The following is a 144,179-nucleotide window of genomic DNA, read 5'->3' as shown; positions in this document are numbered from 1 at the left end:
TTTGCCACTGAGCTGCCTTTTCCCTTAAGTTTAACTTTACTTGAAGTTTGTTTTTCAGATTCCAATATTTTATCACTTGACCTAGTTTCATTATCCCCTTTTTTTACTGCAGTCCTAGGGAAACACATTTCTGAAGGATCATTTTTTGAACTTTTTGATGTGGGAGGATTTAAAATTGAAACATACTTTACTTCTTTTGGAATGTTAGCACATTCATTTGCATGAATTAATTTCTGTATTTCTACATGTATGTTAACCTTTTCTTGTGATGAAACTTGACTTCCTTTCATGGCCTTTGTTAGGGATTCCATAACAAAATTCTGATTACGGCAATCAAATGTAAGAGCAATATTCTTACCGTAAACTAAAATTTTAGTGTTTTTCTGATTGTCTGATAATTCTTTAGCATGTGATAAACACTCAGTATCTGTCTGTTTATCTACATATTCTTCAGCTGGATCTCTTTCAGTACAACATGTAAGTGATTGTTTCATCCCAACTTGGCTTTCTTTATCTTTAGAAAAAATTTGCCCTTTTATCTGCATGCTTTCATTTCTGCTATTTTTCTCTAGAAGTGTCTTTATAGTCATCCCTTCATCCAAAATTTCATTTACAACTTTCCCCCTCAAAGAATCTAGCACAGAGGTATTTTGAATAGACAGAGTCGTATTTGAATCATTAGAAATCTGCAAGACTTGATTATGTTGCAAAGAACTTTGTTGTGGTTGAGTTGAAATGCTTGAATAAGACAGACTGTTTTCATTAAATTGTTTAGGTAGAGATTGCAGAAGTAAGACATTACCTAGCAGCACAGCTGCTGGGGAATTTCTTTGAATGAAAGGCAAGCCAGAGTATGCTGATGATGACTGAATGTTCCTGCAATGACCCTGGGATTTAATTGATGACAGTAACTGCATGTTCTCTATTGGTATGATCTGTATAGTTGACATCCCAAGCAGGTTGGTTTGATTTAACTGAATTGGCTGTATATTTGTCACATTTCCTAGATTGAGTGTATTTGAGGAAAGAATAGGATGTTTGTGTAGTACACCTCCTCCCTCTAATGCAGCATTTACAATGCTATATCCCTCACTGCACTCTTCAACAGAATCTGTTCCAATTTCTGCATCTGAACCCAAAGGAAAATCTGTTGTTGAGACCAAATCATTGGTAGGACCAAGGTCAAATTGAAAATCTGTGGCAGACAGATGTTTTATAGCAGTATCATGGTGACCAACACATTGGGCTGTTCCTGACACTGTATCTAACAACTGCCCAGTCCCAAGGCCCAATTTGTCATTTATGCTGGTGTTTGTACCTCCAAATACAGTGTCAGCTAACTGGCTTGATTCTGGAAAGTTGAACTCAATGTTGCAACCTAAATCCATCATGTCTAAGAATTCAGCCTATAAGAAAATCATTAACTACAATTAATCAAAACAATAGACAACAGAAATAGTCTATCACAAGAACACACCCTCTCACACACACACGCTATTTATAATCACTCCTCTGAGAAAATTGTATAACCTCTCTTTTTTTAAGCCTCTTTAGTATCCTATATCCTAGAGAAAGCCTTGAAATTCTAAATGTAGGAAATCATATCCTATATTTTGATTAAAAAAATTCTTAAAACTCTAGATGCATCAACTGACCAAGTTTGATGATTCAAGGCCTTTAGCTATTATCTTAAATATTAAAAAAAATTTCAAAAGTAGATCAGCATGTCCTACTTTTGGGTTAACTTACTCTGCAACCCCAAGATGCATCAACTGGCAAAGTTGCTAACTAGGACACTGTGCTGGAACACGTTAAATAATCAGCCATCGATTTAAAATATTCTTTACTTACGTTATGGGAGAGGAGAAAATGCAGCGGACCAGATTTGAACCCAGGCCCCTTGAAACTCCGGTCAGGTGCTCTACCGACTGAGCTATCTAGCCACCTGCGATCAAACCCGGCTGCCCGCCACATTCCTCCCTTCATAAAGGTCTTTGGCCCCCAAAGACCCCAACCCAGGCTCATCAACTGTCAGTTCCAGGGCATGGCATGGCACCAAATGTAATGGGAGAGGAGAAAAAACAGCGGACCAGACCAGGATTTGTACCCGGGCCCCCTGAAACTCCGGTCAGGTGCTATACCAACTGAACTATCTGGCCACCAGCGATCGAACCAGGCTGACTGCCACACTTGCATGGATGGGCTCATATGTTTTATGCTTTGTAAATAATGTATTTGTGCCATACAGATTAAATAGGAGGATGGAAAATAAAGATCTACCCAGTAGTATTTTTTAGTACATGTCATTGTTATTCATCTAGTCTAACTCGAGATCCATTCTTACAATGCTTAAGCTCCACCTTTAATATATACATAAATAATGTTCAATCAAGGGCAATTAAGTGTAAATTCTCTGTATTTGGAAAACCGTAAGAACGAGAAACATGATACAAACAAGAGATGTTTGTAAAACATTTATGCCCCCCTCCCCCCAAATTGGAATTTTTCTAAGTCCAAAAGGGCATAACTCTGTCTAAAATGGTGCGATCCTACCCAAAACATTTCTTGACCTAGATATTCAGCTGAAAAATCTGTATACTAAATTTCATTTCAATACGTGCAACCTCTGCAAAGAAAATGAATGGAAACTGCAATTAAGTGGAATTTTTCTAAGTCCAAGGGGCATAACTCTAACAAAAAGGATGCAATGGTACCCAAAACATTTCTTGATTTAGATATTTATCTGACATAACTGTATACTAAATTTCATTTCAATATGTGCAACTTCTGCAAAGAAAATGAATGGAAACTGCAAATAAGTGGAATTTTTCTAAGTCCAAGGGCCATAACTCTAACAAAAAGGATGCGATCATACCCAAAACAGAACTTGACCTAGATATTTATCTGATATATCTGTATACTAAATTTTATTTCAATATGTGCAACGTCTGCAAAGAAAATGAACGGAAACTGCAAATAAGTGGAATTTTTCTGAGTCCAAGGGGCATAACTCTGTCAAAAATGGTGCGATCGTACCCAAAACAAAACTTGACCTACATATTTACCTGATAAACCTATATACCAAATTTCATTTCAATATGTGCAACGTCTGCAAAGGAAATGAACGGAAACTGCAAATAAGTGGAATTTTTTTGAGTCCAAGGGGCATAACTCTGTCAAAAATGGTGCGATCAGACCCAAAAGAGAACTTGACCTACATATTTACCTGATAAATCTATATGCCAAATTTCATTTCAATATGTGCAACGGTTGTGAAGAAAATGAACGGAAACTAATTGGACCGACAGACCGATGGACAGCAGCAAAGCAATATGCCCTCCCTTCTTCGAAGGGGGGTATAATTATTGTACACATGTATTACAGACTAAAATTATTTTGAACATTTAAATTAGGTGTGTAATTGACAGACCTCTGTAGTAAATGTATAAAAGTGAAATTAGGTTAAGATTTTTAAAAGCAACAGAAGCAACCAAAAAAGACCCAAAAGACAGCATTAGATGCAGTCATCCTTTCAACAACAGTCTTTCAAAGATGGTTTTAGAATGAATGCATTCCATACTTATCATATGATTCATCAGCAAGAAAAATTTAAGTAAAACTTGTAGACTTTTGCTGCATATGAGTTTAAATTCTTAGGGATGTTCAAAAGATATGTCACCTCAATGAAACCAAGCTATGAAATTTTCCTTTTTGAATAAATAATAACATACTTATTTATTATACTTCTGTTAAAATGTTTCCTATATAAAGTTTAGAAGGTAAAATGACTATTTTTCATAGTCTGAAAATTTCCACGCATAGAAAGCTATACCCCGGGGTATAGTTTTTGCTATCCATCCTCGGAAGATTTTCAAGCAATTTTTTCTGCCAATTTTGATTTCTAGCGATAAATCAATAGACTTAGAAATTATAATATAAATCAGTATAATAAAACGCCTATCAATTGGCTGTGAGTGGGATAGCCTTTTTATCAAACCCTTGACAGGAACTATTCCCCTCGGGCAAGCCCTCGGGGAATAGTTCCTGTTGCGGGTTTGATAAAAGAGCTCTCCCACTCACAGCCAGTGGATAAGTGTATATTATCCCTGAAAAGAGGAATAATTCTGTTTTATAGTAATCAGTCTAGACAAACTCCAAAAACGAAATTAACAGAAGTACGAAATAGAGACTGAAAAAGACTCTGAAACAAGAGGCCCTGGGGCCACAGCGTTCACTTGAGCACATCGGCTAGGAAAAAGCACATATCAGATTAGTCTGAAATATCTGACGTTTTCCAGGCTTTTTTACGTATTTGATACTTTCCGTGCCAGGAAAACGTCAGAACCGGCGCCATTACGAAAAGTGGAAATTTTGCTGTCTTCAACCGGAGTTGATTTTAAATACTTGTGAACCGAACTAAATGATGAAATAAGAATTTATCGGAAGCACAATGCCTATAGAACTCAACAATATTAATGAAAAGAAAATATCACTCCACATTTCGTTACAGGACTCGCAAGATTTTAAAATGCAAGAAATGTTAACAAATCTCATCAGTCTGATAAAATGTTTTCAACGGATTGTATATTCAATAAATGAACCATAGAAACAATATTGTTAAGTACTCAAAGTATTGTACTATCCATAACTTGTGACTTTGATATTTAATTCAGTGTATAAGTATCTGAAATCCCAGTTTTTGTAATGGCGCCGGTTCTGACGTTTTCCTGGCAGGTAAAATATCAAAATCGTTAAAGAGACTGGAAAACGTCAGATATTTCGGACTAATAACAGATCAGAACTGAAAGTTTACTGAGTTGGGGGGGCTTGAATTTTAACCCTCCAGGGGGTCATGATTTAAACAAACTAGAATCTACACTAGCTGAGGATGATTCCATATAAATATCACTAATCATGGCTTTGAAGTACTTGAAAAGATTTTAAAAGGTTTCCCTATATAATCCTACGTAAAACTTTGGTCGGCCATTTTGGCCCCACCCTAGCCCCTGGGGTCATGATTTGAATCTACACTACCTGAGGATAATTTCACATGAGTTTCATCTTTCCTGTCTCAATTGTTCTTGAGAAGAAGATTTTTAAAGATTTTTCCTATAAATTCCTATGTAAAACTTTGATCAGCCATTTTGGCCCCAACCTAGCCCAGGGGGTCAGGATTTGAACAAACTTGAATCTACACTACCTGAGGATGATTCCACATGAGTTTCATCTTTCCTGGCCCAGTTGTTCTTGAGAAAAAGATTTTTAAAGATTTTTCCTATATATTCCTATGTAAAAATTTGATCAGCCATTTTGAACTCACCCTAGCCCAGGGGGTCATGATTTGAACAAACTTGAATCTACACTACCTGAGGATGATTCCACATGAGTTTTATCTTTCCTGGCCCAGTGGATCTTGAGAAGAAGATTTTTTTAAAATGCCATTAATTTTTCTCTTTTTCATAATTATTTTCCCTTAGAAAAGGGCGTGGCCCTTCATTTGAATAAACTTGAATCCCTTTCACCTAGGAATACTTTGTGGCAAGTTTGGTTGAAATTGACCCAGTGGTTCTTGAGAAGAAGATGAAAATGTAAAAAGATGACAACGATGCCAATGCCAACGACAATGACAACGATGACAGGCAACGGACAAATTTTGATCAGAAAAGCTCACTTGAGCCTTCGGCTCAGGTGAACTAGAAAGGATCGGTGCATGTGCAGACACACAAAAAATATCAATTTTTCATGGGTCTAAAAATCTGTCCATGCAAAGTTTTAGAAAATATGACAATTATTTCAATACTCTGAAATGCTACATAAAAGAAGTCAATAAAGATTGTATTTGTTAGATTTTTTATTTCATTTGCAAAAAAAGAGAGATATTTACTTTCAAAGTTCTCATTTTAAATAAGATGAGTTGCAGAGAAAATTAAATGTTTGGAAATGATAAAAGGGAAATATGTGAAAAATTTAAGCAGTTTTAAGTGTAACGGGGACTGTTACAGATGTTCCCCAAATGCTCCCCAACTCCCTTTTTGAGCTATTTCCCTGCAAGACTTTTTAAAAATATGCTCCCTCTCAAAGGATTTCATCAAAGAATTATAAATCTACATTGATATTAACTATATCTCATTTAACGTATTGCACATGCACGCACATGCATGCACAAGCAAGATGATCATTGTATGTTCTCTAAACCATTAACATATCTTTATATCGTAAGAATCAATAAAAATATCATAAAATATAAATGTTACTGTTTATCAAACATATTGGTGATTTTTGCACGTGCATGCATGTATGTCCTTGCATTCCAATTTGATAGTAGCATAATGTAGGAACCATCATACCTATTCATATTCTGAATTTCATCCCGTTTCGTTGAGAACTTAGAAAGTTATAGACTTTTAAAGTTTCAGCCAATCAGATCGCATCACATGTGCATGCGCATGCTTTCATGATAATTCTTATATATCATGATGTAGATCTTCATAGTGTATGAATAAGTTCACAATCTCAAAGAATTTTGTCAAGAAACAAGAAAGATATTGAGACTTTAGTTTCAGCCAATCAGAGCAAAGTGCACGTGCATGCGCGTGAGATCTTGCTATTTTGACCATGTGATCATGTCTATACTACTAATATCCTCACATCATGAGTTTCAAAGCATTTCATAAAAAAATAGAAAGTTGCGACTGTATTTATTATAATGGTCATTTCACGTGTTGCATGTGCACGCAAAATGACCTTGATTCCGCAAATCTACATAACATGTCTACTGACCCTATAAATGTTTTACCTACATTGGATGAACAGTTTACAAGATCACTCCCAGACAAAAAAGTACCCAGGAAGAAGAAGAAAAATAACAACTAGATACGATCTCATTGCGAGCAACGAATAGGTCTTCCGTTGAATTTCTCAATAAGATGAGATGTGATTTTGACTGAGATATTCATAAAAAGAGAATGACATTAAGTTTTCCTTCATTAAATTTAATTTTCTGACTTATATCACAATATCTTTAATATCTTTTGTTCAATATGGATTATTAAAATACTCCCATTTTCGAGATGTAAAGCATCAAAGATATAACATTTTGGCCCCTTGTGACCCCTTATTAAGTAACATATGATCAAAATTTTATAAAACATTGTTGTAAAGGGTTAAGATGAATATCTTTGCTTTTGTAATGATCACAAAATAATTATCATTGAAAAGTTAAAGATGAAAGACTTTTGGCCCCTCTGAGCCCCTAATGCGAGGGGTTCAGCCCCTTTTTCTTGATATCAAATGAAAGGTCTTGTGATTTTGAAGACATTTTGTTCAACACCTATTCAGAGATTTCTCGTTGTGGAGATGTACTAAATGCAAATATTTAGGGGCCATCCCTACAAGTCCTTAATGGGGCCATTATGCAAAAATTAAAAGTGTGCTTGTTGCTTGAAACATTATTCTGACCATCTTTTGTTCAATATTGCTTATCAAAATATCCCCCCTTTTGGAGATATAAAGCGTCAAAGATTTAGCATTCAGGCCCCTTGTGACCCCTTATCACGTAACATATGATCAAAATGTTACAATATATTGTTGCAAATCGTTAAGATGAATATCTTTGCTTCTGTAATGTATTACAAAGTACTGATCATTAAGGAGATAGAGATGAAAGACTTTTGGCCCCTCTGAGCCCCTACTTTGAGGGGTCAGCCCCTTTTTCTTATTGACAGGTCTTGTGATTCTGAAGACTTTTTGTTCAACATCTAGTCAGAGATTTCTTTCCGTTATGGAGATATGCTGAATGAAAATATTTAGGGGCCATCCCTACAAGTCCTTAATGGGGCCATTTTACAAAAACTAAAAGTATGCATATTGTTACAGAACATTATTCTGACCATCTTTTGTTCAATATTGCTTATCAAAATATTCCACCTTTTCGAGATATAAAGCATCAAAGATTTAGCATTCAGGCCCCCTTGTGACCCCTTATTATACAACATATGATCAAAATTTTGTAATATATTGTTGCAAATTGTTAAGAGGAGTATCTTTGCTTCTGTAATGTATCACAAAATATTGATCATTTAGGAGATAGAGATGAAAGATTTTGGCCCCTCTAAGCCCCTATTTTGAGGGGTCACCCCTTTTTTCTTGATATCAAATGAAAGGTCTTGTGATTTTAAAGACTTTTTGTTCAATACCTATTCAGAGATTTCTTTTCGTTGTGGAGATATCTGGAATGGAAATATTTAGGGACCACCCCTACAAGTCCTTAATGGGGTCATTGAACAAAAATAAAAGTATGCATATTGTTTAAAACATTATTCTGACCATCTTTTGTTCATTATTGCTTATCAAAATATTCCACCTTTTTGAGGTATAAAGCATCAAAGATATGGCAATCTGGCCCCTTGTGGCCCCTAATTACGTAACATATGATCAAAATTTTACAACATACTGTTGCAAATCAGTAAGATGAATATATTTTCTTCTGTAATGTATTACAAAATATTGATCAATAAAGAGATATCAATGAAAGACTTTTGGCCCCCTAAGACCCTAACTTGAGGGGTCAGCCCCTTTTTCTTGATATCAAATGAAAGGACTTGTAAGTCTGCACAACTTTTCTTCAACATGTTTTAACAAATTATGAATAAATACGAAGATATGAAACAAAAGGTGTCAAATTTTGTGAGATTTTTCTGAGATATTTTTTGGGCTCTCTCGAGCTTCAGTGCCTTTTGCGCTAGAAGAATTTGGACGCCTGCCTGCAACTCAGCAAACCTTCCCTTACTTTCACTGAAAATCTTGATTCAATATCTACAGCCATTTCGAGGGAGTTTCCAGGACAAGCCGACCCTCTGAAAATCATAAAATTGTCCATATCTCACGACTGGAAGTGACATCATCAAAAAACAAAATCGAAGGCCTGAAGGGCCACAATGGCGCCACGCTTTAGATATGGCAGGGATACTGTGAAATTATTAGATTACCAAGCATGTTTAAAAGTATGCATATGTCTACGGAATTATAGTTGTATATCTAGATAAATACCCTGATTTAAGCATTTATGAAATAAAAGCATTCAACTCATGGTCCAACTGAATGGTTTGAGAACAGGTTTTTATGTGTAAAGAACCCCTGTAAAAGAGTATAGGACCATACTTGCCAACACCCAAGATGTAAAAATTTGGTCATTTGTGTATTGATAATTCTTCTATTTAAACATAGGTAATCAAAGATTATCAAGCTCACCTCAACGAATGTTATCAGTGTAAGTAATGCAAATCTCACATCATATTTTCTTAATATCTAGTATTTGTCCCAACAACAATATTCTTGCAAGTTGTGTTTAACCCCTTACAGGGCATATACACATTTCTACTCATGTAGCTTGAAAAAAAATGTATAGTGTAAACAAATATTCATCAATTTGTTAATATTGCAGATATCAAGGTTCAAGTTCATTGGGATTAATCTGTTCCCAAAACTTTAACCTGGTCTCTTGTATGGAAAATATAGGTCAGATCCAGCATCCGAAGCAAGTCTGGTAGTGTCCATCCCTAGATGCATCATCCATGCAAGTTTGATTCGGGTACGGCTTATAATTCCTTGGGAAAATATAGGTCAGATTCAGCATCCGAAGCAAGTCTGGTAGTGTACATCCCTAGATGCATCATCCATGCAAGTTTGGTTCAGGTAGGGCTTATATGTACTTGGGAATGAAAATATACATCAGATCCAGCATCTGAAGCAAGTCTGGTAGTGTCCATCCCTAGATGCATCATCCATGCATGTTTGGTTAAGGTAGGGATTATAGTTACTTGGGAATGAAAATATAGGTCAGATCCAGCATCCAAAGCAAGTCTGGTAGTGTACATCCCTAGATGCATCATCCATGCAAGTTTGGTTCAGGTAGGACTTATAGTTACTTGGAAATGAAAATGTAGGTCAGATCCAGCATCCGAAGCAAGTCTGGTAGTGTCCATCCCTAGATGCATCATCTATGCAAGTTTGGGTCAGGTAGGGCTTATAGTTACTTGGGAATGAAAATGTAGGTCAGATCCAGCATCCGAAGCAAGTCTGGTAGTGTCCATCCCTAGATGCATCATCCATGCTAGTTTGGTTCAGGTAGGTCTTGTAGTTACTTGGGAATGAAAATGTAGGTCAGATCCAGCATCTGAAGCAAGTCTGGTAGTGTACATCCCTAGATGCATCATCCATGCAAGTTTGGTTCAGGTAGGGCTTATATTTACTTGGGAATGAAAATATACATCAGATCCAGCATCTGAAGCAAGTCTGGTAGTGTCTATCCCTAGATGCATCATCCATGCATGTTTGGTTAAGGTAGGGATTATAGTTACTTGGGAATGAAAATATAGGTCAGATCCAGCATCCGAAGCAAGTCTGGTAGTGTACATCCCTAGATGCATCATCCATGCAAGTTTGGTTCAGGTAGGACTTATAGTTACTTGGAAATGAAAATGTAGGTCAGATCCAGCATCCGAAGCAAGTCTGGTAGTGTCCATCCCTAGATGCATCATCTATGCAAGTTTGGGTCAGGTAGGGCTTATAGTTACTTGGGAATGAAAATGTAGGTCAGATCCAGCATCCGAAGCAAGTCTGGTAGTGTCCATCCCTAGATGCATCATCTATGCTAGTTTGGTTCAGGTAGGTCTTGTAGTTACTTGGGAATGAAAATGTAGGTCAGATCCAGCATCTGAAGCAAGTCTGGTAGTGTACATCCCTAGATGCATCATCCATGCAAGTTTGGTTCAGGTAGGGCTTATAGTTACTTAGGAATGGACTTGCTCCTAAAACTTTAACCTGGGACACCAACGCTAACGTCGATGCTGACGCCGGGGGTATAGCATAAGCTCATCTCGACTTCGTCGAGGTGAGCTAAAAAAAGGCTATACTGAATTAACTTACAATGACAAAATATTATTGATTAAATTGTCTGACATGTTAAAAAAGAACACTGAAGATTTCATTGTCCAGCATTGACCTGAATTAAGTGTGTATTAAAAACAAAAGCCTTTTCAGTTTGTGCTAACAGGGACGTATATCATGTATATACTAATATACTGGTAGTATATAGGTCCCTGGTGCTAAATTTGAAAGTAATTCCAATTTTAGGGGATTTGAAATTACTTTTCCTCTTTCTTAGACCTAATTTATTTAATTAACTCATGCAGTGAGTACTAAATGTACAGTAAGACCTACACTGTCTTTGATCACTTTATTTTATGTAATCTTATTTAATAAGATCAATATCTTAACCATAGATATAAAGCTGGGCATAGGGGCGTTCATGATTGCTCATGATCAGTATTTGTCTTCCTCTTTTTTAAAAATATTTATTAATACAGTATTAGTTTTTGGTAGGGCAAGCAAAAATTCAGGTGGGGCAAGAGAATTTTGACCGTGTACGTGCCCTTTGACAAGTACGTGCCTTAAAAATCTGAACTGAACATAGCATGTAAATTTGAAGTGAGAAAAAACGTTAAGAAAATTAGTTGAAAAAATATACATATCTAATATTCCATTTGGGTCCATTTGATTCCATTTATCCATTGATATGAGGCTGGAGCTGAAATTTTTATGAGATGAAAAACAACATGTAAACTTCCTGTATTGACCAGATTTATTAAAATTTAGGGCATGCTGATTTTTCTATATACTATCAAGAATGGGGAGTGATTAGGCCCTGGACTAGATTTTCAAGCATCTGCTCGACTTCGACTGAAACAAACTTGCCTTGCTGGATGGCTATGTATTTTTTGGTACTAAACTCTTTATGAAGAATGGTTTTACAAGATCTGAAAAGGAAACTTCTCAGAAGTTTGTTTATTAATTACATCTACTCAAACTTGTGCATTTTTGGTAAGAATATATAGCAGAATTTAATACTGTTGTGACACCTTTTGGTCAAACATGGGCGACGCCATGTTGGGTCCGACGTCAGTCGAACTTCCAGTAGAAGATAAATCAGACCATGCAGCCGAATCCAGAAAAGTTTTATCACCATAAACATCAGTTGACCGCTTTTCCTAAAATGAACAACTGGTATTGCAAATACTGGTTTAATATCGGGCGAAGACTGACGAAGCCATTGAATGGGCAAACCTTGCGCCAAAGTAGGTCCACTAAATGGATGGCATATCTATTACACACATCCTCAACCTGTAGTTGCTTTGAGAAACGAGTTCCATTTTTTGACTTAGCCTTGCTCAATTATGGCAATGCCACAGAAAAGGTGGGGTCTGAACCACAAATGTTTGGCATTGAAGCCTCTGGGGGCACTTTAGTAAGCTGCTCTGAGGCAGTGTGCCCTGCCACGTTAATCAATGGCGACAGCATCTCTTGGTATGTCGCTGTTAAATTCTTCACAGAACGTGAATTTGGCGAGTCTGAACGATGTTGAATTATAATATATTCCTGATTGTCATCCATAATAAAGTTATAACACATAAAATAAAAAATAACAAGAGGCTCAGGGGCCACATTGCTCACCTGAGCAAATCGGCTAGGAAAATACACAAATCTGATCAGAACTGAAAAGTTTACTGAAGAGGGGGGGGGGGGGCTTGAATCTAATACTACTTGAGAATGCCATCATATTAATACAGCATATTACTCTGCTGTTCTTGATAAAAAGATTTTTTAAAAACATTTACTTCCTAGATATAACTTCATAAATTTTGAATTTGATTTCCCTCCCTACCCCAAAGGGGCATGATTTGAATAAATTTTAATCAGGATTTGAAAAACCTTAATTCTATACTACCCGAAAATGCTTCCATATAAATACTGGTATCACTAATCATGGCTTTGCTATTCTTGAGAAAAAGATTTTTTAAAATATATATTTTAATGTAAACTTGGATCCCCCATTGTGACCCCACCCTATCCCTGGGGGTTATAATTGGAACAAACCAGAATCTCCACTACCTGAGAATGATTCCATATAAATATCACTAATCATGGCTTTGAAGTACTTGAGAAGACAATTTTTAAAGATTTCCCTATCTATTCCTAGGCCACAATTAAAATATTGTTGGTTTGGCATTGCCGACTCAGTCTCAATAGGTTTGGGTCTATAGGTAGGGGAATTTTTTTTTTTTTTTTCAGTTAGTATTCGAGCATCATGGCTTTCTGATTGTTTTACAACAACTGCTGTCCGATTTGATTCCCAATTGTTATTTATTTTCAAACCTTATTAGTTTTAAACCTTTAATATACATGGTATAAAAAAAGTCGTCGACATTGAGTTGGCATCAAGTCGTTTTCATATGGACGAATCCAAGCATGACTGCTAGATTCATCCAGCAATCAGTGACAGTTAATCAGACATGACATTGTTCCTTGAAGTTTCTACAGTGTGCGAAACTAACCAGGAGAATGAGATAGCCCACAGGGCTATCTCATTTTAATGTGGGATAGACCTTAGAGAAATGGGACTGTCCATAAAAACACACACACAAAAAAGTAAACACGAAAAAATGCACTCGTTTTTATTTTCATATTTATTTGTACATGTTCATTCATATATACAGGCATATATTTCCAATCATATTCATTTTATTGATGAAGTATATGTATCTGTTACATTCTCATTATTACCTAAAAGTACAAAATCAGTGTCCGCGCTTCACGAAAATATGTGCCGTGTTTATTTTCAAATTCGTTGTATATGAACTTCATTCTGCAGAAAAGTTTGTTTGTGAAGGACACGAACTGTTAAATTATCTTTGTTGACTTCCCTTTTTGACTTTTTAAATTTCAATTCATGTTTAATGTCATGCTTCCATCTGGTAACCAGTGGCCAGAAGTTACTATGACAGATGTGCAACATGAAAGGAGCATTGGATAAAAGTAGTACACGATCATCGTTCATTTGTTGAAAGATACGCAATGTTCTGAATTTTGAGATTTAATAATACTACTTTTAGGCCACACCAATAAAATATTTTGTTCATCAGACCTTGCACTCGTATTTAGACAAAACTTTACAAATAATATTAATTTAAATTTCCCCGCACCATGGAAATTCTGTGCCATTTTCTGTTTTATCTCCGCTCTATTTTTCTTATTTTAATTCTGCATAGTCTGTAAATTAGAAAAAATATAATTGTCCACTCAATCTTTTTTTGCATTCGGCCTAAGAATTTTGCGTAAATAATACAATAATATTATTATTTAACCACTTGCCCCCTCGTACTTTACAACATCAAATGTCCGACGAACAAGTAATTAAATTGGTAAGGCCTTAACACAAAATATAAAACAATGTCTCAGAATTATTTTTTTTTTACTACGTTTGATTTTTTTATTCAATCCAGAGATGTACAAGTGTATAATACGTCTCTGTTCAATCTCAATTTACCCATGGCCGAAATTGGGATAGACTATACGGTCTTTTTAAATTCTGATCGGCGTAGCCCGAGTCAACTTGGAATAGATACGGACTATCAGTCAGGCGTTCATTTCGCACACTGTTTCTATTTGAAACTGGTATAACTGATTCGATTCGTCAGTATATTTTTGCCATTTTAAGACACACATATACCGTGGAGAGTCTTGGCATCAACTTCTGTTATACCGAGTTTACATTACCGCTTTCCACAGCCATACCTTGGATTTGTGATACGCAATATCAACATCACATAGACACTTATGAATGAAAACTGTAATTGATCAATTAACTGATTACATGGTTCTTTCTTATTTTGTATATTACTCAAATGTACAGACACCCAAATCCGGATAAATATGACCAAAAAAAAAATTATGATAGTGTAAGTTGAAAAAATTTCTTCAGATCGCACCGATTTACCTAAGTCGGAGGCAACGCCAAACAAAGCTAATTTTATTTTTGGCCCTATGTAAAACTTTGATCAGCCATTGTGGCCCCATCCTACCCTGGGGGTCATGACTTGAACAAACATGAATCTACACTACCTTGAGGATGATTTCACATGAGTTTCGTCTTTCCTGGCCCAGTGGTTCTTGAGAAGAAGATTTTTAAAGATTTTTTCTATATATACCAATGTAAAAATTTGATCAGCCATTGTGGCCCCACCCTACCCCCAGGGGTCATGATTTGAACAAACTTGAATCTACACTACCTTGAGGATGATTTCACAAGAGTTTCATCTTTCCTGGCCCAGTGGTTCTTGAGAAGAAGATTTCTTAAGATTTTTCCTATATATTCTGATGTAAAACTTTGATCGGCAATTGTGTGTAGCCCCACCCTACCCCCGGGGGTCATGATTTGTACAAACTTGAATCTACACTACCTGAGGATGCTTCCACATGAGTTTCATCTTTCCTGCCCCTGTGGTTCTCAAGAAGAAGAATCTACACTACCTGAGGATCCTTCCACATGAGTTTCATCTTTCCTGACCCAGTGGTTCTTGAGAAGAAGATTTTTAAAGATTTTCCCTATATACTCCTATGTAAAACTTTGATTGGCCATTGTGACCCCACCCAACCCCCAGGGCTCATGATTTGAACAAACTTGAATCTACACTACCTGAGGATCCTTCCACATAAGTTTCATCTTTCCTGGCCCAGTGGTTTTTGAAAAGATTTTTAAAGATTTTTCATATATATTCTATGTAAAACTTTGATCAGCCACTGTGGCCCCACCCTACCTGGGGGTCATCATTTGAACAAATTTGAATCTACACTACCTGAGGATGCTTCCACATGAGTTTCATCTTTCCTGGCCCAGTGGTTTTTGAGAAGAAGATTTTTAAAGATTTTCCTATATATTCCTATGTTAAACTTTGATCGGCCATTTTGGCCCCACCCTACCCCTGGGGGTCATGATTTGAACACATTTGAATTTTTTATAAATTCATAATTGTCTCCCCTTGGAAGAGAGCATGGCCCTTCATTTGAACAAACTTGAATGTCCTTCACCTAAGGATAGTTTGTGGCAAGTTTGGTTGAAATTGGTCCAGTGGTTCTTGAGGAGAAGATGAAAATGTGAAAAGTTTACTACGACGACGACAACGACTGCAATGACGACAGACAACGGACAAATTTTGATCAGAAAAGCTCACTTGAGCCTTCGGCTCAGGTGAGCTGAAAATGTCCACAAATAAGTAAAAATAAACAAAAGGCCCACGGGCCACATTGCTCACCTGAGAAGCTTTGACCATGCTGTTCTTTACCAGATTTCCCCTTAATACATATTGTGACCCCAACCTACCCCACTGATCATAATTTGTACAATTTGAAATCTACACTATCCCAGGATGCTTCCACATAAGTTTCAGCTTTTCTGGCCAAGTGGTTCTTGAGAAAAAGATATCGATTTTTAAAGATTTTTCCTATATATTTCTTTTTAAAACTTTGAATTCCTATAGCCCCCCCCCCCCCTGCCCTACCCCTAAGGGTCATAATTGAATAATCTAAAATCTACACTACCCCAGGATGCTTCCACATAAGTTTCAGTTTTTCTGGCCTAATGGTTCTTGAGAAGAAGATTTTAAAAAATTTTTCCTATATATTTCTATGTAAAACTTTGATTTCCCCATTGTGGCTCTGCCCAACCCCACGCGGTCATGATTTGAACAATTTAGAATCTACACTACCCCAGGATGCTTCCACATAAGTTTCAGCTTTTCTGGCCAAGTGTTCTTGAGAAGAATATTTTTTAATGACCCCACCCTATTTTTGTATTTTCTTTATTATCTCCCCTTGTGAGGAGTCTTTGCCCTTTATTTTTATAATGTAAAATTCCCTGTACCCAAGGGTTCTTTGCACCAAGTTTGGTCAAAATTAGCCCACAGGCAGTGAGAAGAAGTCGAAAATGTGAAAAGTTTACAGACAGACAGCCGGACAGACGATGGACAAAATGTGATCAGAAAAGCTCACTTGAGCCTTCGGCTCAGGTGAGCTAAAAAGAGTTGGGTAACAAAACGCAGGTGGTCTTCTCTGAGCGAACACTGAATTATCTATGATGGGTAGTGGCGGGAAATCTTTTATTGTTTCTATGAATAAGTGGCCATTATCTGTGCATGTGCTGCATACTGCATATTTAGCTATGAATGTACGTAAGAGGATGAAGGATAATTAACAGTCAACGTGACAATTATCAGTACAATGAAACTTCTTTTTTTTTTTATATTTTACTCAATAACATATTAATAATAGTTGTGGAGGTAATGCCTCCTCAGAGGCCCTCGCAGATATATCCTCACCTGGGGTACCAGGAGCTCCTTGGATCAGGTAAAAAAAGGAATTGTACATATCAAAGATAATAACTATGTAGTTAAATACAAGTAGGATAGAACAGACTAAACAAAAAATGCATACATGACAGTTAACATTTTATGAGTATGTTTCATTCATATTTCGTATTTGTTTTGCATTTACATATATAAAACTATAGCAATTTTACAAAAGATATTCGTAGGGGGCATCAACGCATCAAGTCCAAACATCCCCCTATGATTATACACTCCAAAGACCAGGTCACCTTTGGACGAAAAGATGGTATCAATTTTTTTTTTTTCTTTGATTTTTTTCTTCAAATATTATAATCTATATTACATAAATTATTTTATAACATAAACACATCTTAAATATCGTTCAATTTGGACATTAAAATTCTCATATTTGGAATTTTTTTCATCCCCAAATTTCAAATAAAGCAACTTAATTATTGACGCTTAATTAGGAAAAAATTTAAATTTGTGTATTCAACACTCCTAAGGCCTGCTGTGCTCTTACCAGGCTGTATACATCAAATGAAACTTACATAACTTAACCTGCTGGGCTCCCCCCAGGTACCTTATACATTAAATCATTATCAACCTGCTGGGCTCCCCCCAGGTTTTTTAATGGAGCACTAAATGAAACTTACATAACGTAACCTGCTGGGCTCCCCCCAGGTACTATATACTTGAATTTATTATCAACCTGCTGGGCTCCCCCCAGGTTGAATAGAGTATACCCATTATTATACCCCCACTTGAAAAGCGGGAGGGTATATAGTAATCGGTATTTCCGTCCGTCCGTCCGTCCATCTGTCCGTCCGTCTGTTACGCTTTGGGGTATGAGTTGTTCATAATTGTTCATGAATGGTTCTTAAAGGATTCTTAACAGGTTCAACTTGTTCCTCTCATACCACTGAATGAAATTTGATTTTCAGAAACTTTCAAGAATGGATGTTTAATTTTCACAAAAAATATAATTGCAATTGTGCACCTCCTATTTTTGCATGCTTTTTTGAACAAGACACATAATTAATAACATGCTTTTGTTTTGATTTTGAAAGTATTGGATCAGGCCACAGGAAAACATAAGAGGTTAAAATTTTTCACCAGTTAAAACCATATAAAACTCTGGGAGGCAGGGGAGATTGTAATTAAATTATGAGTGAGCTCATTTTTCACAGTACCTCTTTCTTCATCATTTAAAATGGCCAGCTTTTATTGTGCTTTAAATTATCTCATTTTTCCTGCTGGGCTCCCCTCTATTTGTAAAACTTTTAACAAGTTGTATCAAGCCAGTCGGAAAAATTTCCTTCGTAAAAACGTATCATAGGACAGCTACCCCCAGGTTCTTGGGTCAAACGCTTTATATTTTGATGCAGTTATCAAGTCGCACATTTTTCTGTACAATAACCACAGGCTGCATGTTGTGAAGTATCTCCCCACATTCATATTTTGGTTATTTAATATGCTGTTATTTATTTGTTGTCCTCTTGATATGGAGGCGGCCATACTTTAAAATACGAAACTGTGGCCCAGGTATAATGGTAAAAAATCCAATTCAATAAATGATATAACTTATATTAACAAAAAAAATTAATTTCAGTAAAAATCATTTTTTGTATTTTTTTAAAGAACTTTTCTTATTCGGTAATAACCAATATTTATATCTAGTCATTATTTGTCAACCTTTGAAAAAATCAAACTTTGATGGAGGTATATTTAATTAAGTTCTTACAAAAAAATGGGGAGTATATGCTGACTTCGTTATGTCTTTTTTAATGATAATTTTCATTTGTTAAGTTATGACGTCATTTAATAAATAAAGATTGATAATGACGTCACAAACATGACGTAAAGAGCGATATATGGTAAGTGTGTCAATTGGCCCCTTAATATTAATATCTTAATTTTACTTTATATATAGTTTTAATTTGTAGAGCTATATATGTGACCTTTATTGGTCATTTTCATTTTGATCAAAATGCCGGTATTTTAGAAATATGACATCATAAAAATTTTACGTTTTCCCGATATCCATTTTAGCATATTTTGTATAAAACTGCTTATTTTTTTCAAGCAGTTTTTCTTTTTGTTTAAAATATAGAGTTCGCAGCCTAAATAACTTTTACAAATTAATATATTTTTACCAAAGATTTATTTATTCAGTATAATTCATAATTAGTGAATTAGAATAATTAAACAATGTTTGTTCATACACAAATAATTCTTGCGCTCTATGTTTCCAATTTTAACTTCATAATGAAAAAACATCAAGAAAAAGGCATATTTTTGGCTTTTTTTTCATACCACTGAATGAAATTTGATGCAAAAATAACATTATTTCACTTGTCATTTACAGCTAGTGAGTGCATATAAATGTGAAAAATATATTGGAAATATTTTTAATATAATCTCTTCTACAAAATAAATATAAATAAAACATATCTTTTGAATTTTTTGTCATTCTAAAATGTTGATTTTTGAGGGGTATATTTAATTAAGTTCTTAAACAAAATTGGCTCACTGAATATTTTCATAAGTTATGACGTCATATGTACATATATACGTCCTTTTTCAGTTTTTAATGAATTCTACATAAAAATGTACATATTTCGTCGATATTTTGAGTAAAAGTCACAAAGCGCATGTGTGTTCAGGATCAATATTTTGAAATAATGTGTAGAATGATAATATCAATGAAATATGTAAATATTCATCCTGAACAAACATGCGCTCTATAAATTTAAAAGCTAAAATTGTTGAAATTTTGTCCATTTTCTCTTCTTTCTGAAAAAATTTCTAAAATAGGACTAGTTTGTGACGTCATAAAAACAATAATTGTGAATAAACTGTTTTGAAACTATAATATGTTCTGTTAATTTATATCTCTCATACAATTTATTGAATTCAGCACATTTCATGAAGTTTTCAAAATGTAACTTTTGTGGGGGCAAGTATATGCAATATACCGCATATAGTTCTTTGTTATTTTGCTGTTTTGTAATGTAAATATGCTGTGTATGTAGTGTTTAAAATGTATATATTTAATAAATCTGAACCTTATCATGGTGTCATGTTGTGTATAAAATAAACATATACTGTATACAGGGTTATTTTCGCCCCGTCTAATTTTCGCCCTTTCACACTTGCAAACAATTTTGCCCCGTTTAAAATTCGTCCAGTCATAGTCTTGTTTAAGAAATTATGCACTTTATTCTTTGAATTCGCCCCGTTTTAAATTCGCCCAAATGATAGTAGGGCAAAAGGGGCGAAAATAAAACGGGGGCGAAAATTTCCCTGTATACAGTATTCATATATACATAATCATAGCATAAAAATTGATCAGTAAGATAATTTGTATCACAAACTTTCTTCGATTTTTTTAAATATATTTATTTTCCAGTTCTTATATTTTGATCTTATAAGAGCACAATAAAAAATGCTTAAGGATTTTTTAACATGAAAAAGAATTGCTGATGGTTATTCAGCTATTTCTTCCAGTCTACACATCATTTTGTATTTATAGATTCTAAGGGCTATAAATGATATAAGATTGGTAACTAATAATGTTTTTTTCTTAACTTCATTATAGAATCCTACAACTATAAGTTTCCATGATACATCAAATTTTAAAATTTAACTATTAGTATTCCATATTCTTTGAACATTTTGACATTCGTATAATAAGTGTTTGTTTGTTTCAACACATTCCTTACAATATGGACACAGATTAGACATGTCATTCCATTTGCTTAAGTAACTCCTATTATTAAGAAGATTATTAAGAATTCTGTAGTTAAAATCAGCAATTTTTTTGTCAAAGGCTTTGACAATTTTGGAAAAATATATTTTAGAAAAATATTGACTTTGGATTCCAAATTCTCTTTTCTATTTATTGATGTATCATGGCTTTACAAATTTTTTTGTATTTAAAAATTTCATAGTAGAACTTGCATTTATTGTCTTTTAATGCAGTGACATTGATTATTATTAAAAAGGAAATAGTAAGTATTTCTGATATTTGTATATTTTGATAAGCTGAAATCAAACTGCTTCATATATATCTGAAATATCTGAAAAATATTCTTTAATGTCAAGTATTCACAAAATATATTACTTTTCTTAACAAGTAGATTTGAAAAGTATTCAAGTGGCTTTATACCATTTTCATCCACAATATCCTTTACATATAAAATTCCAGCGTCATACCAGTTTTCGAAGAAAAGTATATACCTAAATTGTTTGATTCCCCATATATATTGTTTCAGAAAGTCTGGTGTAGTCATTTGACTAATTTCTATTGAGCTCTTAAATAGATTCATTAAAAGCTTCAAATTTTCTCTATAGAATATAGGAAGACGCTTATAAGTATATTGTGATTGTTTATTGCTAATTCATTAGTGTGTAACATATAGATAATATCTTGCTTTCTTAAATTAAAGTTTTCTAAAAAGATTTTAATATTGTTGTTTTCATTAGATATTAACTTGGAAATCCAAGCACATTTAATTGCTTTTGCTTTAGACTCTGTATCCACAACTCCTTAATACCACCCTGCTCTATGTCTCCTATTGAAGTTTTTCATTTTATTCTGTCTCTCTCATTCCAAATAAAGTTAAAGATAATTTTATTAATATTTTTTATGATGTCAGCACTAGGGCATAGTAAGAGTGAGAGGTTGTAAATTAATTTGGATACAGCAAGGTTGTTACTTATGATGCAAGTTTTTCCAAACATAGTTAATTTTCCTTTTTTCCTTGATTCGAAAAGTCTTTCGAGCTCTTTAATTCTGTTTCCCCAATTTTTCTCTATACATTTCTCTATATCAGGACCTACCTGGCCAGACCTGGATGGGCTACCAGGTGAATTTTATAAAATCTTTTGGAATGAACTAAAGCCACATTTCTACAATAATCTAATATATACACCTTTAACAACAAATGTATGACATTCTCTCAACGTCTATCTTTAATTACACTTATTCATAAAAAGGGGGATAAATAAGACCTAGCAAAGTATCGCCCAATAAGTCTCACAAATACTGATTATAAGATATTAGCGATTATACTAGCTAATAGACTTCAACAAGAGGCCCTGGGGCCACAGCGCTCACCTGAGCACATCGGTTAGGAAAAAGGAAAAAGCACATATCAGCTCAGAATTGAAAGTTTACTGAGGTCAGCAGGGGGGGGGGGGGGGGGGGGCTTAAATTTTAACCCTCCAGGGGATCATGATTTCAACGAACTAGAATCTACACTCCTATGTTAAAATTTGATCGGCCATTTTGGCCCCTCCCTACCCCTGGGGGTCATGATTTGAACAAACTTGAATCTACACTACCTGGGGATGATTCCACATGAGTTTCATCTTTCCTGGCCTAGTGGTTTTGGAGAAGAAGATTTTTAAAGATTTTTCCTATATATTCCTATGTAAAACTTTGATCGGCCATCTTGGCCCCATCCTACCCTTTGGGGTCACGATTTGGACAAATTTGTATCTACACTACCTAAGGATGATTCCACATGAGTTTCATCTTTCCTGGCCTAGTGGTTTTGGAGAAGAAGATTTTTAAAGATTTCTCCTATATATTCCTATGTAATAGTTTCATCGGCCATCTTGGCCCCATCCTACCCCTTGGGGTCACGATTTGGACAAACTTGTATCTACACTACCTGAGGATGATTCCACATGAGTTTCATCTTTCCTGGCCCAGTGGTTCTGGAGAAGAAGATTTTTAAAGATTTTCCTATATACTCCTATGTTAAACTTTGATCGGCCATTTTGGCCCCACCCTACCCCTGGGGGTCATGATTTGAACAAACTTGAATCTACACTACCTGGGGATGATTCCACATGAGTTTCATCTTTCCTGGCCTAGTGGTTTTGGAGAAGAAGATTTTTAAAGATTTTTCCTATATATTCCTATGTAAAACTTTGATCGGCCATCTTGGCCCCATCCTACCCTTTGGGGTCACGATTTGGACAAATTTGTATCTACACTACCTAAGGATGATTCCACATGAGTTTCATCTTTCCTGGCCTAGTGGTTTTGGAGAAGAAGATTTTTAAAGATTTCTCCTATATATTCCTATGTAATAGTTTCATCGGCCATCTTGGCCCCATCCTACCCCTTGGGGTCACGATTTGGACAAACTTGTATCTACACTACCTGAGGATGATTCCACATGAGTTTCATCTTTCCTGGCCCAGTGGTTCTGGAGAAGAAGATTTTTAAAGATTTTCCTATATACTCCTATGTTAAACTTTGATCAGCCATTTTGGCCCCACCCTACCCCTGGGGGTCATGATTTGAACAAACTTGAATCTACACTACCTGAGGATGATTCCACACGAGTTTCATCTTTCCTGGCTCAGTGGTTCTGGAGAAGAAGAATTTTAAAGATTTTTCCTGTATATTTCTATGTAAAACTTTGATCGGCCATTTTGGCCCCACCCTTCCCCCGGGGGTCAAGATTGAACAAACTTTAATCTACACTACCTGAGGATGATTCCACATGAGTTTCATCTTTCCTGGCCTAGTAGTTCTTGAGAAGATTTTTTTTAAAATGCCATTAATTTTTCATTAATTCATAATTATCTCCCTTTGGAAAAGGGCATGACACTTCATTTGAACAAATTTAAATTCCCTTCACTCAAGGATACTTTGTAGCAAGTTTGGTTGAAATTGGCCCAGTGGTTCTTGAGAAGAAGATGAAAATGTGAAAAGTTTACGACAACGACGACAACGACGACGATAAACAACGGACAAATTTTGATCAGAAAAGCTCACTTGAGCCTTTGGCTCAGGTGAGCTAAAAAGTAATAGACCTATTAATTAGAAAACATCAATCAGTCTGCATATATAAAAGGAAGATATATAGGAAACCAGAAGTCTCTGTCGAGACTGTAGCTCTACTGGTTTGTACTTATAACAAAGGATGAGAAAAGAAGCCATTGCCATCAGACCAAAACTGTAAAGGAAAGGAGTAGCGTTTTAAAGGAATTTCACAGACATTTCTATTTTATGTATCTTAGTGTAGGCTACTTGTGTGCCAAGTTATATTGAAATCAGACAAAAATTGTAGGAGGAGTAGCGTTTTAAAGGAATTTCACATAAAATTCTATTTTTAGTAACCATGGCAACACCGTTCATCGAAATCAAAATCCGATGCACTATTTTATGTATCTTAGTGTAGTCTACATGTGTGCCAAGTAATATTGAAATCAGACCAAAACTGTAGAAGGACTAGCGTTTTAAAGGAATTTCACAGAAAATTCTATTTTTATTCACCATGGCAACATCGTTCATTGAAATAAAACATCGATGCACTATTTTACGTATCTTAGTGTAGTCTACTTGTGTGCCAAGTAATTTTGAAATCAGACCGAACTGTAGATGGAGTAGCATTTCAAACAGGTTGGGGGGAAACGTAAATTCCGCTATAATAGTGGCATCTCACTATTATAGTGAAATTACGCTATATTTCCTGCCGTAGATACCCTCAGTTTCATCCGATACCATGCAAGGTGTTTGAACCGCAAGTCATGGTGGGTATAAAAATGATCAAAAACTGTCATGCTTGCATGTTTTGAATTTTAATAAATTTTCTACTGTTGCATTTAATAATGTGAGCACTCTTTTTTAACAGAAGTTGCATTTTTAACATAGCAACCGATGATTACAGGGTATTTAAGCTTGTTTGAATCTCGTTTATTCCTCATTAAAGTGCACAAACTGGTGCTTGTTACAATTGTTAACTCGGACTGGAAAGAGTTTATGGAATTAAACAAGAAAAAGATTATTTCTGTCTGCATGGTTACTGGTATGGAGGCCCGTTATGGTAAACGTAAAGACCCATTATTATCGGTCGCCGCTGCTGCGGCCGATCTTCTTGTGGTTGTGTTAGATAGTGCACATGGAAAATGAGATGTTATTTTTGTAATAGTTCAGTAAAATATCCATATTCGTCTTTATTACATTTCACTTTGACTTTTATCTTTCTTCATTTTGCCCTTACTTCTATGTTGCTTTATTCTTGTACTTTCTTTTAAATTGATACAGTTTCTTAAATGATTATATCTATTAAGAACGTTAACTCAATCACGCAAACAATGAAGCATATTCAATGAAGACGAATACATTTGTTGTCCGAATTTAGTGCCGCATTATAACGCTAGGTGGCAGGGGTGTTCGCTAAGAGTGTTGGTAAAATTAGATAAGCAAACCTGGGCCGGGGTTATTCGAGTTTTTTCAATTTTCTGCCTTAATACTTTATCAATCAAACATGAATTTTTAAATGACTGATGTTTGTTATAAGTTCAGGTATGTACCCGATACATGCCATTCCCTCGGAAGTCTCGCTTGATGGTAAGATTTCCCCTGGAAGACTGACTATGTACATACTACATAGTGATGCTTCCTTCGGAAGACTATACAGTGGGAAGTTTCAATATATAGCCAGTCTTCTGTGGGAGATCTCGCTATATATAGCAATTCGCCCCCATTCCTAGCAACCCCTCCTCTGAATAGTTTTTTTTAAATCGTAAAACAATGTTTATATATACTAACGTTTTCAGTTTTTGAAGAAAAGTTATCCATTCTATATGAATAAATATTTAAATAATATCATTTTAATAGTGTTTTATAATTAAATCATTTTAAACATTTAGTTAAACATAGAAAATCTTCCCGAGTTCATATGGATAATGACTCTTTCTCTCTCTCTCCCCCCCCCCCTCCTCCCCTGGATGCAGTCAACCGCGTGGCACTGTGATTACGGCGTCTGCTCAATATTGAGTCACGAAGTACAGTAGTAACGAGTCGACCAATACATAGTGGGTTCAAATCCCATTATAGGACGTGGCGTTCAGTCCTTCGGATAAGATCTAGAGCGTATTATCCGAGGTCCCGTGTCGCAGTAGGTGCTGGCACGAAAAAAGATCCCTCACTGCTCACGCTAAGTGCCGAGTATACAGGACTAATTTGTAGTTCTCCACCGGCAAGAGGTGGCTTAATTCTCCATTTGAGTGAAAAATTCTCGAAAAGGAAATTATACAATGTACAATCACACCACCAAAGTCTCAATATAAATACTGACTTCCGGGTGGACGACCTCCTATGGGGTAAGTTTCATCAGTAGAGGGAGGGTGGCCATAAAATCTCGAAACATTTTCCTAAATGTAATTTTTTACTACTGGAAAAATTCAGCGAAAGGCTTGTCATGCCCCCAGAAGCTGACATCCCTTACACTTTTTGTTGCAGTACTAATAGTCAATTTATATATATAAAGTCATGTACTTAGTGGCATATGTGTAAAACTTATTACTGATATTTAAATTAATTAGTGTAGGTACCTGATTTCATTTAAGGCTTATAATATACATGTATATTACATGAAAGATATCGATAATCCAAGCGTTAAACCCCCCCCGCTTTTGAGGTCCTCCCCCATCACAATAGGTTAACATGTATGCATATGTGTAAAACTTATTACTGAAAAAAGTTGACGACCCCCCCCCCCCCTTTCACTACCACCAAATAGAATTTTTGAGTTTTAAGGTTTTTTTTAGCTCTCCTGGTTGATGACAAACACGGTGCATACTAAAGATATTTCTTTCTTTATTAAAAAGTGCTATTTAAATATCAAATATTAACGCAGAAAAAAAGACCTGGGTGTTTCTAGTATGCCTGGGTGCATGTAGTCTGGTTCCGACTTCGCCTTCAATGCGTGGATCTAGAGGGGGGGGAGGACCCCCTGGAATTTACAAGGTTACTAAAACAAGGGAAAAAAGTTAAACCCCCCCACCCCCCCGAAATAGAATTTTGACGTTTGAGCGAGTTTAGTTTTTTTTTCTTCTTTTTATGCTTGTCAAGAAAATTCTGGGATTGGATTTTTTTTTGACTGGGTTGTCCCCCCCCACTGGAAAAAAATTCTGGATCCCTGCCTGCCTACCCATAACGCTCCTCACTCCTTTGCAAAGCCCTGCAGATTCACGTGCATCAGCAGTTACTATCTGTCGTGAAATAAAGTTCTGTTCAGTGGAAGGTTCCGAAAAACTTTGTAGTATCAAAATATTTAACATTTTTATATCCAATTAAACTGAAATTCAAATATTCAACAAATAACTTTAGTAGAGTTATATTTTTCAGGCGAGAGAACAGTGACGTAGCATCGTTTTTGAAAGTGGGGAGGGGGGCAACAAGAGAATAAATATTCAAGCTGCCCAGCTGAAAACAACTTGACAAGCGCAAAATATACCCCAGGAAATTGTCCAAACTTGAAAATACATAGGCGTCAGAACCGGGGAGGGGGGAGAGGGGCTTAGCCCCCACTTCTTTCCAAAGATAGACTTAGTATAGACATTGAACATTCCTGCGTAGGTTTAGCCCCCACCCCCACCACACCCCACTTTCCATGGACACGATGCAGTAAAGGTTTAAGATGGGGAAAGTAGTGGAATTTGGGGAAAAAAAACTTTGGCACTGGAGTTCGAACCTTCAAACCCCCCCCCCCCCCCCCCCTTCTCACGAAATAGGATTTTTGTGTTTGGAAAATGGACATTTCTTTTTTTTTTTCAGGTTTTTTTTGAAGGTCTAAAAAGAAATCTTATAATTACCCCCCCCCCCCCCCCCACTTTCAATTAGCTTCCGACGCCAATAAAATCCTATTTCGGGGGCGGGGTGGGTTTTGAGTTAGATTCAACTTCTTCTATAGAATCAAATTTAAATTTTCTTCCTACTATACCTAATGAACATATTCAGTATAGTATAAAGTTATGTCTGAAAAAAAGAGGCTGGTATTCCTGTATACCCAGAGAAAATAAATATGGAGTTTCCATCATTGAATCGGGTGATCGGATCCGGCCTTCAGAAGTTCGATTGATAAAGTACTAAGGCCTATTGAAGAATCTCAAATAACCCCAGCACGGGTTTGCTTACCTAGTTTTACCAACACTCGTAGTGAACACCACACCACCTAGTGTTATAATGCTGACAACTTCCATTCGTCTTCATTGAATATGCTTCAATGTTAGCGTGATTGAATTAACATTCGTAGTAGAGATAATGCTGTTAATTTATTTAAGAAACTGTTTAAGTTTAAAAGAAAGTAGAATGAATTAAAAAAAAATAAAGCAACATAGAAGTAAAGACAAAATGAAGAATGGTAAAAGTCAAAGTGAAATGAAATAAAGACGAATATGAAAACAATAAAGTGACACAGAATTACAATAATAACAAAGCATTTACCGCCACCTTTTGTAATTTAGAAATCATGGCGGTATAACCAATTTGGCGATGAATTGAATTTCCCATCTTCTGGAAAACAAGAAGTAGAGTTACCGTTCTTAGAAATACCATTTAGCGTTTATGTTCTTATTATTATATGTACATGTACTGTAAACCAACTTTTATTCGCGTGCGAGAAATTTTCGCGAAGTTCGCGAGAGCCTTGTCATCGCGAATATTTCTCGCCGTGAATCGGTCTTAAAGTCTCTGTGTACATTAATAACAGATCCAAAATCAGCTTGATCGCGAAAATTAATCGTCGCAAAATAGTTTTCCCCTGGTAAATCGCGAAATAAAGTCGTCGCGAATAAAAGTTGGTTTACAGTATTTAAAAACATATATTTCTGATTGAAAATACTTCAAGTAATTTTTTTAATGTACAAATTCGCTATATATATGAAACAATATGTGCAGTTATAAAAATAAAGACAAGTACATGGGTGTGCATTTAAATCTGCAGTTCTGCTTTAAAAAAAAACATGCTGGGTAAATCGTCGTGATATATTGCCGATAGTGAGTAAAATGAATTCTTGAATAATATTGTTTATATATGGCAACATTGTCAATTCAAAATTCACAATTTATAATGTATTAATAATTATTTTTTCAGCAAACTTTGCATTGTTTAAAGCAGAGAAAATCTAAATAATATAGTTATCGGCGTAGTTTAACAACGACCGCTTTCGTGGCAAAGCCGTGACTATATGAATCTTATTCAACAGAAAACAAAATTATTAGAACAGTTCATGTTAAAATTCTTGTTTATTTAGTTCTTGTTTAATTACGTAATTGCTTGTACATTGCCTGCCTTTACATGCTTTACAACAGGGATAGTGTCAACCAATTAACCGCGCTTCACTGACCACACGCACCTATGGCGGTATATCGAAATAATTGACACTTAAAAATGGACGTTTGTTGTGAAAACAGGGTGGCGGATGGCGGTATGCGAATTTGGCGTTATAAAGAGAATTTTATATAGCAGGAAAAACGTTCTTGGGAAATCATGGCGGTATAGCGAAAATGGCGATGAATCGAATGGCGATAATTCGAGAATTGACTGTAATTGAAAATGCTTAAAGCTAATTACAGACAGATACATCGATTCATTATGATCATAATGCAAAACAAGTTTCCTTCAAGACAGAACCACATGGCTTTCTCATAAAAAGCAGAAGAGTGGCATCTATCCAAAATTTACTAAAACATTGGAGTGACATTATACCATCAGTTTAATAAATAAAATAAACTTAGTGACCTAGAGTACAGGATACAGTACAACATGACAGTGGCGATTAAGCAGTACACCTTAATCTTCTCAAAGAGTGTTATGGAAAAGTTCAAACTGTAAAATTTTCTACGAACATTCAGAATTGTCATGAATTAACGATAGTCAACTGACTGATTGGACATCACATATGATTATATTACTTTTACCAGACCTGTTTACCTTTCTATATGAGTGCCCTTAAGAATATACAGCACTGATCCATGGTTGTTTGAAAAAGTTTGATACAAGTCCACATGCAGTCTGATCAGCACAGGAAGGATAAATGCAAACCAAGACTCCTGCCTGCATGCCATAATGTTCTAGCTGTCAAGTGACACTCTACCCTACATCTTGGGTAACCACCTACAATCAGAGATCTTATAATTATGAACAGTATTAAAACAGATCATCAACTCCTTGTTACAGGCATTCCAGATATATTAACCTGATTAATAGACTAATTTGATGTGATCGCCAGAGATGTCAATCAGATGTGGTAACCGCCAATTTATACTCTAACTTGTGGAAGTTAAGGGAAACAGAAATTCTGTGTGATGCGAAACAAACTTTCTTCCTTCACGATGATGATGCTGACTTATGGACTGTGAGACTATATGGTATAGGTATAAAGACTTTTATATTATTAAGGGTATTTGTTAGAATTATAAGCAATTTGAGTATGCTTTGGGAGGGGGATGGATTTTTGAAAATATTTATTTTATTGAAAGGAATGATGACCATTTTTGTAATGGATCATGTTTTACTTTTGATATTTTATGATATGTGTAATTATAACTGTGTGATAATTCATACAATATTACCATTGATTGAATCTTCATCTGAGTGGGCCATTACTGCAAACATTACTGGATTCTGTGTCTTCTGAGTAAAAAGAAAAATTGTTTTATTTCATGTTATAAATCTATATGTCGATAATTGATATTTCGTTATAATTATTTATTACTAAATTGTCTACAATCATTACTTGTTTTCACATATTTTTTTTGTTCGAGGACGAACAATTTTTCAAAGGAGGGGATAATGTGAAATATTTGTGTTTTGAGACCCCCCCCTCTATATGTCACATGTGTATAATTATTTGTAAACATTATTTGTACATGATTTCTCTTATAGCAATTATAAATGAACTGTAAACATTACCAAGTGTACTATAAAACGATGTTTGGTACTTCCTATTATTCCATGTTTGGTAAATCCTACACTTTCATGTTTGGTAAATGACCAAGTTTACCACGGAGGAAATATGGACTGATACGTAAAATTATGGACTCTTATGATTGAAACAGTATTTATTATGAGTGTTTATTTCATTTTACTTACAGTACATTGTTTAAATTGATCGTAAATACCGTTTTTCATGTGTGTCTGTCGATCACGTTGTTTTCCTTTTTGGTCATGGCGATTCGGAAGATTCTAATTTACAAGGGGGGTTTAGGTTATTGTTCTCCGTCCTCGAACGTCATTATTTTATTATTGTTAACTTATACGCAACTTGTATTGTACATTTTTATGCAACTTACCTTCATTCTTTATTATTATGTATTTGTTTTACGATTCGGCGTCACATTGTTCGTATTTTTCATGGTTTGTCCCACTTCGGCGATGTTGTTAGTATCGTCTGCCATTTTGGTCTATACTTTCCCTTTTGGTTAGGTAAAGCGCACTGCGCATGTCCGGTAGTTTACCCTATATAAGCGTCGCCACGGACGCTGAAGTTTCAGTTTGACTCTGCAGAACGTCTGCGCAACAACTTTAATAGAATTTGTACGTAAACACTGATATAACTAACGGTTGGGGAGTTTTTACTATAGATTATATTGACCAAATAGATTTATTAAGGAATTCAACAGTCTCTTTGAAGTTTTACCATTGTGTACATTTGACCAAATTGATTTATTATGGAAAATCAACAGTCATCACTTTACCAAATCATAATAACGTTACCAAATCATAATAGCGTGACCAAATCATAATTATGTGACGTCCGGTCTGACCAATTGTATTATCACCACTGTTCATTTGGTTTTTCCAGTCATCAGTATTACAGTAACTGTTATTCCTTTATTAAATTATTGCTGAAACTTGAATTATCTTATGTTGTGCTCTTGTTTGCCTCTGCAATGCAATATTTTACTGACCAACACAGGGATTTATCTTACCAAATCAACCAGGATTACCAAATAACAAATTACCAGGAAGTACCACATATATTGGTTACAATGAAATATATCTCCTTCATTGGAGATTTGATCAATTATAAAGCCTCATACCTCGGGCACGTTACAATAGTTATGATGAGCAAGAATGCCTCTTTAAAAATTATAAATTTTATGACCCCAGGGTCAGGGATTCTGGTGTTAGGGCGGGGCTCTATTGATTATATAATGCAAATACATTAAATCTTTGAAAATTTTCTTCTTTGCTCCTGGGTATTAAGCAGATGAACTACCTATATAGTTATGATAATCTACCAGAATTGTGAATTTCAAGGCCCCAGGGTCAGGGGTTCCATAGAGGGGAGGGGAGCTGTATGTATGTACTGAAAATATTGAAAATATAATATATAATGAATTGTTTGAAACTTGCTCCTTGTGATTTTACACAAAGAATCTTAAGAGTTATAAGAAAAAACATTTTACATGTACCACTTATTTGGATGGAAGTGTAAGACAAGTTCTTAAGAATAAACGGTATGTTATTCTAACCTTTGTTTCCAGCAAGTTTCACAGATTGAAACAGACTTGAAAACAAAAGCCACAGCGTATAACAACTTAAAAGGAAACTTACAGAACCTGGAAAGAAAATCAACGTAAGTTAGAGTACGGGTTTAAATAAGTAATTTGTCGGAAATCATTTCCAAGTCATGAGGTAGAAGCTGTTAGGAAATTTATGTTCACTTGAACTTTGATATTTTGAAGATATAAATATCTTGAATATCATGGGTATCTCAAAGTGAATTTGGAAGTAACAACAACATTTCTTTATGAATTGTACTCTCAATATCTTTAACTTTTTGATGTCTTTTTGTTTTTAGTTCCATTAACTTTTAGAAAACATAGTTTGAATGAATCATTTTGTTCAAAATGAACACTTTAAATGTATATAAAAAAAATGATTGTTTCAGTGGAAGTCTTTTCACAAGAAACCTTGCCGAGCTTGTGAAGCGAGAGGATTTTGTTTTGGACTCAGAGTACCTGCAGACTCTGCTAGTGGTTGTACCAAGGTGAGTGAGTTATCAGAATTAAAAATAAGGGATCCTCCACTTGATCAAATACCCCACAGATACATCAGATATCTGATTTTTTTGGGGGGGGGATTCCATTGAGTTTGAGATGTTGAGGTTTGACTGTAAGTTTATAACTTACCGTAATTTTCGGATTATAAGTCGATGGGGTATATAGGTCGAAAGGCTCATTTTCAGCCTTAATTTTTGAAAAATCATAAGATAGGACGAACTTACTATATAGGACGAGGCTTTGTTTCCCGTTTTCTAAAGATTCTTACGCAGATACAACATATTAGAACAGGTAAACCTCTAAAATTACCGGGGCAATTCCGTGACATGAACGTATCAAGAAAACAAACAGGTATTTTAATGAGTACAGCATTTAAATAAAGTTTTTAAAAAAATGTAGTTAAAACATCTTTGAATTGTGTTACTACTTTTTTTCTCCAACTTGCCTGTTCAATGCCTCCGTAGTTTCATACTGTTGTTAAACCAGAGGCAAAAATAACACGTAAATATGTTTCTTATTTTCAGCTATAATTCGGGAAATACCCGAGATCAAAGAATAATAATTCTGATTTCAGAACAACTTGGACACATTCCTAATATAGTTTATTCAGTTATTTATTTACCGGTGGACGACAATTGCTTCGATGTCCGCCATTTTCATTTTTGTTCTTCAGGGATTTGCTAAAACCCGCAAACGACCATTGAATGTATATATAAAACAACAGTAAAGAATTGAAATAATATTACCACGCTGTAAGTTTAATTTATAAATTTAATTGAGAGTACCGGTACATCCACAATTTGACAGTCATTATGAATTTCATGGCTTTGTTTGTTCAATGATGTGTAACACTAATACCCTATAGCGGCATGTGGATTTGCTAATCATGCCCTGTGGGTATTAAACCAACACAGGTGTTGAAACCTTTGCGCGTACACACAGTGTAAATCCTTTTATCTGTCAGACAATTAAAATTCGTTAGAAGCCAATCTTTGTATAGCGGTAATTCAGTGTACTTCTTGTGTACGAAGAAGCTTTTAATAAACCTTATAATATCAGTTAAAATTATATTTCTGTTTTAAATCAAATTTCTGTAAACTGCATTTATTACTAATTCTTTGCTTGTAAAACTCCATATCAATAAAATTAATTTTTTATCATCCCCATGTATATTTCCATAATTGCTTGTAAAACTTCAAACTATCTTTCAAAACGATTTTTAGGAATTGACTGGCAACAATTTATTTCACTCATTTTACATTATAATAAATATAAGACTTTTACAATCAAAAAATTAATACTATTTCAATTTATCAATCTACTAATTAATGGTAAAACACTACACTTGTGATCTTGAAAATTTTTCCGTATTTTAAATTTTGATTTTGCGGTTTTACTTTTAGTAAACGATAGCGACTTCCTAACTTCACAAGATGGCTACCGCATGATGGCAATGGATAACACGTTGAGGAATGATTAACTTGATGAAGCACAGTTTTTTCCTTTGTCATCAACGGATATTTAATGGAATTTATTTTGTAAGAAAGCTATAGAATAAATATTTTATTGTTTACCTAGGCATTAATTTTTCTGCATAAAATAATGAAAAAAGTTATAAAAGTGGCACAGATTTGCTCTGAAATTTACGTAAATTTTATTGATTTGGGGGCATTTTTTCGTAAACTTGAGCCTTAGAATGGTCGAATTCATATATTTTTCTGAGTAAATAAAGTATCGACCTATAACCCGAAAATTACGGTATATAGTAGCTGGAAATTTTAAAATCAAATGGAGCATTTCACATTAGAATTCTGTGTCAGATGTCAGATTTTTTTTTTCAGGGATTTAATAAAGTACAAACTTAATTGAGCAATAATTAATGATATCTTACCGGTAATTTCAGAAACATCATCCATGATTGGCAGGCTAAATATGAAACACTGACAGATATGATTGTTCCTAGATCATCTAGGTGAGTTTTGTTTATATACAGCCAAGGGGAGATAATTATGAATTAGCGATGAATTAATGGCATCTTTTAAAAATCTTCATTTCAAGAACCACTGGGACAGGAAAGATGAAACTCAGATGAAAGCATTCTTAAGTAGTGTAGATTCAACCCTGGGGTAGGGTGGGGCCACAATGAAAGTTCAAACTCGTAGGAAAAAAGTCAATCAAAAAAGTATGTACGCATGCTTAGTTAGTGTAGATTTATTTTTGTTCAAATCATACCCCCTCTCTCTTTTAAGGGGGTAGGTCAAGAACACTTATGCATTTAAGCTTTTTAAAACTATACAGATTTTTTTGGGGGTTTTTTCTTAGCCAGTGCTCAGGTGAGTGATGTGGCCCCTGGACCTCTTGTTTATATATATAATTTAATAATAATAATTTAATGTTTCAGGACTCTTTTTGAAGATGATGAGAACTGCCTATGCTCAGTGACACTTTTCAGAAAAGTGGCGGAAGACTTCAAAAACAGATGTAGAGAGAACAAGTAGGTTTAATACTGCATTCAAACACTTAGTTCTGCTGGAAATGCTTCTAAATGGTGTTTAAATTATACATTTATTCTAATTCAGTGTATTGACCAAAAGAAAATAATTGTAATTTTCCTGAAAGGAAATTTCAAAGATAGGGTAATTTGAAAAAAAAAATCATGAACTTGTGGTCCATAGAAAATATGAAAACCCTCCTTGTGTAGATACATGTATTTTGATATATGATATGGCCCTTTTGAAAGAATGGGGACATTATAGGGAATTAAGTACTCTACTTAAGAATATAGAGAATTTCTTTATCTTTTTCGGAAGAATCTCCTTTAAAAAAGGAGGGCCAAAAATTGTCAGCATATTTTGAAACCTCTGAAAACACAAAAGTCCAAAGTCCACTATAATGTTGTTTCAAGTTTGTTCAAAGCTGGCATTACAACAGGTTAAGACAACTGTACAAACCAACAATACAAGGAATGTTCCTGTTTAAAAAGCCATTAGATAAAGTCAATCAGGGAAGAAGTGACTCAATCAGGAGATCTGTTTGGCTCATGGCCTGCATCTTATTTAGAAAAATTATAATATTGATTTTTGTGAAGAAAACTTGCTTTGGAAATATTTGCCATATGTGGACAGCGGTCTTTTTTGGGGAAAAAATGACAGAATTCCATTAATGTTTTCAGATTTATGGTGAGGGATTTCACTTATAATGAAAAAGACATTGCAGATGGGAAAATGGAAGTCTCAAAGCTGGAGGATGACAAGAAGAAATTATATGTGAGTATTTCCAAGAAAACTTTAAAAAAAGATATTAGATACCATTTTTCCTTTAAAGGTAAACAATTCAGTACATCAGATTTAACAGTTGTGATGGTCAGATGGATTCAATTGTTAATGGATAGATAGCTCAGTTGGTGTAGCACCTGACTGAGATTTAGGGGGACCCTGGTTTGAATCCCTGTCTAGTGTGTCTCATTTCCCCCCTTTCCCGTGACATTTTTGGATCATATTTTCCTGGTCACCACACCAATGTAACAGGTAAGGGGAAAATGTAACAGACCAAACAGAGATTCCAGCCAGGCCCTCTGAATCTCCGGTCAGGTGCTCTACCAATTGAGCTATCTGGCAAACAAATCTGTCTTGACACCACACAATAAAAGAACAAATTGATTATAAATGATGAACTTTTTGCTGTGATTAACAAATTTTCAAGGTTATTGGATAATCTGTTTTCATAGATTTTAGGTCAAAACTGCAAGATTTATCAATGCCTCAAATTTGTGTTAATGAGGTTTGCCTTGTGATATTTGTCATCATATTTTTCAGGGTCCGCTGGTTAAATGGCTTAAAGTAAACTTTGGAGAAAGCTTCTCTGCTTGGATCCATGTCAAAGCATTAAGAATATTTGTGGAATCAGTTCTAAGGTGTGTGTTTTTAAGATGGTCAAGGTGGTCTTTTTCTTGTCCTTGTTGAAAGTGTTTATGGATTCATATAATTAAAGTCCTATGAATTTTTAAAATAATTTCTTAATGCAGGGTAAATTAATAATGAGTGTAATTTATACTTATAAAAATAAGGCTGGTTCATTGTAGATATGGCTTACCTGTCAATTTCTTGGCTGTGTTAATGCAGCCCCACAAGAAGACAACCAGAAAATTACGAGAAGTTCTGAACCAGCTGTATGCTCATTTAGACTCTCCAGCATCACAAGATGTACGTTTTCTCTCCACTCTCTGTCTTTTATGGATACATAAATGAATTTTATGATCTTGTAGTCTGTCAATCAAAAGCTACAGACATTTTTGTAATTTCTTAATTGTAGAGAAGGAAATGAGATTATTTCAAGTCTGAGAACTCTAGATATAAATCTGACTGAAATTATGTCTAAGAGTATAGTAAAAAATGAGAAGAAAAAAAATCATGCCAAGTGTTGTAAATTGTAAAGTTCTGTTTCATATAAGTACCAATAAGCACATGTAATAATGTATAAATTTTCTTCTGTTTGTAGGCAGGACAGATGGAGATTCCAGGTTTAGTAGGACTCAGTAACGTAGACTACTACCCGTACGTGTACTACAAGATCAGCCTGGATTTAGTAGACTCCGCACGCTAGACACCACACTGTGGGAGAATGGTTATTTTATATTCAGTATGGTTGGACATTATTACTGCCGGATGGTAATATATCTTCTCCCCCTGGCTTGAGGGTCAAGGTCAAATCCATGACGATTTAGTGATATTTATATTACATAGGTCTCCTTTGTAAAATTTACTTTATGAACAAAGTTATTCCTTTGTTGATTTTTAAATATTGTTACTTTTGTTTAAACATAGAGACTAATGGTTTGTAAGAAATTGTAAAGCAGAATACATTGGCTGGAATTTCTAAGGTTATACATAGAGACAATTTTAAATTACCTAGTTCTTAATTTGATGGTTTTCATTTTCCCATTCAAACATCCTGCAACTGTCTCATATTTTGTTCTTGCCCCTTGCAACCCTGCCTGACAATTTTTACTGCATTAGTACCTTTGTTCAAACAGGAGAAATGGTAGAACTGTTATAAAGGACCCTAATATGGGGGTATGAAACTGTGATTTGAATGCACATGAATTATTAATGCTTTTATTGATTGTAATAGTATGTTATACATTTGTACTGAACAGTTTGGTGATAAACATGTTGAAATTTGTGGATTTAGTCCCAAGAATTAATTTAATTGCATTCCATTTTGTATTGACTTGTATCTGACTGGGAAAGTATACTGTTATAATCTATGTATCACTTGCAATAAGCAGATGTTGAAACTAGTCATGATGGTAGATGTATATGTATACTGTGGTAAATTTGTATATGGAAATCATGTTATGTAAATAAATAAATAAAAAAATAACACTTCTGGTATTGTTGTAATTGTAAAATGTTAAGAAATTATCAAGACAAGAAACAAGTGTGCCTAGTTGTTCTAATTTTAGCTCTATTGTCAAAGACCATGAGAGATTTTGACATGTGGTATAATGCCCATCCTCCACCAGTCGACATACAATTCTTTGTATAGTGAATTGATATTGAAGAATAATTTTGACATCTTCTTCTCAAAATGAAAATGTCTGTGGAATTCTCTCAGTATGCCCTTCCTCCTACAGTGATGGTCTGTAAAATTGATACAGCCATAAACTGCACTTTAGTATGTAATTTTTTGCTGAACACTGAACCATAGTACCAAACTGTTGAAATTCTCTCAAAAGACAAATCTTTACAGTTTTGATTTTGATTTCAGTGAATCTTGGTACACATGGACTACAAAGGCTTATTTATATATCTTTATAAGGTTTTGATGAATGTTGTTGCCATGACAGTCTGAATCATTTATTTGCTACTGAATGTCTCTTGTATCTATAGTCATAACTACAGTAATTCAGTGAAAGGTTTATGTAGCATAGCTCTTATTGATGTAAAATGACATCCAAAGTTGGTGCCTCTCTGAAATATACAGTCAAACTGTGTTCTCTCCAACTCCATAAGAGCAAGAAAAACTTCAAGATATACGAGGGCTGTTCAAAAATTACGCGGACTGTGCTATTATTTACTCTTACAGTTGTCATATAGTTATGAAATTTCACAGAAATATACATTGATTCATAAATTTAAAATTTCTGATTTTAAAAAAATTCCAAAATTATCGGTATGTTGATATCGCTGATGGAGAGGTAAGGAGCACAACAAAAAAACTGAAGCAAAAGCATGCGGAATCAAAATTTAAACTTTTTTTCTATAATTCGCACTTCGCGATAAAAATTTTCTCAAATGTATCTTTAAATTGTCCTATTATTATGTATTTAGATTTCTGACATGATATTTGAAGTACTAACAGAAATATAGTGATTTTGTCTCCATGCGATTCCCATGAAAATGACTGTGTGAATATGACGTCTCCTGAAGTGACGGCGCACCACACTTTTGTTAAATTATGTGTAATGCTCAAGATATCGCCAACATAATAATAATAATAAAACATAAAAATGGTTTAAACAAATAGCAAAATGAAATTTTTTTAATAAATAGCAAATTGAAATGAAATTTACATTTATATATTAGCACACCTGTAATACCTGTTTTTGGTTTTAAAACAAAAAAAAGAATATTCTTTACTTGTTTAATAGATTTTAAACAAGATTGTTTGGATTTGAACCAAAGGAATGGAAATGCATGAAATTCACAATGTTTGATCATCAAATATTTTAAAATAATTTTAAAATAAAATTTACTTGATAACTTAATGACTTATTCCAATGAAAACCAATTGTGTGACAATCAAATTGTAAATATGACAAGTTATATGGACGGTATGAATACTTTTAGATAGCTGCTTGGCACTAACACAGCATGAACAATCATATGAAAATGTGTCCTTATTTTTGCAAAATGAATTGAAAAAAAATCAGCACACCTGTACTAATACCTACAAGATGATAGGATGTATTTGCTTACATGTCAATTGGTAAAATTTACTTTATACCTTAATGATGGTTTTTAAAATCTTCATTAACATTTTGTCAAAGCATGAAACTTTTTGTTGAAAAACTTTGATTAGCAAAACATAATTTTTGTGGAACTGAATTAACTTCAAAGCCCTTTTTGTTGTAAAACTTATGCAAGGTTTCCTTTTTTAACTTCCCAAACTTATGCAAGTCAATTTTTTTTCCAAAGTACAGAATATCAATATTGTCAATCTAGTTCAGAATCATCCCAGTCTTTTATAGAAGGATCAACAGTAGTAGATCCAATATTAGCAGCTAGGTCCTGAATTTTCTCCTCCTTTGTCATCTTCTTAGAAGCCTCTTCCATCTCAGAAAAGTCTGACCTTCCTGTTTTTGACACCCGAGAGCCTGTAAGTGCCCCGAGGCCTTGTAGGAGATGCATTGACTGAGCCCTAGCCTGCACATCATAGGATCCTGGAATTTCTGGAGTGATGGCATCCAGATTGATCTCTCCTCCAGATGCCCCAAATGCTTTGGATTTTCCACCTGTCAATCTAGGTTCTTTTTCGCTGGGAATTTCTTCAATCAGCAGTCGGGATGAGCCACTACTCTCCTCGGTCTGAGGTGCCCTTGAGGTGCTGGATTCCTGGATCAATGGCTGTGAGGTTTCCTCAGTCTCCTCCTCACTGTCACTGCTGTCTGACAGCACCTCAATCTTTGGCTTGTATGTGGTCTGAAAATGCGTTTGAGAAAATTCAAGCTAAAACTTGGAATAAAGCCAAAACAAGCAAAATACTTGATGAAATTAAAAAAATTACGATTACAAAACCACTGATTTTAATATCAAAAATTTTTCTTTCCTATCATGTATGATTAGAATGATGTTCCTATCATTAAATAAAGAAATACATGTATTCTTATTAGGGAGAGAATGGTTCTTTTGAAAAATTACCTTTTTCTGTTGTGCTATGGTGATAAGTTGTTCTTCATTAACATCAACATCTTCTAGATCTGGGAGATCCTATACAAAAATAAAAAATAAAAATATCAAATAATACCAGGTCTTTTTTGTTTTTAAAAACCTTTAAAGGTAACAGAATGAGGTTTGGATTATGAAGACAGTGCATTAGAAATGTATTTCCATATATACTTACATCTAAATCATCCTTGCTCTTTTTGTCTACAAACAAATTAAAGAACTGATTATTTACTTTATGCTTAAGGAAATTGGGACCATCTATAATTTCCGATAAATTATCCAATTTTTTCTATAAATTTCTCACCTGAGATTTCTGTGATGAAGAGCCTTGTGCTATCTTCATCTGAAGTTTCCTCTACAAATGATTAGGAAAAAAGATTCAAATTTCTGGGGTTGAAAGATTCCTAAAAACTGCAAAATAACAGAATATTTTCCCTCAGATTTTTAGCTGTACCTAATAATCTCAGATGACAAGACTGTTGAATATATAAAATCCAAGACTGATATTCCTGAACTAATATACAATTATGGACTTCAGTGTATAATTGGTTATAGATATGGCTATTTGATAATGTTTAGTTTATCAAGTCAAAGACTGATATTCCTGAATGAAACATAATGCCAGGTATGTCAAATTAACCAAATTATTCTTGAAGTCCAGTATTATATAATCACATGCAGACTCACTGGATGTCATTAGACAATGGTTAAAACCCTTCTCTATATTATGATGTCATGTTCTTTGCCTGTGATAACAGTGTCTTGCGATGTCCTTTTCTGACATCACAAAAGAGGAATATCATGTGACGTTCTCTGCCAATTAAAATTAGAATAATCATTTTATGATCTATACATAAAATCATGTTTTTAAAAAAATTATACCTTTTCTAACAAAAATAAAAAATAAACCAATATGACTGTGTGTAATTTCTCTACAAATCAAACATATACTGTACAAAGGGAAATTTTCAATGTTATCTCTAGCTTTCTCCATGGGTCATATTTAACTTTTTTACCCATGCAAGTCTCTTAATTTTATAATCCTTTTCCACTTTTACCCTGGCCCCTACCTCTTCCCCCTTCATTCTGTATTTTCCTGTCAGCCAGTCCACACTGTCTTCATCCACTTCCCCCTCCAATCCCCGCTCTTTACGATCCTTTTCTATCTTCTCTTTCTCATTTTTCCTTCTGATGCTGAGCATTGCTGAAATTTTATTGATATGTGCAATATTCCTCAATATAGCATAAAAGTCTTAGCCATATAGAAATATTATGTACCATATATATTTAACTTATATACTGATTATAGTGAATGGTTCCTTACCCTCAACACTCTCTTGTATCCTCCTCCTCTCATGGTCAATCCATCTTTCTCTTTCTTCTCTCTCTGCCTCCACCCCTCCTCTACCCCTAAAATGTTTTAAAACTCATTCAATTTTTGGCATATGAGAAAATTTCCTGCAGAATGATTGGATCTGTGCAAGCAAACCTCTTTTGTATATTTGTGTGAAGATGATCTTTTTTACAGAAAGTTATTCAATAATATTAATAAATAATACAAAAATTACCAGGCTTCTGCACATGCTCTGTCCTTGGGGAACACAGGTCTGTCATCAAGGTATGTTAAGGTTTTCTGAAAATAAGTACACAATCCAGGAATAAAATACTGAAGAAAATATATGGCTCATTTTCAATTTTCCAAAACAATTACTGAAACTGCTACGCTGTACTTACCAGTCTGACAATTAATGTCTTTCTGTAGTTCTTGATGTATTTCAGTAAGCCATTTCCCATTAAATTAAGTACTTTCTACAAGAGAAATAAAAGACAAGATAATTCAATGTTTAAAAACCAGGACATCGATAAAAAAATGTGGTGAATTACAGAAGACTTTAAAATAATTTGCAGAGTATAAGCATCCTTGCATTGACAGAGCAGGTATTAAACAACTAATTCATGATGGATTAATTATGGACATTTAAGGTTTTTGTTTCTACTTTTAATCAAATACTAATAAATATTCAAATATGATGATTACAATGGATGTTAAACTTTGCTATTACATGATGTTACAATAAAATTCAATAAATATGAAAAAATTGCATCTGCTCCTTACCAAGTTCTGCATTTGTTCAAAAACATCAATGACCTTGGGATCTTCTATTCTGTTGTGTGCTAGGTCAAGGACACTGACTGTATGGAGTTTAGCGAGATGTTCTAAGGATTCAGCATCAGTTAGTCGATTATGGGAAAGATTCAAGGTGTTCAGGGCTGGGATGCAATCTAGAATTTACAGACGAAAAATTAGCAATGCTATGCTAGTGCCTGTAAGTGTTACATGTTTTGAAAATTTTTAAAAACAGCTTGTAGTCCCATTTAATATGCATCAAAAGTTTTTAAAGAAGCACCTTCTATTTCATTGAAAAGCCCAAAGAAAAAATTAAAGAAATTCCAACATAAAATACAACCATCTTTGGGACTATGAATGAGAAGAAAAATATACTCTGTAGGCACTAATGTTACACTTTAGAGACATATAGTGTACATGTATTTCCCCCCCCCCCCCCATATTTTACCCAATTCATATTGAAATGAATCAAACAAACCCCTACCTAGGTTCTCCACTTTCCTGATGATATTGTGACTGAGGTTAAGGGTGTCCAGTTTTTGGAGGGGCTCCAGGTTTTCTATCTTCTCTATCATGTTTTGTTGTAGGTACAGACACCTTAATTCTCCCTGCTGGTCCAGATTCTCAATTTTCCTGATACCATTACACTCAAACCACAGACAGCGAAGTCCCGTGTATGCTTCTAAATTCTCAATCTTCTGTAAACCTGTAAAAAGAAAGAAAGGAAGTACAATGAAATCTTGTTTTAATTGACAAGCACGAGGAGACAATTTTTTGTGGAATAGACAAAGTGTCAGGTTATAAAATGGAAATAAAAATGAATGTTGAAAGTAACAGTAAATTGGATTGAACAGGTGTAGGTTAAGATAGTTTGCACTGTTCTGTGAATATTAATCTGTCAGAGTAGTTGGGAGACAACAAACATTGTAGATAATACCCAAATCCAGGTCTGTGTTTCTTAAATATATTCTTCCCACATGGAATACATTTTAATGTCAATGTACAAAGATACTTTCTGAAATCCATAGGAATAATAGTTACATGTATATAGTATATTAATAATGGCCTAAATATCATACCTTTATAATGGAGATAAAGAACATCATTTAGTTCAGGGGTCAAGTATAGCTTCAGATCCTTGCAGTGCTGTCTCAGAAACTTCTTTGTGATTCTATAAAATATGAACATTAAATTAATACACATTTATAAATGATTTGATAGGAACAATTTTAATGATCACATCTGTTAAAATTCAATTTAACTAAATTAAAAAAGAAAGAATTATTCAAATATAGTCAATTAACTGCATTATCTTGAATTTGATTGAGTGAAAAAAATTCAGGATATCAAGGGTTAAACACTTAAAAAATGAGTGGTTGTAACTTCCAATTTAATCAATTTAAACTTCCATTTTAATAAAAATTTCAGTGTTTGATATACTGAGTTTCATCTTTCAATAAAATCTTGAGTAATACCATTGAAAAATGTTTGATGAAATAGCTGCTTTTCTATACTGTGTTTTTATGCATTTCAAACTTAAAGCAAAATTTATAAATTGGGCAAAATATTTTAAGAACTGATAAAAATTTCCTTAAATGCACCATTGCTTGTAGAACCTATCTGTAATTTCAACAAAACAATAAATAACCCATACCTTGGCCAGCTGCCCTCACCCTCTTCTTTCTTAGCTAGTTGTTTGTTGTCTTCTGTTGTCTGTTTGTTTGTCTGTTGTTTTTGATTGTTGTCATTCTGATTTTCTGGCTGTTGGTTTTCTTTGTCTGTGGAATCTTTCCCATTACAGTTGTTATCTGTTTTGTCTGTTTCAGTATTTGGTTTTCTGTTGTCTAATGTTTCTAAAAACAAAAACATGTATTTAAAATATCTATTTAAAAAATCATGCCATCTCTAAAACTTGATTATTTTCCCTCTTTCTACTGGATAAAGCTGGCCTGATTCAAACATTTTTATCATCTAAGAGAAGATAACCTTTTCCCTTTTTATTCTTGATTTTTCTCATCCTTTCAATGTAAATGTTAAAATTTCTTGGGAATAACTTTTTTCGACCAACCTACTGATCCATTTTCTCCCCCTGAGTATGGAGAGAGGGAAAACAAACTTTATATTAAAGATGGCCTCAAGTTTCTGAGAGGTAAATTTTATCTCATTTTCTGGAACATCATAATCCTTACCTGCAGATCTGTAGCTCTATGGTCGTCCATCCTAATTTTTTCAGACCAGCAAGTTACAGGCCTGGGAACCATAAAACTTAAACGAGCTCACTTTTGATCTCAGTTTCCACTATATACATGTATATCCTTTGTAAAAAAGTGAGACTGAGATCAAAAGTGAGCTCGTTTAAGTTTTATGGCCCCCAGGCCTACTGATCTTCTGACAGTTCCATAATCCTAGAACTCATATTGTACTTTGTACTTATCACTGACCTTGACCTTTCTCTTTCTGTTGAGCGAGGTTGTCCACGACTTCAATCTGAACTTTTGTGGAGGTTGATGTCCCCCCTGTTGATGGCTCTGAAGTGATTTCTTCTATCAGAGGCATTGCTGCTGTTCTATCCTATTCCTATATGAAAAATAAATATAGTTATGGTCAATTTGGATAAGGATATGGTAAAAATCCAACATCTAAAATTAGATTTATTACATATACATGTTTAATTATTAATCTTGGTGAGATTAACCAGCTTGTTTTTTGGCATACTGTACATTATAAAGGGATTCAGTCCAAATATAAAGTTTATACTATACTGACTGTGGAAATTACATAATGCTTATAGAGTCTACAATTTATCATGTATAAAAAATGATAAAGGACAAATGAACAATTGTGTAACAAACAGTTGGCTGGACATCTGCCAGATTTTAAGGCTATATCAGTATATATTTCAAAACTTTAAATAAGTTGAATAAGTAAATCTTACACTTAAAAATTTGTCAAAAATTGTGCTAAAATGAGTTATTATTATTAAAACATGAAACTTTTCGCGTGTTGAATAAGCTAATATGTACATCTGATGTGAATTAATGTACTGCATTAAAGAGTTACTATAAAAAATATACCAAAATGAAATCCACAGAAAATTTACATAAGGACAATATGATATATATAAATTTGTAATAATTATCAAGATATCAAAACCTTTCATTGATTTATATAAATGACAATACTCACAAAAGTTAAATTTATTATTTCCAAACAAAATTTAGACAAAAACACTTCCAAGCACCTGCAATGTCTTTTGATTCCTTTAATTTCAAATAAAAGTCAAGATTATGTTACCTTAACACTTCTAGTATTGTTTCTCGAGTTCCAGAATATTCTTCCGATAATGTAATGGTTGCTTAATCCCGAAAACGTGGTTATGTTATGACACGCTCAAAATATCGAATGTAAACAACTATGGCGGCGTAGTAACAAGAAAATAGAAACGTCGAGCCCGATTGTTTTGATCGATTTTTTTTTCAGGAAAGAGTTATCCCTCTTTGTATATAATGCAAGAAAAAGTGCACTTCTATTCTGGTGTCAACATGATTTTTTTTCTTTATTAACTTAGAGATTTTAATTTGTATCAAAAAGAGACATAAATAACAAATAAAATAACAAATAATAATGTTATTTATGTCTCTGATCAAAATAAAAATAAAAAAGAAATTGGAGTATTTTCAGTCAAAATTTACATGCACGTACTAGTATTACATAAGTTCAGATAAATAATAAATCCCTAAAGTTACATTCATATGTTTTTTTCTAACTTTTTCAAGTTATTCTAATTTTTATAAAATGATTTCTTTAGAGGGTTTGACAAAATTCAAACGATAACAAGCAAACGTAAATGTGTTTTAAGATTTTTTTTAACTTTATCCATATATATTTAAATTATCGAAGGCAAAGAGTAAGTCATTTTTCATTTTCAGTTACGATTTCATTTGAAATGTCAAGGTCGAGGGGTAGAGATTGGTTAATGTAATCAAGAAGAAGTATCTATTGGAAATTGAGTTATACACATGACAAAACGCTAAAATAAAATATTTAGAAATGGCAGGGTAAACGGGGATCAACATTATTTATGTGTCTCGAACATATGTATTGATAATTTGCCAGGCAAAATGGATTTTAAGAATCAATATTAGATTAAACAGTAAGTCATATTACCCAAGGAGCTAGTGTTTTATGCAACTGCACCTTAAAGATCTATTTATAAATAAATTGCACAAATTCAATATCTACAACATTCCATGAAAATAAAGAATGGTATTTCTACTTTTGCGTTTGAGGATCAATAATTTTACTGGAGTTAAAAATAATTTTTAGTATTGTAATAACATAAAATTTAATTGTGAACAGTACTGTAGATTCCTTATTTTCCCGAGTATAATCAATGGCTCTTTTACGTCGATTCTCGAGTAGACGGTTGATTAAGAGATTTTACATTCATTTCGGAACCATGGCAATAAAAGTTAGTAATTCTATATCGCGATTGGTGCTTTTCGCGAAATTACGCGATAATTAATTCCTCGAGCATATTTAGGAATCTACAGTATTGTTCAGTGCATTATTTTACAGCAATTAAAAGAATCTTAGCGGAGCCAAAAACACATATATAGGCCTAGATGTGAGTACCTAGAGCATAGCATCGCGAGGTCTAGGCTATGCCATTTCCAGCCATATGACGTCACACATCAATTAACTTTGTTCGTTTAATATGAATGTGATCGATTTTTTTCTAATATCCTGAATATTTAGGTGACATATGAGGTAAGCAAATAATAATTTTACTTTCTAGTACAGCTAACATTTGAAGGCTAGCTTTACGTGTAGTCATTAGCGATGACGTCATGCTTAGTAACTGCTAGGTAGCGTTGCGTTGTGGTTACTGTTGTTAGTTACTCACTTCGATCAGTAGAGAGTAGACGTGCTTTTCACAGAGCGACAAAAATCTCAAATTTCACTATGAAAAGACAAAGATCTTCTGAGAGAAAGAGCCAGAGTGTATCTAAGAGGGTAATTCTTCTGGAAATAAAATTTTATTGGATTTAAATGCTTGTTTTTATGAGATTCGGTGCCATTGGATATTGGGGGAAGGGGGGGTACACAAATTTTAAAGACGTTGAAGGGAAGCCTAGCTAGCACAATGTATTAGAGCATCGCTTATTTCCTGATATTTGAGATTTAAAGCAAAACTGCTGATAAATTTGAAGAATGTATAAGCTGCCATTCAAATTAAACCCACAAATCTATATTGTCTAGCTGTATGTTAAGCTACAGTGCTACACATGTTGCTAATAAAGGCGTAGGGATATAGAGGGGTTGATTCATAGCGGAGGTAGGGGTTGGATTTAATATAAGATCTTCTGAAATACAGTAAGACCCTAGATCCTTACATTAGATCAACAAAAACACAAAATAGAGGAAATGCGCGATAAGTCTTATAGATTACACAAATCTTTTTCGGGCTTTTTCTTCAAAACAATCTGCATTTTTTCTGCTGAATTCAATTTAGATCACATCAATTTGAATGAATACTCACTTCATAAGGTACGATATGTTGAGAAAACATATACAAATTTGTTCTTTATAAGTAATATTTCACCGAACATCCGTAAATAAACAAAGGGGAGCGCACTCTATAACAACCAAAAGTTGAGTTGTCCCCCTTTGACAATTAAAAAAGAAAGGGGAGGGGTCTTCAATAACCTACATTTGATTTATATTATAAAATCCTGAATTGCTTTCTTTCTTTCTTTTTTATAACTAGTATATATTGAAAATATTTCAAAGTTTCACTTGAAAAAATATTGCTCACTTCTCAGCATCAAATTGCAATACTACTAATTTCTAATTTATTTTTTTATCTGCAACTTTTGACATTATCATACCGATAATCTGCCTGTGATTTTCACTTCATAAGTTAGCATTACCACAAAATTTAAAATATATTTGCAAATGAAAGTTAGTTTTTTACACACAGAAGTAAATAGGCGTATACGTACATAACCAATAAATATTTTGTTTGCAATAAATTTACATACATGTACATTACTGGTATTTTGATAGAAAGTGAATTTGGACTTGTTTGCCTTGAAATAAAGTTTTAAAAATGCTTTAATCTGTAAGCTATAATTAATACATTTTGATGAACAGTATTTAATTTGTGTAATTATCTGGAAGTGCAGTTACATGTACATGTAGGAAATGCAAAAAAATTACATATACTAGTATTCCTTTTTATAATAACTGATGTTTCTTTTTATTCTAGCGCCGTATAGACGTCTCTTCAGATGACAGTCGTCAGTGGTACGAGGTGATGCTTGCCCTGGCGGCCAAATCAGCTGTAAGTTTTCCCTCTCTAATCTCTCTCCTCTCTCTCTCTCTCTTTCAGTACATATCTGTAGCTTCTGTCTTATCTCTCCAGTGAATACTCTCTATATTTTCTATCCTTTCTCCCCAGTGCAAACAAATCTTTACTTCTGCTGCTCACGAGTGGAGAGAGCACATTAAAGACTGGGTAAGAGTCTGGGTGTGTTAATACTCATTTAAGGCATTTATAAATATTCATTTCTCTTTTGGTTATATAAATGATTCTTTGTTTCAAAAGAAATTAATAATATTCTATTTTTGTACTAGTATGAGTTGACCCATGCCATCAACAAGTCTGAGGAGCGTAGGGAGCTACCCACCATACCTCAACCTACGCATCAGGTACGTGCCGCACTCAACATTGTTCGAATCCAATATACATACTTTGCAATCTATATAAACAGTTTCGCGGGGGTGTTATTTCTCTCTTTTTATACCCCCCACCTCCCTTGTTGAAAAGTTGGGGGCATATAATGATCGGGATGTCCGTCTGTCTGTCCGTCTGTTTACAGGTGCCATTTCTAATGCTTTGGTATACCTATCTCTTTTCGGTAACTCCTCTCATACCACATAATTAATGAATTTTAAGGAAACTTTCACAGTTTTTATTACATGATACCACCGTGCACCTTTTATTTTACTTTTTGTCCGACACTTATTTCGAGTCTCCCAGAGCAAAACATGGACTCTGCCATTATACCGGTCTTGTAGAGTAGGCTGATCTCCCCCCGGAAAACTTGCTCCGTCCCCCCCGGAAAACTTGCTTTAGAGTAGGATTTCCCCCCAGGAAAACTGGCTCTAAGGTAGGATTTCCCTTACGGAAATCACACACCAGAGTCAATTTTCCGGGGGGGGGGGAATCCCACTCTGTATAGTAGTTATAGAGTGGGATTTCCCCAGAGTCAATTCCCCCCCCCCCCTCCAATGAAATATAATTTAAGGACAGCTAAAAATTTAATATGGAAAAAAATTGTATAGATTAATAAGTATCGTTACAGAGAGGTAGAAATTTGAACATCAGAGTAAGTTTACAATTTCTTAAATATTTTAGAAAGTTAATTATTGTATTCATATACAACCAAAATAGGTCCAAAAATATATACCAATCTAAACATCCATTTTCGTTTGTTTCATTATATTTTGAGAATATATTACATTTAATTTGAAAGTTAAATATTTTGGTTGAGATTGCATGATTTGCCTTACAACATAAAAAACCCACTCATTTACTTTTAAAAATCAGTTTGTCGTTTATCTTTTTTTCACAAAAATATTGCGGCTGTGGTTTGAATTGAATCTATAACGAGGGGGGAAATCTACTCTGAGAAAGAAAGAGGGGGAAATTTGGCTCTGGTGTGATATTTCTCCTCGGGGGGGAATCCTACTCTACAACACCGGTACGGGAGGCAGGGGTATCATTTAGTGAGCTCAGTGCTCGCAGAACCTCTAGTTTCTTGTAAGGTACACTGTAGTTAGTCACATTTAATTGTATAATTTACGATGTTTGTCTTTTATAGATGGAGTGGTTGGCTAGAGTCAATTTTGAGCACAGACCCATGCGCCGTAACGTACCAGAACAGAGACGTCATAAAGTCTCCAAGAAACAAGACCTGAATTCCTCCTTTTACGTCTACTAAAGAGGAGGATGATTTTGGTGAGTTAATCCACCGGAAACTATTATATGTGATGTGATTAAAAGGCTTTATACTTTTCCGCAAGTCTTTATTTTAAAGAATGCCACCCTGCAAGTATTTAACAAAAAAATGTATACCATGAATTCCTCCCATTTTGTTGGTGTTTTCTTCTCGTTGCTTTCATGGAATGAAGAGACCATGAATTCATGCCCCTCTGTTATGGATTTTTTTTAAACTTCATGTTTTCTCAAGCAATGAAATAAAAATAATTACAACCAATCCCCACCCCACCCCCCAAAAAACCCTTTGGAGGCTTGGTGTCCCTTTTTCTAACCAGTAAAGGCTGATAAAATTTCTAGACTGTATGTATGTTCTGTTGAATATTGATACAATTTTCTAATTTCTTGTAGGTATTGGATAGACAGTTTGCAAGAATCTGAGACACACTGACTGCCACAGCCATCACAGTACCGTGCACTGACTGTACTTGTATTTTGTGTATCACACACTTTATATGGACCCTAGTACCAGACTTTTCGTAGTGCTACTTTAATGTCCATCTCAGTGATAACACCACATGACAACCATCATAGTACCATGCACTGACTGTGCTTGTATTAAGTGTACAGCGCACCTTTCATGGACCCATATGTGTTTGACTATACATACGTAGTGTGCTTTACAGTACCGCTGTGCAGTCCTGTTTATGCATTGCATTTTATCAGGCGCTGTGTGTGACTTTGCATAGACATTGTTATATAAGACATTTGCTGCATGTTAAGCGGATGTGATTTTTTCCTTATATGGCAAAGTTTTATTTGCCTTTATTTTTTTAGACTCACCATTATTATTTTCATTTTTTAGAATTTCTCATTGACTTTATATAACTGATTTACCTTTTTTGTATATAGTACTTGCATGTTACTTTTGTTGTTGTTTTGATATTCTTTAAACAGATGAGTTTGCCTTAGAGTTACTTTTCATCATCATCATCACCGTCCTTTACACCCTGTGGTATGTAGAGCAACAGACTCTCTCTACTCTTGTCTAGTGTGGACCATCCTACTTCATTCCCATGTTTGGTGCATGGCTTTCATCTCACTTTTCATCGTCCTTCTCCAATTTAAGATAATCTTGGCCTCCGATTGCCCTCTTGGGATCCAGTTCTTGTTGTTGACTGGGTGTCTTTTCGTGTCCAAAAGCGTTTGATTATGATGGTACATATGTGCTCTTGATTGCATCAGTGCAACAGGTCTTCATTTGTAACCTTTTTGGGCCAGGATATCCAAAGGCATTTAGTGTGGAAGGACCGTAATTTGCTAAGATCTGTCTCTTGTTTTTCTCCAGCATTCCGATCCATATAGGAGAGTTGATACAACACAGCCCTGGTAAAGCTTGAGCTTGGTGCTGTACTGTGCAGACCTCCAGATGTTATTCATCTCTCTAAATACTTTCCTGGTCTTGCCCAGTCTGCTGTGGATGTCCTCCTTTGTGTCGGACTCAGCAATTTTTGAAATATACATGTATGTCACACTCATCATAAAATCAGGTGATGTGATTAGGTTTAAGGTGCTTAGACCCAGATTTGAACTTAATATTTTCTCAAATTTTATGTCTAATATCACGAATTACCTTGGTATATTATGCAATAGCGTTTCTGACGAAAATTTTAAAAAAGGATTTTATCTAGAAATTGTTGGAACTACGAATTGCGGGACGCGTTTGATCAACAGATCCTTGCACTTTCTCAACTATAACTTTATCCTTTATATTTAAGAAAAGAAGCAATTTTGTTGTGTTAATAAAAACATTACTAGTACATCTATAATCCAGAAAATTCAGAGTAGAAATGTTTGAAAACAAAACCTACTCACTAGTATCGTCAGTCGGTGCTCAGTGGTGTTTATCGAGTTTAATAAATTGAATACATCCGTGAAACGTAAACTGTTTTTGTAAACAGGGCACAAATACTGTAAGGGGATTGTGCTTTCTCGCATTTCTATTTGAATTTTCTGGATGATAGTTTTAATATTTTTCATTAATACACTGTACACAACAAAATTGGTTCTTTCCTTTAGTATTATTAAGGAATAGCTGTTTTATTTTTCGATTTCATGATGTGATCAATCGATTGGCTTGCGTGATAATTTGCATAAACGCCGATCCGCAACTCGATCCGCAACTTATTAGTCCCATAGGGAACTATAGTCGCTCACCTGAGCATCTTTGGCTAGGAATATGCAGAAAGAAGATTTGGATTAAAAGTTTAAACATAAAAAGTGGTTTTCAAAGCTATTTGTTGTCTTTTAAAAATTATGGGGACTTGTCATTTTATTTGAACAGACACTTGTTCAACATAAAAATGTGCCCATGTCACGTCTATTTAGGCTATCAGTATATTTTTCTGACAAGTATAGTAAAACTTCTATCGCCCAGACATACCCCCGGGACATTATTTGAACAAATTTAAGTCTACACTACCTAAGAATGCTTACATATGCATGACTTCGCTCTTTTTGAGAAAATGTGTTTAAAAGATTTTCCAAATGCTTTCCTTTGTAAAACTATTTATCAACAAGTTGCAGCCCTGCCAAATCCAAAAAAACTTTAAATCTAAACATCTGCCAAATGATGCTTCCACTACTAGTTTCATGAGTTATAAATTTCATGTTGCCAATTATGATCCTCTTATTTTCAAGAAGAGAATTTTAAGCAATGTCACTATAAATTTTCATAAGTTTGTCATTTATCTTCACACAGCCTATAAAATTAGAGAAGGCATTTCACGTGAGCCCTTTGGCTATTTGAACTAATTTATATTCTAAACATAAAAGTGGTGCAAAGCCAAGGATACTATGTGGCAATTTAATTTACACTTGAAATTGACTTTTATCCAGACATACCCGGGACATTATTTGAACAAATTTGAATCTACACTACCTGAGAATGCTTACATATGCATGACTTCGCTGTTTTTGAGAAAAGGTGTTTAAAAGATTTTCCCAATGCTTTCCTTTGTAAAACTTTGATCTAGACATGACAAAATCCATATAATTAGACAAGGTTTTTTAATTCTTTTTTCAAAATTATCTAAATCACAAAATTTTCTTTAGACATTATCTTCCCTTAGAACATAAGCTATGTGCAACTGAAATAATGAAATGAAAACCCAAGGTCAAAGGTACGATCAACGACACATACATGTTGGATGAAAAATACAGTGAACACGTTTAGGGAATCTTAAAACAAGAGCCCAACAGGCCACACCGCTCACCTGACACTTTTTTAGCAATGCTGCCCCCTTGTAATACCTATTGTGGTCCCACCAAACCCCCGGGGGTCATGTTTGAACAATTTAGAATCTACACTACCCAAAGATGCTTCAACATAAGTTTCAGTTTTTCTAGCCCATCGGTTATTGAGAGGAGACTTTTTAAAGATAGTTCCTTTATATTTCAATGCAAAACTTGATTCCCTATTGAGGCCCCACCATACCTCGGGGTCATGATTTACTACACCAAGATGCTTCCACATAAGTTCAGCTTTTCTGGCCCAGTGCATCGTCTCAAGCCTCTCTCCTACCCGTGGCTGCTTGATCACAAAAAGTGTCGTAATCTTGAATATTTACTCTTCTCTATATTGTGACGTCATATTCAGTCAATGACAAGTTTTATTTCCATCGCAGTTGAAATCAACAAATTACATCAGCAGTATTTCGTACACTGCGATTGGGTATTGAAAGGTCGTATGAAAGGTAAATTTCCGACTAATAGTATGCTTTACTCGCATTGGTCAATACTTTAATGAGGTACAAAATATTCTCTTCTCATGCAACCACGTCCAGAATGGGAGAGGATCGTACATTTTAGCCGTGGTTTGCGACGATGGGCCCAGTGGTTCTTTTTAAAAGATTTTTCCTATATATTTGAATGTAAAACTTACTGTGGCCCCGCCCTACATCCATGATTTGAAGCTATAATGGAATCTACATTACCCCAGAATGCTTCCAAATACCAGTGATTTTCAGCTTTTTTGCTCAGTGGTTCTTGAGAAGATTTTTTTTTTGTTTTCTTGATTATCTCCCCTCGTATGGAGACGTGGCACTTCATTTTAACAATTTAAACTTCCCTTGACCCAAGGATGATTTGTACCATGTTAATTTGCCCAGTGGTTCTTGAGAAAAAGTTGAAAATGTGAAAAGTTTACAGACGGACGGGTGGATGAATAGACGGACAAAGGGTATCAGAAAAAGCTCATTTCAAATTTTAGCTCAGGTTAGCTTAAAATTGTTTGGTTGCCCTCAACTCTCCCGACCGACTGACTATAAACTTTACTGTCAAGGTTCATATACGGTATTTATTTGGACGACTATGTGATGTTGTCCCCCGCTTTCGCGAAAGCGAGGGGACATTAAATCTCATTTGTCTATCCGTATGTCTGTCCGTCCGTCACAAAAACTTTAACCTTGCTCATAACATTTGATTTATTGGAGGCTATGACCTTCATATATGACATGGGTATTCCTTGTGACAAGACCTTTCTTTGGGTTTCACCAAATTTGATCTTTTGACCTTGACCTTGGAGTTTGATCCACTTTTACACAAAAATTCCAAATTTTTACTTTGGCCATAACATTTGAAAGGTAGAAAGTAAGGCTTTCATACTTCACATATATATTCTTTGTGGCAAGACCTTTCATTGAATACCAACGACTTTGACCTTTTGACCTTGACTTTGAAAATTTCCGTACTTATAAAAAAACTTTAACCTTGGTCATAACTTTTGAACGGTAAGGGCTAGGGTTTTCATACTTTACATATGTAATCCTTTTGATGATACCTTTCATTGAACTTTGACCCTTTGACCTTGACCTTTGTGTTTTCCTACTTTTTAAAAATTTTATCCTTGGCCATAACTTTTGAACGTTTAGGACACGCGTTTTCATACTTCACATATATGTAATACTTGTTGCAAGACCTTTCTTAAGAAACTAACATCTTGGACTTTTTGACCTTGGAGTTTGACCTACCACTGAAAAAATTTTCCTTGACCATAACTTTTTAACAGGCAGTGCTAGGGCTTTCATATTTCACAATCGTATTTCTTGTGAGATGGCCCAAGTTTGGGTACCAATATATTTAAGTTGCATTTAAGAAAAGTTTAATCTTCGCTATTTTGCCATACGGGATCATCAGTGTTTCATTTCCTTATAACTTTTGATTGAGAAGAGATAAGGCTTTCATATTTGACATGTGCATTACCTGTGACAAGATTTGACACAATATGTCATAAAAAATGACATCCCACCCACAAAGACACCCAAAGCGGGGGACCACAATTCTTTGAATTTTTTAAACTTGATCCTCCGAGGATTCCTTTGTTTATTTCCGGCCATGATGAAAACAATACACCGAGAGACTCAACCTACATGTATATAAAGATCTTTTTATTTTTCGAATTTTAGTTGTTGGTGATGTTGCCACAAATCTATGACCAATAAAGTTTCCTTGTTCTGTGTGTCTAAAACAAACTAGAAAAAAATGTCCTTGCAATTTAAAACAAAATTGTTAAGATAATTGATCTTAGCGACATGCTATGATTTCAGGTATAAGATTGATTGATTGATTGATTGTATGTTGTTTAACTTCCCTCTCGAGAATTTTTTCATTCATATGAAGACGCCACCACTTGCCGGTGGAGAGCTGTAAATCTTGTCCTATACTTGGCACTCAGTGCCATTTAGCAGGGAGGGATCGTTTTCGTTCCAGCACCTACTGCGACACGGGACCTCGGTTTATACGGTCTCATCCAAAGGACCGGTCTCTATGTCCCGCAGTGGAATTTGGATCAACAACTTTAACTGCAAATATATATCTAAATATTTACAAATCCATTTGTCTATTTTGATTTTAAGGTCGAAATCGATCTCGATCTTTCAAATTATAAGTTAAGATATTACAGGTATTTGTAAACGTCATCAGAAATGGTAATTGGGCATATTTGTGTAAAATGACAAATTTATCAATATTTAACAAAAAGAAATTAAGATTAAAGAATAACTCATGATCATATCACCCAATGAGCTTGTTTGTTATGCAGCTGCGATTTTAAGATATTGTCCTCTACAAAAATTTGAATTCTTCACTGCATATACAAATTTTAATTGAAAAATTAAGATTTTTGTAGAGGACAATATGTGTAAATTGCTAGAATTCATTTTTTAAAAACATTTTATGGAAATACAGAATGTTATTTCTCTAAGCTTCTGAAGAGACTACTAAAGATTTTCTATAGAGGAGCAATATTTAAACTAGAGTTAAAAATAAGTTTACATCTGTAATAAAAAAATTTAAATGTGAGTAGCAGTGATCAGTTTTTCATTTAGCGGATCCGGAGCCAAAACACATAAATGTGGCGGGAACTAGTCTATGACACTTCCAGCCTTATTACATCACATGTCAATCAACAATCAACTTTGTAATATGAATGTTATAAACAGAGACTAATTTTTCTAATATACTGAAAAGGATTTAGGTGACAAAAGAGGTAAGCAAAAATTATTTTACTTTTTTAGCCAACATTTAGGACCTAGCTTTACGTGAAGTCATTAGTGATGACGTCATGCTTGGTAACTGCTAGGTAACTGCTAGGTAGCATTGCGTTTTGGTTACTGTTGTTAGTTACTCACTTCGATCAGTAGAGAGTACACGGCGGAGAATCTACGTCATCGGACGGGATTAGGACACACAAAAATGGAGGACAAATGCTCCGCTTCGACGTAAGAAGTTGATATTTTTGCATTTATAAAGAATGAATATTAAATCAGTATCCTGCCTAAAGTATGCCAAAGAACGTCAACTACAATAGACAATGTACGTTTGCTCGTGATAGAATCTTATTGTTCCAAACACTTCGACACAGTTTGAAAACAAGTGAGAAAAAACCGGTATGTAGGGTACACATTTTTAAAATTCGACCAATTATTCGCATGTCCAGATGTACTAGACATTTTATTCTTCCGCGTTTACACTAGAACTAATATTTTTTAAAAATCCTGATTTTTAAAATAGTTTATTATGCTTTAATTATCCAAGAAAAAAGTATAAATCATTTTGTTTTCAGAAATGATGTAGGGCACACCAACACTAAAACGGATATGGGACACACAATAAGTTACTTTCAAATTGAAACATCGAGCATTCACATCTTAAAGTTTCCATTTAAATGACTGCCATTTGATAGTATATGAACAATAACCTGTACAACTCATCTTTGTAATACTCATCCAAATACTTGATTCCCTTGGTTTGCTTGTATCCATACAAAAATTATAAGTTGAAAACGCTGGTCTGATCTCCAACAAAAGCTTCCAACATGAATTTTAAATTTTGACTTTTATTAAATTCCATGTAGAAATTTACCGGTGTTCACTTCTGCAGATCCATAGAAAGAGGGGGGGGGGTTCGAAGTCCGGAGATTGTGTTTATTTTATGATATTTCTATTTAAAGTTTCACGACATCCGCCCCCCCCCCCCCCCTTGGAAAAAAAACACCCCCCCCCAAAAAAAAAAAACACACACACACACACCTGTACAAACTCACGAAATAAGTTTTTTTAGCATTGTCTTACTTTTCTGCTTGTCAAAATAGTTTGGGGTCAGAAAAATCTTTAATTGGAATTCCCTTGGTTTGCTTGTATCCATACAAAAATTCAAATATTATAAGTTGAAATGGCCGGTCTGATCCTCAACAAAAGCTCATTAGCTGCCAAAATGAATTTTAAATTTTGACTTTTATTAAATATCATATTGAAAGATACTGGTATTTACATGTGCGGATCTAAAAGGAGGGTTGAAGTCCGGAGTCTATGTATATGATTTTACGTACTCTACGATATTTTTGTGTTAAGTAACACGACCCAGACCCAATTAAACACATATAAAATAGCTTTTTGAGGTTGATTGTTTAATTTCTTTGCTTGTAAAAATATTTTGGAGTCAGAACTTCTTTTTCTTTCTGATTTTGTGTGGACACCCCCCCCCCTTCGAAAAGTTTCTGTATTTGCATATTCAATGTTTGTTTTTATTAGATCTTTGTCGGTAAGACTCTAGTATGTCAGCTGATAGGAAGCGGAGATTAAGGAATTTTTCTTATGCTCAAATATTTGCAACTGCTGACAAACTTCTTTCAAAATTCTAATAGTTAATTACCGACTCCATATATTTGAGAAAAAAAGACAAAATTGAATATTGTACTTCGAAGTTAACATCATCGTATTAATTGAAAAAAAAATTATTGTTTTATTATGTGTCTTTCCTGATATACTTTATTTTATCAAATAAAATATACAACATGACTATATGAAGATAGCCATGTTGTATATTTTATTTGATAAAATAAAGTATATCAGGAAAGACACATGTATGAATCAGTGATTAAATATTACGTACTCATAAAGCAGTTCATGTCATCTTATTTACATTCGCTGGAATATTAGCCAAAAGCAATGATAGGAGCCGGCTTAAATAAACATTACCAGCCGTATAAATTGGGATTTTTTTGTTGTAAAAAGCACTTTCGTAGCTATACATAAAAAAGAAATAATGTCAGGCTCTTTTATATGATAAGGTTTGAAAAGGGGGGGGGGGGTCATTATCAGAGAAAAATGACAGCTAAAAACCTTTGATTGGCACCCACGAAAAGACAATTTTTAACTTCAAGTTTTGTTTTGGCCCTGCCCATCACTAACAACCACTTTCATACATTCGATTTCTAATATTATGTTCACCTGAGTGCAAGCTAGGAGCAAATAAAATAGTTTTCCAAAACTATTTGTTGCAATTTGGAATTTCCCGATCAATTTTTAGACCACTGTGTAGGGAAAATAAATTCTTATTATCACCTGGAAGGTCAGTTGTTGCAAATATTTGAGCATAAGAAACGTTCTTGATCTCTTTCCCATATTAAAAGACATGCTAGTGTCAAAGATCTTATTAATACCAATTTGCAGATTTAAGAACTTTTTCGGGAGGGGGGGGGGGGGGAGTCCACACAAAGTCCAAAGAATTTTCTGACTCCAAAATATTTTCTATTTTGACAAGCAATAAAGTAAGCAACAAAGCTAAAAAAAACTTATTTCGTGAGTTTGTATGTGTGTGTGTGTTTTTCGTGTTTCTTTTTTCGGGGGGGGGGGGGGGGGCGGATGTCGTGTAACTTAAAATGGATATATCAATAAACACAATCTCCGGACTTCGACCCCCCTCCCTCCTTCTATGGATCTGCAGAAGTGAACACCGGTAAATTTCTACATGAAATTTAATAAAAGTCAAAATTTAAAATTCATGTTGGAAGCTTTTGTTGGAGATCAGACCAGCGTTTTCAACTTATAATTTTTGTATGGATACAAGCAAACCAAGGGAATCAAGTATTTGGATGAGTATTACAAAGATGAGTTGTACAGGTTATTGTTCATATACTATCAAATGGCAGTCATTTAAGTGGAAACTTTAAGATGTGAATGCTCGATGTTTCAATTTGAAAGTAACTTATTGTGTGTCCCATATCCGTTTTAGTGTTGGTGTGCCCTACATCATTTCTGAAAACAAAATTATTTATACTTTTTTCTTGGATAATTAAAGCATAATTAACTATTTAAAAAATCAGGATTTTTAAAAAATATTAGTTCTAGTGTAAACGCGGAAGAATAAAATGTCTAGTACATCTGAACATGCGAATAATTGGTCGAATTTTAAAAATGTGTACCCCACATCCCGGGTTTTTCTCACTTGTTTTCAAACTGTGTCGAAGTGTTTGGAACAATAAGATTCTATCACGAGCAAACGTACATTGTCTATTGTAGTTGACGTTCGTTGGCATACTTTAGGCAGGATACTGATTTAATATTCATTCTTTATAAATGCAAAAATATCAACTTCTTACATCGAAGCGGAGCATTTGTCCTCCATTTTAGTGTGTCCTAATCCCATCCGATGACGTAGATTCTCCGCCGTGAAGTAACGGATTTACAAATTTGGTAATTTTCATAGTACTGTAACACGTGATCAATTTCTTGAGATAATCAATTCATTTGTTCTATGATCTGGCGAAAATGACAGAAGGGGTTCAGCGTAAAGAATCGTCGTTTTTCAGCAAGCCTACGACGAGGATAATTTTCAATAATTTTCAATCGAGTCAAGCAGTTCAGATGTATGAACTCGGGCGATCGGATTTAAAAGGCCCATGGGGCCAGGACTTTATGAATTTCGATTTACAGTTTCCGGGATTGAAACGGGAAAATTTTACGGAATGGACTGAAAATACTAGATTCGGAAAACATGTGTCGGCCATTGAAATAAGTGCGCTTAAAAAATCAAGAAAGTAAATTCACGAGCCGTAACACTTCATGGGCAGTCAACATGGTTCAAGTGTTCAACGACTGGAAATCTCAGCAAAACAGCAACTTGGTGAGTTTAAAACCATTCCCGAAATACTTCCCGATTTGTTCCGATATTCTACGGTACATGAGAGCAAGGTGTTCATTATATGAACTTTTCAGAGGATGCCGGGAAGGAAAATGCTACTATTGAATGTGCGAATTTCTATCATGGGAGATGAAGTTATCCGCTTTGAGAATTATGCTCCGCCTGACAGTGTCGATGTCTTTTTTGTAAAGATTTGTGCATTTTGATTTAAACTGTTTTGTTTTGTTTTTCTCTTGTTTTTGTTAGTTCATTAAAATCTAGTTCTAAACGAATTTTTGTCTCATTTGCATAGCTCCTCCTACATCCGGAGTATAACCGTTGGATATCACTAGCTTTATATCACATATGTGATATTTAATATATCACCACACTTATGTTGATATGAGAAATACACCCTTGCGAAGATCAAAGAAAAATTTGTCGGTCATGGGATAAGAAATATTGTATACATGTAAGTGTATGAATTGATGAGATCATCCTGAAATGTTTATTTAAACTTGAAATCTTAAAAAATGGATAAAGATGATTAATTGTCACCAAAGTATATATAAGTGCATAAGCTTACATACAATATCTTAAATTGTTTCTTTAAAAGTAAGCAAATGCATATTTTAAAAAAGTGAGGTCAAGGTCACAGGAAAATGCAAGGTCAAAAGTATTTGAACAGTTGAATACATGAAGCTCTCCCTAATAACATATTGAATGGTTTCTTTAAAACAGAGCTAAAAACTTTAAGAAAAGTGAGGTCAGGGTCAAAAAAGGTTTAAAAATGTTGTTGCACTTTAGCTTATATATGAGTATGGATTAGCATAATTATAAAGTTTGAAATAAATAAGATGAATGGTTTCTTTAAAACAGGGCAAAATGCAACTTAAAGAAAAGTGAGACTATATATATATATATACGTGGTCACAGGAAAATGCACTTGAAGGTTAAACGTTTTTGATGCAGTTGAGTAGCTCTCACAAATACGCATCAGCATATATAAAGTATGAAAAAAATATGAATAGTTTCTTAAAACCGAAGTAAACACTATAGGTCAAGGTCAGGGACCAAGAAAGGTGAAAAATGGTGACGCAGTTGAATAGTTTACATTACTATTTAGTATGTATCAGCCTTTGAGGTTTGATTACGCTGCCTTGGTTTAATTTCTAAAACTGAGCACTAATTTAAGAAAAGTTAGGTCAAGGTCAAAGGAAATGACAAGTTGAAAAATGTTGATGAATTTGAATAGCGTATATTAGTATTTATCAGCATATGCAGTTTGATTTCACTATCTTGAATGAATAGTTTCTTTAAAACTGAGCTAAACACCAATTTAAGAAAAGTAACGTCAAGGTCAAAGGAAAAATCACGATCAGATATATTGATACAGTTGAATAGCTCTCATCAATATATATCAGCATTGGAAGTTTGATGAAAATATCTTGAATAGTTTCTTTGAAACTGCATGAGCGTTGAACCGAGCAAAGCCACGGCCAGGAACACGTTAAGTTCCAAGACAGTACCGTTGTCAGAAACATTTAAAGTTAAGCACTAAAAATGGCTCGTTGTCATGAAAATACAGGTAAGGTTATGACAAAAACTGTCCGGTGTCATTACTTTAGAAGACAGGTCGTAAGCAGTTTTTCATTTTTTAAGTTAAATAATTCAACCAATGTCTGAAATTGCAATGGGGAATAGGACTGACACCCCTTTTGGTGTTGTATGAATTTCAGCCGTTAAAATGAAGTAATAAAAGAGGAGTTTGCGTTGGCAATCACATGCCCATGTGTGAAGTCATGATCGTCAGCCTGAAAATTTAATATTTCTTACGTAAAATTTATTAAAATGGTCCTTTTATTTTGAAATATGAAGAAAAACTTAATTTTACATGTTTTAGGCAACTGACATCCTTTTCTTTGTAGCAGGCTTTAAGAAATCGCAATTTAAACGCAAAATGTCCGTTGTCAGTACTTGTTAAGTTTTTCTAGTCCGGTGTCTTTTTCTTAACATAAAAGTTTATCAATAAACGGTCTGACTAAAGCTAGTCCCTATTACACTTTGTTAGAAGTGAAATAGTAAGGGCTTGATTTAGTCAGACTGATCAATAAATACGTGTATAACAAAAATGATCAAATGTATATGTACTCTTAAGAAAGAGAAAGCATTTTGCAGAAAATTTTGAATCTTTTTGGGGGTCGTCTTAGGAGTAGTGTATATACCCGAACGTGCTTACCATTCTCTGATGTTCTTAAATATATAGAGTGCAAACGTATAACAATTCCTGAAATATTATCAGTAAAACAAAAATAAAATATTGGATCTACACGAACTTAAAAATACAGAAATTTTTAATACGTATATATTAAATTATTGACAAACAAGTTGCTGAAACAAGAATATCAAAAGTCTTGTTTTAGAAAGTCATAATTTCAAAAGTTCCGTGGTCGAAGCAATGATCTTGACAGCAAATACAATTTATCATGGAGTCAAATGCTGACTGACGTTTTTCATAGTAATTATTAGGCCATATTTTACATATTGACGGATTTTTCCCGGTACATTTCCCGATCAAGACAAGGGGCACACAGTAGGTGTAAACGGTATAGACAGAGGATGTTCACTCCTAAAAGAATTTTTTGAATAGGCAAGGAAATTTATTCAAAATGAAGAGAAATATGAACCAATGACTGCCGGGAATCTTTTACTTTGAGATATAAGCTCTTAAATTAACGTTTGCATAAAATCTTTGAATAGTTCATCAATGATAAAAATAATATAATATATATAATAGCAGATACTATGCTATTTGAATACATATTGTTTTTCCGCCTACCGCCAAGTTATAATTTTCAAAAGTTAACATATTCGAAGGATTTTTAATATTGTTTTTATTAGATTATTATATAAATTTTCATAAAACATTACTAATTTGGGAAAACAAAGAGAGATAACTATAAAAATTTGGTAAAACTTTTGTTTTTCACAAAAGAAATCAACGAAAAACGGAAAATACCCCCCCCCCCCTTGTGAAACAAAAATTCTTTTTTACAGGTGATATGGACAATGGACAATTTTTTTTCAAAAATTCAAACCAAAGCTTTTTGTGTTTCAAGAGGGGGGGATTTGTATACTTTATAGACAAAAAAACGACAAAAACAATATTATCATAGATATGTTTATATAAAAAAAAAAACGACAAAAAAAAAAAACAAAAACAAAAAAAATTATCACACAGATACATTTATAATTCAATTCATGCCGCTATGAGAAATCTATTTGATCTTAAACCGTCGGATAGTTACCATGTTTACGGATTTTTTAAATAAAAAAAAAATCTTTGTTTTTGTTGCGCCATTTCTGTTACCCTGTTAGTGCGATGGAAAAACCCTCAACCCATCCTTTTTATGGGTTCATTTTTGTATTATTTTGCAATCTGGTCAAAATTTGTATTTTTCTTATTCATGTAGTAGTAACTTGTAATCATAGATTATCTGATAAATACAGTTTCACGATTTGTAAACCGTTAACTATAGTTAACGATCTGATAAAATATAGTTTTAAGATTTGTGAAACTATGATTAATAACTCTTAACTATAGTTTACGATTGTAAACTATAGTTTACAAACGTGAATCTTTGTTTATCAACAAAATCTATTGTTAACGCTTATTACAGACAGATAAACTTAGATTATCATTCGTAAACTATAGTTAACAACCGTTAAATATAGTTTTACAGATGAAAACTATACTTTACGAATCGTTAACTATAGTTTACGGTTTGTAAACTATAGTTTACAGTCGATAAACCTAGTTTATCAATTGTGAAACTAGGTTAAGCTCATTTTTGTGAATTTGTGCTGATATTAAAACAATTCATCAAATACCACTTAACTGTTCTTTGTATTAAAAACGATTTTATGGCCAAATTGCCATTAATATTAAACAAAATGAGTGCAAAATGTAGGCAGGAATCGAGAGTTATCGAGCATATTTCTTCCTTCACTTTGAAATTAGTTTTTTTAAGAAAAAAGGCTGAAGCCCATATACATATTACAAACAAAAGCTGAACATTATATGAAATATAGAAAATAGCATACGTTTAGTTTCTTATGACTAATTAGTTCACCCATTTATTTAAGGCATGTTTGAAATTTATCAAAGCATTAACAGGCACGTAGCAACAGGCAACAGGGAGGGGGGGCAGGGGGGGCCACCCCCCCTCCACTTTTTCCCCCAACATTACCTTTACTATAGAAAATGTCCGTTGAAAAGATGGTTGCCCCCCTCCCCCCCCCCCCCAAATTTTTACCACAGTATATCCATAGCAAGGATATATGGGAAAAAAATGGAAGTTAAGGCCATAATAAAAATATTCCTAGATTCTCATCCCCACCCGCCCCGATTTTATACCTCCGCCTCGATTTCTTTTATTTCTGTTTTTCTTCGTCTTAATTCTGATCAGGATCAGTATTTAATCATCTACCATTCTACTTTCTTTTTAAATCCCGCGAAAGTTGACATGATTTTGACAGCTGAAAAGATGGTAACTGCTGTAATACATGCCTATATATTTTAAACAAGGGTCATTCGTCGAAAAAGATTGATGATGATGTGAAGTAAGAGATAACTAAACCTTTACAGTGACTTTTATTCGGGTATTGTAGATAAAATTACACCATGTGACCAGGTCAATAAAAAATCTGCAAAATTGAAAATAAAAAATATAAAATAAAAGCCACCCGCCCGCCTCGATTTTTTATAAAATTCGGATGAGAATCTAGCAATTTATTTATTATGGCCTAAAGGAAGTTGGTCTAAATTGAAAAAAAAGTTGGCCACTACCACCCCCCCCCCTCCCCACGAAATAGGATTTTCGAGTTTGGGCAAGAAAAAAAATGCGTTTTTTTTTTGCTTGTCATCTTTTTTTTAGGTAAATTAAAAAAAAATTTTCTCAGGTTGCCCCCCCCCCCCACTTTCAGAAACGATGCTACGTGCCTGATTAAAAAACTAAATTCGACCTACTTCCTAGTGTATACGTACAGTCAAGTAGCGACACAGGTACCTGCAGTATGGATAATACCCCCCCCCCCTTTTTTTGAATGAAAAAAATGTAAGAATGTATAATACCTCGAAAATATAAAATTTCCCCGTCAAACATATCTATATGCCGTTATATGCAAACAGATTGTACTTTTTCTCACGTTTAAAGAATGGCCCCATTCGGTATAATAAAAAATTTTATTATACCGAATGGGGCCATTCTTTTCGAGATATTATACATTCTTACATTTTTTTTCATTCAAAAAAGGGGGGTATTATCCATACTTCAGGTGCCTGTGGTAGCGACAACGGACCGATGACAACGGACTAAATTTTCGTATCTTGTCATGACAACGGACATAAATTATAATAAATCAAATATTTCAGTTTTTATTTGTTTTATTTTTTCCCGTAAAGGCTTATAACATGTCCTGATACTGACTGCATCAATTGGTACATATATGATATTCTATTTACAAAAAATATAACATCTCAGAAGGAAAATGAATGAAATCAAGTTTTGATTTCACCAGGTTTTAATATCGCCAACGCAAACTCCTCTTTTATTACTTCATTTTAACGGCTGAAATTCATACAACACCAAAAGGGGTGTCAGTCCTATTCCCCATTGCAATTTCAGACATTGGTTGAATTATTTAACTTAAAAAATGAAAAACTGCTTACGACCTGTCTTCTAAAGTAATGACACCGGACAGTTTTTGTCATAACCTTACCTGTATTTTCATGACAACGAGCCATTTTTAGTGCTTAACTTTAAATGTTTCTGACAACGGTACTGTCTTGGAACTTAACGTGTTCCTGGCCGTGAAAGCGGGACGGATGGACATGACAAACTATTTATGCCCGGACAATGACGGGACATAAAAATTGGTTTGGATAACAAACTAATATAACAATGTATATAATTAACCAACCACCCACCCCCGTTGTGTTTTATTATTAGTATTTTATTTTGTTACATTAGTTTCTGTTTAACCCTTACCTTCACATCTTTACATTTTACAGGAGTTTATTTGCTGGTGTGTGTGATTGTAAAAAAAGGGGGATGGGTGTGAGAGTGGTTTTCCGTCCCTCAATTAAAAAAAATTATAATTAAGTTGGGTAAATTTTCTTGGGTTCTAGTGCATTCTGAAAACCATTTTTCAGCTCTTAAATGAGCAAGATCTAGCGGGCTCTTTCATTTAACGAATTAATTTTGTTTTTATAAATATATGTTTTAAACGTAATTCAAGTTTTGACGAAAGGAATGTAATGTGTACCCCATTCATTATTTCAAGAGTCATTTTCGAAAGCCTTTTTCTAAATAAAAAAAATATTAAACTCAACTTATTTGGAAATGATTTCAAAATACTCTACCACTATGCAAGTTTGATATAGGCATAACATTGTTAATAATAAATAACGTACACAATTTACAAAAAGAATTTATTCATCATTAATAACAGTTTTATTTGATTTATGGAGTTTGTGAATATTAGAATTATCTTCCTTTGGTTGATAATTCATAGCAATTTTAGTTGCTCGATGATATGCTGATATATAAGTGCAAAAAGATAAAATTCAGCAAAGAAAGCGGCTAAAATCAGGGAATGATGTTAAATTTTATGTTTACATTAATTGTATTTTCTGGATAAAACTAAGAAAAAAATTAAGAAACGTACCTATATTTGCTTACTGATTTATGGTACATGTAGATTTTATAATTAAGTCATTCTTAGGTTCTAATAGGTGTTGGTTGTTGACAGGGAAATGGGGGGGGGGGGGGGGGGGAGAAACAGAATTATTAGAATAAAGAAGAAAAGAATTAATCTGTTTTAATTGTTTCTAATCAAAACAAAATACCCGTTTTTCGCAAAATAGTTTTATATTCAGATATTTGTCAGTGCTTACCTACCTTTTTAATGCAGAAAGGTCAATATCTATGACACAATAGTATGAAAATAAAAGAAAACGTCATATTTCTCGTTTATTTTATCATAAAGGTATACTTTTTTCTTTGTTAAAATAAAGAGATGAATAATTTCTTTCAAAAAATATGAATTACAACATTTTCACACAAAGACTTTTTAAGATATTACCTGTTATGCATATCGGAATTGTAAAAAATACGACAAGAAATCAGGCGCGTAGCCAGACGTACGTTTGTACGCACAAACGTCCACATCATTTTACAAAAAAAAAAAAAAAAGACACTTATGCCCCCCTCCCCCCAAATTGGAATTTTTTTATGTTCAAATGGGCATAACTCTGTCAAAAAGGCACTGCAATTATATCCAAAACAGAACTTGACCTAGATATTTTTTTCTGATAAATCTGTATGCTAAATTTCACTTCAGTATGTGCAACCTCTGCAAAAATATGAACAGAAACTACAAATAATTGGAATTTGTGAAGTCCAAGGGCAGGCGCGTAGCCAGGCGTACGTTTGTACGCACAAACGTCCACATCATTTTTCAAAAAAAAAAAAAGATAGAAAGAAAAGAAAGAAAGAAGAGAGCGAGACAGGAGTAATACTGTAAAGCGTTCTCATCATTCAATTTAAAAAAAAAATACTTAGAAACGATTTAGAATTAACGATAAAAAAATAAATGAAAATCAACAGAATCAGTGTTAGGGGAAAATACGAGAGTATACACCTCACTGAAATCAAAGGATTTCCCCGGATTTTGGTTAACTATCGAATATTGCTGAGTTTTTTTTAATTTCAAGTGTAATTGCATTCTTAAAGAGTTTCTCTATTGTAGATTTAACACTATAGAACCCCAGTCGGCTCTCTTAAAACAAACGATAATTTTATTTAATGCCAAGAATTTCAATTTCTATTGCTGGAAACTAACTTCAAACCGTAATGCTTAATTTCTGTAACGATATACCTCCCCCTTCCAAAAAAAAAAACTTAATATTGGATTAGTGCGAGACTTCAAAAATCATAATTCAGCTTTATATATGAACATCAAAAATCGAAAATTGGTAAAATTCAATTTAACCTTATGAAAAATAATATGTCCTCTCAAGTATCGAAATCCGTAACACTACCTTAAAACCATTAGTATATATACAGATACAAGTTTTTTAAATTGTTGCAAAAAGCTAAAGATACCAGATTTGTGAATATTTACATGTATAAACATTCAATTTAAATGTACATAAATAATGTGCAAGAAAACGAGTTGAAAAGAATTGTTCTGTCTTTCTTATTTTTAATCTTGAGAGGTGTATTTTCAATATTAATGTAAGCCTGACTATCAGTCAATTACCTGGTCTGTCTAAACCAGTCAACCACTTTAACCAACTGCCGTATGTTAACCATGCGGATTTTGTCGAGCTTCAAAAGTCTAAAATTGTTTTAGTTGGTTTCGTCAAACAAAGCTATTGGACATATCCTTTCTCTTTATTTAGTAACTGTCCGCATTTTTTACAAGGAAAGAACAGGCCTCAAATGTGGCTGCGTTATAAACTGAACAAGAGATGTTTGTAAAACACTTATCCCCCCCTCCCCCCAAATTGGAATTTTTTTATGTTCTGCCATAATTACATGTACGAAAAATTCTAAACGCGAGTTGACAAATTTTGGATCTGGGAAAAGGTAATTGATTGGTCAATGAACATATTTCTCCATCCAATCAAATATTTTGTTACCGTAGGAGTCAACTGTGGATCGCTTCCGGTTTCATTTTATACCGAAAACTCCCTGATTATTTTGTGATTTCCTTATTTATTTAACGAAAAATGACAAGTTTTATTTGGGATGTTAAAAACGGACAAATAAACGATGTTCAGAAATTTGTAGAAGAGAAGGTAACAATAAAAAATGAAGTTATGCATAACTTGAAAGTGAGCATGTGCAATATTGAAAGTGCATAGTTTGACAATATCGACATGCACCTCGTGTCCTGCACTAGCATTACATGATTGTATACTTGTAAAAGAAATACCTGTTTATAGTAAAAAAAAAATTTTTCCTAATAAAGGTTGTAAAACTATGAATTGTAGATTTGTAAAGAAAGGGGTGGGGCAGTTTGGGTATCTGAATACCTGTACATGTTGCTTAGTGCAATCACAGGGGCTTTCTCCAGGAGAGTAAGCCATTAAATTTGACATTCTTTATTTAAAAAAAACAATATTCCAACTACTAGCCTGCAAAACACAAGAGAGAAGCCCTTAGGAAATTGGATCCCTTCCTTGATTTGTTTTCATTTATTTCCCCATATTCCACTTGAACATCAGGTTGATTAATCTAACTCTGTCTCAGAACAGTCTTTTCAGATCTGTAGGACAAAATTATGTCAGTAAAAGAACATTCTATCTACTAACTCACCATTTTCGATTTTTTAAGCAATGATTTTCCTAAGACAGAGTACTTGAATATATCCCTGTTTAGCTGGTACTGGTAGCTGAATAACTGTCACTATTTTGACATAGAATGTCATCTTTAAAAATTCACATTCTGTGTGTCCATATTGAGGTTGTGGTAATATAATCCATAGCATGTTTGTGGCTGCCTGACTGATTTCTTTCATAATGATATTAACTGTGAATGATCTCTTTTAGGGTACTGATATAGTAAACCAAGAGGTGGAGGGCAGGTACCCTCTACACTTTGCTGCAGACTATGGACAGTCACAAGTTATTGAGTACCTTGTCAGCAAAGGAGCCAATATCAATGTGGGTATATTTTATCTCTATTATGTTTTATTTGTTAACATACAAGGCCAAAAAAAATAATAGTCTTGTTTCCTGCTACCAGCCTGAAAAAAATAGGGTAGGTAGGTAGGAAATTATTTTATGTTTTAAAATTATTTTATTTTTTCCAGTGGTATTTTTTGGATATGAACTAATACATAACCAAATAAAATATGTCATATAGGTCAACATTATATTTTAAAATTAGATATTAACACATCTTTACATACAGTTTCATGAAATACCACCTGCTTTAATATATTTTTTCTTTTTGAAAATGAAATTCCTGAAATTCCCAATTTTTTTCCCCCAAAACTTAAAAAAAAACTTTAGGGTCGGGTGCAAAAAAATAGGGTAGGTCGGGTAGCAGGAAACAAGACTATTTTTTGTTTTGGCCCAATTATCACAAAGCTTTTCTTGCCCTTTCCAGTCATAGACAACAAGGTTACGACTCTATGTTAAAATGTTCATGAAAGGATGGTACAAATTCAAGAATTTGTCGAATTATCAGCAAAAAAAAAATCCTTCAGTCATACCACTGTCTATGATTTTTACAAATTCCTGTACCAATGTTTCATCTGAAATTTTAAAACACACAAGATATAGAAATTTAGAGCTAAGACACAGAGACCCTTAAAAAGGTTTACAATAGTCTTCATAAAATTGTATGACTAATATTTTTAAACATATTGCAGTGTACATACAACTCAATAATCTCTTTATATTCCACAGCAAAAGGACAAACACAACATAACTCCATTGCTGGCAGCAGTATGGGAGGGTCATGTGTCCAGTGTAGAAACATTACTTAAACTAGTAAGTGCCCTCAAATTTAGAGATATTAGTGATAAAATACACAAATATATAACAAGTTGTTTCTAGCTCACCTGAGCCAAAGGCTCAAGAGAGGTGAGTGAAGCTTTTCTGTCGTCTATTATTGTTGTTGCTGTCCTCGTTGTTGTTAACTTTTAACATTTTCGTTTTCTCCAAAACCACTAATTGGGCCAATTTCAAGCAAACTTGGCACATGTCTCTGAAACAGTCAAAGGTTGAAGTCACTTTTAAATTGCTTCATATTTCTCAAATAAACATTTGTCCTTAAAGCAAGGGAGATAAATTCCCTGAAATTTTTACCATCCAAACTTTTCTTCAAGTCTTGTTGATTTTACAGGGTGCTGATAAAACGGTGACATCGCCAGATGGACAGTCTTTAATAGAATGTGCAGAAAAAGAGGATGTGAAAGCCCTACTGAAGTAACCAGCCACTAAAACATAGACCTCATTGTGTAGCTGCAGAAGGATGTCTTACATTGGATGTCATGGAACAAACTAACTACAACATTTTTTAGAGTTTTTTTTACATTATATGTAAACTTATTTTACAGCATACATTTATATATACATGTAATTATAATTAATGAATTTCAGATTATATATCAAGATGGACTTTCTTTGAAGGCTCTTTTTTTTTAACTGAAAACTAATGTGGTTAACTTTAAATACTGATTTATATACCAACTTCATTATAGAATGGTTTTTCTGACTTTGGAATTGCTTGTGTGCTTTTTTCTAAAAAATGATAATGTGCACACAAATATTGATGCTTTTGAATATTTCCCGCTTTCAAGGTCCTTAATATTTATCAGATTTAGAAACAACTGTAAACTAAAGCTGCTCAACATGTCAAGATCTAGACTATTTTCCCTGTCTCTGAAATTTATTATGTATTGATATTGAAATGCAGTATTATATTTAGCAAACATAATAATATATATATATCTAATGTTCTGGAAACTTTATTATTTTTAAAATACATATTTTTTCAGTTTTGTTTAAAAAAACAGCATGCAATATTTCTGCAGTCATGAAAGCTAGGTGCTATATGCATGAATATAGTGGTATAAAAAGTCCCAAACTGGACAATTGTGTTATTGTGTATCTTTTCTTTTCTGTCTTTTGTATCAATTAAATTTATTGAGAAATGAAGGTACTCGAGTGCAATAGAAATTGGAAAAGTGATTCTTCTTCATGTGGTGCCATTAAAGTATCCAACTTGAGTGACATATCATTTTAATTAACGTTTATAATATTTGTTTATATGAAGTTAAAACTTCTCAATATTTGATCTTGTGTTTTAAATCAAATTCACATATGTACATTTATATTTAAAAAAAATATTATTTAACCATTTAAAAGAAATGAAATCAATGAAAAAATACTATAGTAAATGAAAAGCATACATCACAAAACTGAATGTGTCCTTGAAAGATGAAAGAGTTGAAAAAAGATGATGGTGCACTTATTCTTTTTTATATTTCGCTTGGTGCACCATGTAGTATTGTAGTACTTGTGTAAAACTTTGTATTAGATCACAAAGAGATTTTCACATGTATTGGCACACTTTTTGAAGGCATGTTCTTGATGAATGTGTGTTTAATCACTTGCATGCTAATAAAAAAGATAAAAACTAAACACTTCATTTTATCTGTAGATTTCTTTACAAGGGAATTATATACATGTAGTCATGAATGTGTAATAAATTGTCATTGCGACTTGTCTTTAGAAGCTGACAATACTTTACGGAAGCCCGTTGGTGCCACGTATGAAAAATATTTTATCTGGCGGCCGCCACTTATTAATTGGCGGCCGCCACATATATATCTGGCGGCCGTTACTTATTATTTGGCGACCGCCACATATATATCTGGCGGTCGCCACTTATGTATCTGGCGGCCACCACTTAATATCTGGCGGCCGCCACTTATATATCTGGCGGCCGCCAAATAATTTATATGGCGGCCGCCACATAAATTATTTTGCAAAAGGTGAGTGTTATTGGGTGTTGACACAACCGCTGCTTATTGATAAAAAAAAGTTAACAAATTCTGAAATATTGGAACACCATTCTTGGAAATCCAAAATGCAAAACTTCATTTAATTCTCAACCAATCATAGCTTACAGCAAAAACCATGATTTATATCCGTGACCCCTGATGAGGCTTCTTAATAATCGAAACACAGTACAAATACTTGCATAATTCAAATCAAATATTAATCTGCTCTATGCAAAAACATATCTATTAGAAGTGTGGATTGGAGTGTTGGTTCATAATAAATCTCTTACAAGTTTGGTTGATTGATGTTGCTATTATAATTTTTACACTGTATCCACCTCTTAAACCACACATTAAAACATGCGCGCGATTCAGGAAGCCAGGTGTTATCTGGCGGCCGCCAAATATTATGTAGCGGCCGCCAGATATATAAGTGGCGGCCGCCAGATAAATATTTGGCGGTCACCAATTAAATAAGTGGCGGCCACCAGATAAAACATGTGGCGGCCGCCAAATAATAAGTGGCGACCGCCAGATGTTATATAGCGGCCGCCAGATATTATATAGCGGCCGCCAGAAAAATATGTGGCGGCCGCCAGATATTATATAGCGGCCGCCAGAAAAATATGTGGCGGCCGCCATAAAAACTATGTGGCGGCCACCATAAAAATTATGTGGCGAACGCCATATATTAAGTGGCGGCCGCCAGATATATAAGTGGCGCCCGCCAAATAATAAGTGGCGATCGCCACATAATTATGTGGCGGCCGCCAGATATACAAGTGGCGGCCGCCAAATAATAAGTGGCGGCCGCCAGATAAAATATTTTTCGTATGTGGCACCAACGGGCTTCCGTAATACTTGGTTGTTTAAAAAGGAAACAAAAAAAATTTTAACAGTTGAGATCAAATCTACACGAAGAGCAACGCAACCTTAAACTAAAATATATACTAGGCATGCTCATTTAGAGCTTTACTGCATGTTTGCATACTGGATTGCGATGTAGCCGTATATGTATTGCATCTCTGTGTAAGCACTGTGACAAAAGCTTGCTCAATGATCATGTCAACTTTATTCTGTTCATTCTGTGCAGTTATATATCTCCTTCTACATACAAATATATATTCCTTTTGAGCGAAAAATTGTACTTTTTCACCCATAGTTAGATATTGGTCATGCAGCTTAATCTGCGTTACTGAGATAAACATGATTCACTCTACTTTGACCTCCGACTCTCGAGTTGTTAGCTTTCGCAAGCCCCGTTTGCAGACTCAAAGTTTAGTACATCTTTCCCAGGCCAGACTACTGTATAAATTTTTACTTTCATTGGCTCGTATTTTAATTTGTGGGAAGGGGACAAGAGATACTTTGTGTTTTAAGAAAAATAAAATCATGATTGGAAATTTTCATATTTCATCTGGGGACACTTCTTTGCTGGTCAAGGGTGTCCGATCTGAAATCTAAGTTGTAGGGTAGATTTCGGAATGGAAACCCTTTTTACCAGCAAAGATGGGAGAACATAGCTTTTTTAATGCCATGAAAGGGACAAATTGAAACAATTTGAAAATTAGTTTGAGCCTCAAGATATATCAAAAGAAGATGGCTCAGTGGTTTTTGCCATATTTATGCTCATGATAAATCTGATAGTTTGAGAAACATACATAACATTGAGTGATCAACATACATAAAATACAAAGGGATAGTATTTACCATAATTTATTAAAGATGACTAATTAAAAATATAATTATACAAATTAATTCTTATACAGTATAAGAAAATATATTACAAAGTGACACATTACATGTGTATAATACATTTGTACTATTTTAATCACAATTTTTTTAAGGCAATTTGCTCATATAACAAAACAATGAATAACAAATAATTTGTAGGTGAAAATTTGACTTGCATATATATACTGTATACGGGGAAATTTTCACCCCCATTTAATTTTCGCCCCTTTCGCCCTTGCCTGACGTGGGGAATATAAAACAGGGCTAATTCAAAGTAAACTGTATAATACATGTATCTTAAACAAAAATCTTTTGGGTGAATTTAAAACGGGGCAAACTTGTATTCAGATGTGAAAGGGCGAAAATATCACGGGGCGAAAATAACCCTGTATACAGTAGTAACTATTCATTGCCTAACATTATGTAAACAATTAAGAAAAACATTTCTAAAAAAAATTAATCATAGATGCAAATCCCATCTGTGCCTTTTAGCAACAATATCTCTATCATGATCATGAGAAAAAAGAATACTGGACATCACTGATTAAAATATATTTGATATACAACATGTTCGAAAGAGTCCATGTTTTTGACATAATCACAACCAATCCAAGCAGTTCTTTTCAATTCATATACAGTATGTTATCATGCAGAATCAATTCTGGGAAACTAAAAAGCAAACAATCATTCAGGAGCCCTTAACATATGTATAAATTCGACCTTAACTCAAGTAACTTGCTTGAGTTTAAAATACAATGTTCCTTTAAAACTTGTACATGTACCTAGTAACTGTTTGTAAATAATTGTTCTTGTACCACATAAAAGTAACATGATCCCAGTATCAATAACCTTGACATTTTGACAATGACATTAAATAGATTCAATGACCCCAAATTAACATATATTCATGTCATCATGTAAATTGGTAAAGAATGACTACATAAAAGAATACCTATATAAAGTACATACAGTCAATCCTCATTATCTCAAATGTAGTATGGGATCAATTAAAATAAACCTTTAGAGATATCAAAGGGTTCAAGATATTGAGGGTAAAGTACTTCAAGAAAAAATGCTTAGGGCTTTCAAATCACTTTGATTGACATATCAGATCCATGATATTAGAGATATCCATGTTCAAGATACTTAAGTTCAACTGTATGTCTGAGAAAGTATAGAAGTCATATCACACGTTAAGACATTACACAAGTTCCTTAATTAATATAACACATCACATAAAAGTAGCAGCTGAAAAAATATTTTCTAACAAATTAGCATAACATTTTTATCCCAAAGCAAAACCACATATGCAATAGAAATCTTTAAATACTTTTGCACATTTCAAATCAATATTGGGGAGGGGTAAAGGAAAAAAAATGGAAGGGAGTGAAAGATTGGGTGGGAGATAAAATATGTGATCTGAAGAAAAGTAATGTTTTATTTCTGGAAGACTAGATAAATCAGACAAAGTGTATGACACATATATACACAAGCATGTATAAAAACTGACTATAACAGCATACACAAATATACCAAAATATATCACAACTACTGCTAAAATTATACAATTACAGTAAAACAAGCTTATAGCAAACACACTTCTATTGCATTGTCTCTCACAGCAAACTGATTTTCATTCCTCATACAACTTTACAATATACTAGTTTTGTAAACTAGTGGAAATGATTAATTACTAGTATGCTTATAGCAAAACAAAATCATCCATCTCTGGCACTCTTTTATAAGCATGTTTTACTGTAATAACATGTGTTGCCCTAGCACACCTGTAGCTAGCCTACTTTACCCAAACCAATTCTAGGCATAAGAGAGGTATAACTTTTTGTTTTGTCATGGACATTCTCCAATGCTGCATTTTCCTCAGTGCTCTAATGTTGTATGTTCACACTTATAGGCACACATATGGTTCAGTGCATGTTTTTAATATTGTGGTTCTCCAACAGTAAACCCTGCTTCTTCAAAAGACACCTTCAGTTTGGAATAGACTTCTGGATCTTCTAGAGTGGCTGGTACCTACAACAGATACACAAAATATAGCTCCTGACCAGTATGTAATACAGTAAAACATGGTTATAGTGAACACCCTTATAATGAATTCACACTTAAATTATGATTTTAATCCTATTGCTCGTGCTACAATATTATGAATTACACTTATAATGAATTGAAATTGCATTTCCCTGCCACTTGGCTGAAAAGGCTGTTTTACTGTCTTGTTTATTGTCTATTTATATAATGTATTTTGTAAATCTTTTAAACTGACAAAAAATATAAGGAAGTATTACTTTAAAAGTGTAGTTTTTTTTAAATATATCATATAGATCAACTTATAATGATATATAGGATATAAGTTTTGGTATTAATGCTTTTAGAGAATTTAGTTGTTTATTTTCTCCCCTGCAACTCATCAGAAAAAAATTAGCTACTGGTACATTTATAATAAACAGTTACTGTACATGAAGTAAGCAAAATAGGATAGCCTGAGTAAAAGTGCAAAAACAAATTAAAAACCAAACAAAATACAGTACGTAATGAAGATACTACTTAACCACACATACATACATCCTGGGACCTATATACATGTATTTAGTACACAGGTCCCTGATTTAACCGAGAAAAATTATTTATACAATTTAAAATTTTTTTAAAACATGTAATGACTGCATTCCTTTATGCATTTCAAGGTCATAAAAAAGTTTTTCTTTTCTCTAAAAATTTATTTTCCATTCAGTCATGTTATACATGTACTCAAAGATAATTAAACATGCAAAGCTGTCACAAAGAATGATATTAAGTAAAAATATATCAATATATTCACTCATGCAATGTATAAGCATGCGAGTGTTAGTGAGGAAAATAATATGGAATGAAAAATTATTGTTTTAATCTGAAAAGAATAATAAATAAAATCAGTACACTGCAAGCAACCCACAAAATATACATACATGTACTCTGTTGAATGGTATTCATTTAAAACCAAACAAAATTTATCATGATCTTTTTTTGCCGAATATTTTAGAAAAATGTTAAACCATTCACAAAGTCAGTTAATTTTTTTCAATAACACACAGATCAAGTTAATGCTACAAAAAGGCAGTGTTAATATAATGCTGCTTTATTACTCTTTGGCATAGCCAATCTGTTGTAGAGCGTCCCGGATGTACGGATACACAGAGGCATCCTCAATAGTCACTGGAATCTACAAAGGGTGCAAAAACATATCTCATCAAACCTGAGATTTCTTTTTATAAAATAATGTAGCAGTCAAACTTAGAAACACTTTTCATAAATAGCTTTCCTAGATTTTGGCTTCTTAGATTTTATTAGCTCACCACTTGTTAAATACCTACCCAACCTTGTACTACAAGTAGGTACTGTAAATCACTTTTTATTCGCGAGAACTTTATTTTTGCATAATTATGCGTGACAGTGTGCTCGAGAAAATTTAATTCTCGTGTATAATAGCATTTCTTAAGATTATAAAGAGCAAGAACCACAATTCGTGAAAATTTTGTCTCGCTAATTAAGAGTCAATGACTATCTCGCGAAAATAAGGTGTCGTGAAAATTTAGTGATCTACAGTAATCAATTTTTTAAAGAGTTTATCTATCATAACTGCATGCACAACATATAAAAGAAACAAAGTCCATGGGCCTTGATGGTCACTTGAGTATCATCAGTTGTATCAAAATAAGGATAAAAGGTATTTATTCAAATACCACATATTAGTTGCTTACTTTGAATGGCTGACCAGCTGCCATGAGAGCTATGGTGCTACGAGCTATCTTCCCAGCTCGAGTCTTTGGTAGCTTTGGGACAATAACCGCGAGTTTGAAGGCGGCCACTGGTCCTATGCTGCTTCTCACTACATCTCGGACATGATCTATAACTTCATCTGCTGACTTCTGCACTCCTGTTTAAATCAAGGAAAATTGTAAAATAAAAATATTTCTATCAGAATTTCCAATTATTCAAAAATAAAGATCAGAATATTTCTTCACCAATTCGTTACTATTTCTAAATAAGCTTTGATGTTCAGAACACTGTGTATGAACCATATTACCTGTCTTTTGAGGATGTCTTTAAGTCACTGTATACTTATCATGTTTTAGTACAAAGTCCCATTGGTACCTGTATTTTGGTCACTAAGTACTTATCATGTTTTAGTACTTTGTACTTACATGTTTAGGTATTTAGTATACTTACCACATTTTAGTATGTACAGTCCTAGTGGTACCTGTCCTTTGAGTGTATATTAGTCATTGTGTACTTACCATGTTTTAGTACTGTGTATACTTACCATGTTTTAGTACACACAGTCCCAGCGGTATTTGACCTTTGAGTGTGTCAGGTATTCCCACCACTGCCACCTCAGCTATATCCTCACTCGTCATGATTGCCTACAAATACATGTAGATATAGAAAAAAAAAATTGTATTGCTTTCATTATTAAGGAACAGTAGTACCTTGACATTTAATATGCATTAATTGATCAGGCTAAACTAAATAGAGTGTGCGCTTTCAATGCTCTATGACAACATTTTACACTTCTAGTACATGTACAAAAATCGAACATTTATAAAAATGTGCATCTTGACTTTTTTCAGCCTAAAAAATTCTTTTGGCAGCCATTCTTCTCTTTATTCAAATGGACATTATTTCCAGTATAAAAGTGGCTACCTCTTCTATTGCACCCGTCGAGAGTCTGTGGCCCGCCACGTTGATGACATCATCACTTCTGGCCATGACATAAACATAGCCCTCTCCATCCTTGTAGCCTGCATCCATGGTGTCATAGTAACCCTGTAATGGCAGAAGACAACTGTAGAATAAAAATCATGATAAAACTTGTTCAATGAGTACCCAACTTGTAATGATTATAAACTAGTCGTATAGAACAAAAATGATGAAAAAACATACTCAGTGAGTACCTAACTTGTTGTGATCTATTCCATAAGCAAAATTTCACTTACAATTTATTAAAAATAAACCTGATATCTGTAATACATGTACTTATAATGTTGAAAATCTTGATCTTATTTTTCTCTTAAAACTAAGATACTTTATTTTTATGTAATTTCTGCATACACAATCTACAATCTGATTTACAAATCAACTGGATAAACAGAAAATGGAAAACATACTGGTTTGCTTTCAAAGTAAGTCTTTTTGAATCGCTCCTCATTTTTCCACAGGGTACTAAATGCTCCAGGTGGTAAAGGCAACCTAAGGAAAGAAAATTTGACATTTCACTCAACAATACTATCACCATGTCCATACCTCTATGTTCACTCTTTCTTCAAATAAAATAAGTCTATTTACATCTTAAATATTTATACATGGTACATATTACATTAGATTGTATGTATAATTGACTGTATCTACACAAGACCTACTTGACAACAATGTCTCCCAGCTCACCAGTGGAAGCCTGTGAGAAATCCTTCCTTAAAACCTGAACTATAAAGAAACTGGATTGTAAGCAATTAAAAAAAAACAAACAAACAAAAACTTAGTTTTTCAGTAAACAATGACTCATTAAATGCTCATTAAAACTATTAATTTGTCCTATGTATATTAATTTTTTACCATTCCAGCCCGGTACCGATTTCCCAGCAGCCCCTGAGGGTGGGGACAAGGACATATTTAACCCTGCACATGTCGCACTGATGGCCCACCCCGTCTCTGTAAATAAATAAAGGTATCACACACCCACAACTCATTCACATCAGTACAGGTGTATGTACATGTATTTGGTTACAAAATGCTCAATTACATGGAATTATCAAATTTATCTATTACTGTGATATTTGTCTAATTCATAATGATTTTATAAACTTGTAGAAATATTTAGTATTCATGTATAGACATGTATCATTTTTAATACTGACCTGTTTGCCACCAGTTGTCCAGTATAGGAGCCTGCAGTACAGAGTGAGCAAACTCCAGAGTCTCCTTGTCACAGTGTTCTCCTGCCACAAACAAACCTCGAAACCTACAGAGATCAAAAATAGATATCTCAAATCTACAGAGATCAAAAATAGATATCTCAAATCTACAGACATCAAAAATTGATATTTCAAATCTAGAGATGTCAAAAAATAGATATCTCAAATCTACAGAGATCAAAATATAGATATCTCAAATCTACAGAGATCAAAAATAGATATCTCAAATCTACAGAGATCAAAAATAGATATCTCAAATCTACAGAGATCAAAAATAGATATCTCAAATCTACAGAGATCAAAAATTGATATTTCAAATCTAGAGATGTCAAAAAATAGATATCTCAAATCTACAGAGATCAAAATATAGATATCTCAAATCTACAGAGATCAAAAATAGATATCTCAAATCTACAGAGATCAAAAACAGATATCTCAAATCTACAGATGTCAAAAAATAGATACTAGTATCTCAAATCTAAAGAGATCAAAAATAGATATCTCAAATCTACAGAGATCAAAAATAGATATCTCAAACCTACAGAGATCAAAAATAGATATCTCAAATCTACAGAGATGAAAAATATATACACTTAAATCTCAAACCTGCAGGGATGAAAAATAGATACATTTAAATCTCAAACCTACAGAGATTAGAAATAGATACACCTTTATCTTAATCTTCAGAGAAAAAAAAAACTAGATACACCTTTATCTCAAATCTACTGACTGAGATAAAAATAAGGAAGAGATAAAAAAAAAAAATCTGACAATACTCAAAACCTACAAAGATCAAAACACAGACGGATACAGTCAAGTAAATCTTTCTATACTCAAACCCTACATGTGTCAAAATACAGAAAGATGCACAGATACTTGTAAATGTGACACAATTCAAAATCTACAGAGGTCAAAATACAGGTCAAAATACAGAGACTGGTTAATCATAAGATATGGCCCCTGTATAAAATTTTACCAGTACAATTCATTTTTATTTTACTTACTTTGGCAGTGGAAGGTACTTCTGAGCAAAAGAGGCATCTGGGTCCTAAAAAATTAAGATCAACAAACGGTTTATTGGTAAAGCAAAGATTTCACTCCCTTATTAGACAACAGTTATATAAATCAGTTAGTACAGTTACTATGAATATACTATGGGATTTATCAATTCACCTCTCTCCTAATGGCTCGGATTGCAGTGGGGGCTACAAACATCCCTGCTACATCATGTTCCTTCAGAATCCGGAAGTAAACCCCAGGGTCAGGGGTACCCACAGGTTTACCCTATAAAAGCATAGTCAAGATTGGTTATGAAACTTTTATAACAGTATTATTCCAAGTTCTTCTTCTAGTATCAACATTATCAACCTATAAATACTTCAAATACTTCCCTAACATTTGATACACACATAAGAAAAGTTTTAAATCTTTATTTTTCATGTCCCCTTTTTTTAAAATTTCTTTTTTTTTTATACATTGACAAGTTCTGATAAATGATTTAAACTAAATTTACCAATTACATATTGTGCAGTATTTTATAGATTTACATTAAATTAAAAGATTTAAAATATCTCAGCAAAAAAGTTCAACATCTGATCTGTTACCTTACCTCATACACAATTGTAGTGTTTCCATTGAGTAAAGGGGCGTAACAAATATAGGAGTGTCCCACAACCCAGCCCAGATCCGAAGCTGACCACCATACCTAAGAAAATCAAAGTCCAAAAAATCACTCTACCATTTCAGTTGCATTTTCTGTTACTTATTATCAGCAATATCTTTACTGCTTAATCAAGTTTATGAACTGACCTCCTTTGGCTTGAGACCATAGATATTCCACATTGACCACTTCAAGACCACGGCATGACCCCCGCTTGGCCGGACCACTGCCTAAAAATATAATGCTACTAGATTAAAAATGGTAAAAAATTCCGAAATTTACCTTGCCATATAATATGACTTGAATGTGAAGGGTCAAGGTCATGAAACACACTCAGATCATAGACAATATTTATGCTAAGTTTTTTTTCATTACAATATATGGCCAGGAAATAATTATACATGTACACGTCAGTCAACTTAAAGTTACCCTGAACTTGCATGAATGATCTTGGTTCAAGATCATTCTACACCCTCACTTTACAATCATTTGCCCAAATGGCATTGATTCATTATCATGACACACCATCAGGTGATGGAAATCAATGAATAAGCTTCAAATGTTTCTTCATTACAAAAAATCTTATTAGAAAATGGACAAGGTGATTCCAAATTTGTTGAGGGAGAAGAAACAATAATCATTAGTACTATAGGCTTCTGTGTTCAATTGTACAGAGTACATGAGAAATAGCTGTTTTGCAGTAAATGGAGACCTTAGGAAGCCCTGTTGTCCCCGATGTGTAGAGGATATATGCCGGGTCCATAGAATCCACAGGCACGCAGTCTACTGGTTTAGACATCCCAACCTCTATCTCCCAATCTAAATCTCGGCCTTTGATAAATGTGCAGAATGGAAACTAAAATGAAAAAGTTTAGAATACAATGTACATGTATTTCCCAGTGGATAATTAAAAATTATATCATCAAATGCCAATTTTTTGTGATCATCATTTGATTCCATGAGTTATGTCCTATGAGACTCCAGATTTCCTACCATTGGTCTGTTGTAAATGATGCAGTTCTTTGGTTTATGGGTGGCCATTTCTAAAGCAGCATCCAGCATGGGCTTGTACAGGACATTTCTGTTTGGCTCTACTCCACAGTTAGCACTGATGACAACCTTTGGCTGAAAAGTGCAAGAAAAAAATTTAATACAAATGCTGAAAAAAAAGAAAGAAAATTGTGGGAGCACTTCCTACATAGTGATACCGTAAATCTGGAAATTCTTACGTCGATTTATTTTTGCGAATTTGGGTCAAAAAGCTATTGATTAATTTTTACGCTTCAAAATTTTGCGAATTGTCACTGGAGCTAAAATTAACAAGAGGCCCACGGGCCTTATAGGTCACCTGAGTATCATGCAACAACTTTCCAGCGATTGTATTTGGTTCGTGTTTTAATCCAAAAGCCATGAAATTCACAAATTTTGAAAGAGGCCCCATTGCTTATCAAAGGGCAGATTTCAATGCATTAATTTATTTTTAGTCAAAGTACCCCCCTGGTACCCCTGACCAAGCGGCCCTGACATTATCTATTTTGAAAGAGGCCCCTTTCTTCATTACAAGTCCAGCATTTTTTTTATGTTTAGGTTTAGTTATGAACATGAGAATAAAAATGTCCCGAATGAGAAGGAAATAATTAAATTTTTTTTTTTGGATAAATCAATTATTAACATTTGTACATTCTTTTTTATGCCATTCTAATAGGCTCCTTACCACTGGACACATAATGCTTACAAACAGGAAAGTAGAACATTGCTTATTTCATCATCTGCCAGTTTGGGCCAGTTATATAAATTTTGTGATATTGGTCAAAATGTATTTTAAAAAATCAATTCTTTAAATGTCTTTCAATATATCTTCATTTTTTTAATATGTGATAGGTGAATGTGTAGGCATTGTTCTAAAATTTACTTGATGCCTAAAATTATATAATTCCTATCATAAAACAGACAGGGAGTATTGGAGAGTAGGGTGAACATTTTTTCAATTAAGTGTAAAATAATTTTTCTGGCTGATACAAATGATACTACATGCCTGTATATATTTGTATATTCTTGCCTTTTAATAGTTGAAATTTTTTTTATTTCTTCAGGTTATTGTTTATTTCTTCCTCAAATAGACTTAACTTCTCCCATAGTTTTATTCATTACATCTGATGCATAAGCAACCCTTTTCTGAAGAATGATGCTTAGACTGTAAGCTATAACAGAGACCTAAACAATGTCGCTGACAATATGCAATAGCTACCACGGGCAGTTTAAAACCTGGGGGAGGAAAATAATTTACAGACAGACACTTTTGAAACTAATACATAATTATCTCACCAGCATGTCATTGTGCAACAAATTCGTCAGCATTTTATTTGTCCTTTGAACGGGTGAAACGTTTTGAATGGCACTCGAATCGATGAATTTTACACTAAACTAACCTATCTTCTCAGATAGATCTAGCATTACCCGCCGTTTCATCTTAAAACTGGAAGTGCGAGTTCGTAAATTTGAAATCTCGATCCCGACTCAATTTTGACATCGGAAAGAAAAAATTGTTTTATTTTTTTCTGAAAATTCAAAACCTTGAGCGGAGGGTTTGTAAAACTGAAAATAAAAAAAATACTGGCCTTAAATATGTAATTAAATCATAAGCATATTAACCAGAAGCAAAGGATAAGATGTTCAAAGAATTCATGCATTTCACTATATAATCATTAGAGCCCCACCCTAAAACAAGAACCCCTGACCCTGGGGCCATAAAATTCACAATTTTGGTAGAGGCACTCTTGCTCATCATAACTATGTACTTAGTTAGTTTATTTAATACCCAGGAGCAGAGAAGAAGATTTTCAAAGAATTCCTGTATTTTCACTATATAATCAATAGAGCCCCGCCCTAACACCAGAACCCCTGACCCCAGGGCCATAAAATTCACAATTTTGGTAGAGGACTCATTGCTGATTACAATCATGCAAACAGTTTGACTGCTTGATGTCCAGGAGTAAAGAAGAAGATTTTTAAAGATTGCATTAATTTCAGTGGTTTTGGCCCCACCCCTCAGGCCCCAGGGGGGCAGGGATCATGAAATTCACAATTTTTGTTCCCCTTCACCCATACCTGCTTTGTGCCAAATATGGTTAAAATTGGTTCAGTGGTTTCAGAGAAGAAGCTGAAAATGTTCAAATGTTAACACACGACGCACGACGGACGACGACGGACAAAAACAGATAGCAATAGGTCACCTGAGTTTACTCAGGTGACCTAAAAATCCCTTAAGATTTTCATATCAGTTTATGTTTCAATTTAGTATGCACAGTTAGAATACCACCAATATACTTGCAACGTGGCAAGAAATTGCAGAATCGCTCCGAAACAATTTTGAAGATAAAAATACAAAAGGATTTGCACTGAAAATAACTTCTAAATTAATTAGAGGTTGTGTATGCCTTTTAACCTAAAATATAATCCAAATAAAGACAAAAATATACATAACTAATTTTCTCAACGTTTGGTTTTTTTCTCACCTAAAATTTACACGCCGTGTTTACATTTGGAACTCTCTAGTAAAAGCACTGAACTCGAGTTATCACCCGTGTTGATACATGCTTGGATTAAATAACTGGTCTCTCTTTCTTGGCAAAATAATTACCAGAAGTCTCTGTCGAGACTGAAGCTCTACTGGTTTGTACTTATAGCAAAGGAAGAGAAAAGTACTTAAGCAGTTGGAAATTGAAACTTTTCAACAGCAATAAATAGAATAATGATCCTTGATTAAGTCTCTTTTGTTCTTAGTGCAGTCCACTTGCATGCCACATTTATATTATAATTAGACTAAAATTGTATTTGGAGTAGCATTTTGAAAGAATTTCACAGAAATTTCTATTTTTAGTAACCACGGCAACACCGTTCATCGAAATCAAAAACTGATAAACATAATTGTGTATCTTAGTGTAGTCTACTTGTGTGCCAAGTTATTTTGAAATCAGACTAAAAGTGTAGGAGGAGTAGCATTTTGAAAGAATTTCACAGAAATTTCTATTTTTAGTAACCACGGCAACACCGTTCATCGAAATCAAAAACCAATATATAGAATTATGTATCTTAGTGAAGTCTACTTGTGTGCCAAATTATATTGAAATCAGACTAAAACTGTTGAAGGAGTAGCATTTTGAAAGAATTTCACAGAAATTTCTATTTTTAGTAACCACGGAACACCGTTCATCGAAATCAAAAACCGATAAACAGAATTGTGTATCTTAGTGTAGTCTACTTGTGTGCCAAGTTATATTGAAATCCGACCAAAACTGTAGTAGGGGTAGCATTTTGAAAGAATTTCACAGAAATTTCTATTTTTAGTAACCACGGCAACACCGTTCATCGAAATCAAAAACCGATACACAGAATTATGTATCTTAGTGTAGTCTACTTGTGTGCCAAGGTATATTGAAATCAGACTAAAACTGTAGGAGGAGTAGCATTTTGAAAGAATTTCACAGAAATTTCTATTTTTAGTAACCACGGCAACACCGTTCATCGAAATCAAAAACCGATATACAGAATTATGTATCTTAGTGTAGTCTACTTATGTGCCAAGTTATATTGAAATCCGACCAAAACTGTAGGAGGAGTAGCATTTTGAAAAATTGTTTACAGACAGACGGACAGACAGACAGACAGACGGACGGACGACGGACGCATTACTATCGCATAAGCTCTTCTGGTCTCTGACCAGTAGAGCTAAAAAAAGGACTAACATAAAGTGCATTGCAATTTCGAAAAATCAGATGTAAATATGCCTTTCCTTTTGTCGCGAAAAGTGGCGAAAAATATTTTCGGTCCAGTGGGAGCCCTGATTTTAGGCAGCCTGTACATACATTTTAAATTCCATTTCAGTTTGTGCAATCTCCCAACCTATGTGACAAAACCAGAAGTCTCTATCGAGACTGTAGCTCTACTGGTTTATACTTAAAACAAAGGAAGAGAAAAGTAGCAGTAGCCACTTGAAACTTTAAAACAGCAATTAATAGAAAATGGTCCACTTATCAAAATAAAAACCAATGCACAGAATTATGTATCTTAGTATAGTCTGCTTGTGTGCCAAGTTATATTGAAATCAGACCAAAACTGTAGGAGAAGTAGCATTTTGAAAGAATTTCACAGAAATTTCTATTTTTAGTAACCATGGCAACACCTTTCATCGAAATCAAACAACCGATGCACATCTTTATGTATCTTAGTGTAGTCTACTCGTGTGCCAAGTTATAATGAAATCAGACCAAAACTGTAGGAGGAGTAGCATATTTTAAAAGTCTTTCACAGAAATTTCTATTTTTGGTATCCATGGCAACACCATTCATCGAAATCAAAAACCAATGCACAGAACTATGTATCTTAGTGTAGTCTACTTGTGTGCCTAGTTATATTGAAATCAAACCAAAACTGTAGCAGGAGTAGCATTTTGAAAGAATTTCACAGAAATTTCTATTTTTAGTAACCATGGCAACACCGTTTATCGAAATCAAAAACCAATGCACAGAATCATGTATCTTAGTGTAGTCTACTTTTGTGCCAAGTTATATTGAAATTGGACCAAAACTGTAGGAGGAGTAGCATTTTGAAAGAATTTCACAGAAATTTCTATTTTTGGTAACCATGGCAACACCGTTCATCGAAATTCAAAACCGATGCACAGAATTATGTATCTTAGTGTAGTCTACTTGTGTGCCAAGTTATATTGAAATCAGACTAAAACTGTAGGAGGAGTAGCATTTTGAAAGAATTTCACAGAAATTTCTATTTTTAGTAACCATGGCAACACCGTTCATCAAAATCAAAAACCGATGCACAGAATTATGTATCTTAGTGTAGTCTACTTGTGTGCCAAGTTATATTGAAATCGGACCAAAACTGTAGGAGGAGTAGCATTTTGAAAAATTGTTTACAGACAGACAGACAGACAGACAGACAGACAGACGGACGACGGACGCATTACTATCGCATAAGCTCTTCTGGTCTCTGACCAGTAGAGCTAAAAAAGGGACACACCATCTCAGTGCTTGTCAAACCATCGGACGATATTGCGTATAATGAGGGCAATTTACAAGCACGGATAATTAGCTTGTAGTTACAGTAGTATAAACAGGTTTCTTTTTAAAAATAAACAGTGCTTACCGACGCCTATTCACTGAGTTAAAAATAGACAACAACTTTCAGAAAAAAATTTCTTTACATGATTTAATTTTAAGAAAAATATTTTTGCGAATGCATTGCACTCGCAAATTTGCTAAAAATTTATCTACAGTAAAAATTTCCAGATTTACGGTAGCACTTTAAAATTCTCAATGAATTGTTGTCCTTATTCCAAGAGGTCTTGCTAATTTATACATGCATGAGACAATTACTGAGTGGAAATCAATGATGCAACACATATGACCTCTGCCAAATTTAATCTGGGAATTCTCCTGCATTGTAAATGAACGATTCATACTTTTCTGTTTAATTATTTTTCTTACCTCTGCGTGATCTATTCTGACAGCCAGTTCCTTTGAAGCAAAGCCTCCAAAAACAAGAGAATGTATTGCCCCTAACCTGGCCGTGGCCATCATAGCAATGATAGCCTGGGGGATCATGGGCATGTAAATCAGTACCCTGTCCCCTTTCTCTACCCCATGCTTCCTTAGGGCACCGGCCAAATGAGTTACCTGGAAGATGGAATACCATGGTTTAAAAAATATCTTACAATGAGCATGATGAGCTGCTAGTTGCAGCATGCATTTTCTTTATTTATTTCAGAATTAACAAAATAAATACATATATTAATCTACTGTCAAGTCAAAAGTAATTTTTCATTTAGATTTTTACCTGATATAAGAGTTCTTTGTATGTGATTTTGTCCATTTGTTTACTGACAGGGCTGTCAAATATAATAGCCACTTGGTCCCCATTGCCTGCCTCCACATGTCTGTCCACGGCATTATAGCAGGAATTTAATTCCCCTCCCACAAACCTAAAAACATATAAAGAATTAATTACATAAATTTTTAAATACATTAAACTCAAAAAAAAAAAAATTAAATCATTCATCAAGAACTAACAAGTCACTGCAAATTACAGAGCATTCATATATTACCATGATTACACAGTTGAAAATCACAAAAATTGCTATACATGTACTTTAAACATTTAAAGAAAAAGTTATTGACTTTCCAAAGTGATCAATGCCAATTCACTGTATTAAGTCTAATTAATTATTTCAATAATATTTTGTAAAAATTGAAGGATCTTTATCTTGCATCTAAGACAGGTCAGTGCCCTTTGCAATATATTACAACTTATTAGTAACAAAGGGGAAGAACTCTATATTAAGTTTTCTGTACAACAAAGTTTGCAAAAGAGGAACTAAGCTCACTGCGTCAGTAAATACTAAAAAAGCTCAATCCCCTGTTTAGCTTTACCACTGAGTAAATGGAGAATTGGAATCATCCAAAACTTTCGTCCACTTCTTGTGCCAAACAATATCTTCTGATGCTTCAGCCCAAAACTCTGAAGGGTTGTTGATCGACCTGGAAAATGCGTCATCGTAAGTTTGTCCGCTTTCTGACGTGTATTTACGTGAATGCACGGTACATCTGATCAACTCTCGACATCTCTGAAATTCTGATGTAAGCTTAGAATGTGCTGTCAGTCGCCTACAACTTCGAAATATTGAATGCATTTTATGACACAAATTCACTGCGGCAACTTCGGGCACATGCATTCGGAATCCCTCTGATTTAGCAAAATGAAAGAACGCGGGAAAATTCAAATCTCTACATTGATTCATTCCCTGATCGAATTCCCTTTTATTATCACGTTTATACTAACAATATGAGTAAACTGTATTTGAGTTGAATACATTTTACTCATATTATTAGTATAAACGTGGTTGTTATTATTATTATTTTTTTTTGATCTGTTAGAGCTACTTATCATGCTTTATAAGGCTTTCATAACTGCAATAAAGTAGCCCTCCCCCCTCCCTCCCCCTTTTTTGGTCACTATTAAATTTCAGGCAGGGGAATCCATGGTTGGATACTTGCACACAGAAATGGTAATACTAGTTTGAAAGAGGATGGGAAAATGTGTCATGACGAGAGTCGGTGTAAAGACGAATAATGACCCCCATCGAATAATGACCGGGGGTCATTTTTCGACGTTGAAAAGTGACCCCCGGTCATTATTCGATGGGGGTTATTATTCGTCTTTACACCGGCATTACATCTCTGCAAGACATCACCAGGCGTAGCGTACATCAAATATACGTGTAGGCACAAAGTAATGAAGCCGATGGCTTCTTAATATGAGGCGCGAAGCGCCGATAGGGGGTAGGTGCGGGAGGGGGTCACCCCTCCTTCGAGGGGGGGGGGGTGGCGATCTCCCCCGAGAAAATTTTGAAAAATAGACGTAGAATTATCACTTTTGAGAAAAGAAAATTGTTAATTTAAACAAAATACGTATGCTTGTGTCAAGTTATTTATTTGTGCATTTTGGGAAATTCGCCCATTAAGCAGTCAGATCTTTTAAGTTTTTTTAAAAGCAAACTCTTTTAGATTCCCAGGGTATATGTCACCTCAATGTACATACTAGTAAATCTTTATTGAAGTTGAAACAATATATTATGCAGACTACTTTTTTAGGACACCCCCTCCGCGTGATTTGAATTTTTGGACACGATGATTCATATAGGCATTTATATCATTGTTATAAATTTAAATTTAAACTCTTCAAAAATTGGTATTCAAATAATGTGTTGTCATTGTTTTGTGGAAACAGATAAATTTTACTGAGAGAGAGAGAGAGAGAGAGAGAGTAAGTGAGAGAGAGAGATTCGGTCTTAGTCGATTCCGTCGAAGCCCCTCCCTCTCCCTATGCATGTACCTGTGTAAAACATTGTTTTAAGTTTTAATTATTTAAAATATCAGGAACGCTTCTGGAGGAACGAATTAATATGAAAGAACGTTTTAAGGGATTGAAACTGCATGTAACTGCATGATACTAAATTTCGGTTTAATTTGAACGATAATACATTACACTACCACTGATTACGGTAACTTGGTTGGAATTAAATCATCAAAAGGTTTCCACTTTGTTGTGATAAACTTGACTTTTTCTTAATTTGTCAAAGAAGATTGTAGGAAAGTCTTAAGGCATCCTTGTATGGGGAACTCAGTTTGACTGCTAATGCCACTAAACGAAACAACACTGTAATTTACAGCTATAAAATATATATACACTGAATTTTATTTGTTGATGTTTTTTAATGATTAACAAATTAATTAATTCATTACATTAAATTCATTTAAAAAAAAAAAAACATGTCCAAAATTATGTGTAGGCATTAGCCTTTTTTGCCTTAATGGACGCTACGCCACTGATGCAAGGTAGATGTTAGGTGTGCAGAAACCTGATGATGATGCCACACTGGCCATCAGTTGGACTGCAAGAAATTACAACACTGCTCATGATGACCTGCAACCTGAGAAACAGTCAACAAATTGTTTAAGTAAATAAATACAAGTATTGAATGTTAAATTTTTTTTTGCATGGACATCTGGAGCTCAAAAAATTTCTGTATGTGTTGTTTACAATTTTCATTTGTTTTATTTATCTTTTTATTCAGGTCAGTAAGAGAGTTCTACTGCACGGCAACAGAAGCAATGAAGAAATTCCCTTTCAATGACAAGGTGTTCCAAGGAATTGGTTTCTGAACTACAGCAAATATCTACAAATGGGTGGGGGGGTTGTCTGAGAGTTTTTTAGTTTCAACCAGGAAGAGAAGAGAAAACTTACAGATGAAGCTGCAGAATATATCCAAACTCCTTCGTCAGACCTTCCAAAATTTGAGCCAGAAACCTCCACACTCAATCAGTATTGGAAATCCTTGGGAAAACTGAAACTACCATTGAAGTGGCCAGTAGCAGTTTGAACACCTATCTGAGCAAGAATGTGCTTACTCTCCCCCACTCCAATGCAGACATGAAGAGAGTTTTTTCATTGCTAAAAAAAATACAGTCAGACTCTAGGAACAACCTTGCAGACAAGAAAATACATAATTTATTAAATGCTAAGGTTAATATTCCTGTGGAATGTCACCAATACAAGCCAGAGCCAGGAGTTGTGAAAGTAGCCATGTATGGATGTTGAGTTATCTCCCTTTATGCAGCGTATCAATTAATTGCAGGTTGTAGAGCAGATTTCAAAACCCCTAAAGGATTACATTGTTTGTGACGAGCTGACGCTTTGCTTGTCGAGAACTTTAAATTCTACGTCACATTCTCGCCACATCAAAGGAAGTAGCCGAGATAGCGTCTCTCCCACGCTAAAGTCGGTCAGCTGCAACATACAGCTTGTTTTCAGAGTTCAAAAAATGGAGTGGACAGTCCCGATGTCGTTTTCTTGAATGTAACCTGCAAAGTTAAAAGCTTTTTTTAAACCTTGAATTTTAAAAAAAAGTTTTTTTAAACCTTGAATTTAAAAATTTTAAGATTTTTTCAGTCCATTACGAATATTTAAATTGGTCGATTATTTTATTCTATTATCGCAAAATTTACTTTTTTCATATTTGCGTACAAGTCGAGTCGAGTAGTGCATGATTCATTGATCATTGGGTTTATTAGTTACGCGTATCAACCCAAGTCATGCATGCTGAGATTGTTGCAAAGAGGGAAGGCCGGGGAAGACGTGTCCATTTACCTTCAAATTTTATCGATTGAACAGGGTAATTATTACCAAACGGCGGAAAATATCTATCATTGGCGTCGGAAGCAAATTAAAGTGGGGGGCTAAGGGTAAGAAATTTTTTTAGACCTCCCAAAAAACCTGAGAAGCAAAAAAAGTAAAAACACCCCCCCCCCCCAAAAAAAACAAAAAAAACAAGGGATGTGTATTTTCCAAACACGAAAATCCTATTTCGTGCGTATACCTATGCAGCAATGTTCAATGTCTATACTAAGTCTAACTTTGGAAAAAAGTTAGACCCCCCCCCCGGTTCCGACGCCTATGTCTATAAAGCCAAAATCTTATTACTCATGCATTTTCTGATTCCTAGAGATGGGCCTGGAAGATTTTGAAAATAAATAGACTGTTCTCGAAAAAAAATTTAAAATAAATACTTGTAATTTATCCTCGACTAGCAAGAAAATATATAAGCTGTCCTTGGATAGTACTTCCAACCCCCAATCCCTACCCGAAACGGAGTTTATCCTTGGCTTGTCAAACTTTTTTTCAAATGCCAAAAAAGTTATCCGTCCCTGACTTACATGATGATATGAAAAAAATCTGAAACGAATTTCACCAACCCCTCTCCTGGGCGCCCCTTTACTCACACAGTGTATGTACATTCATTTTCACAAGGTACATGTATATATATTATATAGGCAGCTGCTGTAACAAGGAACAATCGTCTTTTTTTTCTTTCACTTTTCCAACTTATCTCATGTAATAACTGACTTTTTTAAAACCACCATTTATTTCAGATACTTAAGTTAATTATTTCAAAGTGGGTTGAAGAAATAGATGGAAAGGAAAAACCCGAAAAAGACTCAAAAATGTAGAATAATGGTTATCATCTTTATAAAAAGGAAGTTTCAAAGAACTCAAAATTAAGAAGCGAATGACGAAAAATCGAATCGGATTTAAACGAGAGCATACCCCTTCCCCCTCACACTTTTGTCGCCAATTACTTTAGTTTGTGCTGTATGTAACACAACAAAGTTAATGACATCAATTGGTCTTTATTATCTCACCTGTGCTGAAAGCTCAAGTGACCTTTATGATCACATTTTGCCCGACGTTGTCTGTTTATCCGTCTTTAAACTTTTCACATTTTCGAGTTCTTCTCTAGAACCACTGGGCCAATGTTATCCAAACTTGCCACAAGGCATTTTTTTGTAAACGGTATTCAAGTTTGATTAAATGAAGGGCGACTTCTTAGAGGAGATAATTCAGAAAATGTGAAAATTTGCAATTAATGACATGTTTTAAAAATCATCTCAAGAAACACAGTGCCAAGAATGATGAAACTTATGGGAGAAAATTTCAAGAAGTGTAGATTAAAGTTTGTTCACATAAACTCCCATCCCCTTTAAAGGTAGATTGGGACCACTTATGCATTTAAACTTTCAATACTGAGCTGATTTCTGCTATTTTCTTAGCCACAATGCTCAGGTAAGCGATGTAGCCCATGGGCCTCTTGTAGTTCCACTGCGTTAGTACAGTATAAACATTCATTGAATCGCATAATTTTTAAAAGTTGTCTTAGCATTCGATAAAGTTGTCCCACAGTTGCTGAAATCGCACCTGTCTTTCCATACTAACCTCCCCTCCATATATGGAGGATATGATGCTGTTTGCAAAAACTCTGCGTACGTAGTGCTCGGTATGGTGTTCCCTGTTATGAGTATTTACATGTCCTTACAGAAATCTCAGTTTTATAAAGGATTGCGAAAATGTGCTTTTGAGTACTTTTCTACATGATGCGCAGTATTTAAGAATTCTGCAGCAGTGCATGTATGTCGTATATGAGCAATCAGAATGGATTTAATGTGTGCTTACTGATAATTAAAAAATCAGAGTGCAAAATTAATGAAAATACCTGATCATATTTAAACATCACTGATGCAACAGAGTGAAATACATATATGCAGCCACTGAAACGTTTCCTGGAGAGAGAAAGAGAGAGAGAGAGAGAGCTATTATACGTGTGTATTTTTTAAAGCAAAACTATGCACCCGTTCTAATTTAGTATTTTGACATAATTATTGACAATTGTGAATAGGCACACTTCTCTTCTTGACAGAAATGTTCTTTTATGTATGGATACTTAAAGTACAAGTACGGTTGTTTGGGGTATACATGTAAAAAAAATCTATACATACTTATTTCTCAAGTCTTTCACTTCATGGTTTGATACATACACGGAATATTTCTCTTTTCCACAGAAAAATCATTTATCATCAACAGTACTAGTAATTTGAAAAATACTACACAATCCAAGAATGACCAGGACAAAATACTTAAAATCCAGCAATTTAAATTGATCATGTACATCATTTTATATCGCCTGACTTTTTGTATACCGTGCCATATACACAAATGGTAAATGCTATAAAATTAAATTTTCACGGCCTTTTATTTATTATGGACTCTAAAAATGCATATAATATAAATAATGCTCTTTTTTAACTGTTTGTGTTTTCTGTCCTCTTTTGTAAACCCGTTAACCGTCGCGATGTGTATTGCAGCTGACCAACTTTAGCGTGGGAGAGACGCTATCTCGGCTACTTCCTTTGATGTGGAGAGAATGTGACGTAGAATTTAAAGTTCTCGACAAGCAAAGCGTCAGCTCGTCACAAACAATGTAATCCTTTACGGGTTTTGAAATCTGCTCTAATTACATTACTGACACAGATTTTTTTATGCTGTATATCATTTTACAGGGCATTAATTTCAAATTATTCCATTTCATTCTTTCATTCAGAATTGTGTTAATCTGTGTGTGTAATAAATGGAGAGTCTAACCCTGAAACAGATCCCTTATTTTTATTTCACCTATAATTAAGACACTGTTACATGTGTATGCACATAGCATTCTGCATATTAAAATATATTTTCTTCATTATTCATTAATGTATTCTACAAACAATGCAGAATTTTTAAAAACACTTTAGGGATGAATCTTTGTCACGAATGTTTTTATCATCTCTTTAATCAACAAAAACATAAATCACATGCCATTATTACATCAGTCTGAGTATGTTTTTCATTTGTTAAAATCATCACTTCTAACGGCAACATCACACTTCTGTTATATAAATAAAATAACAGATTTGTCATAGAGTTTACAAAATAATGTTACACATCTTTGTACATGTAATACATGAATCACAAATAATCCTTCCATCTAGATCTAAAAACAAAAAAATATGTTGCACTGATCTATGGCAATTTTTTTTTTTGCACCTTCTATTTTTTCCAGTCCAGTCCACAACCATTCCAAGTTTGGGAAAATTTAAACAGGATTAAGCTGACAAATAGCACTTTCAGGAATCAAATTTTAATGCAAAATTAAATGAGATTAGAAAGGCAAAATATTTCTTTTTAATGTTTTGAAATAAAATTAATCTTGCCATGGAAAAATATTTTCCATAGCAACTTGTGTATAATTACAAAATTGGCACTTATTTGAGTCATTATAGGAAGTTCATTGATTCATGAAGTTTACTTTCATTAATGAAAATCACACAGCAGTTTCTCCTTTGATAGTCGTAAGCAGTCCTGTGTCTGGTGCAGAAGTCATGATAATTTTCTGGATTTGTTTAAATCGCGGATGTGAAGCTCCTCCCACTAGCGCTAGAAGCATACTCTCACTGGTCGTTAGATATGCCCCTGCATCCTTCATTCTTTGAAAGGCATACATCCTGGAATATTTCAATTCAATTTTTTCTTGAAAAAATAATTTATAATAAAAATGTTGACAAAGTGTATATATCTACAAAGTATCATTGTAAAAAGTTTTTAATCCTTTAATGCATATAAAAACAAGAGGTCCATGGACCATAATGCTTATTTGAATCACCTTTTAATTTACTGTACACAACCAAAATGCAAAAATATTGATAAGTTTCACTTGCTGGCAATTTTTTTCTGTCTAGCCAATTCATGTTATCTTGAAATTATTAGTATTATAGAAGAAGGTACCTATCTGTCATAGATCGAGATGAGCAGGCATCTGCTACAATATGGACGTCAAAATTGTCTTCTAGAAGGTCAAGGACTGTGTTCTGCACACACACATGATTTTCAATACCACAAATCATCACAGAGTTAATATCTGGAAAAATCAAACAAGTCTAAATAGAGATCATTGTCATATTTTAATTATATGTCAAACCTATAGACTGGCTGCTGGAAAGTTTTTTTGACAAGTTATATGCATGTTTTCTTTTTGATATCCAAACAGAAAAAAGAAAACAAACTGAAAACAATGTTTGAAATATCCCAGTTATGCCATAAAGTTAGAGAGTGTCCGAGACACCTGTGCGAGGTTAAACTACATGAACACAAAGGAGTTTCCCTTTTTACTGGAAGCACATATTATATATAGTTTAAATTAGGAAAAGTGTTTTTTACATGTAACACGCTACAAGTTTTATTTATTGTCGATAATAAATTAAAGAAGAGCTGGGAAGAGGAGAAAAATGCAGCGGCCGTCACTGATTCTACATGGTTTTCAGAATAACAACATGAAGGATTGCGAAAGAAAGGCGGATGTAGGCAAAAGCCTGTCTTCTTCTCTTAAGAAATCACTTTTAACTAAGCTATTTGTCGAAGGCGATTGAACTCATCTTGATGTCTGACTGCAACATTAAATATGATTATAAATATTTCAAAATTCATACCTTTCATTGTTTTTATATGATCCACAACCTCTGGAATTAACATGGAAAAATGGGTTTTAGGAAAAACCTTCAGTTGACTAACATCTAATTCTGACACAGTGTGTCCAAGACCTGTGAAAAATATTACAATGAAGCGCATTGAAGTGGTAAAATTTTCCTCTTGGATGAAACGTTCTGACTCATGTTTTGAACGTCAATTATAACATAATGACACGCTCATTTCTTTAGAAACGAAAAAGAAATATTCGTCGTAATGTTTAAGGACACCCCACTCTTTGTGATGAGCAACATGAGTTTCACCAAAATGGAGATTTTTGAAGTTAAAAGAGAGAGAGAGAGAGTTAGAGAGTTCCCGCTTCTGTAAAACACGTATTGCAACAAATTTGTCAATAACTATAAATTTATCATGTTTATTGGAGGTACCATAACACATGTATCGGTGGAACATGTGCTTACTCCGTGTTTATGTAGACCGTCAATTTGATTGACTATTATATTTATGGAATACGTACCTGCTCTACAGGTATTCGAATGAAGCATTTGACTGAATTTTCCTTTCTAAAGAAATGGTCGTGTCATTGTATGATAATTGTCGTTCTAAAGATAGCTCAAAACGTTCCAGCCAAACGGAAAATTTTATCACTTCAATGCGCTTCATTGTAACATGGAACAAAATTAATATTTATATTCCATGTATTCTGGAAAAAATCCATTAATTTAATAAAGTCTTTCATAAACAGAGGGATAATTTTCTCTTTACCTAATATTTAATTCAAATGCAGATGGAATAAGAATTTAATTAAATGAACACAAATTATAACACATTCAAAACATTTTGATATTTTCATAGACACAAAATTTGACCTCAGGTTATCTACCTTTGGGATACTGTTCTGTGACAATCACCGGCATGTCTAGTGCATTCGCACCTTCCAGCATTCTCCTGGCCACCTCAATAATCTGTGGATAATACATTATATTTCCACGGAACTTCTCCTGCATGTCACACAACAGCAACGCTGTGTTCTTCAGTGACACTTTACCTATTCGTCTTGCAGCTGCAGCCATGTCTTCAGAATATTTAAAGCGCTTATGTGACTGTGATCTACTTTCACTTTACCTAGTACTGCAATGAATCAAGAATGATGAGGAGAAAATCATTTATTTTTGAGTTAAATGAAACGGGTATAAGTAAGTGTCCTCCTTTTTAATGCACCCTTCCACCATTCAATTTATTATTTTTGTTTTCTTTCGAAAGGAAACCCTAAGTGTGAAAGATGAAAATAGCTGTGGCTGTTTTCTTGTTGATCAACATTGTGAACACATGTTGTTGTACGAGTTTGGAGCTGCATGCAGATGTTGTTCTTTTTGGGGCTCTTGGAGACCTGTCCAAGAAGTATTTATGGCAGAGTCTTTTCCAACTCTTTTTGAGTGAACAAAATGACAACAAAACATTTTCATTTTACGGAATTTCCAGAGATGGGGATGAAGAAGGTTCCAAAAGACTTTCCAAAATCTTGGACGATGTTAGCTGCAAAGGAGATATTAGCACATTTTGTGGTATAAAACTGCTAGAATTTAGACAGCTTGTCCAGTATGTACAACTAAAAACTGATGATCAATTTAAAAAGTTTGGAAAGCAAACTTTGAGAAATGAAATTAATAAACCAAACCAGACACTTGGGAGGATCTTCTATCTGGCTCTTCCCCCAAATGTGTATTCTTCAGTTGCTGGAAAACTCTCATCTTGTTGCAAGCTTAATACAAGCCATTCCTGGTCTAGATTAGTCTTAGAAAAACCCTTTGGAAGTGACTTGCAGTCAGCACTTGCCATGGCAACAGAAATTGGGAAATATTTTACTGAGGAGGAAATATACCGAGTGGACCACTATTTAGCAAAATCAGTGGTGAAACAAATTCTACCATTCAGGTATGTACATGTATATAAAACAAGGTCACTGGTCTATAATATTTATAAATTTCCTATTTCAAATTTAAGGAAAATTTAAGTTATCACTTTTGTTTAAAAATGTATATATTTTTAGAACAAGAAATGCTGAAAAATTGGAACCAATACTGAATAATGAACATGTAGAGAGAATTGAGATAGCAATGAAAGAGACAATTGATGTCAGAGGTAAGATGGTGTGCTATAATATAGTAAGATTAAATTTGTTTCTAAGGCTGTTTTTCTTTGTAACGTCTTCATGATCTATTTGATAAAAGCTCAGAAACAGGGTATGTTAAATTAATGATTATATTGATATCAAAACATTATCCTTTTTTCCTCAGGTAGAATAGAATTTTATGACAAGTATGGAGTGATCCGGGATGTCATGCAAAATCATCTGACAGAGTTACTTGCCTTGGTAACAATGGAGCTTCCAAACAGGTTAGAAAATGATGCAGAAGCCAACAAGAACAAAAACAAGTTACTAACCCAAGTGGAAGTAATAAAGGAAGAGCAAGTTTTGATTGGACAGTACTCCAAATATTTACAGCATGCAGAACAAGAAAAATCTAATATGTCAGTGTCTGTCTATACTCCAACATTTGCCGCAGCTTTTTTAAATATCGACTCCCCAAGATGGCATGGGGTTCCTATTGTCATGATGTCTGGGAAGGCCCTCGATGAGAGATCCAGTTATATCAGAATTATATTCAAAGACAGCGTAATGTGTGTGTGTGGATGTAAATCTTTCAATGTTTCCCAACACAGTGCTAAACAAATCATCTCCCAAATTAACCCAGGAAGTTTACCCACTGTTGGGATATTGGTATCCAAGAACCTGTTTTCTCCACAGTTGACAGAGGGGTTAGAAGACATGGTAGTTACTGCACAAGAATCTTTTGTTTTTGGACAGAGTCTGAATGAGTTTTATTTTGCAGTACCAAAGAAGGACGAGAATGCGTATGTGACAGTTGTTCGAGATCTCTATTTGGGAGATAAGAAGAGTTTTGTGACAACAGAAGGCCTACAAAACTTATGGAAAATCTGGAGCCCTGTTGTAGAAAAAATAAAATACAAATATCCCAGACTTTATTTAGAAAACAATGACATTTCTTTAAATTTTCGTTATAGCAATAAGGTTTTAAGATTTATAGACAAAAAATATTATTTAGATGAGGAAGAATTATTAGATAGAAAAAAGACATCAGTTTCTTCGATTCCATCAAACTTTTTAGGTCATATGTTGCATGTAAAACCAGAAAAACAATTGTATATTTCATTAGCTGAGAACATCTATAGAACTGCTAAAGAGACTGTAGCAAAAACGGGAGTATTCCATATAGCTTTGTCAGGGGGAACAAGTCCCATCCAACTTTACAGAACCATTTTAAAAAGATTTCCCAAATTTCCATGGAAATGGACACACATTTGGCAAGTGGATGAGAGATGTGTGCCATACAATGACCAACAGTCAAACTTTAGGACTATTGATGAAGAACTTTTACAGCATGTTCAAATCCCATTTGTTAATATCCATCCAATGCCTGTGGACATTGCAGGTGTCCTTTGTTCGGAAGGAATTGAAAAACAATATGAAGCAGACCTTATTCACCATGTATCAAAGTTACAAATGGACTTCATGATTCTGGGCATGGGACAAGATGGACACACAGCATCTCTTTTCCCCAAATCAGTATTACTTAAAGATAATAACAAATTGGTTGCCATGACCACAACTGAAGCTAGTCCAAAAAGAATGACTCTGATGTATCCCATCATAAAGAAGGCCAAAAATATTGCAGTTATAGTTAATGGAAATCATAAACATGATATAGTTGACATACTCAGTAGAAGTGAAGGGAAATCAATGCATGATTACCCTATTTTAGGAGTGAATTCTCAGTTAGGAAATGTAACATTTTATATTGATAATGATGCATGGTTTGGAAAATAAAAATTCCACCAGTACACAAATGTGTTTTGATAGTTTGAATTGCCCACTGCTCACAATCAAATCAATGAAGTTTTTTCAATTTTTGTTTATGTATATGAAATAAATACACCCCAGTTTTGCTCCCTTCTGTGGATTTGGGGAAGAGCTTGTGCTATGCTTAATTGATTTTGCAGTCATTTTTACTGTAAAATGTAAGTTCTTCAGGTAGATCCCTTGTCAAGTGGTTTAGGTGGTATATGTAATCTATGTTTTCTTGATAAGCCTTGCTCAGACTTGCATGGATATTACCGTTGGCAGGGGATGCTCACTCCTCTCCTCCATGGCACCTGATACCACCTCTGACATATTAGAGGTCTGTGTTTGCTTCATACCCATCTACCCAATTTCAATGAACATAATTAAAAGCATTTGATTAGTGGTAGGACTTTTTTTCACAAGTGTTTTTTTTTATGTGACTAGTCCTTTCTTTTGATACCAACATTTTTTTACCTTGACTTTAGGGTTTAAACTGACCAACTTTGAAAAAAAAAATCTTTGGCAGTGGCCACAACTTTAGAGTTTAAATTGACCTACTTTCCAAAAAAAAAAACTTTGGCATTGGCCTCAACTTTATTGTGTTAGCATAAGTTTTTCATATATCAATAGTTCTAAGAATGTGTGGTTCTTCTGATTTGACCTCTTTGGGTCCAAACATTTTGCCTCATGACCGTAATCTTTGAGTCTGACATATACGTTTGTAAAAAGGAACCTTGCCTAAAAATTTAAAGGGTTGATGCTGTTGCTTTTTTTTCTAAAGTAAGAGTTTTGATGCTATTTACAAAGAGGCCCATAAACCACAACGCTTCCTCTGAAAAACTTTGGCTCTGTTTTCTTTGTCAGATCCCCCATGGTACTGGGTATTATTCATTGAGAGGGACGTTAAACAATATACAATCATTGTGGCCCCAGATTTTATCGGGTCATGTGGATCTTGCATAGATTTATTTTACTGTAATTGATGATGAAGAATTTCTTCTTTGTTTAATTGAAATGTTCATATAGTATAATTTTCATACAAAAAAATAAAGGATGGAATAGATTTAGCTTTTTAGAAATAATATTGCCAGATTACAGCGAAATTCTTTTTCCACACATCGCATATGACACAAATCTACTCTATTTTAAATTACATCTTGCACACAAAACTAAATTGCTGAAATTATAATACTGTCTCGTAAGATAACAAAAGATGTCATAACTTTGTTAAATTCTTACATGGTACATACAACACACGAAAGCATTGATTCATTCTTATATGGCGGACAAGACAGAGAGCCACAAACACCTCTCACAGGATAAAATAGCCTTCCATTCTCGTCCTGTCGAGATCTCTCAATGAAGTCAGGATCTTCGTCAACACAAAGGTATTCCAGTTTGGAGTATGAATAATAATTAGACGTTAGTATACCAGAATACTGCTTGATCCATCGAGTCGGACAAGATTGTTTGGCGGGAATCATCATCGAAGAAGTCGCCATTTTGACATGGCAGACAGCGCAAGGCACATCATCATTTAAGGCCATATTTTTCAAACTAAATTCATATTCACCGCCATAGATATGACCAAAGCCGAATGATGTGAGTGGATTAGATGAAAGAGGGAAATGATCCGGTAGCAATTCAGGATCATGTGGGAGACACAGAGTATTGGCACCATTACCCTTTTCTGAATAATGGCTGCCTCCTGCTGTTCCTGTCGATAAGATTAATACATTTCATCAGAATAGACACAAAGCTTTTGAAACAAATATACTAGACTGAGTATTAAAACATAAACAAAAATACAATATTGCAGTACCTAATATACCATACAGTAATTAATATGCGTGTATGTAAATTACTGTAGCTCTTAAGCTTTCTGACTTTCAAGGTAAAATCAGATTTAATTTTTTAAAATAAATTTCTTGTAAATGCATTTTTGTACATTTTTAACTTACCTTCATAGACCAATTCCGTCCCATTCAATTTCGGACAACTGTGCTTTCCCCATCTAGTATATATGGAACCTATAGGGGAAAATATATATATATATATATATATATATATATATATATATATATATATATATATATATATATATATATATATATATATATATATATATATATATATATATATATATATATATATATATATATATATATATATATATATATATATATATATATATATATAAAGCACTAAAAATGACCAACGACACGAACAATAAAAATTGTCAAATTTTCGGGACGCCCTGTCCCTTCCTCAGGACAAAGAAAAAAGTTAAAAAGTCATAAGAACAATGGAAAAGGAGAAACAAAAACAACTAGCACTACTACTAAACTACTAAACACTAGATATTTACATACTTAATTACATGATGAATTGGAAATTTTTAAGAACACTAATAAAGAAAGAAATCCGGACCGCTATGAAATGCGTCCGGTCAATCGGGTATACTCGGGTGAAGTGCGATTTACATAATTGAACGAATTAATTATGCTAATTAATTACGACAATCAGTAAATCGTACATTGTTTCATTCTCTCAAAATGGCGTAACTTTACTTAATAAAGAATAATCGAAGAAAAATAATATAGCAGGGATATTTAAACATGTTTAAATATCCCTGCTATATTATTAAACATGTTTAAATATCCCTGCTATATTATTTTTCTTCGATTATTCGTTCAATTATGTAAATCGCACTTCACCCGAGTATACCCGATTGACCGGACGCATTTCATAGCGGTCCGGATTTCTTTCTTTATTAGTGTTCTTAAAAATTTCCAATTCATCATGTAATTAAGTATGTAAATATCTAGTGTTTAGTAGTTTAGTAGTAGTGCTAGTTGTTTTTGTTTCTCCTTTCCCTTTGTTCTTATGACTTTTTAACTTTTTTCTTTGTCCTGAGGAAGGGACAGGGCGTCCCGAAAATTTGACAATTTTTATTGTTCGTGTCGTTGGTCATTTTTAGTGCTTTATATAAATTTCCATCCGTGACCTTGTATCTACTTGGTAGATCCGACATTTAGGATATACAGTGTTGTTGGTTTTTTAGTGCTTTATATATATATATATATATATATATATATATATATATATATATATATATATATATATATATATATATATATATATATGTAGTTAAATTGAGTAAATAAATTCAAACGAAACCCCTACATAATTTATACTACTTCAGGTAAAATATGTACCGTACTTCTTGGAACTTGATTCCAGCAGCTCAAACCTTTGTTTTAGATCCGCCATTTCTTGTTTCTGGGCCTGAAACTCTGCTGCCAGAACTCTGAAATGTTCAACTTCTTGTTGCAAGGCGTGGATTTCAGACTGCATCTGTTGCGGATCATTGAGAAGAAGGCGTTTTTCTTCAGTTGATCCTATTCCGAAGAAAAACCAAAATAACGACAGTGAAAAAATAGTGATCTTCATTCCGTATATCTTTCCACAAGAAAACAAGATAACACAATTATGCAGATTTGTGTGAAAATGACATTTGCACCGATATTACAAAAGATCTACAGCACGGTGACGCTATAATTCTTATCCTCCAACTCCTTTGCTAGAACCGACGTATTTCCTTAAATGCAGCCGTGAGATTCTACAGTCTTGACAAATTCAATTAAAATGCGTTGCCTGAGAACTACAATATTTTATGAACTTTGAAAAAAATTTGAGAGATAAACAGACATGCAGCTACACAGACAGACGAACAGACAGAGCAAAAACTTTAAATTGGCCCCAAATCTCCGGACAACGTGAGCACAAAAATTGGAACAAATATTTTATTATAAATTATTACAAAAACAGTCGAGATAACATCAATGAAATATAGAAAGAAATCATACACGCAGCTACACAGACAGACGGACAGACAGAGCAAAAACTTTAAATTGGCCCCAAATCTCCGGAGTACGTGAGCAAACTGCAAAAAAGTTTCAGACCTTAACGGTAAAATAATTTTCTTTTCAATTGTAACAATTTACTATTTTTAAAGGCACACGGTACCTCATTAACTTATTTTTTCGCATGTTTTCTTTATACAACATTGTCATTTTTTGGCGATCCATTTCGACAAAACCAAGACTAAAATGGAAAATGGGCAAAGTTCTTTTAAAAAAAACTCATCTCAAAAGTTGGTTTAAAAATTTCAACTTAATAGTATCAAGGAAAGCTCAATTGATTAACTTTGTAAATACCTATTGTAGAATCATATATACAGATGTAACATCATACCATTTATTAATTAAGTCCTCATTAAAACATCGACTTTGAAACCTTGCGATAATGATTTTTAAGAATATATGACATTAGATATTTAATACATATTAGGGTTATGTCTCATGCAGAAGTTCGATTATGCTAGGTTTTAATGCAAGAATAATATGACCTTAATTTGTGCGAAAAACCGTGTGAGTTTACATAAATGTAAATTACATAAAAAGAGCGTTGAGCTGTATAGTAGAAAACTAAATGTGCTGATATATATTAATGCTGTTTAATCAATCAAAGAGTAGAGGCAATAATTGACTGAAAAACACAAAAAAGCTTTACTATATATGTAAAAGAATCAAATATTAAAAATTAATCTAATCGAGAAGTGGCAATTAAGAATTTTAAAAGTGTAGGTGCGTTGTAAGGGTTGGAATTAATTTAACTCAAGGTATTTCATTATATCGGGGCAAATGTCATTTTCACACACATTTATAAATGTGAGTGTGTCCTTTCTATCCTTATCTTACATTATTATGAAGAATAAAGACAGAATGAAGTTCACTATCTTCACATTAACATTATTATTATTTCAGATCTCTTTTGAAGAAGAATTTAACGAAGAAAAACGCCTTCTTCTGAGTGATCCACAACAGATTCAGTCTGAAATCCACGCCTTGCAACAAGAAGTGGAACATTTCAAAGACTTGGCAGCAGAGTTCCAGGCCCAAAAACAAGAGAACCAAGCTCTCAAAGCAGAGGTGGCGGATCTTAAGCAACGGTTTGGACTACAAGAGGCGGATCTAAATCAAAGGATTGGACTTCTGGAATCCAGTTCTCAGAAGTCTGGTACATATTTTTTCTTAATTCAGGGGATGCAATTTATAACAGTTTCTTTAATCATGATCTCTTTTATTTATTAAACTTTGCTTTTAAAGGTTCAATATATATTAGATGGGGTAAACACAGTTGTCCGAAATTGAATGGAACGGAATTGGTCTATGAAGGTAAGTTAAAAAAAAGCAACATTTGTTCGTTATAGTTCTAAGGAGTATACCATTATCAAATTGTGTATCTAAAAAATCCTGCAAAACTATTGCTTTTGATTAATTATATAGCCATTTCTTTCTTTCTATCATCTCTTCTTCTTAACTTGTTTCTTATGTTTCTCGACGAAAAACAAGTTTGAACTGACCTTTCTTAGATGTGATATATTTTGATTATATTTGCCATACAGGAACAGCAGGAGGTAGCTATTATACAGAGACTGGTAATGGTGCCAATACTCTGTGTCTCCCACATGATCCTGAATTACTACCAGATCATTTCCCACTTATAAGTGATGGTGGTCACTTCAGCCATATCTACGGCGGTGAATATCAGTTTAGCTTAGGAAAGGTTGTTGTGCAAGACGATGTTCCTTGTTCTGTATGTCGAGTCAAAATGGCGACTTCATCGATGATGATTCCCGCCAAACGATCGTGTCCATTTGGATGGTCTAAGCAGTATTCTGGTCTTCTGACAGCCAATACTTATTATGCCAATAAAAACGATTATCTCTGTCTAGATGAGGACCCAGATTTCATTGAGAGATCTCGACAAAATGAGAATGGTAGACTTTTTTATCCTGTGAAGACAATTTGTGGCACTCTACCGTGTCCACCATATAAGAATGCGACATTGGTGTCGTGCGTTGTGTGTACAATGTAATTATCATCCATTTCAGTAATAAAGTCACGTGTGCACATAATTCAACAAAGATGTCATGCATGTGCTGGAGCGCAGTGTTATAATTTCAGAATATCGAAAATAAGCTATCTTTCTACTTAATTTTCTATTTAAAATAATTAAAAATGAGAAAGTTCAGTATTAAATACTTGCGTTTGTTAGGCCATTATTTACACACTGAATTGTCTACGGTTTTCCCCATTTTTCTCGAACATATACAGGAGCACACGGCGGGAGTCACCCGTCAGCAGGGGATGTTCAATCCTTCGTGGCACCTGATCACATCTCTGATGTTTTAGAGGTCTGTGTTCTCTCTGTCTCTATTTAATAATGTTTAATGGAATTTTGAGCTCGATTAATGTTCGTTATCTCAAGATATTTCATGCATATACATGTATAAGATATGACATAAAATTCATGCATCTTCATCCCCGGTCGATTGGTCACACCCAATGTGCGCTCCTTGTCATGATCGGGCAAGCATAAAAACTGTAGATCATTCGGTGTGAAAATGAAGCATAGCAATTTGTCTAAAATGTTAATCAAAATGCACCCAATGATAGATTATATTTCCTGACAAGGTCATTGAATTAGCAACTTAAAATTTTGGAAATCACGACTTTAAACGAGACTGTTGATATCCTTTTTTCATCAACTTATTTGATAAAAGCTTGCCTTGTGCCTTGTTTAAAAACTTATCTATACATCTATCTCTTCATGCATTTAAACTTATTATTGTTCTTTTTTTCCCTCTAACTCCCGCTTTGAAACACTCCTTCCTGTCTGACCATGATTCCCTTAGATATTGCTGTCTTATAGTGCGTACATCTATGCAGAAATACGACATAAAACAGAAACCTAAACTCAGTGCTAGTATCTAGTTAATAAACTTTGACAATACAGTGCTTGGAATAAGGCTTTAAACAAGACTTTAAAAAGAAATATGCTCATTCAAAATCGTAATTTTTTAATCCTCGATATATCATTAAAATTTTCAGGATATATCGGGGATTAAAAAAAGATTTATTCGTGTAATTCTGCTAAAAATACCCCAAGAAAATATATCATTGTATATATTGTACTCTCCAAGGATTTCTAAGGAGCCTTCTCCTATTGATATTTACATAGCAGTCATCTAAAGTCATTAATGGCCCCGTACCTGATAGCTTGTCTTGGATTGCTTTTGTAAAAAGTAATTTTGTGTTTGAAGATCTTTAATTTAAGGCCTTGTTCAGAGGAAGGTACCAATTTATGTTAATGTATTCTGTTCAATACTTGAAAATAATTTTAGCAATTTTAAAAGTAATTAGTAGGGAAGTCACTAATCATTCCATTTAAGCATACATTGTTATATGTTGACATTAATTTTCTTTTATCATATGCAACTTTCTCATAGATAAATTGATGCTTCTTTTCGATATTTTACGATTTTAAATATTTGATCTTGGAAATTTCTTTAGATGAAAAGACGGTATGTTTGTTTTTCCCTATTAAATCAATCTGATGATTGCGATATAAAAGTCATTGTTTCTTTAATCCTTTCAAAACTGAAAATGCCTTTTCAGCTAGGAATGGTAATGTTCATTTTGACAACATCCAAACTCATTACTTGTTCATTTGTGCACAAAAATGGTTTTGCATTCAAAGGCTATGTGCATCATGGCGAAAATCAACATGTATTACAGGAATTATCCAAAGCAAGCGAACAAAACATGATGGGGTTTTGTTCCGGAGTCTGTGTCCATGAAAACGCCTGCTCAGGTTTTGAAATCTGTGATGTAAATTCACAGCAAAGCTGTAGGCTGTCAAACGCTATGCCACCTACAAAAAGCCAAGGACATTGCCGATATTTCCGAAACGTAAGTCGGCTTGATTAAGGCTTAAGGATTTTACTATTCCTTCTTCAGTTTGATTTTCTTCTATAACTAGAGGGAACACAGATTTTCCGCCTTTTTTGGGGTGGGGGTGGGTGGTAAATTTACATTTGCATATGCGTTTCTCTATATGAAAATTATATGGCTACTATAATTTATGTATTCATGTACAGAGTCAGATAAATTTTTCCTCTATGGTTGTTGTACATGCATTGGTATAATAATTTTGAAGGTAGAAGTTTTGTTTTGCCTTTTCTCCGTAGATTCGACAGTATTCCCGATTCTGCAGCAGTGCGTCCGTCGATAAAACATGTCTAGGACTGTATCCAGGTATTTAAAAAAAAGAGACACTGTGGCAATTAATTTTTATAAATGAAAGAATACTTATTTCATTCATATGATTTTATTCATATATTATCATATTTACTCGCACTATTTTTTGAAATCCTTTGATGAACATGTATGTAGGTATGCTGTTGTAACAGTATAAATCTTTAAAGAAAAAACCCCATTATTTTGAATAATTATTTTATAATCGAAGATTCGGGGGTATATAGTTTTTGTCGTGTCCGTCTGTCTGTCTATCTGTTTGTCTGCGAAAACTTTAACCTAGCCCATAAAACTTTCGATTAAGTGGAGCTATGACTTTCATATTTTACATGTGTATTCCATGTGACAAGACCTTTCTTTGAGTACCACCAAATATGAAATTTTGACATTGACCTTGGAGTTGGACTCACTTTTACACAAAAATTATAAGCTTTTAATTTTGCCGTGACTTTTGAACGGTAGATACTAGGACTTCCATATTTCACATATGTATTTTTTTGTGACAAGAACTTTCATGGGATACCAACAACTCTATCCTTTTGAACTTGGAGATTTACTTACTTTAAAAAAAAACTTAAAACTCGCCCATAACTTTTGAGCGGTAAGGGCTAGGGATTTCGTCCTTCATATATGTAATCTTTGTGACAAGACCTTTCATTGGATACCAAAAACTTTAACCTTGGAGTTTGGGCTATTTTTTAAAAACTTTAACTTGGACATAACTTTTGAACGATTAGGTCAGGGCTTTCATACTTCTTATATTTAATCCCTGTGAGAGGACATTTCAATGGATACCAACAACTTTAACCCTTTGACCTTGACCTTAGAGTTTGACCTATTTTTTTCTCAAAACTTTAACCTCGGCCATGACATTTGAATGGTTAGGGCTTTCATACATAACATATTTAATCCTTGTGACAAAACCTTTCTTTGGAAACCAACAACTTTGACCCTTTGACTTTGACCGATCTTCCAAAAAGTTATCCTTGGCCATAAGTTTTGAGCAGGTGCTGGTGCTATGGCTTCATGTTTCACAATGTATTCATTGAGAGAAGATCTTACTTTGGGTACCAACATATTTTATTTGCATTTAAGAAGTTTAATCTTCGCTATGTTGCTTTACGGGGCATCAGTGTTTCAAAAACACATCTTGTTTTCTTTACTATTATTCAGAGTGTTCAGACTGTGATTGCGTTTTGGGATATACAAATATTAGTGGAATATATGAGGTTAAAATGGTTGGTGCCTTCGTTACAGTTGAGTGTGTTCTATTGGATGGGCACTCTTACACGGTAGGTAAACCAACATATTTTATTATTTAAAAAAATATACTATCATTTGGGTTCCGAAGAGAGTTCCAAAGAGCATGAAAGATATATGAATAATACACGTATTGGCAGAAGACATGGTAAAGGGTTTTCCCAGCTAATCCATTCTAGTTCTTTTCAGTTCCATTTAGATGATCACAACTTGTCCGGCGTCCACGGAGATCTACTTAGGAAGATAGGAAAACATTTTCAAAAATTTTCTATTATAGAACAGCAAAGTCTCGATAAAGCTTATTGATATAGATTAGAGGCCGATAGGTCAGGAGCTAAGGATGCCTACTATGCATGCAAATCTCGTGCCCATCTGTCTCTGTATCTGACGCTAAGGAGACCAAGTATGCATGTAAATCTCGTGTGGCTGCCTTTGTGTTTGACTTCAGTGGGCAAGAACTATCAAAATTGACATGGGAGTCCTCGTGTAATTTAAATCTATGTCTACATTTTTAAAATCTAAATCTACAATTTTATTTTACAATGAAATGGAAATATAAGGAATCACGTTCTAGTTAGTGTAGTATGCCAGGGACATCAACAATAGTGGGAAACATGGGATGATTTATGCAAAACGAGCTTTGCCCGTTATGCAAATTTTCCCATGTTTCCCACTATCGTTGATGCCCTGGCATACTATACTAACTAGACAGCGATTCCTTAAATATTTTAGGCAGTGAGGTTTCCAAATTGTTCAAATCGTGACATTGAGGGATAGGGTGATGCTTTGTCTATAGAGATATTGAAAAGGGGGCGGATAAAAGGAATAAAGTCTCTACATAGGAATATATAATAGAAAAATCTGCTGATGAAGAACAATAGGGTTATCTTGGGCCTCTTGTTTGTTCTGGTTTTCTTGTTCTTTTTTTGTTTTGAATAAGATGAATTTTAATATTTCGGGGAATAAGATAAGAATAGACAAAGAACAAATTAAACGAGACCCATGGGCCAATTCGCTCACCTGAGCACAGTATTGAAAAGCTTTAATACATAAATGGTCCAAACCTAAAACGGGGGTAGGGTGAGGGTATGATTTGATTTAAATTGTATCTACATTAACGAAAAATGCTTACATATTTCTTTGACTTGCTGTGACTCTTTCTCCTGTAAGTTGGAAAATTTCCTTTAGGCCTCACTCAACTTTCAGGGGTCATAATATGAACTAACTTGAATCTACACTACCTGAGGATGCTTCCACATTAGTTTCATATTTCAAGACCAAGTTGTTCTTGAGTAAAAGTTATTTAAAGATTTTTTTCTATAAATTCCTTTGTTTAATTTTGATCTTTCATTGTGGCTTCACCCTACTCTCGGGGGGAGGGGGGGGGGGGGCATAATTTGAATCTACACTACCTGAGGATGCTTTCATATAAATATAACCAATCATGGCTTTGTTGTTCTTGAGAAGAATTTTTTAAAAAAGTTTTTCCCTGTATATTCCTATATAAAACTTGGATCGTCCATTGTCGCCCGCCCTACCACCGGGGTCATGCTTTGAGTTTGAATCTACACTACCTGACTATGCTTCCACGTTAGATTCATTTTTCAAGACTAAGTTGTTCTTGAGCAGAAGATTTTTAAAACATGACACCAAAATTTCACTATTCCTTAAATATCTCCCCTTGGCCCTTCATTTGGACAAATTGGAATCCCCTTTTTCAAAGAATACTTTGTGGCAAGTTTGGTTGAAATTGGCCCAGTGGTTCCAGGGAAGAAGCCGAAAATGTTAAAAGCTTGTGTAATACAGAAAGGCAGACGGACAGACAAAATGTGATCAGAAAAGCTCACTTGCGTTTTCAGCTCAGGTGCGCTAAAAATTAAAAAAATAAGTTGCATTTCTTTATCACATCTAACTATTTGAAACTTATTTTAGGTGATACTTAGTCGACGTAATGGTAAAGTAGATTTTAATAGAAGTTATGGTGAATATGAAAGTGGCTTCGGATCACCGAACACTGAAATGTGGCTAGGTACGTATATGATTAAATTATACTTTCTCGTGAGTTTAAATGTTGTAAAATAACACTGTAATTTTTTATGCTTTATTATAATTATATCTTATTTAAAGTTAAGTCATATTTCATTTCAATTCTTGTTACTTTCATTTTTACAGGGAACAAATACATTCATTTCCTTACAAGTTATCGATGGTCAATTTTGAGAATTGAGTTAACATACTCCAATTCTAGTGTTGTAGATGTTGAGTATGGGCATATTCAGGTTCTACATCCCCGCTATAATTATTATCTCCACATTCATGATTTTTCTGGAAATACAAGTAAGAATCATTTCAAGCGTAAATTCGTAAAGGGAATTAAGCTGTTTTAGTGGTTTCCGTTGTGTAGTTTAGAATATGATAATTTTTAGTTAAAATAAGTAAGATCTAATTCATCTTGTATGGTTTCTTAATAAAACACAATTAATATTCACATTGGAATTCACCTGTACGGAAGGAAGAGTGGACGTACAGACAGACGGACGGACACCCGATCACTATATACCCTCCCACTTTCAAGCGGGGGTATAGTAATATTTATAACGTATATTTTAGGTGACATGATGTCATATTTAGATGGACGACGCTTTGGAGCAAATGACTACGATTCTGGACGATGTGGCTGTCCGATCTTGGCGTCTGGTGGATGGTGGTGTGAGCACTCCTGTAATACCACGTGTAGTTTGACGTCACCTTACAACGGCAGTCCTTATTATTTTGGATGGGACTGTGCTTCTGAAGTCGAAGCTAATGCACGGTTACTGAGTGCGAAGATGATGATCAGATTTGACTAGTTAAATTTTCTGATATTTGCTAATCTTTCTGAATTATAAGTTGAGTTCTGTAGTTTTCTGCATATTTACATGCAGGAACCTCTTGAGAAATTTTGTTCTTCTTGTTTTCGGCCGCAGAAGCGACCGGTCTATTTATGGTTGTGTTAGAAATGAGGAGAATTGAGGTGTTATTCTTTATTAAAGGTTTGACAAAATTATTCTTAAATAATAACATTTTGTTATCCATTGGTTAAATAAATATTTAAAAAACACTATTGCAATAATGTTATTTTTGTATACATGTAGCTTTGTTTATTTCCCTTTCCATGTATTTGTTATTTTTCCCAAAAGATATTATGAAAAAGTACTGTAGTACTTTTTAAGCGCTAAGAGCGCATGCGCAAGTGCTTACTAGGGTGTCTTCAGATTCCATGAGGATTTTCATGATCTTTTAATCAACGACCTCTACTGACCATATATATCACGGCTGCGTTCAATACCATAGTCGTTAGTAAACCTATGCGCAGTTTAATATATGCTATGTTGTTTTGAAAAGACAGCTCGCCTACCAGTAAGGTGTTAATTCTATTATACAGTCATTTCATTTATAACTAATATTATATGGGGGGGGGGGGGCATGCAAAAATTGAATGGGTAAGATATTACGTTTAGATGAAGAAAATTCCTTCGGTTAGTACATGTATATATACAGCATGTCGCGAGATGCAAAGTATTATGCAAGTAGGATTGCAGGATATCAAAGTAAGCATAAATATTTATAATACATATTCTTTACGTGGCTGATAGGCTAGCAAAATTCTTGTTCGAAATTCGTATCTGTACTTAAAATCCATCTAGCACTAAGATCTTGAACGCACCCTAACGCGCCCTCTATAAATAATGATATAATTATGGCACGCCAAATTCACAAAAATGAGATAAACCTAGTTTCACAATTGATAAACTAGGTTTATCGACTGTAAACTATAGTTTACAAACCGTAAACTATAGTTAACGATTCGTTAAGTATAGTTAACGATTCGTTAAGTATAGTTTTCATCTGTAAAACTATATTTAACGAATGTTAACTATAGTGTACGAATGATAATCTAAGTTTATCTGTCTGTAATTAAAGGTTAACAATAGATTTTGTTGATAAACATAGATTCACGTTTGTAAACTATAGTTTACAATCGTAAACTATAGTTAAGAGTTGTTCATCATAGTTTCACAAATCGTGAAACTATATTTATCAGATCGTTAACTATAGTTAACGGTTTGTAAACTATAGTTTACAAATTGTGAAACTGTATTTATCAGATAATCTATGTTTTGCAATCGCAAATGATTGTTTTCGGTGTTAAGTATAGTTTACGGCTGTGAAACATAGATTATCGCGTTAACTATGGTTTACAGATGTAAAATATAGATTAACGTTGTTAACTATAGTTTACAGTCCGTAAACTATAGTTTACAACCGATAAACCTAGTTTATCGACTGTGAAACTATGATTATCTCATTTTTGTGAATTTGGCGTGCCATATATAATTATGTAAACAAATGGGGTTCTACATATTGTTGACCTAAAATATCTCCGTGGAGTAATATATGGTTCTTTTTAAAGGTGATTATATTTTTTTTAAAAATAAATGTATATTGTATTCGATTTCAAAATGACGAACTCTATTACGCGGAGTGATACATTTTTAAGCGCGAAGACAGCCTACAAAATATAGCGCGACTGAGCAAATTATATAACTCTACTGAGTCGTCTAAACGACTGAAATCCCCGACCCTCTGTCGGCTACCTAGTGTAGGAGTTATAGTAGGTGTTAATTAGTACAGCCGATATTAACTTTCATATGTACGGAAATCCTGCGTTAGTGTTCTTTTCTACATTTTGTTCTTATCTCCGAGCAATATGGTGCATATTAATAAGTACTGGCAAACACCAATTATGTCACAAATCTGACCCTTTATGTTGATATATTGATACAAGTACCGTAAACATTTCATAATATGTAATGCTACGTTGTGATTTAACGTGTATTTAAAATTCTTATTAAAAGTTCAACAAGTATTTAAGGGATAACTGTCTTATTTTTCGATTTCATGATGTGATCAATCGATTGGCTTGAGCGATAATTTTCATAAATGCCGAAGGCGTTTATGCATAAAATTATCACGCAAGCCAATCGATTGATCATCTTCATGAAATTGAAAAATAAGACAGTTATTCCTTATATTTACATTCTTTGATTCCGCCAATCCACGTGCTCCAAGCCCTGCTTCTGACTGGCTGTTTGTACTGCCCTGCACGTGTTTTTTTTTTTTTTGGAACCACGCCAATACATTGATGGGGAAATAAATTACATTTACAATTTGTAATTACATCCCGGAAATGTAAATATTAAAAATTCAGATGGGAACAAAATCTTTTAGTAGTACAATTCCATATTAAAAATTATTTAACTAGGTTCTATATATAGTTTGCATCTTCAGTTTGTATCTTCATAACCTAATTTTTCACGCTCTCTTCTGGGCCTTTATTTCAAAACAATGTAAATACAAACGGGCCTTTTTATTATCAAACTTGCATCATGTAGAGAGCTATCCATGATAATGATTTCACAGCATCTCATTATCCATTAGTAGCAAAAACTTGAACGCATTTATACAGATAGTCTATACTTGTTTTGTAGTCTTTATATCTGTAACAAAATATTTTGATGCAAAAAATTCTTTTTCACTGAACGCTTGGGTTTTGTGGCTTTTTCATTCTAGTCAGCATGTTTTGCATGACAGTGAAAAAAATCCGAAGCATTATAAAGTATTTCCACCAAAAAGAGTTCAAGGAAAATACTCACAAATTTTAATATGAAATATTGTTATTTCGAAGTAGAAGAGTATCTGATTTACCTTTTTTTATTTTAAAAAGAAATGTTGACAAAGCAGCTTCAAATATTACACGAGAAACAGAATGGCCAAACTTTTTAATTTTCGGTACAAATAAATTATAATTCATGTGCGTGAGAATCATACATGAAGGAAAAGAATGATTTTTCATCAAATGACAAAAAGAAAAATGCAATATTCTTATACCCAAAATTGATATATAGCAATGTAATCTGGAAAAAATTAAGTAAAGTCTTCGGGGATTTTTGTTACATGATAGCGACGTGCTGCACGGTGGGGGATTGACATCACAATAATGTGAAATATTTTTTTAAAATTATGTTCAACGGTAGCATATTCAAAACAAAATTTAAAAGTCTAATGTTTATGCATTATTTATATACCCAGACACTTGTAATGATTGCGTGTATATCTTATAATTACAAGCTCCCATGCTAGGAAAGGATTTTTCTTGTAAAACCTTATATAAAATTAAAATTTTATAAATATTTATGAAGAGGAGAAAAAGTTAAAAGATACTAAAAAAACCCAGTTCAAACAAAATATAAAGCCATTTTAAATATCTTTTATTCATATTCCTAATATATGTTATCATTAAGGATGTTTTAAATGGAACAATTAAGAAATATCTCATTTCTCTGTGCACTTTCAAACACAACTGCCAATAGATCGATCACTCCTGCGGCCGATAATAACAAATGAAGTCACGGTCGCCGACAGCCAATTTTGAACTTCAGTACGAAGAAATAAATGTTCTTTTTCATATTCTTGAGAGCGGAATGATTTATTGTTAAAAATTATCATTAGAAGGTTTTGTGTTCTCCAATTAACATTCAAGAGAAGAATATCATCATTTTATTTTGGTACTCAAGTATTCAAAATTGTCATACCGGGGTATATAAATTGTCTCTAACTAAAATATAAAATTGTCAAAATTAAAAAAAACTAACTTTGCAGCTAATGTAGAGCTATATACATAATCTGAAATGAGACGAGTCAGAAGAAAAATTGAACTGAAACATTGATCGCAGAAACCTGGACCCACATGCAACACAAGTAAGCTTGTTCTCCGGACGGGTAACTGTTTACTGCTCTATGGTGCGACAAACAAAGGTTAAAAAAGTATTTCACTTGCTTATATAAAAATTGCACAGAGACAGTAAATCAGATTCTCCTTGTTATTTTTTTTGTGCATTTTTTTTTACTTTGTTATTTTAATACTACTTACATTCGATGTTATTTAACGTCACAGTGAAGGGATTCAAGAGCCGGGTTTATTTCAATTAAACAACTGAGGCCCCCCCAACGGTCGCACCATCAAAATATTACATATTCTTTTTCCAATGTAATAAGGAATGGAATTTAAATTCCGATGAATTTCATATTGAACCCTGCTTAGCGCTTCCCAGTACTTTCAGTACTTTGATTTGTGTTGGGAGTGTAAAGAATATGAACAATCTGTGCAAAAAATAAATTGCTTTGATAAAAAAAATGTAGGACTAGTAGATTATGTTCTGAATGTTAAGCTTAGGTGCGAACGACAAAGGGTTTGTTATCTCCACGTGTCAAAATCATTTTGTCACATAGAAATCCGAAAAAGATTCATGAATACTCATCAAGAATAAACATTTTGGCTATGTAATACCTCAATCTATCTTCTCCATTTAATTGATGATAATACATGTGCTTTATATCTGTTTTATTATTTTTTTCGAAGATTTGCTTTGAAAAATAACATTTTTATAATAACATAATTTTTTTTTCAAAATTGCACTGATAATTAAAGTCGGGTCGTTTCTACTCATGATACCATTTGTATATTTTGTAGCCAGTTTGTCCAAGAAATGCAATTAAAAAGAGATGACAGTTCAGTATTTTTGCGCTTGATTAGATATTTCGCACCAATAAATTGTCAAAATTATTATTCCAAGTTGCTTTATCTTTAATAATATATTTCAACTTAGAATGGTTGTCATTGTTTTTCCTAATCAATGCCATTCATTTTGTTGCAAAATTCCCTTTTACTTAATAGTGTACAAGGAATAATCATTTTATGTTTGGAAAAATTGGCCGGAGAATTAATACGACAAATAGAACTTGATTTTATTTTACTTTGTTCCCTTTACAAGGGTGGTCAGTTGGAAAATTTAAATTTTTGCAAGTAAAACTTAAATTTATCGAGTTTCAGTACGAGGCATAGCCCTTATGTTATTAAATATTCCATGTTATAGGTGCCTCTTCTCTAAAATCATTATCTTTAGTTTTAAAAATCAATGTTCTAATAAAAGGGAAGTTGTTTAATAGTAATATTAATGTACAGAAAATACAGGCATTACATGAACTGCACTGTTTCTGAAAGAAGGCACGGCAAAATGATGCTTGGAAATGAATAGACACAAAGACGGTTGCATTTGACGAGAAACCATGAAAAAACCATTTGGAAATTTATTTCGTCCGTTGGATCGTAATTTCATAGATAGCTTAAATATGCAAAAGATTCAAAAAATAAATACGGAGCAACGTCAAAATTGAATAATTTACTAATTTTCACTTTATAGTATCTAAAGCCACACCTCTAATAAATGGAGCTGAAACGAAATTCAAATTACATGTTTAAATTTAGTCTTGCTGTATTACTTAGGATGCTATCAGGTAATGTAATATACCGCTCCGTTTAAAAGATATCAGTTTCTAAACACATATGGACTTGATTAAAAATTGCAAAAAAACATGACGTTCATGTAGGAGGACGTCACGGAGCAGCGAGTAGCGATAAAATTTTGCTTTGCATTCGGGACACTTCTTTAACAAACTTAAAAAATTCTATACAAACCAGGAAATATATGAAAATAAGCCAAGTATTTGTATAAATATGGAAAATACAATTTTTGAGTGGTAGCGAGTTTGAATCGGACGATGGATGGTCTGCAAAGAAACAGGTTTTAGTTAAAAATCTTGTCAAAAGAGTTAGGAACGTCATTAAACGTGATGTGCTTTTCGCTGTTGCGGAACTAATCGAGTTAAATGTACGCGGTAAAGAATTTGAAAACACTGACAACCTAGTTCAAGCTATTTGCACAATTGTTAGCAAACTAGGTGTTACGTGTTATAGATACGTTTTTATGAATGGAGAAGACGCTACAAACCGTATATGAAATTAAAAAGCAGAGTAATTTTGAGAAACTTTCTCGGCATTGTTTTTGACGTTACAGTGTTGGTTAACCGTGCTCCGTGGTAACAAAACATGCTGCTTTAAAAATTGGCTAGAATGAGTTCTATTTAATCAAATGGAATAAAACTTCACACTTCGACAAAATAAATGTTCTTATTTACAATAGTGTGTTCATCTATCATCTTGTAATAATAATATGACGATGGGGAACACAGTCTACGTTTTTTTTGTATGAGCCTCGTAGAAAAACAAATGGACGCATTATTAATTTGTTACATTTGTTTCAGTTAAAATTATCACTAAATATTGATTTAAATACTGCCATGATATTTATTTTATTAGTCTGTTAAATAATCTTGATCGAAAGAATTTTGAATCAGCACTAATTACAAGAAAGGAGCATTGTAAGTTTATTATTTTACTTTCCGATGATTGAATATTCATGTAAGAAAATGTTTTTTAAACAAGAGATCAATTTAAAAAGCTGGTCTTTGTTAAAGAGCTTACGATTATTGGAAAAAAGAAACACCAATTATTGTCGACACGATTATTGTAAATATACATATTTATCATTCTGTATTTATTTTTGTTTTCTAATTGTTGTCATTGCAAACGTTGACACAATGAATAAAATAAGCGTTAATTAATATTACTGCACCATTCATTAAACACAATTTCAAGGTTCACTGTGTCAACGATTATATAACTTCAGCAATTTTAAAATAATCTTTCTTTTAATCTTTGAAGCAAGCAGACCACAATGCTTGCAGCAACACTTGCATTTCTCATTCCTCTTTTCAGCCTTGTTGCAAGTGTTTATGTTATCAAGCAGAACTTTGCCTTTAAAGGTTATGTACAACATGACACTGATGCACATGTGATAAAAGAATTATCCCCAGCAGACGGAGAGAACCTAAGGGGATTCTGTCCCAGGGTCTGTGTCCACGAAAAGTCTTGCACTGGATTCGATATTTGTCAGGTTGAACCAGAAGGAAAATGCAGACTCTCTAATGGAGGAGTAACAGCACCGGGAAACATTTTTACACAATGTGGCCACTATGAAAAGGTTTTATTTTACTTTAATTTAAAATGCAAAGGTTTATATATCCGGAAAAGATAAATGTACACATATTGTTATTTAATTGTGTCGGTCAACTCATCCGAAGCACCTGTGGAATTTCCAGGGATCTGTATTTTATGCCCTCTTTGCATCTTTGTATTTTTTATGAATTGTTTGAGTCAATCACTGTTCTTTATATTCATCATTTTCACATAAAACCCTTGCAAAAGAGAAAAAAATAAACTTTTATATTCTAAAAAAAAGTCACTCTGTAGAGCGCTCACTTATTCATCGGAAGGCTTTCGGTACCTAACGCGATAGACTTAAGAAAGGATAAGTCGATAAACATGACAAAAGCAACCATTATTTCGCAGAGCGCTCGGTACTTTGATGTGCAATTTGCAGGCCTTTCGAATGGGATATTAAACAATTTAAAATCAATTTTTCAATTTTCAGGCCTTTCGAATGGGATATTAAACAATTTAAAATCAATTTTTCAATTTTCCGAATGTAAAATATAAAGGCTTATTGGTTTTGTAAATCTTTCTTTTTAAAGTAAATTTTAAGGTATGCATATTTTTTTTGGAAGTTTACTTCTTCTAGGCACTTAATCTCATCTTTGGATTTTCCAGCTGACCGGTTTTTTCCTCTCTTTACATATTTTCATTGTTTATATTTTTAGATCGATTACTGTCCATTATCATGTGACTTTTACATGTATTTATAATTCAACATCACCAAATAAATACTGTAATCATTTTCAGATTGATCAAATCAAATTAATCTGCGATCCACTATCGTCAGTGATGGCCTGCCTTGAACATGGTACTGTTTTAGATGTGACAAACGATATTGCACCCGAGTTAACCACGAGTGAGACGATAATAACTTCTGGTGGAGTGGTGCTTGCTTCTTACTTAAGTATGATAGTTCATTGCAGAGTCATTGTAACGTTTCTTTTTAAAAAAAATTCTAGAGTTGTATATGCTGTTTGTTTTTAAAAAGTATTTTCTGTCCAAAAATACTTTCTTTCAAATTAACAATGAAAAAAAAAAAATAATGATTGGAGTTTTACTAATCGACACCAATCAACAAAAGTAAAATTATTTTATAAATTGATATTTAATTTTAAAGATTGTTCCAGCTGCGAATGTGTCTCGAGTTATACAGATGTCAGTGGTGTGTACGAAATACAGATATCTTCTAGTGAGAATCTTACTGTGGAGTGTGTAATGATGGAGGGACACGGCTACATAGTAAGACTTTAAGATTTCGTGTATTATTTCTGATATACGGAGAATCCTCTTCCATACAGATAATTAAATTAATAACTAACTTAATAATAATTAAGAACTTGCATTCGCTTGCATATGTATATGAATCTTTGTGATTGCAAGTTATAGAGACAATACATATATAAAGGTCAATGAAAAAAATTAGAGTTTTACTTTATCTGGCGAAAGATGTTGATGCTTTAGCAATGGGAAAAAGATCTTACTAGAAACTTTGCTATATCATGCACTAGCTTATGTCAGCCGAAATAAGCTTTGTTTTTTAATACGTTGTTAAAATAATTTTTGCTAACTCTGCTTTTAATTCTATTGAGGCATAGTTGGGGTCCTTGGGTGATATATATGCTATTAAATATACTTATTATAACAAAGTTTATAGTTTAAGTGTCTTTTATGAGACAAAACTTTTCAATTATTACTTTCTCCTTTTAATGATTCTAATTAATTCCTCTTAGTATCATTTTTATTTCCATATTAAAAACATATACTTGAATATATACAGCTAAACACCCTTTTTAAACTCACATGGTTTTTCGCACAAATTAAAGTCACATTTTTCTTGCAATAGAACTTAAATTTATCGAGTTTCAGTACGAGGCATAGCCCTTATGTTATTAAATATTCCATGTTATAGGTGCCTCTTCTCTAAAATCATTATCTTTAGTTTTAAAAGTCAATGTTCTAATAAAAGGGAAGTTGTTTAATAGTAATATTAATGTACTGAAAATACATATATATCATCCAAGAGCATATAAAAATCCTACCAATTATTACGTGTGAATTATGTTTAAAGTAATCGAACATGATCAAAATTAAATTATAAATCATTTTTAAAATATATTTCGTTATCACATCACACAATTTTGCATTATAACAATGTGACCTTAATTTGAAAAATTAAAACCATGTGAATTTAAAAAGTTCGTTGAGCTGTATTTTTAGGGTAGATATTTCTCGATATTTTCTTTCTAAATGTAGGTTAATTTAGGGTTCAAATGTCAAAATACATGATATTTATAGGTAGTCTTACAGAGACACGACGGACGTGTGAATTTTAATCGAACATTTTCAGAGTATGAGAATGGTTTCGGTTCACCTTTTACGGAGATGTGGCTGGGTGAGCATTGAAAATAATTTTACATACTGTGGAATCATTTTGATTTGTGGCGTCAATGTTCGTAGGAAAGCGAAATTTATTTCGTCCGTTGGAACGTAATTTCATGGGTAGCTTAAATATGCAAAAGATTCAATAAATAAATATATGCTGACAAAAATTATGTTCCTGGGGATATACATCAGGAATTAGTGTGATCCACGAAAACCACGAACATTGGTCCCCAGCGAACATTGATAATTCCAAAGTATAATGAATAATTTGACATTCTTTTTGATAATAGTGAACACCAGACCTACTTTAAAAATGTGTGCTTGCTCTTTCCTGACTCAGGATGAAAAATCGGGTTGGTAGATTGCAAGCCATGGGTTTTGTGTCCCTTCAATTTCCTCAAATGGAAATTCTAGTGGAATGGTCACACATCCCTTGGTTTGCAACAAAGGTAAAAAGGATGGGAATTTTTTTATGCTGAATTTTAAAATCTATTTTGAGGAATGCATAAAAATATGTTCTGGAGGTGATTTATTTTTTGAGTTTTGGGTTGGAAGAGGGCAACCAAACAATTTTCAAAAGATAGTTTAACTGTGTGTGTGTTTAAAAAAAAAATAGACTGGTTTTATTTAATTATTTTTGCAATATTTAAAGGAAACAAATATCTATCCGCACTTACGTCATCTTGGGTCTCAGGAATTAGGATTGAGTTAACATATTCTGACTCCACCCACCGGTATGTCGAGTACAGTGACGTCATTGTCAGAGGGGCCAGTCAGCTGTTTCAGCTTAGTTCACTGACGGGATATTCCGGAAATGCAAGTAAGACGATGACTAGTCAAAACTGGATTAAAACACTCCATACAAAAAGTATTTGACTTAAACCAAACGGAAAAAAGTAAAAGATAACATAGTTTTCGATCTCAGAAACTTCAAAAGAATAGAAATATGTACATGGACAACATGGAACTTTCAGATGATAATTTTAAAGAAATTAAAAATAACTGTTTATTGAAATTAACTTCTATCATACTCAACTGCCTTTTGAAATAAGTTACGCATTTTTTTTTCATTTCTCTCATTAGGATTACAAACATTTTTGTAACATTTTTAGGTGACATGTTAATGGGATTTAAAGGATTCAGTTTTGGAGCCTATGACTTTGACCCTCAGTCCTGTGATTGTCAAGCTGTGAAGTATGGCGGATGGTGGCATAACTGTTGTAATACAACATGTACCCTCACGTCACCTTATAACGACCCCTGGTATCCGTTTGGTTGGGACTGTGAATCCGAAACCAGTAATAGACTAATGAGTGCAAAAATAATGGTGAGAGGAGGCAGCTCTCTGTTCGGATGAAACTACAGTTACAGCGTGTGATTACAATTTACGTTTCTAAAAATAAAATATACTGTTTTACTGACGAATGAAAAAACGATAAAATTGTTTCTGTAATTTTTTTTAATAAATATGATGCAAAAAGAAATTTTGGGAAAAATTCTTTGTTTTGTACCTGTTGTGATGTGAATATTTATAAAATGAAATAAATTTAATATTAACTTCAGGTTAAATACAAGAGAATTTAGTGAGAAGGTACCGGTATTGAATTCTGTCTTAATTCTAAACTTCTCTCTCTCTCTCTGAGATAGAGTGTGTGAGGGAGGGTAGGGAGGGTGTTTGTGTGTGTGTGTTTGTCACTTTCTAAACAAAACATGATCTTGGAGTTTGATTTGTTTTGACTTGCATACTGTTTAAATTATAATTTAAAAAATCAATTATGCCTTATATTAGATATACATGAGGTAACATGAAGAAAAAACAACAACAAAAAAAAAAATACTGCAATATTCAATGAAAATGAATCTTTTGTGTGGAAATCTCATGTGCATTCGGAACGTGATACTTCAAGTATTTTTTATTTTGTACATTCTCAAGAGTTTTTTGTCTTTAAGGAGAAAAACTGTTGTAAAAATATCTGTTAAAATAATGAAAAAAACCTTTAAAAACTTACTACTAAAATATTTTTTGCTTGAATTTGTTTTGAAGATATTAACATTCATCAAAACCTTATTTAAAGAAAACTAAATAAATAATATCTGCTTTTTACTTTTAGACATTTATGTAAAAAAAAATCTAACCAAAAACATAAGAAAGGTTTCTTATACCGGGGTATATGTTACTTTTTTATGTTTTTGGATAAGATGTCAAATATTGATGACAATGCTGATGCTGAATATAGAACAAACTAATTAAATTAAATTGGAGAACATTTCAATGACGTAATTCCCTTGAACTTTCTCTTGATTTTAATTGTTTCTTTGTGTTTTCTTTTCAGTCAGTATTTAATAACCAAGGTTAGATGAGGGTATGAAAACACCAAAAAACGTGTTTCAGCAAACACTTAAATATCAATAAAGAAAAGTTCAGAGAATAAATGTATCAGTCGATGATAATTAGAGGAAATGAAACTTTAAATAAATAAAGTTTTCAGCGGGTATTAAAAAAGTAAATATTCTTTTTAAAATTAATTTGTTTATATTCAATAATAATCGTCAAAAGAAAAATGTAAAAAGCTACATTGTCAATAGATGATACGTCTGTAACATGGGCATATTTTCTCACACAGTCACATAATAAGTATTATAAACACTCTTACTGTCACGTATCCAACTACTTCTTTTAATTATGAAAAGGCAGATCGAAGAAGTGACGTTTGTTAGAAAAGATTTTGTCTTCAAAGGACAAATGCAGTACAGCAGTATTACATAGGTGATGAAATAATTTCTCCTGGAAGGATATTCTGTCTGAAAGTATGCGTTGATGACGAATCTTGTATTAGCATTTGAAATTTGTCAGTTCGTCACTCCTGGAAAATGCAGACGTTCTTATGGAAACGAATTAACACAGTGCCCATGAAAAGTTTTTTCTTACACATTATTAAATAACTGTACTACACTGCAATACGTTTTCATTTATTTTCAGACTGATCACATAGAAAATCATACCTGTGATGGACTTTTAATCATAGTGATATGTCTTGAACATAATGCTGAGATAAATAAAGCACTTCTGTTTAGAGAATGGTAATTGGAACATTTTTGAGCAAATCAATTAAGTTCGTCACTATAATGAAATTGTTTTTATATACATGTACGTGTTCTTATGCTTTTGCTATCAACGATAGCATTTTTATAATATACACTTATTCACTGGTTGCGAGTGGATAAGCGTTTTATTATACTGATGTATAATATAATTGCTGAAGTTTGAATTTTTTTGGAGTTAGATAATACTGCAAGAATAATCTGAAATCCTTATGACGTCACAGTGCTACTGAAATCATTACGACATCATCAGTCAATAGATTTATTGCTGGAAATCAAAATTGGAGGCAAAAATTGCATGAAAATTTTCCAAGGGTGGATAGCAAAAACTATACCCCGGGGTATAGCTTTGCTATGCTATGAACTATAAAAGATAGTTATTTTACCATCTTAACTTTATATAGGAAACATTTTAACAGAAGTATAATAATAAAATATATGCAGATAACGAACAGTACTCAAGCTCAAAAGTCAATTACATACCGCAGTAATACAAATCAGGAACAACAGAGGAAACATGTACCTCCAAAACGGGGGGATCAGGTGCCATTATGAGTTTTGCATATATGATTGTTCGGTCTGACTGCTACTGTTTCTCGGTATATAGCTGATGTGCATGGAATTAAAGAGTATACTAAATACACCTGCATGCTGATGACGTCATAATGGAGTGTGTATTGAAAGGAACATAAAATACAGAGTAAAATCGCTAATTAATAAATTACTTTTAATATTACAACCATTGCTTTTTTATGTAGAAATAGAAGGTATTTCATTAAGATAAAGATCTACATCCCCTTAGGTACTCATGTTAATAAAATCTGAAACATTTAGACCTGAAATGACCACAGTCGTTCGAATATTTTCGTGTATATAGACGATCCGACGATTTTATATCGGATGAAAATTACCTCTTTTGGTTGATTTCGAGGTTTTTTTTATACCGAACGCTAAGACAGTGTTTAAAGTGACAGAAATTTGTGCCGACAATTTTATGTACTTATATAATTTATGTTTTTCCCTCTCCTTTTTACTTAGGAAGTCTACCTCTGTGCATTCATTTCCTATCTTTACAACAGCATAAAAATCCGTTTGCTTTGAGGCATCAGAAAGATTTTGCTTTTTGCCATTTACATATAGCTTAGTTATGTTCCCCAAACGAAGTTGGGGAACATATTGTTTTTACTCTGTTTCTTATTATTAAGTCTTCCGTTCACAACGGAAGACTTATAGTGATTGTATTGTTTCTTTTTATTATTATTATTATTCCTCCCAAATTTTGTGAGCGCGATTACTCAGAGATGGTTAGATAGATTTTCACAATTTTTCACATGTTAGTAGGTTGATATATGAAGTTTATATAAAATTCCGTTTTTTGAAAAATTTACTTCCGGTCCGAAGTTATGGCCGATTTTCTAAATTTTAAATGGACTTTTGTCCGGAATTTTTCTCGTGTGTTTCTGATACTTCCTGTCCGCATCGGAAGTGAATTTGTATTTCGGTCAATTTTCGACTTTTTTGTTTTTAATAATTATTTCAAGATATTTCTAGGCATAATAGAGATAGGTCCACAATAGCCAAATATATGATTTGTTTTGAAATCAGATCACGCGTTTTTTAGATTTCAGCTACTTTCGTTTTGCATTTATAAAATCAAAGTACTGAAAGTACTAAAGGGGCATTTCTTACTTTAAATTACATGAAGGTTATGTTTACATGTTTTTCTGCATACAAAAATCAAAACATACAAACTCATTTATATTAGGATTAAGAAAACATAATTGCAATGAAAATCAAAGTACCTTAAGTACTGAGAGGACTGTTTTAGATACCAACCTTTTTCTCACTAAAGTGTACATGTACATGTATGTAGTATAAACAAGCATTTTTTTCCTACACATAAACATCAATGCATACAATAAGTTACCTATGGAAGCTTATTTTTGTCAGTCAAAATAAATCATAGTACCGCAAGTACTGAAAGGATATTGACTATTTTATTTTACTTTGACATATATACATCTAAATCTTTATTTGAATGCAAAAAATTATTTCATATAAACACGTATTTTAATTTGTCATGTGTATATATCAAGGACGGTGAATACTTTCATTTTTGTAGTGAAAATCAAAGTACCGTAAGTTCTGAGACGCTGTCTTCTAGATACTTCGCATTTATTTTTTTAATTTGAAGAAAGTTTAAATATGCTTCTTAACCCAAAAAAAAATTGCATGCAGAAGGACAACAGATACATTCATTCTTGCAGTAAAAATCAAAGGACTGCAAGTACCGAAATGACATACTTCGTTTCTTACAATTTAAAATTTATTACATAATGTACATGTTTCTCTCCATACATAAATCAATGCAAACGGTATCATACAGGAACGGAAGACTTTTTTGTTGCCATAGCAACAAGAGTCTAGTTAAGGTCTTCCGTCTTCACGGAAGACCTTATAGTTATTCTACTGTTTCTTATTAAGGTCTTCCGTTTCCAACGGAAGACCTTCTACTGATTCGTTTGTTTCTTTTCCACTATTATTATTATTATTATTTTTTTTCTTACCGATTTTGTGCAGGCGATTTCTCGAGAACGCCTCGACAGATCTTTATGAAACTTTCAGCAATGATGGCAAATCATATGAACTTAGGGCGTTTTTTTTTATTTTTCCGTCGTCACTTCCGGTCGCGAGATACGGCCAATTTTCTTTTTTTAAAATGTCATTTTGTCCGGAAGTGTTCTCAAAAACGGTTTGAGATTGAGTCTTGAAACTTTCAGGGATGATAGATTGTGACAGGCTCTCTTGAATTTTGTATAAAGTTTTTGTTGCCGTCACGTCCGTTGTCCACCGGAAGTAGTTTAAAAATATGCAAAATTTTATTTTTTTCTTTTTTAAATGTTTCTTATGGAGGCAAATAGAGTGTCTCGAGTAATATTATGTCCACCGGAAGTTATTTTTTCCAAACCGGAAGTAGTCCAAAAAATGAGCATTTTTCATCGAAATTATCAGGGATGATTCCTTAACACTCAGAGAGGAGTTATAGGTCATTTCAAGTACTTCCGGTCACACCGGAAGTGAATTATAAAGACCGGAAGTTGTCTGAAATTTACAGATTTCACTCTTAAATGTGTTCTCACGTATATTGAGAATTGATATGAACATTCTTTTCATTTAAAGTTGTTTAATGATCGTATCAAGAATCGAACGGAAGACCTACTCGTTGCTCGCAACGAGATCTCCTCTAGTTAAGGTCTTCCGTCTTCACGGAAGACCTTATAGTTATTCTACTGTTTCTTATTATTATTATTATTATTCTTATTTTTTTCCCTAAATTTTGTGCACGCGATTTCTCAGCAACTATTCAGTGGATTTCAATGAAATTTTCAGAAATTAAGCGCATTTATATGAACTTGATACGTTTTTGATGAAATTGGAAAATTCGCTTCTGGTGCCAAGATATGGCCAATTTCCTGATTTTAAAATTCAATTTTGTCGCGCACTTTTATCGAATATGGCTATAGATATTAACTGGAGACTTATTGGAGATGATAGTTTGTGACTTTTAGGTTAGCAGAATCACCATTTCGTGCGTCGTCAGTACTTCCGGTTGCTACCGGAAGCCAATTTAAAAAGTCGAATTTTTCAACTTTTGTTTTTCTAAATTTTTTTCTTTGACTTAAATAGAGACTCTTTCGCGAATGCAAAATGTGCAATTTGTTTTAAAATCGAAAAAGCCAATCTCGAGATATTTGCAGTTAAAAATTTGAAGCGGTGTTTTCAATGGCCGAATGGTTAACGCGTGGGATTGTCACGCGAGCGACCCGGGTTCGCTCCCCCGAATGTCCGATTTTTTTTTATCACTTTTTCTCCTAGATTTTTTGTATTTTATTTCAGAATCGGACGGAAGACCTCTCGTTGCTCGCAACGAGATCTCATCTAGTTATTATTATTATTCTTATTTTTTTTCCCAAAATTTTGTGCACGCGATTTCTCAGCAACTGTTCGGCGGATTTTTATGAAATTTTCAGGAATTATGCGCAATAAAATGAACTTGATACATTTTTAAGGAAATTTGGAAATTCGCTTCTGGTGCCAAGTTATGGGCAATTTCCTGATTTTAAAATGCAATTTTGTCGCCCCTTTTTATCGTAAAAGGCTAAAGATATGACCTGGAGACTTATTGGAGACGATAGTTCGTGACTTTGTGGTTTGCAGAATCACCTTTTTGTGCGTCGTCAGTTCTTCCGGTCGTTACGGCATGCGAATTTTAAAAAAATTGTATTTTCTAACTTTTTTGTTTTTCAATATTTCTCATATATTTTTGGTATATTAATAGAAACCCTCCCTACAATGCTTACTATATAATTTGTTTTAATATTGATAAATCTAAACTCTAGATATTAGCATTCAAAAATCTGAAGCGGGTCCAAAATGGCGGCTGTCTCAGTCAACGTCGACATTTCGCAATAGGGGTTTTCGGAGGCAGCCGAGCGTTTGCTTGAATGAAAGTAACAAAAGGATAAATGAAATGTAAAGGAATACTTGGATTGTCACGTCGTAGTTACGTTGCAGTTCTGTGTCAAGCTAACGTCTTCTTTAATTAGTTTTGGCTGGTTTTCAAAATAAAAAAAGAAAAGACTAAATGTGCAGATGAAATTCGATACCTAATATCTTTTGTGCACCACGGAAAAACAGATCTTAAATCGTACTTATAAGTTATACTGTCTCAAAAAAGAATATCAATGAATATTGTAAGTATAAATCTTAACCACTGTTTTCCTATGCACACTTGTGTCATATTAAACTAATGAATAAGACAAAAATAAGAAAACGATTTTTTTTAAAAGATCGCTTCATGGAGTTTATTCAAGCATTCTTGTCTCAAAGACCTGATTCAAGTTATTGAGCATAAATGATATCTGATTCCTTGACCGTCGTAGGGCGACCCAGATTTTTCGGCGAAACGTTTCAACCTATTTTGATTAACTAATCAGGATAGTTCACTTTGGGGATAAACAGGAAATTGAAAAAAGTTTAAAATTCATAACCGTTTCACCGCTTTAGTGTTACATGCATATATAAAACAATATGGAATTTGTAAAATGTGTTAAATATACTTTCTAAACCTCGAATGTTACGCTAAAAGAACGTTCTTTTTTTTTTTAACTCGTGGCGTTTGGCGCTATATTTTGAATAGTGACCCGCCTTTCTTTTTAAGAGAGAAGCACTATTTTGTTGATATATACAAGTAGATTTAGAGTAGAGGTCCCGATAGCGTAATATTTAGTGTGTTGGAATTTCATGATGGCGACTAATGTGTTCAATCCCTCTTGTGGGCAAATCTTTTTTTACTTTTTCAGCTCAATTTTAAGTTTTCTTTCCGGAAAGGGACGGAAGACCTCTCGTTGCTCGCAACGAGTTTCACATCTAGTTATTATTATTTTTCTTCTTCTTCCTGGGTACTTTTTTGTCCGGGAGTGATCTTGTAAACTGTTCATCCGATGTAGGTAAAACCTTTTTAGGGTCAGTAGACATGTTATGTAGATTTGCGGAATCAAGGTCATTTTGCGCGCACGTGCTTGCAAGAGCGTGCACGTGCAACACGTGAAATGACCAATGTAATAGATATAGCCGTAACTTTTCTATTTTTTGATGAAATGATTTGAAACTTATAATAAAAAGATATATTAGTTGTATATACATGCTGACATGGCCAAAATAGCAAGATCTCGCGCGCATGCACGTGCGCTTCGCTCTGATTGGCTGAAACTAAAGTCTCAATATCTTTCTTGTTTTTTGACGAAATCCTTTGAAATTTTGAACATAGTCATACACTATGAAGATCTACAGCATGATTTATAAGAATTATCATGAAAGCATGCGCATGCACGTGTGCTGCAATCTGATTGGCTGAAACTTTAAATAGCTATAACTCACTTGGTTTTCAACAAAACAGAATGGGATTTAGAACATATATATACATAATGGATCCTTACAAGAAGGTATGATCATCATGCACATGCATGCACGTGCGTGCACGTGAAATGAGTAAATTTAAAAAAAAAAACACTTGAATTAGCGTATTTTTTTAAAACTTCTGAATCAAATGCTATAATATTTAGTATATCAAAATATATAGATAGTGTAGACAAGTAGATATGGTCATTACGCACATGCATTCACATGCGCACGCGTGCAAAGCTGAAATTTAAAGATACTTGGTATACATCTAGGAAAACGTTGTTAAAGTCTAAAATGCATAGAGTTTGCCTTATTTAATGAAGCTTACAGGGAATATGGCACAAAAAGGGAGTTGGGGAGCGTTTGGGGAACATCTGTAACGGTCCCCGTTACAATTAGAACTAGTTGTTTGTGGACTACATGTAGTCTAGCATCTAAGGAATCCGGGTTCATTTCAATTCCTTTCCTTTTACAATTTATTAACTAACTGTCATTTTCTTTTCAGTTTAATACTTTGTAGGTAATCCCGCAGCGTCGTGACAAAGTTTTAGATTTCAATCAAACACACTTGGAGTACATGTATTTGTATGTTTTGGATCAACGAAAATTAAGAAGTGATGAGTGATTTTTCTTCTTATTATATTTAAATTAAAATCTATTTCTTTGCAATACTTGATTTCTTACTGTTGCATGGGTGTTTTGGTCTATGGACGATCTAGCATCCATCAAACATGAATCAATATTCCTGAAATCGTAAAAACACTTAAATTTGGTAATAATCGATTTAAGATATCAGATTAAGTTATTCTGGAAAAAAGTAAGATATTGTTACGTCATGCAAGTCTGTCAATTTTCTCAAAGGCACAAAGAAAACTGCTCCTCTCCTATCTTTCGAGGATCTATCAAGGTTTATGATGTAAATTAATAGCAATCTACATCATCTTCCGTCACAGGTCATAATGATGTAAATTATTGGTAAATTTTTTTCAATGAAGATTCTTCTTCTCAGTATTCAATTATCATGATGTATTGACAATGTGTCATCGAAACAGCTCATCTTTTCCCACCAACAGCGGCTATTTCATTCAAACAAACCTAATGTTTCAATTAATAAATCGTTGACTTGCTATCATAAAAATATTGAATGATAATTTGGTCTTATTTTTTAAAAATAGGTAATGTGTAATGAATGATTAGCTGATTCTTGAAAGGATTGTCGAATTACATTTTGTCATAATGGGAAACAATGGTAGTCGATGGCAAATTTATTATTGTTAAGCAATAAACTACCATTACGCTTGATGCTTTACTACTAGAAGTCGTTTTCATGCACTAATAAAAGACCAATACACATTAAAAGAGAGCAATTCATTGTGAATTTAGGCCTGTGGTTATCACAAATAATTCTATTGTATATTCATTTCTATTTTTTAAAGTCAAAAACATTTGGGCGAAAAAATATTGCTTTTTTCTACGTCTAGTTAACATTATTGAAAAATCAGGAATCCGTTTTACAAAAGAACTTATGACTAAGACCAAATCTTAAGTACGTATAACTGAAGTTTTTGGTGTCAATCTTACATGTGAGTTCCATATATAAACCTGGCCCCAGTTTCCCAAGTTATTCAGCGAACAATCATTAGAAATGAAAGGTTAAAAAAAAACAATTTTCTTAGCATCAATAAATGTTAGATACAGTATTTCTTTTCGAAAATACGGGAATACGGGAATTGCAACTGTATTATTTCTGTGCGTTTTAATCTGGACAGAATCGGTTACAAGAGCGTTAAAATAACATGAGACACATAACTACTGAAAAGAACTATATGCGGTATATTGCATATCTTTGCCCCCACGAAAGTCAAATTTTGAAAAATTCTTGAAATGTGCTGAATTCTACAAATTGTATGAGAAATATAAATTAACAGAACATATTAAAGTTTCAAGGTAGTTTATTGACAATTTTTGTTTTATGACGTCACAAACTAGTCCGATTTTATTTCATTTTTTAGAAAGAGAACAAAATTTCAACAATTTTAGCTTCAAAAATTTCTATAGAGCGCAACAATATTTACATATTTCACTGATATTATCATTCTACACATTAAATATCAGGATATTGACCATAATCAGATCTGCGCTCGGTGACTTTTACTCATAATATCGACGTAATATATACATTTTTCTGTAGAAATCATGAAAATTTTAAATTAACGTAATTTTCGTGACGTCATTTCAAACATATGACGTCATTGCTTAGAAAAATATGCAATGCTTTGATTAAGAACATAATAAAATATTTATCCGTCAAAGTTTGATTTAGGGGGCAAATATTGGTTACTACCGAATAAAGTTCTTTAGGAGGGAAAGAAGAAAGAGCTTCCAAGGTAGGAATTGACGTAAATATAAAAAAAAAATTAAAGAAACTTATTTCAATTTTTTTGCACGATTGTTAACATGGGCTAATTGTATTCGGCGCGTCGGCGCGCTCGCGCAACAGATTTTGTTTAATAAATCTATCGCAGAAGGATAAAACGTACGCTGAACTAGGACCTGAGGTCCCCTGCTCAGTTCACGACTATCGGGCCTGTTTACTCCGCTACAAAATGTAGTGCGTTGCATACGTAAAGTGAAAATAGAATAAATCGTAATACTGTGAAGCCTTTACAGTGTAAAACAAACAACTTTTTAAAAGGAATAACCATCTGATGGGTATTAGAAAAGATAGAGGGGGTGGAGGGTGGGTACTGAGCAACATTAACTGCAATTTTATACGATATATGATATATAAGCGTTTAACTGTGGTCTCCCCTATGATTTTATTCCATGTAAGGTTATAGTATCTGTATAACACAGTGCCTAACCTCTGATCTTCTTACTAATAGTATGCGACTCAGAGTAAACGACGTCAAGTCTCTGAATTCGCAGATCTCTAACAAGTAGGGGGAGGAGGAAGATGTTTTCCCTTACCACCCCCTACCTCTTAATTTCGCTCGGACTTTTCGCCGATCCTTCAACATAATGGAATAATTATCTGTTAAATTATTTAATGTCTCGTTCTTCTTCCTTATGAGATCATGATTAAATGGGCGACCTCATCACTTTAACATTTTTTAGTAAACTTCTGATTTTATTTATTTTACAAAGAAGATATACCCCCTGTATTTCGAAGTTTTGGGCTGCATCGAGTTCTCATCCCCTTTCCCTGGAATTGACACATCAAATTCATGAACTACATTAAAAAAAAAGAAATAAAAATTTAAAAATGCATCAATTGTTATTTCTTTTTGGGATACATATAGGCTACTGTATTTAAAGACAAGCAAGTTGACCAATCCTCCAAATTCCAATTACTAGTAATACATTTAGAGAACTCGGAGAAATTGTGCACTTTTTTCCAATTTTCAAAAAATTAGTGTCGCAACTGTTTTTTGGAGAGGATTTAAAAAATAACTCTACACATACCCTGATTTCAAATTATTTAAATTTATTTATTTAAATGATTTTAAACTACTTACAACTTTCAGCCACATCGTAACAATGTACAACATAAGATTACCTTTGTCTCATTCATATACTATAATTTGTGAAGTATGAAATCCTTATTGATGTACAATATAAGACCCGCTTGTTCCCATAATCTTTATGCTGATACCAGAGGTAACAAAAAGTTAATAAGACCAGGGGTCATCTTCTGTTCTACATCATATGGGGATACAGAGGCCACCTTATATTGTACATCAGTAGGGGACCAGTGTGTCACATTATATAATACATCATTAGGTTGACCAGAAGTCACCTTATACTCTATATCAGTAGGGGGACCAGAGGGCACCTTATACTGTACATCAGTAGGGGGACCAGAGGGCACCTTGAATTCTACATATGTAGGGGGACCAGAAGACACCTTATATTGTACATCAGTAGGGGACGGCAGTAAGGGGACCAGAGGTCATCTTAAATTGTACATAAGTGAGGGGACCAGGGGTCACCTTATATTGTACATCAGTAGGGGGACCAGAGGTCATCTTATATTGTACATGCACTTCAGTAGGGGTCCAGAGGACACCTTATATTGTACATCAATAGGGGACCAGTGGTAACCTTATAGAGTACATTAGTTGGGGGACAAGAGGTCCCCTTTTATTGTACATCAGTAGGTGGACCAGAGTTCACCCTATGATGTACATCAGTAGGGGGAGCAGAGGTCACCTTATATTGTACATAATTAGTGGGACCAGAGGTCATCTTATATTGCACATCAGTAGGGGAACCAGGGCACCTTACATTGCACATTTCATCAGTAGGCGAACTAGAGATTATCTTATATTGTACATCAGTAGGGGGACCAGTGTGTCACCTTATATTGTACATCAGTAGGGGGACCAAAGGACACCTTATATTGCACTTTACATCAGAAGGTGAACAAGAGGTTATACTCTTATACTAGTATTATACATCAGTAGGGGGACCAGTGGTAATCTTGTATTGTACATCAGTAGTGGGACCATGAGTCACCTTAAATTGTACATCAGTAGGGAGACCAGGGGTCACCTTATAATGTACAGCAGTAGGGAGACTCGAGGTCACCTTATATTGTACATCATTTGGGGAACTAGAGGTCACCTTATATTGTACATCAGTTTGGGGACAGAGCCTTCATGTCAGTTTTAACGTTCTTCACTAGGTGGATCAGAGGTTAACTAATATTGTACATCAATAGGTTGACCAAAGGTCACCTTATATTTTATTTCATTATGGAGACTAAAGATCACCTTTAAATTGTATAACAGAAAGGGGACCAGAGGTCACCTTATACTGTTTCAGACTAGACGTCAGATTATATTGTACATCATAAGGGGAAACAGATGTCACCTTCTACATCATAAGGTGGTCAGAGGTCACCCTATGTTGTAGATCATAATGGGCACCTAAGGGCACTTTGTATTTTACAACACAAGGGGGGCCAGATGTCACCTTATAATGTACATAAATAGGGACACCAGTGGTTCCCATTTTGTACATTTTTAAGGAAACCAGACGTAAAATATAATTTATATGAATGCGGACCCATCGTAATCAAGAGACATCTCAAAAGAACATAAGGATGGATCAGAGATTAGAGATAAAATGCATATTAACGGGATACCATGCAAAGGTTCTTTTATAAGAACACGACAAGAGGCCTATGGTTCTTATAGGTCATCTAAAGATCATGTAAAAACTTTAAACCGATTGAATTTGGTTTGCGCTTTGAATCAGTGGCCATGACATTCACAATTTTGAAAAAAAGTACCATTGCGCATTATAACTATGTACTAAGCATACTTATTCTGGCTACATAATACCTATATAGAACGTAGGGGAACAAAAAAGTGCATTTCAAATAATCACTAATAATTATCAATAAAAAGTAGTGCCCACTAACCATAAAAACCCTCATTTTGAGGTCATACATTTCACAATTTTGGAAAAGGCACCCTTGTTCATAAAAAAATTTGGTTAATACCAAAGAATAAATTTTAAAGCATTAATTCAATTACAGTATTTAATTAGAGCCCCCATCCCTCCATGGTACCATGAGCCAGGGACCTTGAAATTTATAGTTATTTAATTATATTTATAATCATATCAGGTGATCTCTGGTCCCCGTAATGATGTACGATATAAGGTGACCTCTGGTCTCTGTAATGATATGTTATATAAAATTTACTGTGGTCCATCATTGATTACCTCTGGCCCTCCAATAATGTACAATGTAAGGTGACCTCTGGACTCCAAATAATGATGTACAAATTATGGTGAACTCTGGTCTCAAGAATGATGTACAAATTAAGGTGACCTCTGGTCCCCATAATGATGTACAGTATGAGGTGACCTCTATAGTCCTCCTAATGATGTACAATCTAAGGTGACCTCTTGTCCCCAAAATGATATACAATATAAGGTGACCTCTAGTCCCTGTAATGATGTACAATTTAAGGTGACATCTAGTCCCTGTAATGATGTACAATTTAAGGTGACCTCTAGTCCCTGTAATGATGTACAGTTTAAGGTGACCTCTGGTCCCTGTAATGATGTATAAAATAAGGTGACCTCTGGTCACCATAATGATCTGCAATATAAGGTTACCTCTGATCCCTGTAAATATGTACAATATACCAGGTGATCTCCAGTCCCGGTAATTATGTACACTATATCAGGTGATCTATGGCCCCAGTAATGATGTACAATATAAGGTGACCTCTGGTTCCAGGAATGATGTACACTATATCCGGTGATCTCTGGTCCCCGTAATGATGTACGATATAAGGTGACCTCTGGTCTCCGTAATGATATGTTATATAAAATTTACTGTGGTCCATCACTGATTACCTCTGGTCCTCCAATAATGTACAATGTAAGATGACCTCTAGTCCCCATAATGATGTACAATTTTAGGTGAACTCTGGTCTCTGTAATGATGTACAATTCAAGGTTACCTCTGGTCACTATAATGATGTGCAATATAAGGTGACCTCTGATCCACGTTATGGTATACAAAATAAGGTGAACTCTTGTCCTTGAAATGACTATATAAGTTGACCTCTGGTCCCCATAATAATGTTTAATATAAGGTGACTTCTAGTCCCCGTATTGATGTACAATAAAAGGTGACCTCTGGTCCCCGTAATGATGTAATATATACGGTGACCACTGGTCCACAGAATGATGTACAATTGGGGTGACTTCTGGTCCCCGTAATGATGTACAAAATAAGGTGAGCTCTGGTCCCAGAAATGACTATTTAAGGTGACCTCTGGTACTTATAATAATGTTTGATACAAGGTGACCTCTAGTCTCCATATTGGTGTACAATATAAGGTGACCTTTAGTCCCCGTATTGGTGTACAATATAAGGTGACCTCTGGTCCCCATAATGATGTAAAATATAAGGGGACCCCTGGTATCGTAATGATGTACAATATAAAGTGACCTTTGGTCCCCAAAATGATATACAATATCAGACTTCAGATCCCCGTAATGGTGTACAATATAAGGTGTTCTCTGGTCCCCATAATGACGTACAAAGTAAGGTGACCTCTGGTCCCGTAATGATGTACAATACGAGGTGACCTCTAGTCTCCATTATGATGTATAGTAAAAGGTTACCTCTGGTCCCGTAATGATGTACAATATGAGGTGACCTCTAGTCCCCATAATGATGTACAATTTTAGGTGACCTCCGGTCTTTGTGATGATGTACAATTCAAGGTGACCTCTAGTCCCCATAATGATTTGTAATGTAAGGTGACCTCTGATCCACGTTATGGTATACAAGATAAAGTGACCTCTGGTCCCCGTAAATATGTACAATACATCAGGTGATCTCTGGTCCCTGCACTGATATACAATATAAGGTGACCTCTGGTCTCTGTAATGATATGTTATAAAAAATTTATAGTGGTCCATCACTGATGACCTCTCGTCCCCCAATAATGAACAATATAAGGTAGCCTCTGGTCCCCCTACTGATGCACAATATAAGGTGACCTCTGGTCAACCTTTTGATGTACAATATAAGGTGACCCTCGGTCCCCCTGCTGATGTACAATATAAGGTGACCCTTGGTCCCCCTGCTGATGTACAATATAAGGTGACCTCTGGTCCTTCTGCAGATGTACAATATAAGATGACCTCTGGTCCTACTATTGATGTTCAATATAAGGTGACCTCAGGTCCCTCTACTGATGTACAGTACAAAATTAGGTTACCACTAGTCTCCGTACTAATGAAAAATATCGGGTGACCTCTAGTCCCCGTACTGATGTACAATATAAGGTATCCTCTGGTCACCCTACTGATGTACAATATGCTGTGAACCCTGGTACAACTGCTGATCAATATGATGTGACCTCTCATCCCCCTACTGATGTACAATATAAGGTGACCTTTAGTCCCCTTTCTGGTATTAAATATAAGGTGTCCTCTGGTCCCGCTACAGGTGTACAGTACAATATTAGGTGACCACTAGTCCCCGTACAATCTAAGGTGACCTCTTGTCATCTTTCTGATGTTAAATATAAGGTGACCTCTGGTCCCCCTATTGATGTACAATATAAGGTGACCCTAGGTACCACTGCTGATGTACATATGTGACCTCTGGTCATCCGTCTGATGTTTAATATAAGGTGACCTCTGGTCCCCTTATGTACAATATAAAGTGTCCTCTGGTCCCCCTACTGATGTTAAATATAAGGTGAACTCTGTTCCTCCTACTGATGTACAATATAAGGTGACCTCTGGTCCCCCTACTGATGTACAATATAATGTGACCTCTGGTCCCCTACAGATGTATAGTATGAGGTGTCCTCTGGTCCCCTTATTGGTGTACAATATAAGGTGACCTCTGGTCCCTTTACTGATGTACAGTACAATATTAGTTGACCACTAGTCCCCGTATTAATGTAAAATATCGGGTGACCTCTGGTCCCCGTACTGATGTACAATATAAGGTGTCCTCTGGTCCCCCTACTGATGTACAATATAGATGACCCCTGGTCCCCCTACCGATGTACAATATAAGGTGTCCTCTGGTCCCCCTACATAAGTATACATGTAGTATAAGGTGTCCTCTGGTCCCCCTATTGATATACAAGAGAGGACCTCAGGTCCTTCTGCTGATATACAATATAAGATGACCTCTGGTCCTACAACTAATGTAAAATATAAGGTGTCCTCTGGTCCCGCTACAGATGTACAGTACAATATTAGGTGACCACTAGTCCCCGTACAATATAAAGTGACCTCTGGTCCTTTTGCTGATGTACAATATACGATGATTTCTGGTCCTACTACTGATGTACAATATAAGGTGACCTCTGGTCTCTCTACTGATGTACAGTACAGTATTAGGTGACCACTAGTTCCCGTACTAATGTAAAATATCGGGTGACCTCTGGTCCCCGTACTGATTTACAATATAAGGTGTCCTCTCGTCACCCAACGGATGTACAATATAATGTGACACACTGGCCCCCTACTTATGTACAATATAAGGTGTCCTCTGGTCCCCCTACAGATGTACATTGTATAGTATAAGGTGTCCTCTGCCCCCCCCCCCCCCCCCCACTGATGCACAATATAAGGTGCCCTCTGGTCTCCCTACAGATGTACAATATAAGGTGTCCTCTGGTCCCTCTACTGATGTACAGTACAATATTAGGTTACCTGTAGTCCCCCTACTGATGTACAATATAGAGTGACCTCTGGTCCCCCAAATGATGTACGATATAAGGTATCCCCAGTTCCCCCCTTTTATGTGCAATAAAAGATTACCTTTGGACCCCTATTAATTTAAAATGTAAGGTCACCTATGATCCCTCTGATGATGTACAATATAAGGTGACCACTGGTCTCCCTAATTATGTTAAATATAAGCTGGCCTCTGGTCCCCCTACTGATGAACAATGTAAGATGATCTTTGGTCCCCCTATTGATGTACAATATGAGGTTACCTCTGGTCACCCTTTATTACTTTCACGTTTCTGCTAATATATATATATTAGAAAGTTGAAATTTATAAAGTTATAAATATGATTATTTTGGAGTAAGACAAAGAAAATTGTCTATCATATAAAATTCAATTAATAGATAAGGTGACCCGAGGTCTCCGTATTGATATCGATGAATTTACTTTTGTGCCTTTAATGCCTGGAGAGTTCCTAGAATGTTTTATTACTACGCAAAATGACGAACTATTTGCGGGGGACCCCAGGTCCTAGTTGAGCGTACGTTTTATCCTTCTGCAAATCTATCGCTTACACGGCATCGGGTTCGATATCCTTTACTAATCAAAGAACTGAAAGTTATTTCTCTTCAGTGAGAAAGTGTAAAAAAGATAACAAATAGATCGTTCTTCTCTACGACTTTTCTGTTCGCAAAGATGGGAATGTGTGGGAATCATTGTCTCCATTTGTCATAACGAGTGTTTTTGTCGTCAGATATCAGCTCATTTGTTTCGCCTGCACTTTTCTCGATTAACATAATTTGCATACATAATATGTCATTTCTGATGCCCCTTTTCTTCGTTGAATGAAATTGTGATCTTGTGCACAAGCTTGTGGGGAATAAATGATTTTTCAGCACATAGTAATTGTTCTTGCTTTTGTTTTATGTGTCTTGAAGTCTTTTAACTTGTCATCCAGCTCCTACGCTTAAAAAAAAAATCTCACATTTTACATAATAGTGGAGGCATAGGTCATAGCCTTAAAGCAATAACATAATCTGATAATGCAAAAGTCAAGTCAGTGAAGTTTTGTTCTTTTGGACTGTCTCTTTCTTCTCAGCAATCAGTTGACCAGGAATTGACATGACTTATGTTTCACTTGTACATATTGGATCAACACTAAGTCTTATATCACCCTACAGTAGCTTTAGAAATATTATCAACTG

The 144,179-nt window shown here is 34.1% G+C and overlaps 11 protein-coding genes across 12 annotated transcripts in view; 6 read left to right on the top strand and 5 right to left on the bottom strand.

Moving 5' to 3' along the window:
- LOC134253926 (zinc finger protein 267-like) overlaps positions 1-1,402 on the bottom strand; it is a 127,771-nt gene extending 126,369 nt beyond the window's left edge. The window contains exon 1 of the mRNA XM_062736500.1: positions 1-1,402. This exon is cut by the window's left edge and continues 214 nt beyond it. Within this exon, the coding sequence (XP_062592484.1) occupies positions 1-1,391 (1,391 nt within the window). The 5' untranslated portion in view covers positions 1,392-1,402.
- Positions 1,403-32,505: 31,103 nt separating this feature from the next.
- LOC134253954 (V-type proton ATPase subunit C 1-like) lies at positions 32,506-38,424 on the top strand (the record flags this gene model as incomplete). The annotated part of the gene is made up of 8 exons (XM_062736530.1): positions 32,506-32,615; positions 32,931-33,029; positions 34,946-35,014; positions 35,444-35,536; positions 36,215-36,308; positions 36,858-36,955; positions 37,124-37,244; positions 37,540-38,424. Coding segments are annotated over 8 exons (789 nt in total), but the record flags the coding sequence as incomplete, so codon positions are not given.
- A 1,803-nt stretch (positions 38,425-40,227) lies between these two features.
- On the bottom strand, positions 40,228-46,536 carry LOC134253953 (dynein axonemal assembly factor 1-like). Its single transcript, XM_062736529.1, has 15 exons — positions 46,414-46,536; positions 45,561-45,696; positions 44,774-44,972; positions 44,199-44,290; positions 43,604-43,825; positions 43,108-43,274; positions 42,726-42,800; positions 42,560-42,624; positions 42,316-42,401; positions 42,008-42,195; positions 41,446-41,467; positions 41,296-41,346; positions 41,167-41,192; positions 40,965-41,033; positions 40,228-40,745 (listed from the first exon to the last, which is right to left on the bottom strand). Exons 2-15 carry the CDS (start codon positions 45,673-45,675, stop codon positions 40,260-40,262), a joined length of 1,863 nt encoding a protein of 620 aa, XP_062592513.1. The 5' UTR covers positions 45,676-45,696; positions 46,414-46,536; the 3' UTR covers positions 40,228-40,259.
- Positions 46,537-48,031: 1,495 nt separating this feature from the next.
- Positions 48,032-51,661, top strand: LOC134253947 (uncharacterized). Of its 2 annotated transcripts, XM_062736521.1 has the most exons (6): positions 48,032-48,135; positions 49,391-49,465; positions 49,583-49,639; positions 49,759-49,833; positions 51,009-51,145; positions 51,536-51,661. In XM_062736521.1, exons 1-5 carry the CDS (start codon positions 48,085-48,087, stop codon positions 51,126-51,128), a joined length of 378 nt encoding a protein of 125 aa, XP_062592505.1. In that variant the 5' UTR covers positions 48,032-48,084; the 3' UTR covers positions 51,129-51,145; positions 51,536-51,661. The 2 variants fall into 2 exon arrangements, with proteins under 2 accessions (XP_062592505.1, XP_062592506.1); XM_062736522.1 differs by lacking the exon at positions 49,583-49,639 and having other exon boundaries at positions 48,035-48,135.
- An 18,629-nt stretch (positions 51,662-70,290) lies between these two features.
- On the top strand, positions 70,291-73,808 carry LOC134253950 (myotrophin-like). Its single transcript, XM_062736526.1, has 4 exons — positions 70,291-70,451; positions 71,205-71,318; positions 72,069-72,152; positions 72,508-73,808. The coding sequence occupies exons 1-4, from the start codon at positions 70,383-70,385 to the stop codon at positions 72,592-72,594; spliced, it is 354 nt and encodes a 117-aa protein (XP_062592510.1). The 5' UTR covers positions 70,291-70,382; the 3' UTR covers positions 72,595-73,808.
- Positions 73,809-75,883: 2,075 nt separating this feature from the next.
- Positions 75,884-91,295, bottom strand: LOC134253949 (acyl-CoA synthetase short-chain family member 3, mitochondrial-like). Its single transcript, XM_062736525.1, has 18 exons — positions 90,976-91,295; positions 90,383-90,527; positions 90,034-90,222; positions 84,524-84,655; positions 84,243-84,386; positions 83,680-83,760; positions 83,480-83,575; positions 83,044-83,154; positions 82,875-82,918; positions 81,814-81,917; positions 81,512-81,607; positions 81,319-81,382; positions 81,067-81,148; positions 80,603-80,725; positions 80,223-80,322; positions 79,660-79,835; positions 79,045-79,121; positions 75,884-77,935 (listed from the first exon to the last, which is right to left on the bottom strand). The coding sequence occupies exons 1-18, from the start codon at positions 91,275-91,277 to the stop codon at positions 77,920-77,922; spliced, it is 2,082 nt and encodes a 693-aa protein (XP_062592509.1). The 5' UTR covers positions 91,278-91,295; the 3' UTR covers positions 75,884-77,919.
- Positions 91,296-97,535: 6,240 nt separating this feature from the next.
- LOC134253963 (isochorismatase domain-containing protein 2-like) lies at positions 97,536-100,037 on the bottom strand. The gene is made up of 4 exons (XM_062736540.1): positions 99,837-100,037; positions 98,959-99,069; positions 98,258-98,390; positions 97,536-97,977 (listed from the first exon to the last, which is right to left on the bottom strand). The coding sequence occupies exons 1-4, from the start codon at positions 100,024-100,026 to the stop codon at positions 97,797-97,799; spliced, it is 615 nt and encodes a 204-aa protein (XP_062592524.1). The 5' UTR covers positions 100,027-100,037; the 3' UTR covers positions 97,536-97,796.
- Positions 100,038-100,194: 157 nt separating this feature from the next.
- On the top strand, positions 100,195-102,870 carry LOC134253967 (GDH/6PGL endoplasmic bifunctional protein-like). The gene is made up of 3 exons (XM_062736544.1): positions 100,195-100,888; positions 101,004-101,095; positions 101,251-102,870. The coding sequence occupies exons 1-3, from the start codon at positions 100,236-100,238 to the stop codon at positions 102,861-102,863; spliced, it is 2,358 nt and encodes a 785-aa protein (XP_062592528.1). The 5' UTR covers positions 100,195-100,235; the 3' UTR covers positions 102,864-102,870.
- A 1,237-nt stretch (positions 102,871-104,107) lies between these two features.
- Positions 104,108-106,350, bottom strand: LOC134253933 (uncharacterized). The gene is made up of 3 exons (XM_062736507.1): positions 106,097-106,350; positions 104,840-104,908; positions 104,108-104,595 (listed from the first exon to the last, which is right to left on the bottom strand). Exons 1-3 carry the CDS (start codon positions 106,329-106,331, stop codon positions 104,114-104,116), a joined length of 786 nt encoding a protein of 261 aa, XP_062592491.1. The 5' UTR covers positions 106,332-106,350; the 3' UTR covers positions 104,108-104,113.
- A 1,305-nt stretch (positions 106,351-107,655) lies between these two features.
- Positions 107,656-108,821, top strand: LOC134253952 (short-chain collagen C4-like). Its single transcript, XM_062736528.1, has 3 exons — positions 107,656-107,960; positions 108,050-108,118; positions 108,349-108,821. Exons 1-3 carry the CDS (start codon positions 107,666-107,668, stop codon positions 108,819-108,821), a joined length of 837 nt encoding a protein of 278 aa, XP_062592512.1. The 5' UTR covers positions 107,656-107,665.
- A 3,457-nt stretch (positions 108,822-112,278) lies between these two features.
- Positions 112,279-126,064, top strand: LOC134253951 (angiopoietin-2-like). The gene is made up of 10 exons (XM_062736527.1): positions 112,279-112,335; positions 114,236-114,332; positions 114,476-114,640; positions 114,914-115,115; positions 122,022-122,286; positions 123,045-123,201; positions 123,415-123,536; positions 124,593-124,689; positions 125,332-125,499; positions 125,792-126,064. The coding sequence occupies exons 1-10, from the start codon at positions 112,279-112,281 to the stop codon at positions 126,034-126,036; spliced, it is 1,575 nt and encodes a 524-aa protein (XP_062592511.1). The 3' UTR covers positions 126,037-126,064.
- Positions 126,065-144,179: the final 18,115 nt, after the last annotated feature.

Source organism: Saccostrea cucullata, unplaced genomic scaffold (assembly GCF_032062105.1).
Source record: "Saccostrea cucullata isolate Sc308-1 unplaced genomic scaffold, CSIRO_AGI_Scuc_v1 ctg194, whole genome shotgun sequence".
NCBI lineage: Eukaryota > Metazoa > Mollusca > Bivalvia > Ostreida > Ostreidae > Saccostrea > Saccostrea cuccullata.
This window is presented reverse-complemented; position numbering and strand designations above follow the sequence as displayed.

Coding starts and splice junctions, on each gene's coding strand:
- LOC134253953 (XM_062736529.1), bottom strand. CDS start 45,675: ATGCCTCTGATAGAAGAAATCACTTCAGAGCCATCAACAGGGGGGACA. Junction 41,034..41,166: donor AGAGCAAGGATGATTTAGAT/GTAAGTATATAT, acceptor ATTTTTGTATAG/GATCTCCCAGATCTAGAAGA. Junction 40,746..40,964: donor CCATAGCACAACAGAAAAAG/GTAATTTTTCAA, acceptor ACGCATTTTCAG/ACCACATACAAGCCAAAGAT.
- LOC134253967 (XM_062736544.1), top strand. CDS start 100,236: ATGAAAATAGCTGTGGCTGTTTTCTTGTTGATCAACATTGTGAACACA. Junction 100,889..101,003: donor AAACAAATTCTACCATTCAG/GTATGTACATGT, acceptor ATATATTTTTAG/AACAAGAAATGCTGAAAAAT. Junction 101,096..101,250: donor AGAGACAATTGATGTCAGAG/GTAAGATGGTGT, acceptor TTTTTTCCTCAG/GTAGAATAGAATTTTATGAC.
- LOC134253949 (XM_062736525.1), bottom strand. CDS start 91,277: ATGCATGTGCCCGAAGTTGCCGCAGTGAATTTGTGTCATAAAATGCAT. Junction 83,576..83,679: donor ATGGTCTCAAGCCAAAGGAG/GTCAGTTCATAA, acceptor TGATTTTCTTAG/GTATGGTGGTCAGCTTCGGA. Junction 79,122..79,659: donor CAGCTGGTCAGCCATTCAAA/GTAAGCAACTAA, acceptor CACCCTTTGTAG/ATTCCAGTGACTATTGAGGA.
- LOC134253947 (XM_062736521.1), top strand. CDS start 48,085: ATGAAAAGACAAAGATCTTCTGAGAGAAAGAGCCAGAGTGTATCTAAG. Junction 49,466..49,582: donor CCCTGGCGGCCAAATCAGCT/GTAAGTTTTCCC, acceptor CTTTCTCCCCAG/TGCAAACAAATCTTTACTTC. Junction 49,640..49,758: donor GAGAGCACATTAAAGACTGG/GTAAGAGTCTGG, acceptor TTTTTGTACTAG/TATGAGTTGACCCATGCCAT.
- LOC134253951 (XM_062736527.1), top strand. CDS start 112,279: ATGGTTGGTGCCTTCGTTACAGTTGAGTGTGTTCTATTGGATGGGCAC. Junction 112,336..114,235: donor TGGATGGGCACTCTTACACG/GTAGGTAAACCA, acceptor AACTTATTTTAG/GTGATACTTAGTCGACGTAA. Junction 114,641..114,913: donor TGATTTTTCTGGAAATACAA/GTAAGAATCATT, acceptor CGTATATTTTAG/GTGACATGATGTCATATTTA.
- LOC134253933 (XM_062736507.1), bottom strand. CDS start 106,331: ATGAAGATCACTATTTTTTCACTGTCGTTATTTTGGTTTTTCTTCGGA. Junction 104,909..106,096: donor ATCAAGTTCCAAGAAGTACG/GTACATATTTTA, acceptor TTTCCCCTATAG/GTTCCATATATACTAGATGG. Junction 104,596..104,839: donor GACGGAATTGGTCTATGAAG/GTAAGTTAAAAA, acceptor TCTTATCGACAG/GAACAGCAGGAGGCAGCCAT.
- LOC134253950 (XM_062736526.1), top strand. CDS start 70,383: ATGACAAGTTTTATTTGGGATGTTAAAAACGGACAAATAAACGATGTT. Junction 70,452..71,204: donor AGAAATTTGTAGAAGAGAAG/GTAACAATAAAA, acceptor GATCTCTTTTAG/GGTACTGATATAGTAAACCA. Junction 72,153..72,507: donor TAGAAACATTACTTAAACTA/GTAAGTGCCCTC, acceptor TTGATTTTACAG/GGTGCTGATAAAACGGTGAC.
- LOC134253963 (XM_062736540.1), bottom strand. CDS start 100,026: ATGGCTGCAGCTGCAAGACGAATAGGTAAAGTGTCACTGAAGAACACA. Junction 99,070..99,836: donor CACAGAACAGTATCCCAAAG/GTAGATAACCTG, acceptor TATTTTTCACAG/GTCTTGGACACACTGTGTCA. Junction 97,978..98,257: donor TCTCGATCTATGACAGATAG/GTACCTTCTTCT, acceptor GAAATATTCCAG/GATGTATGCCTTTCAAAGAA.
- LOC134253952 (XM_062736528.1), top strand. CDS start 107,666: ATGAAGTTCACTATCTTCACATTAACATTATTATTATTTCAGATCTCT. Junction 107,961..108,049: donor ATCCAGTTCTCAGAAGTCTG/GTACATATTTTT, acceptor TTGCTTTTAAAG/GTTCAATATATATTAGATGG. Junction 108,119..108,348: donor AACGGAATTGGTCTATGAAG/GTAAGTTAAAAA, acceptor TTTGCCATACAG/GAACAGCAGGAGGTAGCTAT.